General features: G+C 39.8%; 1 protein-coding gene and 2 long non-coding RNA genes across 3 annotated transcripts in view; 2 read left to right on the forward strand and 1 right to left on the reverse strand.

Annotated features, from left to right (window-relative positions):
- Positions 1 to 16899: 16899 nt before the first annotated feature.
- On the reverse strand, positions 16900 to 39234 carry LOC120878427. The gene is made up of 2 exons (XR_005724541.1): positions 39095 to 39234; positions 16900 to 17003 (listed from the first exon to the last, which is right to left on the reverse strand). It is a non-coding gene; the product is annotated as an uncharacterized LOC120878427 (long non-coding RNA).
- A 29840-nt stretch (positions 39235 to 69074) lies between these two features.
- Positions 69075 to 121259, forward strand: RNF19A (ring finger protein 19A, RBR E3 ubiquitin protein ligase). The gene is made up of 10 exons (XM_040260984.1): positions 69075 to 69363; positions 92896 to 93661; positions 104496 to 104704; positions 106371 to 106515; positions 107305 to 107467; positions 110571 to 110685; positions 111166 to 111327; positions 116972 to 117185; positions 118309 to 118452; positions 119335 to 121259. Exons 2-10 carry the CDS (start codon positions 92988 to 92990, stop codon positions 120023 to 120025), a joined length of 2517 nt encoding a protein of 838 aa, XP_040116918.1. The 5' UTR covers positions 69075 to 69363; positions 92896 to 92987; the 3' UTR covers positions 120026 to 121259.
- Positions 121260 to 141205: 19946 nt separating this feature from the next.
- The window catches only part of LOC120878431, a 679-nt gene continuing 317 nt past the window's right edge, over positions 141206 to 141567 (forward strand). The window contains exon 1 of the long non-coding RNA XR_005724542.1: positions 141206 to 141561. This is a non-coding gene — a long non-coding RNA (uncharacterized LOC120878431). The remainder of the gene's footprint in view (positions 141562 to 141567) is intronic.

Consider the following 141567-nt stretch of genomic DNA (forward strand, 5'->3'; position numbering starts at 1 on the left):
TTTAGCAACAAGCATTGGCCCAATAATGAAATCCTACATCAGCACTAGCACTACTCTAATAACTTTTAACTCTTTCAAAGACTCTATGTTTTAGGCTTTCCATGCCTCTCACAGTTGGGAGGCTGTAAATAATCACACGCGTAGCTATAAGGGTCTGGATATACCTGCCGAGCAAGCTAGAATGCCAACAGAGGGGGTTTGATTTGAAATATTCTTCTCATGTCCAGGAGACTTATTAGCTATAGCCCTAAGTTGATTTTCTCCAGAGAAAAGTGGTCAGGGTTAGCCCCCTGTTAATGTCAGAGGAGTTGGTGAAAGTCATGAAACAGTAAAACAGACAGATTCTGGTTTTGGGGTAGATGCTCGAGAAAGCCTAGGGAGCCCCTTGAGTTCTGAAGCCTTGCTTAACAGTTCTCTTCCACATGACTTTGTCATGGGTGGGATCTCCCATGGCGGCTCCCGGCAGGTACTCAGACAACACACCTATTTCCCAGCTTCCCTTGTTAGATGTGGCCCTGTGGCTAAGTTCTGACCGGTGAGATGGGGGCAGAGGTACCATGTGGCAGCACCTGGAAGTCTTCCTTACAAAGACACCCAGTATCTGCTGTTTGTGTTCTTTTCTCCAGTCCCTCTGCCAGGACCCAGATGTGGCCATCCTGGACCTTGAGGAGGTTGACCACTCTAGGGGATGACGGAGTGGGTGGCTAAGAAGTGCCTGGAGCCTTGAGGACTTTGAAGAGCCTTCCACACTAGCCCTGGATGGCCTAACTGGACTATCACCTGAGACAAAAATAATCTCATATTTTGTGTCAGCCCCTCTTTGGGGGTTTTCTGATACTTGTAGTCAAACTAATCATCACTAGTATAAAAATTAAAATTCTGTTCTATCATCTCTCACTCACCCTGTTAAAAATTTTCTTCATCTTTTCCCCTCATTCATTTCATTGTCTTCACAATTTGTCAAAGACTTTCTTTTCCAAAGACCACACTGTTTCTAACATAGCTTTCTCCATCATTCTCCTTGGCATCCTTCTTTGATGGTGTCTGAAGGCAATGGCACCCCACTCCAGTACTATTGCCTGGAAAATCCCATGGACGGAGGAGCCTGGTAGGCTGCAGTCCATGGGGTCGCTAAGAGTCGGACACGACTGAGCGACTTCATTTTGACTTTTCACTTTCATGCATTGGAGAAGGAAATGGCAACCCACTCAAGCATTCTTGCCTAGAGAATCCCAGGGATGGGGGAGCCTGGTGGGCTGCCGTCTATGGGGTCACACAGAGTCAGACATGACTGAAGCGACTTAGCAGCAGCAGCATCTGATTAAAACACACTTGGTGGTTGAACATCCCCAGAAGTACATAGTCTCATGACTTAAAATACTCTGATAGAGATTTTTGCAGTTCAAAATTTATAGCTTATATCAGATTTACTTCCTAATTACATTCTTCTACCCAGTCAAACCAACAGTCCTTTTCCTCATCTATTCTGCAACTCAGGAAGAAGAGTCATGTCCACACATTCCGGTCAGACTACTCTGCTTATGGCCTTGGGTGTTGAAAGTGGTGGTCCTTCCCTGATTTCCTGCTCTCATAAATTTCCCAAAACTCACTTTCTCCTTTTGTGAACACACACCTCCAATCCGTTCCCCTAATCTGTTTTTCCTTCTGTTCCTAAAGGCCATTGCCAGCTGTCATTCAACTTGCACTGAATCACAGTGCTCGCAGGTCTCCTCATTTCCAAAGTTTCCTTCAATTCAGCAGACCTTTACCGATGCATTGTCTCATACCAAGCCCCCGCACTAGGCTGTGGGGATATAAAGAAGATTAAGGCATAGTTTCTGCCCTCGACAGGAAAGGTGTTTAGCTTCCTCCTTTCTTGTTATGTACTTACCACTCCTTCAATCATTGGTCCACATGGACAGGGCCAGGTTTTCAGGGGTGGGGGCTACACCAGGTGACCCTACTGTTCAAGCTGACAAGACATTCAGATGAACATCTATCAGGGGAAAGAGTGTAGCTCTCTCACTCCTCTGTCCTTACTTCAATAATTTTGTGTCAGATAGCCCTAATCTGACTTTTCTTATATGCTACAGGAGAGATTTCAGAGAGAAGGGACTTGCTTGTTGCTTTGAAACAAAATGAAACTTGGGTCTAGGGCATTTGAACCAATGGATTGACTCCTATTGTTTCACACAGACAGAATTATTCAGGTATCTTGCATGGTAACCTGGTATGTAAAAGAAGGTCCACGGTCAAGAATAGAAGAGCGATGGAATAGGGTGTACCAGTTGTCCCAAGGAAATCAAGTTGAGAGGATGGGATGGAAGCTATGAAAATAAAGATCTATGAAAGGCTTATTTCCTTTCCCCTTCCTCCACCCCTCCTGGGCTTTACTCCTTATCTTTGATCTGGAGGAAGTATCTGTAGCTCTTCTCTGGGGAGGAGGAAGTCCATCAAGGCTTCAGTGTTACAATTTCTCTAGCTAGGCCATCTCCACATGTGGTCCCCTCTTCACAGGTGGCACTCCTAAAGGTATCATCTTCTGGTTAGCACCCACTAGGTCTATCTGTCCTCTCTGTTAACCTAATTTGGAACTTTATTATACTTTGTCTCTCTTCTTTCCTATTTTGAGTTCCGTTACAAAGTCTTCCTCTATGCACTTAGCCTTGGGAGGCACCATGCCTGATCCTGGCCTTCCCCCATCAGCCACTAAGCATGCGGGGGGGTGGGGGTGGGGGCATCCAGGACAGTCCCCTCAAATGAGAACAGACAGGAAAGGGTGAAAGTCAGGGACAATTACTCCTGGAGACTTTTGAGATTTCTTGAAGTTTGTTTTTTGTTTTACCTCCCCAGCGGTTGTCTTTGGGTATGTGTATATATGTATGTATATGACTCTATTTCTGCTGTGCAATGAAAGTGTTAGTGGTTCAGTTGTGTCTGACCCTTTGTGACCCCATGGACTGTGTAGCCTCTGTCCATGAAATTCTCTAGACAAGAATACTGGAATGGGTAGCCATTCCCTTTTCCAGGGAATCTTTTCGATCCAGGGATCGAACCCGGTCTCCCACATCACAGGTAGATTCTTTACTGTCTGAGCCACCAGGGTGGTGGCCTTTAAAAATAAAAATGACATTGTATGCTTGTCTCTGAAACAGCAGAGGGTGAAACTGAAGGGTGGAACTCATCCCTCGGCACTATTCTGAAGGTCAGTCTCAGCCAAAACAGGGGCTCACGGTGAAGGGTCATCAGAACCCTGGGAAGAAGAGGTAAGCAAGAGCCATCCTTGGGACTTGTGTTATCAGTCAGAATGGAAGGGCTGAGAAAGGACCCTGCTTGGGACCGAAAAGAGAGGGTTTTCACCAAAAGAGAAGCCCAGCTACCCAGGACTTCTGTGGCATTATAGCAAGCCTTTGACATTTCTACACATTTGTAGAGTAAGTGAATGAGAGTCCAAGTACTCTAGAACAAGACTTTGGGGCTCTCTCCTGGAAGCACCGCTGGGTTTCAAGTCAGAAGGCTAGGATTCAAGTCTTGGCTCCTGAGACACCTAGCTGTGTGATCGTGAGTCTGCTCTTAAACTCTCTGGCTTCTTGGTTTCTTCCTCTGTGAGGGGTAATAATACCTGCCTGCCTCCTACCCAGTCAACAGGTCTCTGTAGCATACAATTACACTCCAGGTACCAAGCTAGATGCCTGGAGTAAGCAGCCTCTCATAGCTTATGCTCTACTTTGAAACTGGATGTGAATAAGTAACTGTAAATGTGACATTGTCACAGTGGAAAACCTCTGGGACTTGTGGGCACATTCGCCAGGGCACCTAACCTAGGGAGGGAGGTTGAGGGTGGGGTGGGGAGGGGAGTCTTCCTTGGGCAAGCAGTTTGAGCTGAGATGCAAAGGATGAATAGCAGTCAGACAGATAGAGCTAGAAGGTGAGACCTGGTCACAGGAATGAAATAGCGGTAAGAAGGTTCAGGTAGGGAGAATGTTACCTGTTGGACCAAGAAGATGGCAGAGAAACCGGGAGTGCAGAACTACATGGGGAATGGAAAAGACGGTGCTTAGCCTCATGGGCTGTAATGGATGGATTCTAAGGGAGACAAAATGATATGTGAATGAAGTGTTAACATTTCTTGAGCCAGGTACCCTGGTCATCACCTTATGTGTGTCAGCTTATTATTTCCCCCAACAGCCCCAAGGTCACTATTAAATGGTGCAGACAGAATTCAAACTCAAACTCCTGGCCTCTTCCCACTATAATATGCCTACATAAAAGCTCTGCAGACTCCAAGGCAGTATGCCAATGTCACATACGGAGAGTTTAGACCCAGAAGGATTCGTTTCTCCCTAATCTCTTTTGGATATTTCTATTTTTGAGGAAGGTGTTTCCCAAGGCCACAGAGAATGTTGGGGTGGGGGTGGGGGATGAAATCAGCTTCTGTTTAAAGAAACTTCTTTTAAAGGAACAAATGACTCTTGGTCAGGCTGTTTCTCTCTGGTCAACATCCTGGCAGGAAACTTCCAAGCACAAGAGACTTGAGAAGGAAGGAATGTTTTCTTTGCCTCTAATTTGACTTCCTGTTTTTGCTTTCAAAAATTTGCATAGATTTTCTTAAATGCTTTTAGGGAAAAGTGGGTTGTTTTTTCATCGTTTCCATGAGATGAGATTTTTGTTGGTAGAGATCAGCCATAGAAATTGCACGGGACCAGCCAGCTTGAGTTGCCTGGATGTAAACTCTGCCAGCTCCTCTCTGAAGGCTATTCTGTGCCCCTCCGTCCACCTGTTCACTTGGAAATACTCCTACCTCTGTGCTCTCACTCGAGCCCCACATATTCCTGAGGCACATGGTCAAGCTTATTTGTTATATGCCTGTTGTTCTACCAACTGTCAGCTCCTTGGAGGCAGGAACTATCTGACTCATCTGTCCATCCCAGTGCTTACCTGGCGCATGGCACACAGCAGCCACGTCATAGCTGCTTATGGAGTGAAAGAGCAAACGATGACTGCTTGAAGGATCTCAGCCTTGATGTAGTTAGTGCCTACTCTGTGACAAGTGCTGTGCCCATGGGTTGCGTGCATCGTCTCATTAAAGTCCTACAAGCCTGCCATGCAGTTTCTCTTACTCCCCAACTTTCAGATAAGGCAAACCGGGGCTCAGGAAGCTAACAGTGGCGCCAGGATCCAGCTCGGGTGTTCTTTCCCGTCACATCTCTTAGCCTCCTCCCTTCAAGTGGCAGATGGAGGAAGTCAGCAGCTCAGAGCGTTTGCTGATCCTAGCCAGCATGGGCGAGTGTTTAGAAGCTGTCTCTTATTTTGCTCTGAGGAAACTCCAGCAGGATGAAGTCGTAGAAACAATAACTGCCTTGATTTTCTGTGATCTCTCCTAGCTGAGGCAGCGTGGAGTCCGGGAAGGAAGGAGGCTGCAGGTCCACCGGGCCAGGGTTCGAATCCTGGCTCTGTCACTGCCTGTGTGACTCTGGCAAGGTGTTCAACAGCTCTGTGTCTCTTACAGAGGGATAACCACACCTCCCGCATGGGAGCGAAGAGTCCGTCAGAAGTTTCAGGTAGAGGGGTCAGGGCCCGATGAGTGCTGTGTGTGTATGGCAGCTGTCTTTAATCAGAATATGCTGGAGAGTGCTGATGTCACCACATCGGTGGCCCTGGCTGACCCTGTCCTCTGGCTTTAGCAAGCACAGGACATCAGGTCAGCTCAGTCCCCCTGCCTGCAACACCCTCGCCCTCACTCACTCAGATGGCTTGCTCCTCCATGAGACATCTTCCCTTACCTCCTTTAACCCTGTTGCATGGTTTGGTTGCTGTTTGCTTGTTTGGTGATTGATTGGTTGTTGGTTGGTTTGGTTGACTGGTATAAAGGGGATCTTGGAATCTTGACATAAACCAGGGGTTGACAAATTAGAATATGTAGGACAAACTTATCCCTCCCTCTGTTTTTAGCCACTAAATAACAAAGATTTTTACATTTTTAAATGGTTGAAAACATTTTTTAAGATGATACAATTTGGGGATTTTCCTGGGGATCCAGTGGTTAAGACTCCACACCTCCAGTACAAGATGTGTGGGTTCATTCCCTGGGTAGGGAACTAAGATCCCACATGGCACACGGCACAGCCAAAAAAAAAATTTTTTTAAGAGGAAAAAAAGATGAAAAGAATACCATTTTATGAAAATCACATAAAGTTCGAACTTCAATGTCCATAAAGTTTTATTGGACACAGCCATGCTCATTTGCTTACATTTTGTCTACATTTTGTCTTGTTACAACGGCAAAGGTGAGTAGTTGCAACAAAGACTGTATGTACCCTAAAGCCTAAAATATTCCTATCTGGCTCTTCTTAAAAAAAAAAAAAAAAGTTTACCCATCTCTGGTATAAGCAAACAGCAGCAGAAATACCCTACCAAACCTCATCCCCTTCCCGGTCTCCACCCTACCCCCCATACAGCCTCAGGTCAGAAATCCTTCCCCATTAACAAACTGCAAATAGTCCCTGAGAACTTTACAGAGTGCACACCATTCTTCACACGTTAATTTTACTGGATAGAATCACACCTGAGCTCAGTGCAGAGGAGAGAAAAAGAAGGTAGATGTAAATGAGGAAGAGAAAGGGAGATAAAGAAGGGAAAGTGGGGGCAGTGAGAAGGGTAAGCAGATTTATAAAGAAATATGTTCCAAACAAGAAAACCCATAAAAAGCCAGGGAAAGAGTTAACAGAAATGTGTAAATTCCCCTACTTTCTCTGCAACTGACACAATCCTATCATCGCTTCTTCAACAAGTTTTGACAAGATGGCAGCAAGAGGCAATACCATCAGTTAGAGAAAATGACTAACTGAGAGACTGTTGTTGACATAATCTGGTATTTATTCAACTAAGGAACCAGCTGACAAAGATGAACTCAAAACTCCTAGTAAAATTTTGCTGTTGCAGCAAATGAGCTAAGGAGTCAGGTGTCTCTACCAGAAGTCACTGAATCCCACAAAGAAATAGTAGCAACTTCAGCAGTAAAACCTTAATGTTAAAAGATTACAATAATCAATAAGAAAAGCCTATAAGGAATAATAAGATGAGGATATTATTTTTAAAAATAGAAATTAAAAAGTCTACACATTCACTTGATTAACATAATTCTTATTTTATTGATAGAAAGAAAAACCCCAGTGATGGTAACACAAAAGAAGATCTGGTTTCATCCCTGGAGCCTATGGAACTCATGGCAAGATTTCTAGACATAGACATGTGTGTGCACGCATGCTAAGCCGCTTCAGTCGTGTCCAACTCTTTGTGACCCTATGAACTGTAGTCCATCAGGCTCCTCTGTCAATGGGATTCTCCAGGCAAGAATACTGGAGTGGGTTGCTGTGCCCTTCTCCAGAGGATCTTCCCAACCCAGGAACTGAACACATGTCTCTTACATCTACCTATAATGACAGATGGGTTCTTTACCACTAGTGCCACCTGGAAAGCCCAAGCATACACATAGGGATTGTTAAAAAGCAGAATAAGTATAGCAAGACATTTCTACTTTTTAAGACAAAGACCAGAGATAAAGACCCTAAAAGCACAAGTGTTTGCCAAAGTCAAGTCCCTGTGGGCTTTGTTTTTTTCCAAGTATGCACTTGATACAGAGGAGAGATTTAATCTAAATAGAATTCACTGAGGGATGTGGAAAGCTAAAAAAGGCTCATTTTCTCACCTTCAGGGAACTTGCTAGTAATAAAAGAAGATAAAAAGGAGAAAGCAGAAAAGCAAAGCAGTACAAGCAAGAAGATACATGCACTCCAGTGTTTACCGCAGCACTACTTACATACCCAGGACATGGAAGCAATCTAAATGTCCATCAACAGATGAATGGATAAAGAAAGAATGGTACATATATCCCACAGAATATTATTCAGCCATTAAAAAGAACAGAATAATACCATTTGCAGCAACAAGACAGACCTAGAAGTTGTTGTGCTGAGTGAAGTAACTCAGACAAAGAAAAACAAATATCATATGTTATCACTTATATGTCGAATATAAAAAATGGTACAAATGAACTTATCTACAAAATAGAAATAGAGGTGTAGAAAACAAACTTACCAGGGAGTAAGCAGGGAAGGAGGGATAAATTGGAAGCTTGTGATTGACACATACTTATTACTGTATATAAAATAGATAACTAATAAGCACCAATTGCATAGCACAGGAAACACCACTCAGTACTCTGTAATGGCCTATACAGGAAAAGAAACAGAGTATATATATATATATATAAACTAATTCACTTTGCAGTATATCTGAAACCAACACAGCATTGTAAATCAACTGTACCTCAGTAAAAATTATTTTTAAAAAAGGCAATACAAGCAAAAAGACAAGTACACTGCTTGCAACCCTGTGCATGCCCTGGTTCATTCAGCACGTGCTTGTGCTCTGGCTCTCCCGATCCAGAGGTCCGTCATCTCCCATTTAGAAGCGTTTGTTCGCAAGTTTATGCAAGACCTGTAAAAGGCACCCCAGTGGTTGATTTCTACCAATTAGATTGCAAAAGGGGGAAGAGAAAAATTAAACCCTTTCTAATCAGCACTTCTCCAAACTGCCAAGGTCACACACATAAAAAAAAAGCTAGTCCGAGAAACTGTCACAGCCGTGAGAAGCTTAAGAAGCCACAACAACTAAATGTATCACCGTGTCATGCATAGGGTCCTGGAACGGAAACAGGATATTGGGTAAAAAAAGAAATGCAATTAAAGTATGAACTTTGATTAATAGCATATTAATATTGGTTGATGGTGACAAATCTATCACAGTAACAGAAGATGCTAATACAGAAGAAAACTGCACAGAGTCTATGGGAGCTCTGTGTGCTGGCTTCACAACTGTTCTGTAAATCTAAAACTGATCTGAAAAGTAAAGCTCATTTTCCCAAAGAAGGAATTATTCATTCAGTGAACATTTAGAAAATGACTCTGAGTCAGGCACTCTGCCATGCATCTCACTTGAAGCCTGGAGTTCTGGTGAATTTGCATCCTCCAAACTTTCCGATTGTCTCATCACAGGAAAGATTAAAGGAGTCATCTGTCCCCTTGACCTTGCAATAACCAATGTCAGTGTTTTACAGAAGACAGTTAATTCACTGTGAGATTTAATGGGTGTTGCAGAGGGGAGGGCAAGAGGAGTAGTCTTTGGTTCAACAAATTTCAGAAAAATTGTTGTTTAGTCACTAAGTCAAATCTGACTCTTATGCGACCCCATGAACTGTATAGCCCACCAGCCTCCTCCATCCAAGGGATTTTCCAGGCAAGAATACTGGAGTGGGTTGCCATTTCCTTCTCCTAGATATATTCCTGAACCAGGGATTGAACCCTTGTCTCCTTCATTGGCAGGCCAATTCTTTACTACTGAGCTATGTGGGAAACTCTCAGAAAAATTAGATTAAAGCAAATAAATACATTTGCTTATAGAACCTCTCAGAGCCTTGATTTTGCTTATGCATATTGTAACTATCCCCCCAAAATCTATATAGTGCAGCATGTCCCCAGCTTATTTGACGGTGAAACTTTCTTATTGCAGAACCCTTTTGGGGACTAACTTCCTCCTGATCATATTTTGGAAAGCACTGTGCAACCTAAAAAGAAGATTGAAATAGCTGGAAACTGCTGAAGGAGAGGCTTGGCACCATGAGTTTAGAACAAACACAATGAAAATGACCTCATCAGTCATTACTGATTCTTAATTGGTTGCCTCAGGGATCTCAAGAGCCAAAAATTTTGCCAAACTAATTGCTGAAATTTTTTCGTTGTATGCTCAAGGCCTTAAACAAGAGCCTAATGGACTGTGTATCTTGTTAAATGTAACTGCATGAGGAAACTATTAACATTAGACTCAGTTGATGTCCTCCATGGCTAAAGAAAAGGCATTTGTAACTCAATTCTTTGAAAAGTTACACAAATTTGAGTGGGCAATGAATATTTGGTCTAGATTAGTTAATGCCGAAATGAGTAAATCTTCCCTCTTTGGGGGAACAAAGACAATTCGGTCGCATATAGCTGCAGACACTCTAATGTACCTTGGACAGCTAGAATCTTAAGAACTCATATATGGAAACTGTACCTTCTGTTCCTTTAGACGTGCAACTTTCTGAATCTAAATTACATTTTAATTTAACCAGTTTGGGCAGTTGTATCTCTTCTGCAGAGATTAAAATAATAATAGGCTCAGACTTGGCAGAGTGTTCTTGCAAATTTGTTTCAAAATAGATGACAGGCAATAAGACTTGAAACTTGACAACGCCCCGCTTTGTTATGGGATACAGATGCAGCATTTTTACCAACCCCTGACTGCTTTTAGCACAGTCCTTGAAGAACTGGAAAAATCTTGCTTGAGATGCAAAAAAGTGGCAGAAAAGTAACTGTTAAGGAAACAGAAAAACTGGTAGTAGAATAAAGGAAGGAATCAGAATTCAGCAGAAAGAGTGTGATAGAGATGGAGGCTGAAAGAGATCAATTTGAATCCTAGGTCCATCCCGTTGAAGCTGAGTTATCTTGGACAAGTGAATTTTGGAACTGCAGCTTCCTTATCAGAAAAACGGGACCAATAATGTCACCTTTGCACAGTTCTTGTAAATAACAGAGATAGTGTCTGCAAAGTGCCTTTTACAGTACTCAACACCTACTATACCCTTGGTAAATGTTAATTCTAGAAGAAAATTCTGTGCTCAATCTTAAACAGCAGAGGGTTTAGCAAGGATTCAAGTGAGTACTGGAGCATCACCACAAAATAACTGGAAACCACATTTATAAGAAGCAGAGGAGGGAAAATTTTTTAGGCCAGCTAAAAATGAATGCTGTATGGAAAGAACAGCTTGATTTGCATCAGCAGAGGTTTTTTGGAAGGCAGGCAAGACATAAACTTGTAGCCTTTTGGCATATCTGAACTCAATTACAGTGGTTCTGCTTAAGTCAGGTTTGTCAAATGGGCTTCTCTGTACAAAACCTTCTAAAACCAGTACTTTCCTAGACTCAAACAAGAAAACTATTGGATCCTCAAAAATGAGACCATGAAAGGGAAGCAAGAAAATGTTTGCATATTCAAATCAGCAAAGCATCATCCTTTTTTTGGCTAACAGGGAAGCTTCTCACAGTACCACTGAGATGACTCCCTCCTTCCCTGATGGCAAAGCTGCCGAAATGTAAATACAATGATGAATAGCAGTTCCTGCAGATACAGCACCAAATGAGAGAAAGGATGAATTTTATGGTACATGAATTATGGTATTGAATTGTATCTCAAATAAAGATGTTACTAAAAAAATATTCAGAGAATCATAAGTAGTAGATCTGCCACAATTAAGTAAAACTAGGTTTTTCAATAACAGTTTATATATACTGAGTGCTTATTAAGGACCAGAATTTTTCTAAGTATTCTCCACATATTAATTCATCTGATCCTTGCAATTACCCGGTAAGGTAAGCACTCTTAGCCCCTACAGATAAACTGGCTCGCTTCATATCACACAGTAGTAAATGGCAGAACTGCAATCAGAACTCGGGCCATCTAAATCCAGAGCCCTATTTCTTAACCAACTCACCACTTATGATCTTAACCACCATACATACTACACCATGCTGCTTTCTTGAATATATGGAGTCCATTATTAGAACACAATTGTTTGGAATCCAATTCAAATACTACTATATAGTCTAACAAAGAACTGCTGGGTAAGAGGAAATTAATATTTAACTCCATATAGCTGTATATTTGGCAGAACTAAATAATATAATCAAGAATAATCAGCCTACAGTCAAAGCCTGGTTTGACAAAATATGAGAGGTTATAAAATAGAGCAAGTCATTACAGACAAAAATCTCTTCCTCCCCGGGCTGATAGATGTTTGTCATTCTGCTGTATGCCCAGTTAAATTTTTATCAAGAAGAAAAATGATGCAATCAGAGAAGATGATAAATTACACAGCTTGTAAACATTTAGTAGCCTAAACAAAGTGATTTGGCATCAAGATAAAATATAAATATCTTCAATAACCACTGATGTGTAACTGCCATTAGAATTTCATCATGTGAAAAAAAAGGACCTTTTTCCTTTGCTTCTATTTAGTTAGTTAGCTAATTTAGTGGGGAAAATTGAAGTCTAAAGGAGAAATGAAGGAAGATTTCAATAGCATTTATTTTTTGTCTTCACAAAAGTAAAGGCATATCATCTGTTAAACGGGACACAAAAGAATAAGGTAGTAACCGTTCATGCTTTATAGCAATGGTGACATTTCTTTGCTCTTTTGTTTTAAAATTAAGTTCAAGCATCCTGCTCGACTAACAGTCACAAACCTAATATTTTGTGCCTTATAGGCTGCATGAAGCATAGTCTTTTCAGAGATTGATGGTGCTATTTATCCTAAAAGTTTCCTACATGCAAGGACATATTATCACTTTCACTCTGTGCCAAGGTTTCATAGGCTACTGGGACAGCAGAGTGGAGTAAAAACTACATCAGAAGAACAGGCTAGCTGGCTTGGAGGTATACCTGGATTAGAATTCACATTATAAACAAGAGCAGTATGCCTGTGAACTTCTCTCGAGGACATGGAAAAGAAGAAATATGGCAACAAGCTACTTACTGATTGAGCTTCTTCCATTGCTTTCCTCCAAATCGCTCTTATCCAAAACCCCAGGCTTCATCTCCAGCGAGATGCATTTCTGATGCCTTCCACCTCTGACCCTTGGTCCAAGCTGCCCAGACCCATGGAGAACTCGTCGTCTTTCCACTAAGCCCCATCTCCCCATCACCACCCTCAACACATACACAGGTGCACTTTCTGTGTTTGTTCTTCTTCAGCTCACCACTGAACTCACTTAATTCCAGGAATTTATTATTAGCCATCTTTCTCATTCATTTATTTGATAATTTTGTTCAACCAAAATCCTCTCATTTAGAGCAAAAACTATGTGCCAAACATTTCAAAAGCAACCTTTAAATGACATTTCTTCTAAGCAGTTTGGCAACTACCATGGCAAACGTGCCCATTTATATGATAACTCTGTCACACTCTCTGTCCTGGAACTAGATAGATAGAGGCTTGCTGGATCGTTGTATCCTCAAGCCCTCTGGACTCTGGTGCACAACTGGTAATAAATTCGAGTTAACCTACGAAAAGACCGGTGCTGCCAAGAGCAGCTATTCTAGCTACACATCACAGCAAGAAAAAGTAAATGCACTTTGTCTCACATTTCTGAGCCATGCTGATCCAGCCGACTTTTGACTCATCCTCCTCACCCAAACAAACATGGAATATTTATTCCCAACACACAACCACATACCCCACTCAACTGCGGCCAAAAAGAGGAACCCTGAAGTCCAGAATGCTAGTTTGTCGTTTAATGTACTTTCGTTTACTGTGAATTAAAATGACGTCTTAGAACATAGAGACAAGGAGACAGGTTTTGAGTCCCAGATCTGCCAAAAATCAGCTGTGACACCCTGGGCTAGCCACAGCTTTTTGGATCTAATGTTCTCATCTTTAAGATGAAAATGCTTTCAGAGGCTTCTTGAGAGCATGAACTAAGGGGCCTCTATAAGAAAGTGCTTGGAAAATGACAGAGGTCTCCAGAAATGTTGATGAACCTCTTCCTGCCGTTCAAAAAACCCACAGCATCTTTTAAACCTGATTTCATGTTGATGACTCGGACCTTTAGTCCTTGCCTATCGGCACTAGAATTTAAAATCAAACTTCATAAAAGACAATCATGGCTGATCTTCATTGCAGCCACTCCTGCCTCAACCCCCCTGCAATCGGCCTTCCATTCTCATGCAGCTGTACCCTGCCAAGGCAGCCACGAACTTAACTGGCCAGGTCTGAGAACTTTTTCCCTTGTGCGTCTACTGGTCACTTAATGCTTTCGGTCAACTTCTCTTTCTCCTCCTCAGAGACACGACAACAGGGTGCTTTTTCTTGGACTTCTCAGATTCACCTTCTCAAGTCTTCGTCTGCGTTGTGTTTCTCCTTTCACCTCGAGTCTGTGGCAGCCTTCCATGTCCTGATGGCCATTCACCTCATAGCCTGCCCACTCTCACCACACGGCCTCACCCACCGTCATGGCTTCAGTGACCACAGTCTAAGCAAGTGACCCCCATTCATAGCGTCAGTCCTGATAGCCTTCCATGCCTGCTGGATGCTTCCACATGGATGGCCTACCAACCCCTTGACCTTGTCACATCTAAACCAGAACTTACTCGTTCTCCCCTGTACTGACTCTTCTTTCTGCTTTCTCTCTCCTTTATCCCTCATGTGGAGTTTAATCCCTTGATTCTGGCAGTTCTTTCCAAATACCTTGGGCACGTCCTAGTTGCTTCCTGGGCAGAGTTCTGCGTCTGTTTCGTCCCCAGAGTGGGTTGTCCTTATTGACAAAAGGGGGAAGTACACTTTTGATTTGTGACCTGGTTTAATTACATACTGGCTTTTAAAATTTCTGAGAAAAAAATCTTCTAGGTGACAAATTTCTGCTAAACATGCTTTTATCCATTGTCTTAGGTGCTAGATTTGAATTTATTATGATGATTAAGAGTAAAAAGAGAGACCAAAATATTATATAATATGTGGTTTTCGTATCAGCAGACTGGGGATGATAATGGTTTTCCCACAGGTATTCATGGCAAAGGTTTTCCAGTTTTGTACATTTTTGTGCTGTGCTTAGTCACTCAGTCGTGTCTGACTCTTTGTGACCTCCTGTACTGTAGCCCACCAGGCTCCTCTGTCCATGGAGATTCTCCAAGCAAGAATACTAGAGTGGGTTGGCCTGCCCTCCTCCAGGGGATCTTCTCAACCCAGGTTTCCCACATTGCACACGGATTCTTTACCATCTGAGTCACCAGGGAAGCCTTTGTAAATTTCTACTCAATCCAAATTGACACCTACTTCAAAGTGGGGCTCGAGTCCAGGTCTTACAGATGGGGGTCTGTTTTACTCCTAGGTGTCTAGGGACCCAGTATCCCCCATAAAATTCATACCCGGTCGCCCACCTCAGTGTCCCTGCCTAATGAACACACCAACCCCAGTGAAGCGTTTCTTTTTTCTGCCATATGCAACCCACCCATCTGCTGTTGTATTTTTGGAACACCTTCCAGGTGTCCCTGCTACCATCAAACCCCTGCCTTCTGCCCCAGAGAGAAGGAACATGCCTGTAGTTCTATTCAAGAACCAGAACTTCAGATGCCCCCAAAGAATGCATGAGGGTTTGATAGGGTCATTTTGAATATGGCATTTGATGCTATATGCATTTTAACATTTGCCCCCCATTTTGTAACCCTAAACGGTAAATCATATAACTTTTAGCCCCTCTTGATTACTAAACTATGTGCACCCTGTTTCACTTCTCCTGAAGGACAAATTTTGGCCCACAGACCATCTACTGCTTCCTTCTCTCCCTCCGGCTCTTCTCCCAGAAGATCTCTCCAAGCTTAATGAATAAATTCAGCCCCAAGACATTTGCCCCCTCTTTTGTAGAGTCTCTCATTACAGCTGCCTTTCACCTAAACTTTCACAACAACAACAAAATGTCACGATACTCCAGTTCATTTGCTCCCAGGAACTCTGTCCAGCAAACTGACACCATTGAATTAACTGAAGATGCCTGTCTCTCTAATGTGTATTCTTGGACTATTGGTCCATCACTGTCAATTCCTTTGTGCTAGATTTTTATTCAGAATTGTAGGCATCACTGAGATATAGTTTATCTGCCAACAACAAAGGAGGCTCATAGGGAAGGAGGACAGACAATCAGGAAACAGAAAAGTCCCTGTGCCAAGGTCCAGCCTCAGCAGAGTCCAGGGATATCCTCAGGATGGACGACGTCGGCGAATGAAGAAAGATAGAGAAAGAGATAAGGAAAGAAGGACACGGGGTGACCAAGCTTCAGTGAGCGAGGCCCGTTTACTTTATTTTCCTCAGGGCTTTTATACCCTGGGTTATACATACAGCAAGGTGAAAAATGCAGTCAACTCAACATCCCATCAGTAATTACTTTTATCAATATCAGGTTCCTTCCTGCAAGAGTCTTATTTTTTGTACATTATCTTCTGGCCCAGAGGCCTGTTGATATTTTATGACCTCTTTTTGATAAAGGTTGGTCAGCCAGAACAATAATTTTCCCTAAAAGTGTTTCTTCTTAAATTCCTAGCCTATGTCACCCTTAAAGTACAGAGTTACATTTTTATGGAGCAAAGATTCAGCGGGTTACAGCAAAGAAAGAACTTATTAACTCAAAGTCTAATGTTGCTAATGCTGCTGCTGCTGCTAAGTCGCTTCAGTCATGTCTGACTCTGTGCAACCCCATAGACGGCAGCCCACCAGGCTCTGCTGTCCCTGGGATTCTCCAGGCAAGAACACTGGAGTGGGTTGCCTTTTCCTTCTCCATGCATGAAAGTGAAAAGTGAAAGTGAAGTCACTGAGTCGTATCCAACTCTCAGCGACCCCATGGACTGCAGCACACCAGGCTCCTCTGTCCATGGGATTTTCCAGGCAAGAATACTAGAGTGGGGTGCCATTGCCTTCTCCTTGCTAATGCTAAGGCTATTACTTGTTTCTACTACATCCTGACTATATGCATTCCCAGGAACACAATGGATAAGGGATGTGAGAACTTGGCAACAAGTATAGGCTCAACAATGTTGCAAGAGTCTGGATAAACCTGCCAAGTAAGCTAGAATGCTAACAGGGGGTTTGAAACACTCCTTTCATGCCCAGGAGATTTATCAGCTAGAGCCCTAAGTTAACTCTTTGGTCAGGGACAGCCCCCTGTTAATGTCAGAAGAGTTGATGAAAGTCATGAAAAAACAGGTTCTGGTTTTGGGGTAGATGCTCAAGAAGGGGGTCCCCTCGAGGCCTGATCTCACCTTTGTCCTTCAGGCCTCTTCCTCATGACCTTTGCCATGGGCGGGATTCTCCACGCTGGCTCCCGGCATCCCTGGATAGACTTGCTTCCCACCTGGAGAACAGCCTGAGTCAGGACAGACAATCACAAGCGGGTTAACTGGGGCACCAGCGGGATGGATCTCCTTCCATACTAATTCACAAAGATGTTTATGCCCCAGTTACCATGGAAAACATTTAATTATTTTTTTGACCTGGTTTTCAGTTTACCTTTTCTACCTGGTCTATAGCCTCCATATTCAAAAGCTCAGGGCAATTCCATTTTATTCAGGGCAAGGAATGATCTTTCAGGACTACTCCTAGATGAGAGTCAGGAGCAGTGGGAAGAGTTCTCCTTTTTTCCTCTCTCATCTCCCCACTCTTCCCCACACATCCCTGGAGTCCTCCTGACTGAAGTTGAATTATCCTATCAGCTCTTCAGCCTTGAGCATGTTCAGATAGGTTTTGCACTATGTTAAAATTGAAACATCATTTTAGAAACATCTCATCTCATGTGAGAAGAGATACACATTAAATCTTATTAACTAGTCATTTACATTTTGATTAAAAAAATATTTGATTGTATTTCTTTTCTTTCCCACAGAGCAAGTTTTAAGAAAAAAGAGCAAATGGATCATAAACACTGAGGAAGAACAAGTGTCATGGAAGAATCTAGAGTCCAAGTGCCTACATTACAATCTAACCAAAAGCAGGATCACAGCGGTTCCTTTTTTCCAGTTCTGCCACATCCCCTTGGTCCCATTTGGTCCCCAAAGGACAAATAGCTCACTGCTCTCATCACAATCTAAGACATGGGAGGAAGACAAAATAAGTGGATTGCAAGTGGGGAACCAAAAAGAGATCAAGTCAGAGGTTTGGGCTGAAGTGCAATTCCCTAAGTGTAACCTTATTTTCTTATTAGTCAATAATCTGGTGCAAGTTCATGTTTTCAACCAGTTTTTGTTGTCAGAGTTACAGAAACCAAGTGATGTACAACAAACGCACAGTGGTTCTTAGGGTGAGAAGGGGAAGGAGGAAGTAGCCCAGGGGCCATCATCTTGGGACATTGAGTTTGATTTTTGATTAAAACTTGGCCTAGAGATTTCTGAAATGTGAATGGAAAAACAGCCGTTTCAGGAATGCAGGCAGTTTTCAGCCTTATGAACAAGGAGATCTACAGGCGAAAATCAGGGCAGGCTATATAATGTGTAGGGCCCAGTGCAAACTGAAAGTGCAGGACCGTTGTTCATTAATTTGTAAAAATTCCAAAATGGTGACAGCAGAGCATTAAAACAAACACTCCTTCTAAGTACAGGCCCCTGTGGAATTGCACAGGGGACGGTCACATGGGGCCGACTCATTATTCAAATGTGGAGTGTAGAACCTCTTCTCATATGGAAATGGTTGCAGCATGATTCCAAGTGGCTAAACTGCTGTCTGTAAGAATATGACTTTCACAAAGGCAGCAAGCTGGACTGTTTGACTTACCACCACATCCCTGAATACAGAGTAGGTGCTCACTAAATATTTGTTGGAGGAGGGGGGAAATGAGCAAACAAACACAAAATAATTTGTGTGCAGTAAGTAGCTGCATCATTACAGATTTGTGTCTGCTTTCAACTTTCCTCTGCAAGAAACTGACCCATTCATTTCAGTTCAGTGACTCAGTTGTGTCTGACTCTTTGCAGCCCCATAGACTGCAGGATGCCAGGCCTCCCTGTCCATCATCAATTCCCAGAGTTTACTCAAGCCCATGTCCATTGTGTCAGTGATGCCATCCAGCCATCTCATCCTCTGTCATCCCCTTCTTCTCCCGCCTTCAATCTTTCCCAGCATCAGGGTCTTCTCAAATGAGTCACTTCTTTGCATCAGGTGGCCTAAGTATTGGAGTTTCAGCTTCAGCATCAGTCCTTCCAATGAGTATTCAGCACTGATCTCCTTTAGGATGGACTGGTTGGATCTCCTTGCAGTCCAAGGGACTCTCAAGAGTCTTCTCCAGCACCACAGTTCAAAAGCATCAATTCTTTGGTGCTCAGCCTTCTTTATAGTCCAGCTCTCACATCCATACATGACTACTGGAAAAACCATAACTTTGACTAGACAGACCTTTGTTGGCAAAGTAATGTCTCTGCTTTTTAATATGCTATCTAGGTTGGTCATAGCTTTTCTTCCAAGGAGGAAGCACCTTCCAATTTCATGGCTGCAGTGACCATCTGCAGTGATTTTGGAGCCCCAAAAAGCAAAGTTTGTCATTGTTTTCATTGTTTCTCCTTCTATTTGCCATGAAGTGATGGGCCCAGATGCCATGATCTTAGTTTTCTGAATGTTGAGTTTTAAGACAACTTTTTTACTTTCCTCTTTCACTTTCATCAAGAGGCTCTTTAGTTCTTCTTTGCTTTCTGCCATAAGGGTGGTATCATTTTCATATCTGAGGTTATTGATATTTCTCCTGGCAATCTTGATTCCAGCTTGTGCTTCTTCCAGCCCAGCGTTTATCATGATGTACTCTGCATATAAGTTAAATAAGCAGGGTGACAATATACGGCCTTGACATACTCCTTTCCCTATTTGGAACCAGTCTGTTGTTCCATGTCCAGTTCTAACTGTTGCTTCTTGACCTGCATACAGGTTTCTCATGAGGCCGGTCAGGTGGTCTGGTATTCCCATCTCTTTCAGAATTTTCCACAGTTTATTGTGATCCACACAGTCAAAGGCTTTGGCATAGTCAATAAAGCAGAAATAGATGTTTTTCTAGAACTCTCTTGCTTTTGTAATGATCCAGCAGATGTTTGCAATTTGATCGATCTCTGGTTCCTCTGCCTTTTCTAAATCCAGCTTGACCATCTGGAAGTTCATGGTTCACATACTGTTGAAGCCTGGCTTGGAGAATTTTGAGCATTACTTTACTACCCATAAGTACAACCATCGCCCATGCTTATGGATATTCTTTAGGACACATTTACTCGAGAAAACCAAATAACTGTTCATGTTAAAGGGTTTGAGATAATCTGAGCACAGATGGTTCTCTGGATTTGGGAGTGTAGCCCCAGTTGGGAGCAGGTTCTTCTTATAACTCCTAAAAGGAACCCAGAGCCTTTCTTTCGTCTCAATTGTTAGAAGAATCAGGAGTAGGTCTTGGGACATTAGTACAGTAACAGGCTTAAGATGATGGGCACTGCAGTCAGGCTAGCTTCATTATTACCTTATTGGGCAAGTTACTTAATCTTCCAGTACCTCAGCTTTCTAGTGTATAAAATGGAGGGATAGTAGACTGCTGTCTTCATGAGTCTGCTTAAAGTATCAAAGGAGTGTTATGTGTCAAGCCCTTAGAACAGTGCCTGGAACATGGTGAGTGCTATTTAAGTATTTGCTGCTTGCTATAAAGTGAAAAAGGAGAGTGAAAAAGTTGGTTTAAAGCTCAACATTCAGAAAACTAAGATCGTGGCATCTGGTCCCATCACTTCATGGCAAATAGATGGGGAAACAGTGGAAACTGTGGCAGACTATTATTTTGGGCTCCAAAATCACTGCAGATGGTGACTGCAGCCATGAAATTAAAAGACGCTTACTCCTTGGAAGGAAAGTTATGACCAACCTAGATAGCATATTCAAAAGCAGAGACATTACTTTGCCAACAAGGGTCTGTCTAGTCAAGGCTATGGTTTTTCCAGTAGTCATGTATGGATGTGAGAGCTGGACTGTGAAGAAAGCTGAGTGCTGAAGAACTGATGCTTTTGAACTGTGGTGTTGGAGAAAACTCTTGAGAGTCCCTTGAACTGCAACGAGGTCCAACCAGTCCATTCTAAAGGAGATCAATCCTGGGTGTTCTTCGGAAGGAATGATGGTGAAGCTGAAACTCCAGTACTTTGGCCACCTCATGCGAAGAGTTGACTCATTGGAAAAGACTCTGATGCTGGGAGGGATTAGGGGCAGGAGGAGAAGGGGACGACCGAGGATGAGATGGTTGGATGGCATCACCAACTCAATGGACGTGAGTTTGGGTGAGCTCCGGGAGTTGGTAATGGACAGGGAGGCCTGGCATGCTGCGATTCATGGGGTCGCAAAGAGTCGGACATGACTGAGTGACTGAACTGAACTGAACTGATAACCCTCTTTGGAAGGACACCATCACCTATGGCAATAGTGAGGCCCCTTCACTTTGGGAAGGTCATGTACCGACTGCTATATTTAAAATGGATAACCAACAAAAACCTATTGTATAGCACATGGAACTCTGCTCAGTGTTATGTGCCAGCCTGGATGGGGGCTTGGGGGGAATAAAGGAGAAGCAATAAATATGTATGTGTGGCTGAGTCCCTTCACTGTTCACCTGAAACTATCACAACATTGTTAATCAGCTATACCCTAATACAAAATGTTTCTGGTATTAAAAAAAATTAAAATTAAAAAAAACGTAGTGGGGCCCCTTCAAGTACCTTTTCCCGGACAGTAAACATTGATGAAGGGAGCAGGAACAGAAGAGAAACAGCAAGCTGGATGCTGCCAACTGGCAAGTGTGAACACTTCCATCCCCACCCCTCCCCTTAATGAATTGCCCTAGATTGCCAGAGAAGGAGGGTTCTTTACTTGGTGGGGTCTTGGGGTGAGGGGATATCGCAGGGCTTGACAGACTGCAGGCACAGGAACTTCAAGCCCCAGTGCTATGATGGGACTTGTATGTTTTTTATTAAAGGCAGAGTTGTGCAGTGGGGTCAGCTCAGGTTGATGATTATAAGCAAGGGTTCTGGAGTCAGACTGAATTCAAGTCCTAGTCTACCAGAGGGGTCAAAGCTAATCTGATGCTATGATTAGAACCCAGCCCTGCATCATTATCCTTTCAAAAGCCCAAAGTTGAACTGTGTATTCTAAATCCTCCTAATTTTCCACAGAAGACCAAGTCCATGTTTGAATAACCAGAAAAGTCTTCCATTTCTTGAGGCTGAGAAGTCTCAAGATGGACTTTACTCCCAATACATCCTCTTTCCAGGAGCCCTTGTTCAGTTTATAATCGTTTTTAAAAATAATTTATTTATTTTTATTTTTGGCTGCACTGGGTCTTCACGGCTGTGTAGGCTTTTCTCTAGTTGCAGCAAGTGGGGTCTACCCTCTAGTTGCGGTGGCTTCTCACCGTGGTGGCTCTTCTTGCTGTGGAGCGTGGACTCTAGGGGTGTGAGCTTCAGTAGCGGTGGCACATATGTTCAGTAGCCGCAGCTCCCAGGCTCTAGAGCACAGGCTCAATGGTTGTGGCCCAAAGGCTTAGTTGCTCCAGGGCATGTGGGATCTTCCCAGACCAGGGAATGAATCTGTGTCTCCTGCATTGACAGGCGTATTCTTTACCACTGAGCCACCAGGGAAACCCAGCACATAACCTCAACACATATACTCTGAACACAGCTAACCAATGTAGTTACTATTTTAATTTGCAGGAAAAAAAAAACTTGGGAGAAAATGTCATTTAATTAAAAAATAACAAAGCCTATGGATTTTACAGAAATTTTTGCAGCTATTCAAGAGCAGGAAAACTGAACGCTGAAAGCTGGAACTGGTCTTACTCTCCTAAGAAGAAAACAAAATAAATGATGGTTCTTAAATGGGAGTGTTAAATTATTTCTCTGCCATTTCAAACTAAGGAGAAAGCAGATAAAATATCTTCTATATGTAATTTGCATATAGCTACAAGGTATAATGAAAGCATTAGTAAGAGATGTGAAAATGTTGGATTAGGAGAGGAGAAATGATTTTAAATCTTCAGTTGCCACCGATTGTGTGTGTTTTTCTGGCGTGTATTCTCCTGTGATCTAGAACAGTCCTATCAAGAATGCTTCCCAAGGCTGGGGATTTCTTTCCCTGGTAGTATGGAAGGCTGAGGGCTGGACCGAGTGAGGATGCAGGTGCTTTAGTTTGCATTCTAGCACCAATCACCTGGACTGCCTGGAATACACGTCTTTTCATTCTCCATGTGGGAAACTCCTACACATCTTTCAGTACTCAGCTCAAAGGCTGCCTCCTCTGGGAAGCCTTCAAGGAAAGACCCCCAGGGAAAGTCTCTGAGTTCTCATACACTTCACTTATATTTCTTTTATAGTACTTTTGCTGTTTCATAACTTTGGTTTCTTATACATGGTTTTCTGACTAAAGTATAACTTTCTTGAAGGCAAGGGGACCTGCTATCTTTATTTCTCAGGCACCTAGCACAGTATTTGACTGATTAAATGATTTAAATTGAAGGAAGGCGCTATGTCACCGTAGGCAACTAAGTACTTTTTGGTACTGCATTTTCTTCATCTGTAAAAGGAAGGCATTTGTCTTTTTTTCTCAAATTCCCATTCAGTTCAAATGCTCCTTGAATGTAAAATATTTAGTTACAGATGTTCCATCCAGCCCTTTTCTAGGGGGTAGGGCAGATAGAGTCACCTCTGTGATCTGCCATCTCCTCTTTGTACCCTCTCCACGCATCTGATTCCCCTACACATCCCAGATATGACTCCTTTTCTACAGACCCTTGCACGCAGCTGCTTATCGATAGTGTCAAGGTTAAGAGCATAGATCCTGGAAACAGACTGAGAAGTGAAAGTGAAAGCCGCTCAGTCGTGTCCGACTCTTTGCAACCCCATAGACTACACAGTCCATGGAATTCTCCAATCCGGAATACTGGAGTGGATAGCCTTTCCCTTCTCCAGGGGAATCTTCCCAACCCAGGGACTGAACCCAGGTCTCCCTCATTGCAGGCAGATTCTTTACCAGCTGAGCCACAAGACAGCCTGTCTGAGTTCAAATACTGGCTCTAGCCACTTATTAACTATGTGACCCTGGAAATGTTGTTTAACCTCTCAGTTTCCTAATTTTAAAATAGAGATGATGATGGTGATGATAATAATAAATGACATCTACCTCATCTACCTCACAGGGTGTCTAGGACAGCTTCTGATCAATCAGAATGGATGCCAGCCTTAAACAACCAGCACAGCTATCCTGGACATGGGACTTCACCCCCGCCAGAGTCTGTCATGGCTGTTGACTTGTTTTAGAGAATGGGGTGGGGGGAGCGAAGCTTTTAGTAAAAGATACTACTGTTGATATTTTCAATAAGGCAGAGGGGGAGGCATGATTCAAGTCAAGTCCAGGCCCTAGAACCCTAACCCCAAGACAGATTTCCAAGCACTGTTGATTTCACAGGCAATAAATAATGAGACTAGGCTGTTCTTTCTGGTTTGTGAGCAGAATATATATCTATTTTTTATTACAAAATAATATTAGGTGATTTCTCAAGAGTTATGTTTCTCTATTATATCTGAAACTTAAGAAATTGTTATTTTAAATAAAATATACTTAATAATAGAGTAACTCTTCTCTATATTTTTTCCTATAAATTATTTCTTAAGATTCCCATCAGCCTGTGAGGTACATAAAGAAGTTATTATCTGTTCCATTAAAATAGTGATCATTAATCTATTGCATATAAGAGTGTTAAACATGTAAGATTTTTGGCAATTCTTTGGAAACTTACATGGACATTGATGAAACACTAATATTCTCTGGAAAGGTAAGACAGTAACTCAGATTCTCCATCAATTTCCTGAATTTAATTGTAAATCTTGGATGATTTTAGAGTCTAATAACATATTAAATGGAGCCATAGCTTAGAAATTGCTGCTGTCACAAATAATCTATTACTTCACTTACTCCAAGAATATGAGGTAAGTGACTTTTTAAATTCATAGAGCAAAGTAGAAATAGACATGCCAAGTTCATAGATTAGATATAAAATGATATAGCAGCATCCCTTTGAAATACAAAGCTATTAAGAGCTTTGTAGACCATCTCTCCTATATGGAAATGAACATGATGCTCAGTCACAAATTAGAATTCCACTTAACAGAATACATGGTGCAGAATGAATAATCTTCACTCAAGCAGTCGACAATTATACTCTCAATCCTCTCTCACTGTTCATTATATTACTACAGACTTGACTTTCAAGGGGAATGCTTGACAACAGTTAAAACTAATACCTTAAAAATGTGAGTTTGGGTACAGATAGAGATCTATGGAATAGATATTAATAAATAATAACTGGATCTTCTGTCTTGTATTCTAGCTAAGTGTTTATTTGCTGGTGATCTTATTTGACAAGTCCAGTGAAACAGAATTGTATCAACTCATCACTAAATGCAATTCTTGTGATGCTTTTTTATCCCTGAGAGCAAGTGAGGTAAGCAAGCTTTTTTTACTGAACAGATTGATGGAATAACATTTTGGAAAAATTATAGGGAGTAAACAGATGGGAAATGGGGGGAAAGTCACATGGGTAAGAAAAGCCATGAGTTTTCGCCACAAAACTAAAAGACATAAAGGACAGTTCTTTGGGGAACTCCATAGGTCACTTGGTTCCACAACAGTAATGCGTTTTCCTTCCAGCAAAGGTTCCAAACTTCGGGAGTACAGGGAGTTTTATGACATATGGCTCTCGGTACCAGCCGTGACAGAGAAAAAGGGCTGTTGACAGAATAAGTCTGACTAAGATAATGAGATCCTTAGCTGGCTGCATCTAATAGCCTCACAGGAAATTCTAAGGTGGAAGTCAGCCAACAAGCCCATCTTCATTTGCCCTTCCCTTTGAGTTGGCACATACAGTAGACACTTACTTATTCCTCTGAAAAATTAATTCCTTTAAAAATGTTTAATGGGAGCATTTCACATGATAGTCCAGCCCGTATTTCAAATTAGGTAAAAGCTTTAAAATAACGCCTTATCTTGCTGGCTTATTACCTCCCCTGCTTATCCTCATTATCTCATGCACAGCATTATGTCATGACGACGGAACATGGAGGGAACATTCAAGAACAGAAACCATTTGTGACGGGAGCGCAGGAGAGAAATGCCCCACAGGGAACTCTGAGTTCACATAGAGGATGATGGTTAAGTGCCTAGGATCAAGCCACAGATGGTCTCTCATCAGGAGTGTCAGGGATTGAATCGTTGTGCCCTCTCCAGATCCACGGATTGAAGTCCCAACCCCCAACATGATGGAGGTGGAGCCTTTGAGAGACAATCAGGCCACTGTCGTTTGAGTCTCCATAAATAGGATCAGTGCCCTTACAAAAGAAGCCAAGAAAACACGCTTGCCACTTCCTCTATGTGAGGTTACAGGGAAAAGGCAGCCCTTAAGGAGACAAGTGGGCTTCCCAGGCGATGCAGTGGTTAAGAATCCACCCACCAAAGCAGGAGGTGCAGTATCCCTGGGTCAGGAAGGTCCCCTGGAGGAGGGCATGGCAACCCACTCCAGTGTTCTTGCTTGGAGAATTCCTTGGACAGAGGAGCCTGGCCAGCTACAGTCCCTGCAGTCACAAAGAGCCAGAGACGACCAAGAAATTTAAAAATGAGACAAGGAGCTCTTGAAAGTTAAAGCGTTAGTCGCTCAGTCTTTTCCGACTCTTTGCGACCCCATGGGCTGTGGCCTGTCAGGCTCCTCTGTCCATGGGATTTCCCAAGCAAGAATACTGGCGTAGGTAGCCTTTCCCTTCTCCAGGGGAATCTTCCCAACCCAGGAATTGAACCCAGGTCTCCCGCATTGCTTTCTTATCCATTCATCTGCTGATGGACATCTAGGTTGCTTCCGTGTCCTGGCTATTATAAACAGTGCTGTGATGAACATTGGGGTACACGTGTCTCTTTCAGTTCTGGTTTCCTCGGTGTGAGGTGGATGAAACTGGAGCTGATTATACGGAGTGAAGTAAGCCCGAAAGAAAAACACCAATACAGTACACTAACACATATATATGGGATTTAGAAAGATGGTAATGATAACCCTGTATGCGAGACAGCAAAAGAGACACAGATGTATAGAACAGAATTTTGGACTCTGTGGGAGAGGGAGAGGGTGGGATGATTTGGGAGAATGGCATTGAAACATGTATAATATCATGTAAGAAATGAATCGCCAGTCTAGGTTTGATGCAGGATACAGGATGCTTGGGGCTGGTGCACTGGGATGACCCAGAGAGATGGTATGGGGAGGGAGGGGGGAGGGGGGGTTCAGGATTGGGAACACGTGTACACTCATGGCGGATTCATGTTGATGTATGGCAAAACCAATACAGTATTGTAAAGTAAAAAAAAAAAAAAAAAGTCACCTTGATGACAATGTGGAGGACAGACTGGACTTTGTGAGATTACATGGAAGATTCAGGAGATAGGCTGAGGGGATAGGGGTACCGGGGAAATAGATTCAGGACTAGTCCTCAGATCTTGCTCTTTCTCTCTCTGAAGTCAGTATCTACCAGGTTAGTCAAATGTCTCAATCACGTCCTTTAGGGCAGTTTGCTTTCCTCCAGCCCAGGAACCAGTCCAGGATCACCTATTGTATCTGGTTACTGTCCCTTCAGTCTCCTTTAATCTTGGAAACATTTATCACCTTTCCTTACCTTTCATAACACTGGCAGTTTTGGAAAGGCCCGTACTTTTATGGACAGTTCCTTGGTTTGGGCTTGTCTGATGTTTGCTCGTGATTAGATTCAAGCCATGCATTTCCAGCTGCACTAGCATGAGTTCCATGTCATGGCCTTCGCAGAGTCACACCTGGAGGCCACATGACGCCTGCCCGCTCCTCGCTGGTTGTTATTTGTCTTGATCACCCGGTCAGGGTGTCGTCTGGTTACTCCATTCTACAGTTACTACCTCCCTTTGTGACCAATAAGCAATCTGTGGGGAAATACTTTATGAGCATAAAAATGCTCTGCTGTGCAGCAAATGTCCCTCCCTGGATTTAGATTCTCTGGTTATTCTTGTCCAGATCTATTTTCACCATGTTGGTTGCCAAATGGTCATTTTTCCAAAACCTCCTTTTTTAAACTAGACATAGTGCTGCCTGAAATCTATATATATGAATATGAAATATATATATATATATATATGATATATAGCTGTGGTTTTGTGACTAAATTCTCATAGAACTGCTCTGTGGGACTTCCAGAAGTCTCCTTAAAGCACAGGTGTCAGGGGTGGGGGGTGGTAGAGGTTCCTCCATGGTCCTTCCTGATGCCTGTAACACAAACATGATAGCTGGAGGCTGGTTAGTCAGCTTAAACCACCTTGTCTCTTGCAAATAAAATCCTCAAACAGAGGATGCCAGAGCAGAAAGAAATTCGAGTCCCAGTTGATACCATGAAGCTTCCAACTAGCCCTGGACTGGCTGTGTCCAAACTTCTGTCTTATTTAAGCCATTATTTGGGAGGATTTCTGTTATAGATGAGCAAAAGTTTCTAGCTAGATATGTACCTAGTAGTTGAATCTTTCAGAAATATGAGCTTTAAGTTTAGATGACCTTTCTGTGAACCTTGCTAGAAAAGGAATAGAAGCAGGTTATAACTAACGCTAAGATGATATACTGAGAGCAGAGATAAACCGTCTGGTTCACTTCAGTTCTCCAGCAGTTAATGGATGTTGGCACATAGTAAACAGTGAATAAATATTAGCTGAATCCAAATTACATAGAAAAAGTCCCTTCCCTAAGAAACCTCACAATCAGGTAAATAAATAAATAAATAAGGTAAGAAGCATGGTAAAGGAATTGTTTTGGGTTTTTTTACAGTATGTTTTTTTTTTCAGGTTGATTGTATTAGATGTACAGCTCTCTGTGTTTTGACAAATAATATACAACCATGAATCAACCATAATATGGAATATTTCCATCACCTCAAAAAATTGCCTTGTGTCCCCTCTCCCTACCCCTAGTCCTTAGGAACTACTGATCTGATTACTGTCCCACTAACTCTGACTTAATCAGAATATCAAGTAAATCAGGATCCTTTCATATCTGGCTTACGTCATTTAGTTTGATGCCTCTGAGAGTCATCTATGTTGTTTCACGCTTTAGAACTTCATTTCTTTTTATTCCTTGTATTGGTCCACTGTAAAGATATACCACAATTTGCCCCATCTATTTCTTAGTTGATGAATATTGGATTACTTCTAGTTTGAGACAATTATAAATTGAAATGCTGTAAATATTTGCATACACCGAGGCCACAGAAATTTAAACCCTACTGAAAGTGCATGAAGATTCCTTTTTTCCCTAATTCTCACCAACACTTGTTATTTGTTGTCTTTTTGATAATAGTCATTCTGACAGGTATGAGGTAATATCTTACTGGGGTTTTGACTGGTATTTCCCTGGTGATTAGTGCTGTTGAGCACCTCTTCACGTACCTATTGACCATTTGTATGTCTTCTTCGGGAAGATGTCTTTTCAGCCCCCCATCCATATTTTAATTGAATTGTGTTTTTATTTATTTGTTTTACTATTGAATTTTATGAGTTCTTTCTATATTTTGGAAATTAATCTCTTAATCAGATACATGATTTGCAAGTATTTTCTCCCATTCAGTAAGTTACCTCTTCATTTTGCTGATCGTTTCTTTTGCTGTGTGGGAGTTTAATATATTCCCATTTATTAATTTTTGCTTTCATTGTTTGTACAAATTTTGCTGTCATATTTAAAAGCTTTTTGCTGTGATTGTTATCAAGAAGTTATTGCCCTATGCTTTCTTCTAGGAGTTTTATGGTTGGAGGCTTTGTGTCTAAGTCTTTAATCCACTTTGAGTTAATTTTTGTGAGTGATATAAGATACAATTCAATTTCATCCTTCTGAATATGGTTGTCCTGTTTTCCCAACACCATTTATTGAAGAGACTATCCTTTCCCCATTGAATATTTCTGGATGTCTTGTCAAATGTTAGTTGATCATATATGTACAGGTTTATTTCTGGGCTCTCGGTTCTGTTCTATTGATCTATGAGTCTATTTTTCTGCCAGTACTGCAATGATTACTATTGGTTTGCAGTATAGTTCGAAATCAGGAAGTGTAAAATTCCTCCAGCTGTGTTCTTCTTGCTCAGGACAGCTTCGGTCTATTAAGTCTTCTATGGTTCCATACAAATTTTAGTATTGTTTTTAATATTTTTGTGGAAAATGCCATTGGAATTTTGTTAGCAGTTCCGTTAAATCTATGGGTGGCTTTGGTTAGTGTGAACATTTTCACAATATTAACTCTTCTAATCTACGCACATGAGATACTTTCCCAATTATTTGTGTCTTTTTCCATTTCTTTCATCAAACTGATAGTCTTCCATGTACAGATCTCATTTTTTTGGTTAAATTTATTCCTAAGTATTTTATTGTTTTTGATACAACTGTATATGGAATTGTTTATTTCTTTTTCAGAGAGTTTATTGTTAGTGTAGTATAGAAATGCAACTGATTTCTCCATGTAAAGTTTGTATCATGAAACTTTACTGAATTCATTCATTAGGCCTAATAGTTTTTTTGTTTTTTGGTGGAGTCTTTAGGGTTTTCTTATATATAACATTATATCATCTACAAACAAAGACAGTTTTGCTTTTTCCTTTCCAATTTAGATGCCTTTTACTTATTTTCTTTGCCTGCTTGCTCTGGTCAGGACTTCTTATGTTGAATAAGAGTGGGGAGAGTGGGCACCCTGTCTTCTGCCTGATTAAAGAGGAAAAACTTTCCATCTTTCACTGTTGAGTATAATGTTAACTGAGGGCTTGTGATGCATGGTCTTTTATTATGTTGAGGTATGTTCTCATTCTGCCCACTTTGTTGAGTTTTTATCAGAAACGGTTATTGAATTTTGTCAAATGCTTTTCCTTCATCTATTGACAAGATTCTATGATTTTTATCTTCCATTTTGTTAATGCGGTGTATTCTATTGACTGATTTGTGAATATTGAACTATCTTTGCATCCCCAAAATAAATCTAACTTGATCACAGTGTATGATCCTTTTAATTATTATTGAATTTGGTTTGTTAATATTTTGTCAAGGACTTTTCATAAGGTATGCTAAGTCGCCCCAGTCGTGTCCGACTCTGTGTGACCCCATAGATGGCAGCCCACCAGGCTCCTCTGTCCATGGGATTCTCCAGGCAAGAATACTGGAGTGGGTTGCCGTTTCCTTCTCCAATGCATGAAGGTGAAAAGAGAAAGTGAAGTCTCTCAGTTGCGTCTGACTCTTAGCGACCCCATGGACTGCAGCCTACCAGGCTCCTCCACCCATGGGATTTTCCAGGCAAGAGGACTGGAATGGGTGCCACTGCCTTCTCCGGTTCATAAGGTATATTGGCCTTTAATTTTCCTTTTTCTCTTCCTTAGTTTTAGTGTCTGTATCTGGTTTTGTTATCCTATTGGACTTGTAGGATGATTTTGCAAGTGTTTCTACCTTTTGGAATAGTTCGAGAAGCATACGTATTAACTTGCCTTTAAGTGTTTTGTGGCATTCACCTGTGAATTTATTCGGTCTGGACTTTACTTTTTTGGGAGCATTTTGATTGAGTATTCAATTTCACTAGTAGCGATTGATCTATTCAGATTTTCTATTAATATTTATTCCTGATTTAGCATTGGAAGATTGTATGTTTCCAGGAATTTATTCATTTATTCTAGATTGTCCAGTGTGTTAGTGTATAAATATTTGTAATAGTTTCTGATCATTTGTATTTCTGTGGTGTCAGTTGTAATTTCTCTTTCATTTCTGATTTTATTTATTTGGACCCTCTCTTTTTCCTTGGGAGTTTGACTAAAGACATCCATTTTGTTTCTTATCTAAGAACCAGCTATTAGTTTCATTGATCTTTTCTATTGTTATTTTAGTCTCAATTTCATTTACTTCCACTCTGATCTTTGTTATTTCCTTCCTTCTACTAACTTTGCACTTTGCTCTTTTTCTGCTTCCTTCAGCTGTAAGGTTAGATTGTTTATTTGAAATCTTTCTTGTTTTCTGAGGTCAGCCTGTATTGCTATAAACATCTCTCTTAAAACTGTTTTTGCTATATCGATAGGTTTTAGAATATTGTATTTCCATTTAATATGTCTCAAGGTATTTTTCACGCCCTCTTCAACTCATTTGTTGGCCTACCATTTGTTTACTAGCTTATTGTTTAACCTCCATGTGTTTGTGTTTTTCCAGTTTTCTTCTTGTGATTGACTTCTGGTTTCAGACTGTTGTGGTCAAAAAAGATGCTTGATATGACTTCAATTCTTCTTAAATTTATTAAGACTTATTCTGTGACCTAACATGTGATCTGTCTTGAAGAATGTTCCATGTGTACTTGAAGAAAATGTGTGTTCTGCTGTTTGTAGGTGGAATATTTTATATATATATATTAATATATATATTAATATATATATTAATGTCATCTGATCTAAGGTGTCACATAAGGCCAATGTTTCCTTTTTGATTTTCTGTCTGGATGAGCTATTCATTGATGTAAGTGAGGTGTTAAAGTCCTCTACCATTATTGTATTACACCAATTTCTCCCTTTAATATTTAGTTGTTCCTATATAGGGTGCATTGATACTTATAAGCATTATATCCACTTGTTGGATTGACCCCTCTATCATTATGCAATGCCCTTCTTTTTTTTTTAACAGACTTTTTTTTAAAGTCTATTTGTCCAATATAAGTATTGCTACTCCAGCTTTCTTTTAGTTCCTATTTGCATGAAATATTGTTTTCCATCTCTCAACATTCAGTCTGTCTCTAGATCTGAAGTGAGTCTCTTTTAGGTAGCAAATATATGAGACATGTTTTGTTTTCTTTTGTTTTAATCTATTCAGCCACCCTATTTATGTCTTTTGATTGGAGCATTTTTTTCTATTTACATTTAAAGTCATTATTGATAGGTGTGTACTTATTGCCATTTTGTTCATTGTTTTCTGGTTGTTTTTGTAGTTCTTCCTTGCTCCTTTCTTCTTCTCTTCTTGTCTTCCCCTGTGATTTGATGACTTTCTTTGGTGTTATGTTTGGATTCTTTTCTTTTGTGTGTGTGTCTATCTATCATAGTTTCTTGGTTTGTGGTTACCATAAGGTTCATATTTAACAATCTATGTATATAGCAGTCTATTTTAATTGGATGTTCACTTAAGTTCAAGCACATTCTAAAAGCAGTACATGTTTACTCCCTTCATTTTATGTTTTTTAACATCATATTTTACATTTTATTTCATGTAACAGTTATTTTAGATATATATGATTTTACTACTTTTATATTTTAACTTTTATACTGGCTTTACAGGTGGTTGGTAAATCCCCTACTTTTACTATTCATTTGCCTTTACCAATGAGATTTTTTTCTTTCATAATTTTCTTGTATCTATTTTTGGCCTTTTCTTTTTTATTTAAAGAAGTGTCTTTAAAATTTTCTGTAAGGCTAGTTTGCTGCTAAGTCGCTTCAGTCATGTCCGACCCTGTGCAACCCCAGAGATGGCAGCCCACCAGGCTCTGCCATCCCTGGGATTCTCCAGGCAAGAACACTGGAGTGGGTTGCCATTTCCTTCTCCAATGCATGAAACTGAAAAGTGAAAGAAGTCACTCAGTCATGTCCGACTCTTTGCAACCCCATGGACTGCAGCCTACCAGGCTTCTCTGTCCATGGGATTTTCCAGGCAAGAGTACTGGAGTGGGGTGCCATTGCCTTCTCCAAGGCTAGTTTAGTGATGATTAATTCCTTTAGCTTTTGCTTGTCAGGGAAACTCTTTATCTTTCCTTCAATCCTGAACAATAACCTTGCTGGGTAGAGTTGTTAAGTTTTTTTCCTTTCAGTGCTTTGAATATATCATACCACTTCCTTCTGGCCTGTAAAGTTTCTGCTGAGAAATCAACTTACAACCTTACGGGGGTTCTCTTGCATGTAAGTAGATGCTTTTCTTTTGCAGATTTTAAGATTCTCCATATCTAACATTTTAATTACAATGTGTCTTGCTGTGGGTTTCTTTGGGTTCATCTTTTTTGAGACTCTGTTTCCATGACATAGAATGTCTCCCCTTCACCGAGTTAAAGATTTTATCCATTATTTATTCAAATAGGGTTTCTGTCCCTTTCTTTCTCCTACTTCTAGATGAGAATATTAATATGCTTGATGTTGTCCCAGGGGTCCCTTAAATTATCCTCCCTTTTAAAATTCTTCTTTTTGCTGTTCCAATTAGGTGATTCCCTCTGCCCTATCTTCAGTTAGGTGATTCCCTCTGCCCTATCTTTGATCCATTCTTTTCCATCATTTAGCATGTTGTTGACTCCTTCTTCTGTATTTTTCATTTCAGTTACTATATTCTTCAAGTCTGATTTTTTTTTAAATATTCTATCTAAAAGTTCTAAGTTCATCCATTCTTCTCTTGAGTTTGATGAGCATTTTTATGGCTATTAATTTGATACCTTTATCTGGTAAATTTATCTGATATCTTTATCTGCTTATCTTTGTTTCATTAGTTATTTTTCTAGGGTTTTATCTTGTTCTTTCTATTTGGAAGACATGTCTTTGTTTCCTAATTTTGCCTAACTCTCTGCATTTTTTCCCCTATGTATCATGTATAGCATCTATATCTCCCAGACTGGAAAGAGTTGGCCTTATGTAGAAGGTGTCTTGTGGAGACCACTGGTGCGTGCCCCCTGTAGAGGCTGTGTGAGCCTTTCTGTTGTGTTTGGGCCACAGCTGCTACCCTGCAGGTGGACTGGTAGGTGGGGCTGGCCCCGAGTGTGACCGGCGGTGAGGCCCAGCCACAACTTTTGTGAGCATGCTAGTGTACAGGGCTGAAGCAGGAGACACTTGGGAGGTTGCCAGTGTCAGCCAAGGCCACCCGCCAGGTGAAGTGGGGCTCGCCTCCCAGGGTGGGAGCCACTTTGAAGGGGCACTGATGCCAGCTGGGGACGCCCATCAGGTGAGGCAGGGTGGGAGTCCTGTTGGAGGGGTCGGCAGGCTGGCAGTTTGGGTAGGACAGGTCCTCAGGGGAACACTGGGATGGGGTGCACAGCATTAGCTAGGTTGGTTAAGAGTGACTGGAATGGTGCCTGCCAAACCAGCTAGGTGGAAGGAAAGTTTAAAAAAAGGAGCAGCACCTGCCAGTGCTTCTCTCCCCCAGAGGAAGCTCCAGCGGATCCCTATCCCTCTGGTACCTTCCTTAATATTAACCGGTGGATCGTCTCATATGACACAGATGCTTTTCAAGCTATTGCCTCTGTCCTGGGACTTGAAGCAGGTGAGTCTGTGTGTGTGCCCTTCAAGAGGTAGAGTCTCAGTTTCACCCAGCCCTTCAACTCTCCCGGATGTAACCCCCACTGGTTTTCAAAGCCAGGCATTATGCAGGCTCGTATCCTTGCTGCAGGTTCCCTGGGCTGGGGAGCCTAGTGTGGTGCTCAAATCCCTCACTCCTCAGGGTGGACCTCCATAGTTGTGACAGCATTCCCATTTTGGGGTTGCCACACTAGGAGTATGGGTTCTAACTAGGCTGCATCTCTGCCTCTCCCACCCATCTCATGGTGGCTTTTTCTTTATATTTTTAGTTGTAGAAAATCTGTTTGGCTTACTCCCGGTCATTCTTAAAAAGTTGTTCTATATGTAGTTGTAGTTTTGGTGTGTCCATGGGAGGAGGTGAACTCAGGATCTTCCTATTCTGCATTTTGGTCTGTACTCAAGAAATAAACCAGAAGAGAGGAAATTGGAACATATTTGGAGAAGGGGGGTGTTGGAAGTTAAGTAATATAGCAAGATTACAAAAAAGGTAGAAGGAGATTAGGAAAGGAGTTTATGAAGACAAAAATGAATTCCTTCTTCTAAAACAGAAAAGAAAGAAATTAAAACAAAATTTATTGGTTTGTGGGAGTTTGGGTTAGTTTAGTTTTTAAATTTTTACTTTTATTTATTTTATATTGGAGTAAATTTGATGTACAACATTGTATTAGTTTCAGGTCTACAACAAAGTGATTTAATTATACATGTACATACACTGTTCTTTTTAAGATTCTTTTCCCGTCTAGATTATTACAGAGTATTGAGTAGAGTTCCTTGGTCTATTCAGTAGGTCTTTGTTGATTATCTATCTATTTTGTATATAATAATATATATATGTTAATCCCAGCTTCCTAATTTATCTCCCCTTCCTTTCCCCTTTGCTAACCATACGTTTGTTTTCTACGTCTGTAGATCTATTTGTTTTGTAAACAGGTTCATTTGTGTATTTTTTATATTCCACATATAAGTGATATCATATGATACTTGTCTTTCTCAGTCTTACTTAGTACGATAATCTCCAGATCCATCCATATCATTGCAAATGGCATTATTTCATTCTTTTAATGGCACAGTAATACTCCATTCTTTATCCATTCCTCTGTTGATGGACATATAGGTTGCTTTCATGTCTTAGCTATTGTAAATAACGCTGCAATGAACAATGGGATATGTGTATCTTTCTGAAGTATGGTTTTCTCTGGATATATGCCCAAGAGTGCAATTACTAGGTCATATGGCAGTTCTATTTTTAGTTTTTTAAGGAACTTCCATACTGTTCTTCATAGTAGTTGTATGATTTATGTTCCCGCCAACAATGTAAGAAGATTCCCTTTTCTCTACACCCTCTCCAGAATTTATTGTTTGTAGGCTTTTTGATGATGGCCATTCTGACTGGTGTGAAGTGATACCTCATTACAGTTTTATTTACATTAATAACATATTTGAGTTGAGCATATTTTCATGTGCTTTTGGACCATCTGTATGTCTTCTTTGGAGAAATGTCTAATTAGATTGTCTGACCATTTTTTGATTGGGTTCTTTGTTTTTCTGATATTGAGCTACATTAGTTATTTGTATATTTTGGTGATTAATCCCTTGTCAGTTGCTTCATTTGCAATATTTTCTCCCATTCTTTGGATTGTCTTTTTGTTTTGTTTGATTTCCTTTGCCGTGCAAAAGCTTTTAAGTTCTGTCAGGAATATTAAGAAACAATTGTGAACAAGCAACAAAGTTTTATATGAACCATTTTCTCCTGATTATCTTGATGCTAAAGCAGAAAACAAAATTAAAACAAAATTTGTATTTGAGGTAGTGGCAAGTTATATGGTTTCCACTTCTGGCCTCCAAAGGGACACAAAATTATCTGATGAAAGGAGGAAGACAAGGGTGTAAAACAGGTTGGAGAAGAATAGATCTGGAGCAGATGCTAAGGAAAATGGGAAAGAGAACTAACTAGTAACAAATGAAAAGCAAGTTAAATGGTGTTAGGACCCAAGTGAATCTGGAAACCTTGAAATTGTAGCTGTTTCAGTTGCACAGTTGGGCAACTTTCCTTACTTCTATTGCTCAAATCAACAGTGTACAAACAATGAAGGCCAGCACAAGGAGGGACTCGGCAGTGTAAAACGGGTGAATTCACTGAGAAATGAATGAGAAGGTTTTTTTTTGTATAAGTTGGATTTTCTTTTATTTTTTATTTTATTTTATTTATTTATTTATTTATTTATTTTACTTTACAATTCTGTATTGGTTTTGCCATACATTGACATGAATCCACCACAGGTGCACACGCGCTAGACAGAAAAAGAGTCCATGAGGGACTGATGGATTAGGGCAAGAAGGAAAGGCTGCAGGAACTAGGGATGAAGTTGAAGAGCAAACTTCAAATCCAATGATTATTCTGTGCTTTTTGTTTATGGGATCAAATTATATATTCTATATAGCCATTAGGGTGTATTTGGTTGCAAGTAAAATCTACCCCCTCAAATGACTTTCAATAATGGGACATAACAAAAATCTAGAACTAGGAAGCTCTGTGAGTAGTTAAATAAATGGCACAAAAGTATCAGGAATCTGGGCCAGTGTCTCTGCTCTCGTCTCCGTTACTCTCACAAATTGTAAGATGGCTGCCAGAAGTCACCACAGGATTCCTGTCTTTGTAAAACACTACCCCTAGCCAGCCTTGGGAGGTCTAAGCCATGGTGTGATTGCTGCTGCTGTGGGTGTGGTTTCCCCCTATCACCAGATGGAGTAGGCTTCTGCTAACTATGACAGCAGTGAAGAGTGGTCTGTGAGAATCACAAGTCATTATTCTTTAGAATAGCCATCAAACAAAAACTCACTACCATTAAGTACCCAAGTGACTGCACCAGTGCTTCAAGTATTTTTCCTAGAGATCTTTACATCAAGGCACTAAAGAATAATTTCCCTATTTATCGGGTGTGGAAAATGAAGCCCACTGAAGGGAAAGTACTTGGCTGGGGTCTCTCAGGACTTCCCCAAGTTCAAGGCAAGTGCTAATTACCCTGATAGAGATTATAACCAAAATGCATACAATCCTTTGAACCTTTACTAAAACATTCACCTTCTCAGGACAGCTAAATTTCTACTGTCTTTTCCCTTTATCTAAAAAAAAAAGATACTTCTACCTAACCTCTTGTTTTTCTCATTAATATACATCTGAATACGTTGCAAATACTTCTGAAAAAATACTTTCCACGTTAGGCCTTCCATGTTCTTGACTTTCCTGACTTCAATTCACAGTCATATATTGGCTGATGCTTCTAAGTTTCCTCCATGTGCTGAACCTGGATCCTTTGTGTTTCAGCTAAACGAACATTTGAGGTTGAAAAGGGAAGTGGGCTCGTAGACCACAGTCTGCCTTACACTGTTTGGACAAATCTAACAGTTCACTGTATTTTACCTTTATTTTATTAAAAGAGTATAAAATATAGATAACAGTATTGATGATAGTAATAAAAAGCATTAGTCTTATAAACTTAGTATAGTTATGACAGAAAGGAGCAAATCTTCATTCTCTTCCAATGCTTTTTAGACTTCAACTGATTAATTTTTATCAAGTTGTGATGGAAAAATGCAAAATTGAGAATATGAGTAAAATGATAGAGCCATATTATCAAAGATTATATCCACACACAGAGAGAGAAATAAAATTAATAGAATTATATAATTCTATTAATTAGTATTCATGCAGTTTACTCTAATTCACATTTTCACGAACTCATATGTGAAAAGGGGACTATCTACTTCTCTTTATACTCACAGTTCTCAAATCTTGTGGTCTTCTTTAAATAACTTTTCTCATTTCTTCCTAATACCCACCTTGATCCTTTTACTTTGAACAGAAGTCTAACACTGCTGTTCCTCTATGTTTGTCTCTGACTCTTCCTCTCTGTCCTGAACTGCAACTCTCACACTTTCATTTTTTTTCTATCAGTTGCACTTGCTTTCCTTTCCCCTAAAATGTTCCTAAATGTCTCAGTGATTTTTCTTTCCAGAGTGATCCTAAGTGCCTTTAAGCAAAGAGAATAGGAATACAGTCAACATAAAGAAGTAAGAATTAGAAATAACTTACGTGTTGGCAGTTTCTTAGTATTTTTTTCTATGTGGATTATTTCTTATTTGTGCTCTTTAGACCATAATAACTATTAGAATTCCTCTGCCTGGCATGGTCTTGAGAATCTTGTTATAAGCACTGAATGTTGTATTAACCAATAAAATTTAGTGAACAGTGCACACAGAGGACCTAAATTCCAATCTAATATCTGCCTTTGGATAGTAATTAACACCACAAGAGTTTGCTCATTTTAGGCTTAGTAGAAGGAAAAACAAATCTAAATTCACAAAAAATCTGAATCACAGACCATTTTTAAAAGCTAAATTGCTGGGACTTCCCTGGTGGTCCAGTGGTTAAGAATCTGCGCGTCAATGCATGGGACATGGGTTCAATCCCTGGTCTGGGAAGATTGTACATGCCACAAGGCAGCTGAGCCCCTGTGCTACAACTGCTGAGTCCACGCTCTGAAACTCATGAAGCCCGCATGCCTGGAGCCTGTCCTCTGCAACAAGAGAAGCCACCTCAATGAGAAGCCTGAGCACCATCACAAAAGGTAGCCCTGCCTCATTGCAACTAGAGAAAGCCCTTGAGCAGCACTGAAGACCAAGATCAGCCAAAAAAGAAAAAAGAAGAAAGTAAACGTAAATAGCAAAAGTGTATATCTCCTTGAAAACCTTTCTACTTTTAAGTAGGCTAACATCCTAACCACACAGTCACAGTCTCACTTGGGACTAATTTTTTTCTTGTGATAGCATTGAGAGTTATTCCTTCTAAGAATGGTTTCACTAGATATTTACATTTTATTTTAATCTCAAGAATTAGGGTTACATCTCTGACAAAATTAGAAAGGGTTAGAAAGGGATTCACTGAATGAAATAGCATATGTGATTTCAACTGTGAGGGACAGGGTCAAAGATTGTCATAGGTGGTATTAATCTTCAGTCTATTGCTTCTTCATTTATCATAAGTAATTAGGTGGTACTTTATTATGTCATCAAGTTCGTGGGCCTTAATTAGAAAAACAAATCTACATTATACGGAGAATTTGTGGATGTTGAAACACTTAGATATAGCACTTGGTGGTGGCTTAGTCACTAAGTTGCGTCCAACTCTTGCAACCCCACCAGGCTCCTCTGTCCATGGGATTTCCCAGGCAAGAATACTAAAATGGGTTGCCATTTCCTCTCCAGGGGATCCTCCCGACCTAGGTTTCAAACCCAGGTCTCCTGGGTTGCAGGCAGATTCTTTACCAACTGAGCCACCAGGGAAGCCCAGATATAGCACTTAACTGATGCCAACTCCCTCCCCCCAAATTCTTAGGGAGAAGATAAAGGAAGAGCAAAGTGCCATTCAAAACCCACAAGATTTGGAGTAAAATGACCAGTCCGTATCTGGAGCACAATGTACTGTGATTTTGGACAAGTCCTCTAACCTCCCCGAGCCTGTTTTCCAGCTGCAAAATGATACTACCAACCTCAGAATGTTATTTTGAGTGTTAAGTTCAGTCATGCATAAGAAAATGTTTGAACCCTGTTTAGTAGCATTTCAAATGCTAGACTAAAACTGGAGGAACGTTAAATTTGCATTTGATTGTTTTTAAAATGAAATTGTTCTCATCTTGGTCTAAGAGAAAAATTTCCTGCAACACTTGGCATCTTTTGAAAAACTAATAATAAACTCTTCCACCCATGACTGACTCACAATCATTTTATACTTTTGTGAAAAGAAGGAAACATGGTTTCAAAAGTAGTGATTTTAGTCAAACTGTCAAATCATCCCTACTTTTGGGTCAGGAAAACATCTCCATGTGGATGCAGTGTGGAGTTTAAAGTGGTTTTTCACTGAAACATCAACAATAATTTTGGCTAAAAGTTAAATTTTCATTATGTTTGGTTTAGCATGAACTAAAGTTTTACAAAGAGTACTAGGATCATAACAGATGACAGGAAAGCACTGAAGGAAAGGATTGCTTTTGATGTATTTTGCATTTATACATGCAGGAAAGCCAAGACAGTGACTCTTGACTAGGCTAGATCATCTAACTCCAGATGGTGATAAGTAATATGTGTGTTGTGTGTTAAGTTGCTCAGTTGTGTCCGATTTTTTGCTACCCCACAGACTAGCCCACTTGGCTTCTCTGTCCATGGAATTCTCCAGGCAGTACTGGAGTGGATTGCCATTCCCTTCTCCAGAGGAACTTCCCAACCCAGGGATCGAACCCTGGTCTCCTGCATCGCGGGCAGGTTCTTTACCGTTCGAGCTACAGGGACGTTCTGATAGGTAATATCATCATCAATAAATAATTTGTTTAGTATTCACAGGACTCTAAGCACTGAATGGAGAATAACAAAGGAGAAATGTAAATATGTAATAATACATCACCTATCAGAGTTTTGAAATATAGAAATTGTGCTCAGGCTGAAACGCCAGTCACTTTCCCCTGCCAAAGTCTCCTCAGCCTGTTGCCTGCAGATTAGAAGAGCCTTCCGTGAAGAGGAGCCATCCTGCCCTGCTCTCTGACCACTTAATTTGGCCAGGGACAGATTCTTGGCCCAAAGTGAGTCAATCATATTTTCAGAGATGGAAAGGCTGAATTGGAGGGTGCTGGCACTGAAGACGCAAGGTCATGAAGAGTTGTTGCCAAAATCGACAGCATGGCAGCCCAAAGCCAGTGTTATGAAGGAAAAGAAACTAAAAACTTCACAGAGAAGCAGAATAACTCATCTGCAGAGAGGAAGATGGAACAGCTGTAAAACAGCTGAAGGATGAAGAGACGTTAGGGAACCAAGTAGCTAGAAGGAGGGGAGAATGAGAGAGAGATCTCTGACCATGCTTCCTTCAGCTGGGTTCTGAATAATGTCTTAAAATAAATCTCCTTTCCTTTCTTGTGCTGTCTCCAGTGTGTTTTGGTTTCTGAGAATCAAGGGACACTTTACTAAGCCTTCACTGATTGGACTAGAGCCCAAAGTCAAAAGATAAACAAGAAAGGCACTTGAACAGTCAAATTACATTTCCAAAATACTATGGAATAAAGCTCACAAGACACTAAGAGTCTTTGATTGTTTATTTAATTTCTTATAGCAGCTTTATTAAGATAATTCACTTACTATAACACTCACCCTTCTTTAATTGTATGTTTACTTTAAATTTCTTTTAATCCCATCAATGCAAATCTCATGTCCAAGTCTACCAGTAGCCTTAATAACCAGGAGAGAATGGCCAGTAGAAGCAAGCACACTAGGGCAATAAAAAGTGACAGTTGACGGCACAGCAGCAAAGGAGGAAATAGAAAAACTATAAATAGGAGAACAATAATTCCAAAGAAGAAAAAAAAAATAAAAAGAGCAATTTGGGGCGTGTAGTGTGTTTTCGTCAGGCCCTTCTAGTTCCGAGGAGCAGCTCAAGTTACATCTAATATTAGGGGAAGGAGTTGTAAGGAATGAAGAAAACAAGAATCTCAACCCCACAGGCCTCGTGGGAACTACCAAAGGCCAAATCACCAAGCCTTTGGAAGAACAGGCGCTGCAGCGAAGCCAGACCTCAGGAAGACTGGAACCAAGACTCCATGGAGAATCCAAGGTTACCCCAGGACTTCGGCATTGGAGTTCGCAAATCGTCACCTCTGTGATCAATTACCTACGGCCTCAGTTCTCCTCTCTGGCTGCGCTTGGCAGTGGCTCGCAGCTTCTCTGCTTCCCTCCAAACCACTTCCTCAACCCCTCTTTGGAATTTGTAAACTGCCAGCTCTTGACCTATGGCAACCTGCAGGCTCATTCTGTTTGACCAGCGTGGAGGCTTCACGTTTAGAAGTCAAAGGTCCTAGGGTGGGGCATGAACTAGGCAGTCACCCAAATCTTTGCCAAGCCCGGCTACCTTCGCCACACCCTCTCCTCTCATTTGCATAGCCCGTCCCCCTCCTGCTGAAGGTGTCGGAGGGGGTGACTTCTGCCATCGACCTCTTTTCTATCTCACAGCTTAGCATCACATTTGCTTCCTTGGAACTTTGGCTATTCTACCCCATCGGCTCCCTCTGTACATCTTTTTAGCTCCCACTACTAATCAGTAATTTCCAGCTCAAATCCCTCAGAGGCAGAGATCTGAACCACAATCTCCAGTTTTGGCTAAACTTTTCCCATCGGTTCATTTTGTAGATGCTGGCCAGCCTAGAGCATGGCTGCTTTAGGACAGGAGTTGAGTCCCTTTCATCAGCGGTGACTGAAGAGTTGCAAGGCCTGCAGAGAACAGAGTGCAGCTGTCTGGGGCTGACACCTCAGCACGGTCCATGAGCAGATACCTGTTTGGGGCTGAGGGAAAAGTGGCTGCAGTAATTGTGTGACCTAACTCTGGAAACCTTAAAAAGCCTGAGAGAATCAGGTTCCATGTAGCTTCCTTAGATACAGTCTATGACCCTCACATGGAGTCTTTAGTAGCAGTATCAGTCGCTCAGTAATGTCTGACTCTTTGCGACCCTACAGACTGTAGCCCACCAGGTTCCTGTGTCCATGGGATTCTCCAGGCAAGAATACTGGAGTGGGTTGCCATTTCCTTCTCCAGAGGATCTTCCCGACCCAAGAACTGAACCCAGGTCTCCTGCATGGCAGTTAAATTCTTTACCATCTGAGTTACAAGGAAGTCCTGTAGCTTGGAGTCTTTAAGAAAAGGTTAAATTGTGTTCAGTGTCCTCTAGCTAAGGAATCGAGTGATGTGCGTGGTACATTCTGGAAGCATTTCCATGGAAAATCATGAAAGTAAAAATAATGGAAGGCATTTAATGTGTATTCAGATATTTGAGAAACCTTGGATGGTTTAAAAAAGAGAAAAAAAAAAAACCCTCATTTTTCACTGAAATAAGAATTAGTCCCACAAAGTTAAGAACAAAAGCTGTGGAAAGTTTTCTAATCCTGGCTCTGCCATTTTCCAGCTAGCAAATTCTTTAGTAATTCAGTTCCTCGATTGCCTCATCTGTAAAATGAGGGTAATAAAAGTACCTGTCTTATAGAATTGTGAGATTAAACAAAATAATCCATATAAAACCTTTAGTGTGGGTACCTGGTGCATAGTTGGTGTTCAAAATTAACTAATTACTGCTGCTGTTATTTTGTTCAGTTCAGTTCAGTTCAATTGCTCAGTCGTGTCCGACTCTTTGCTACCCCATGAATCCCAGGCCTCCCTGTCCATCACCAACTCCCGGAGTTCACTCAGACTCACGTCCATCGAGTCAGTAATGCCATCCAGCCATCTCATCCTCTGTTGTCCCCTTCTCCTCCTGCCCCCAATCCCTCCCAGCATCAGAGTCTTTTCCAATGAGTCAACTCTTCACATGAGGTGGCCAAAGTACTGGAGTTTCAGCTTTAGCATCAGTCCTCCCAAAGAAATCCCAGGGCTGATCTCCTTCAGAATGGACTGGTTGGATCTCCTTGCAGTCCAAGGGGCTCTCAAGAGTCTTCTCCAACACCACAGTTCCAAAGCATCAACTCTTCGGTGCTCAGCCTTCTTCACAGTCCAACTCTCACATCCATACATGACTACTGGAAAAACCATTGCCTTGACTAGATGGATCTTAGTCAGCAAAATAATGTCTCTGCTTTTGAATATACTATCTAGGTTGGTCATAACTTTTCTTCCAAGGAGTAAGCGTCTTTTAATTTCATGGCTGCAGTCACTATCTGCAGTGATTCTGGAGCCCAAAAAAGTAAAGTCTGCCACTGTTTCCACTGTTTCCCCATCTATTTCCCATGAAGTGATGGGACCGGATGCCATGATCTTCGTTTTCTGAATGTTGAGCTTTAGGGCAACTTTTTCACTCTCCACTTTCACTTTCATCAAGAGGCTTTTTAGTTCCTCTTCACTTTCTGCCATAAGGGTGGTGTCATCTGCATATCTGAGGTTATTGATATCCTGCTTGTGCTTCCTTTGCCCAGCGTTTCTCATGATGTACTCTGCATAGAAGTTAAATAAGCAGGGTGACAATATACAGCCTTGACATACTCCTTTTCCTATTTGGAACCAGTCTGTTGTTCCATGTCCGGTTCTAACTGCTGCTTCCTGACCTGCATACAGATTTCTCAAGAGGCAGGTCAGGTGGTCTGGTATTCCCATCTCTCTCAGAATTTTCCACAGTTTATTGTGATCCACACAGTCAAAGGCTTTGGCATAGTCAATAAAGCAGAAATAGATGTTTTTCTGAAACTCTCTTCCTTTGTCCATGATCCAGTGGATGTTGGCAATTTGATCTCTGGTTCCTCTGCCTTTTCTAAGAACAGCTTGAACATCAGGAAGTTCACAGTTCATGTACTCTTGAAGCCTGGCTTGGAGAATTTTGAGCATTACTTTACTAGCATGTGAGATGAGTGCAATTGTGCGATAGTTTGAGCATTCTTTGGCATTGCCTTTCTTTGGAATTGGAATGAAAACTCACCTTTTCCAGTCCTGTGGCCACTGCTGAGTTTTCCAAATTTGCTGGCATAATGAATGCAGCACTTTCACAGCATCATCTTTCGGGATTTGAAACAGCTTAACTGGAATTCCATCACCTCCACTAGCTTTGTTCATAGTGATGCTTTCCAAGGCCCACTTGACTTCACATTCCAGGATGTCTGGCTCTAGATTAGTGATCACACCATCATGATTACCTGGGTCATGAAGATCTTTTTTGTATAGTTCTTCTGTGTATTCTTGCCACCTCTTCTTAATATCTTCTGCTTCTGTTAGGTCCAGACCATTTCTGTCCTTTATCAAGCCCATCTTTGCATGAAATGTTCCCTTGGTATCTCTAATTTTCTTGAAGAGATCTCTAGTCTTTCCCATTCTGTTCTTTTCCTCTATTTCTTTACATTAGTAGGATTTTTATAATGGTTGGGATTTTTCTCTTTGTACATATGTATTCTATTTGACATTCTGTTCTAGCTCTGTCATATGAATTATGTATTGTATTTCCACATGAAACAAACTGCTTCAATTGACTTGCTATACTGTATAACAACAGTGGGTTTTTTTTGGGTGGGGGGGGCTGGTTCTGAGCTTATTTTAACCCTATTGCTGGTCTGCTATCCAAACTAGCACTGTTAGCTTATCTTGGTGCCTAGACTGAAAGGCAACCCAGGCAAGGCAACCTTCAGAGCAGGCTCCAGTCAGACAGCTGTCAATTTGAAAGTAAACACCTTTGAAAAACAACAAAGGCTAGCGCTGATGCCAAAGGATTTATCTAAAGTCAGTCTGTTTGGAGTCTCTGGCCAGTTCTAAGATGACTTCCTGCCTGGAAATAAGACAGGAAAGTGCTGGAATGGGTGCACGCCAAAAGGACTGAGGCCTGAAAGAAGTAGAACTCAACACAACTGTGAGAGCTTTAGAAAAGAAATCAATGCTGGTCCCACCTTAGACCAATTAAATTCTAATCCTCAGGGTTGGGGGAGAGGACAGAAGAGGGAAAGCAGCCATATTTGTTTTTTTACTTATTTATTTTTGGCTGCACTGGAATTTATTTATTCCTTGCTCTGTGCTGGCTTTCTCTAGTTGCAGCCAGTGGAAGCTACTGTTCTTTGTGGGGCATGGGCTTCTCATTGCATTGGTGTCTTTTGTTACAGAACATGCACCCTAGAGCACTCAGAGTTCAGTAGTTGTGGTGCAGGGCTTAATTGTTCCACAGCTTGTGGAATCTTCCCAGACCAGGGATTGAACCCATGTCCCCTGCATTGGCAGGGAGACTCTTATCCACTGTACCACCCATGAAGTCCTACTCAGCCTTTTTTTTTAAAGCTCCTCAAATGCTTCTAAAGTGTAGCCAGGGTTGGAACCCCACTAGTTCAGTTCAGTTCAATCGCTCAGTCGTGTCCGACTCTTTGCAACCCCATGGACTGCAGCACGCCAGTCTTCCCTGTCCATCACCAACTCCCAGAGTTTACTCAAACTCATGTCCATCAAGTCGGTGATGCCATCCAACCATCTTATCCTCTAGGATTTCTTCTAATTGGCTTCTGCCATTGGGCAAGCCCTCCTCAGAAGACAGCCTCTGGGCAAGAACAGAGGAAAGGAGAAAAAACATTGTCCAAGGACCTGCTCATCACTGCAGCCTCCTCAGTAGCTGGCCGGGCCTTAACCCTCTGCTGAGCACTGTGTGGAAACAAAGGGAAAAGAGGCAAGAAGATTGTGCTTAGCACTGACTGCCTTCACAGAGCTTTCGACACAGCTGGGAAGTCAATATTAGCACTCAAGAAATGGTCGAGGGACTTCCCTGTTAGTTCAGTGGCTAAGACTCCATGCTTCCAATTCAGGGGGCATGGGTTTGATCCCTGATTGGGAAGTTAGATCCCACACGCTGCAACTAAGAGTTCACACTTAAAGATCCCTCATGCCACAATGAAGATCGAAGATTTGTGTGCCACAGCTGAGACACCGTGCAGCCAGTGAAAGAAAGAAAGAGTCACAGAACTGCAAGACATTAAATACTTTGTGGCTGTGGTTGAAGGGACATGCGCTGAGAGTTCAGCCAAGGTTGAGGGGAAGGTCAACGTAGAGGAGAAAAAAAACCTCCTGAGAATGAATAAGACCTTGGCATAAAGGGAGCCTGGGGAAGGCAGTTACAAGAAGAGAGAACAGAAGGAACAAGTCAAAGAAAGGGTACAGGGTGACACAAACAGTGACGAGACTGCTGTATTGAGGGTGCAGGATATCCTGGGGAGTAGTAGGAAATACACTTGGATGACTCAGGCAGAGTGAGGCCAAATTATGGAGGGCTGGTGTGCTAGGCTGAGTAATTTAAACGGTATGCAATAAGAATGCGGTCCCAACAGGAATGGGGTCTTCAGTAATGATAGGCAATGTTTTTGAGTAATCAGACAGAATATTGGAGGAGACCAGAGATAGCAAGACTAAGTAATATTGATGGTTACAGTAATCCTAATGTGGGAAATTAAAAAAACAACAACAACAACAAAAAAAAACTGAAGGCCTATTGGCCATAACAGAAACAGATGAAGAGTAAATCCTAATAATAGCTTTACAGTGTGTGCTTATTTTGACCTTTGTCAGATTATATAATACATGCACATTATATAATTTGAGAAATCACAGAAAAGTAAAAGAAAAAATGCATAATCTCTCTAAACACAAGTAACAACTTCTCTGGCATTTCTTTCCAGTTTTTCATATACTTTTATGTGGTTGTGATCTCACTGTCTAAGCAGTTTTGTATCCCATCTTTAATATAATATGTGTGAGAATTTTCTACGTCATTAATAGCTTTAAACTTTTATTATTGTATCTGTGTTGCCTCTATTAATATGGATGTACTGTGATTTATCTGTAGGGCAATAGATTTCAATTTTTTTTCAATTCTTCCCCTGTTAAAAAAGTGCTGTGTAGAAGTATATCTCTATGTATTATTCTGTCCATCCTGATGGTTAGATCCATAAGACAAATTCCTAGAAGACATTAATGAATTAAAAAAATTTTTCTTACTTGCTGAGAATTTCCTTTTCCAAGTATTGAACTAATTTGCACTCCTGCCAACAGAGTAGAGCAATGCTGTTTTTTTACTCTAATTATCTTTCCTAATTGCTAAAGTTAAAAAAATGAAATTTAACTTGTATTTTTTAATTTGTGAAGTTGAACTTTTTATGTGCCTATTAACTGCCTATATGAATGGTTTGTCCCTTCTCTTTTCCCATCTAGAAATAGTAACAAGGAACAAATTTTAGAATTAGCAAAACACCTAAGGATGAAAAAGAGTGAAGATTCAATGTTCTTGGTCAAATATAAATAAGAGAAAGCAAATAAATAAATAAATAAAATGAAAGATTAGATAACAAACTAGAAAAAAAATCCACCACATGGCAGAAAACAGTCTGCTTTCAGAAAACACAAAGAGCTTATTCCAATCAATAGGTCAACAGTCTAACAGAAGAGTGGGCAAGGACATGACAAATGGTTCTAGAGAAGGAAATACAAGTGGATTCTAAACACAAACTGATACCCAGCTTTCCTGACAATAAAATATGCAAGTTAGAATGAAAATGAGATTGCATTTTCACTTAGATTTGCAAAGGCCAAAATGTTTAATAAACAGACATTGTCATGGAGGATATTAGACAACAGGCACCCTTCCACTGTTAATATACTGCTAATTTATGTGATCACTTTGGGGGATAATTGGACAATAGATTTCAATGTGGAAAAGAGACACGTCATTTGACCCAACAATTCCACTTTTGAAATTTATCCTACAGATTATTCACAATATGCATGAAATAATATAAAACCCAAATCATCATTGCAAATTTGGTTGTAGGAGAATAATATTGGAAACAACCTAAGATATGTTCAGTTCAGTTCAGTTGCTCAGTCATGTCCGACTCTTTGCGACCCCATGAATCGCAGCACGCCAGGCCTCCCTGTCCATCACCAACTCCCGGAGTTCACTCAGACTCACATCCATCGAGTCACTGATGCCATCCAGCCATCTCATCCTCTGTCATCCCCTTCTCCTCCTGCCCCCAATCCCTCCCAGCATCAGAGTCTTTTCCAATGAGTCAACTCTTCACATGAGGTGGCCAAAGTATTGGAGTTTCAGCTTTAGCCTCATTCCTTCCAAAGAACACCCAGGGCTGATCTCCTTTAGAATGGACTGGTTGGATCTCCTTGTAGTCCAAGGGACTCTAAAGAGTCTTCTCCAACACCACAGTTCAGAAGCATCAATTCTTTGGCACTCAGCTTTCTTCACAGTCCAACTCTCACATCCATACATGACTACTGGAAAAACCATAGACTTGACTAGACGGACCTTTGTTGGCAAAGTAATGTCTCTGCTTTTTAATATGCTGTCTGGGTTGATCATAACTTTTCTTCCAAGGAATAAGCGTCTTTTAATTTCATGGCTGCAATCACCATCTGCAGTGATTTTGGAGCCCCCCCAAAATAAAGTCTGCCACTGTTTCCACTGTTTCCCCATCTATTTGCCATGAAGTGATGGGACCAGATGCCATGATCTTCATTTTCTGAACGTTGAGCTTTAAGCCAACTTTTTCACTCTCTTCTTTCACTTTCATCAAGAAGTAATACATGTTTGGACTCTGAGGGAGAGGGAGAGGGTGGGATGATTTGGGAGAACGGCATTGAAACATGTATACTATCATGTAAGAAACGAATCGCCAGTCTATGTTCGATGCAGGATACAGGATGCTTGGGGCTGGTGCACGGGGATGATCCAGAGAGATGATATGGGGTGGGAGGTGGGAGGGGGGTTCATGTTTGGGAACTCATGTACACCCGTGGCGGATTCATGTCAGTGTATGGCAAAACCAATACAGTATTGTAAAGTAAAATAAAGTAAAAATAAAAATTTAAATAAATAAAAAGAAGTAATACATGATGTACATGAAGTATCTGTACAGTTGAATATTATGCATCCATTAAAAAAGAACCATGTGCCTTTGTGGGTTCTGATATAGCATTTCTCCAGGATATATTGTTGAAAAAAAGTAAGATGCAAAGACTACCACTCTGTAAAAGGGGTGAGGAGCATAGGTGTTCATTTGCTTGTATATGCAAATGAGGGAACTGAGAGAGGCTTAGAATTTTCCCTTTATCCTTTTGTTCCTTTTGAACTGTGTGTTCTATATCTACAATGGGAAAAGGTGACTGTTAAGAGGATGATGATGGGTTTCGTACATTGTGTAAAATCAAGGTTCAAAAGGGCAGCTGCTTGGATTCTCTCCAGGTTGTGATCTGGATAAAGCTGTACTGTTAGAGTCTCTCTGGACGGTAAGCCCAAGTTCATAGTGGCTGTCAATGTTGACTTCCCTGTTGAATCATCACCATCTAGCCCAGATGGTAGGTGCTTTGTAAAAGTGTCTTAGATGCCTAAAAGATTCTAAAGAATAGAAAACTGAAGCAGCCATAGAGAGAATTAGAGAGATTCATGTGATAAAAAGACTCAGAGACAAAAGCATTTATGAGTGTAAAGAAGGTAACTTGCAAAAATGTTGCAAGGGAATCAGACTTCAGAAGGAGTGGCCCAGGGCCAACCTGCCCCTTCCATACCAGTGCTGTCAGGGTCAAAGCTATGGAGAGGAAGCTGGTGGGGCCAGATTGCCATGGGTCCTAGACACTGCCCAGTGGAGGGAAAAGAATGAATGAGAGGAGTCAGAAAGAAACTGAAAGCCCAGACTACTTTGGCTTCAAGAAACAGAGATCTAAACCAAAGCGGGAATTTATTGGCTTGTGTAACTGGAAAGTCCAGAGATTTAACAATATCATCAGGATATTCTTTCTCGTTCTCTACTTCCTCCCCACCCCCACTACATTTCTGTGCTGGCTTCATTCTCTTGTAGACTCTTGACACATGCTGGCTTCTGACAGCTCCAATTTTATAATTAACAAGTAAGTGGCCCCAGTAGTTCCTAAGAATTCTAGTAAAAATCTTAGAAATGATATTTATTGGACAGCTTGAATCACTCACCCATCCCTGAAATAATCCTGTTCAAAATACTGGTAGACCAGGCAAGTGTCATATGATCACCCCTAAGAAGATCAAACCAGTCCATCCTAAAGGAAATCAGTCCTGAATGTTCGTTGGAAGGACTGATGCTGAAGCTGAAGCTCCAATACTTTGGCCACCTGATGCAAAGAACTGACTCCTTGGAGAAGACCCTGATGCTGGGAAAGATTGAAGGTGGGATGAGAAGGGGACAACAGAGGATGAGATGGTTGGATGGCATCACTGACTCGATGGACATGAGTTTGAGCAAGCTCTGAGAGTTGGTGATGGATAGGGAAGCCTGGCATGCTGCAGTCCGTGGGGCTGCAAAGAGTTGGACATGACTGAGTGACTGAACTGAACTGAACTGAACTAAAGGGTTAATGGGAGAAGGCAATGGCACCCCACTCCAGTACTCTTGCCTGGAAAATCACACGGACAGAGGAGCCTGGTAGGCTGCAGTCCGTGGGGTCACGAAGAGTCAGACACGACTGAGCGACTTCACTTTCACTTTTTACTTTCATGCATTGGAGAAGGAAATGGCAACCCACTCCAGTGTTCTTGCCTGGAGAATCCCGGGGACGGGAGGAGCCTGGTGGGCTGCCGTCTATGGGATCGCACAGAGTCGGACACGACGGAAGCGACTTAGCAGTAGCAAAGGGTTAACACCACTCTAATCTTATGAACTAAGAGTGAGGGAGGGGTAACTCCTCCAAAGAAATCAGGATGCTGTTTCCAAATACAAAGGTGCTAAATAAGTAAAATCAATAATAGCACTCCATTCTTCAGCTCAGTTCAGTTGCTCAGTCGTGTCCGACTCTGTGATCCCATGGACTGCAGCATTCCAGGCTTCCCTGTCCTTCACCAACTCCTGGAGCTTGCTCAAACTCATGTCCATCGCATGAGTGATGCCATCCAACCATCTCATCCCCTGTTGTCCCCTTTTCCTCCTGCCTTTAATTTTTCCCAGCATCAGGATCTTTTCCAAGGAGTCAGTTCTTTGCATCAGGTGGCCATTCCACTCTAGGCAAAAACAAAAGATCAAATGAATATTGTTCCATTCTTTAGAAATAAAAATTGGAAAAAAATCTTTGGAGAGAGGAAAAAGTCAAGATCCTAGATATGGTGGGGGAAATTATGGGAGCAAACTCTGGAAGAAATGGGAAGGGATAGTGTTCAGATGGAAGTATTCGTGGTAGAGAACTAATTATGGATTCCAAGGGCTGGGAAGGATCATGGAGGCTGCCCAAAGCAGCTCCCTTAACTTCTCTTCTGGGAGCTTCTACACATAAATTAGGACGCCTTACAAGACCATTTGAATTCTACTTGAACATACTCATAATGGATAGTTCATGACTGTGGAAAGGATTTAATGTTGTTTTCATCAGATTTGATTCTTTAAAATGTCTGCTTTTCTTTGAGCTAAAATTTAGTTTTCAGTTTGCCCTCTGGATTAATGAACCTCAAGGCTACTCTTTTCATTGGACAGTCCTTTAATCATTGGGAGACACATTCCTACCCCAGTCTTTTCTCTTTCAGCCAAGCACAACCAGTTCTTTTGACCACATATCAGGCAACATGGTTTCCAGCTTTTTCTACAGCCTAATTGTCTTTCACTGGATTCATGATGATTTATATTTGTCTCTCTTTATCTTTATTGCCTCCCTTTATCTGGACACTATACTTTGTTAATACAACCTAAGATTTCATTGGCTTTTTTTTTGCAACACTGTTCAAACTCACCCATTTTGAGCTTGTTACAAATGAAATCCCCAGGTCTTTTTTCTCATGAATGGTTGCCAAGTCAGGCCTTTTGTAACTATGCAAGCAGTACTTTTTTTTTTTTTTTAGCCAGAAGAATGGAGCTTCCTAATTTTTTTCTTTTCAATTTCTTTTTGTTTCTTTCAGACTCCATCCTGTTACTTCCCTGCCAAAATGCAATACTTTATAACCAGATGGTATGAGGCCTATAGATCTTGCTGCAATAGAAGAACCCTCTGGCATTCCATTCACCCAACTGGTCTTTTGGCTTATTCATGGGTCAACTCTCATGCTTGATTCCTAAATAATCTGGCTGTTATTCTTTGCTGATGCTTTGGTCATATGTTACATCATTAATAAGTGGGCAGCCTTTCTAACTCATAGCTTGTGTGTGTGTGTGTGTGTGTGTGTGTGTATCAGATGGTGAGCTTTGACCTGTGTTTCAGGTCAGTCACTGCCAGCTTTGTGTCAGCTGTTCTAGATGAGCAGACACTGGTCCCAGTAAGCTGACTCTCTGTCCCACATGGCCAATGAAATAGTAGCATCTAGGTCAGCTCCAGAAGGATTTATAATTACTCACATCTGGCCTGTGCTTTAAAGCAGAATTCTCAGAGCCCTAACTAACCGTTACCCCAGAGCCAAACTGTCTAAGGAGCCTTTGATTCCTGATTCCTAGATGCCCCTGTCCCCTCCCCAATCCTTACTAGAACTAAAGCCCTCCTGATTCCCTTTTGAATCCCTCATCTGGTTCATAGAAGACTCTTTTCAAGGAGAAATACATCTGCTCCAGAATTTGGAAAGGCCTCCTTGATCTAATATTTGCACACCACTTATTGTCTTAAGATGCTAATATCTAGAAACTTTCTCCTATACATCACCCCAGGCGCCCTGGAATAGAGCCTCTGCATACAGACACTCCAAAGTGATCTAACATTCACCTTGTCCCTAGGACTTGAGGATTTTGACCACTGACCTCTCCTGGATGGAGGCTAGCTCATTTTCTTTAATTCACCTCTACTGCTGTCTCACTCAGCTGGTAAAGAATCCACTTGCAACGTGAGAGACCTAGGTTCAATCCTTGGGTTGGGAAGATCCCCAGGAGAAGGGAAAGGCTACCCACTCCAGTATTCTTGCCTGGAGAATTCCATGGACTGCATCGTTCACGGGATTGCAAAGAGTCAGACTCTACTGAGCGCCTTTCACACTTCACTGCTCTCTTAGCCCCAACTCCGCCCTCCCAACAGCTTGAGCCTGCTTCTGCATCAGGAGATGTTAAGTACTTGAGCCTCTGGGAAAGTGTCAGTTATGATAACTAAAGAAAATGTGATACTGAGGGTGTGGTCACAAAATGGAGTTTCTTCTCTGACCCAGAGAAGAGAAGGCGGGTACCTTGTGTCAGGACTAGATACCAGCTGCCCTTTCAGCCTGTCTCTTGTAATGCATGCATTCAGGACCCAACGCAGTCACCCTCAAAGAGGGCTCAGATTCTCACTGCAGTGTAGGACCCACACTTCAGATGTTGAAGGGCCTACCTGTTTGCTGGGATTTATTTCTGTTTTCCCACAGTTCTCTCTAATAGCTCATTGTCAGATTGTATCAACAGCAATAAAGAGAAGACATATTTGTGCTTCTGGCTCACATATTCTGTGTCCCTGAAGAAGAAATGCTGGCTTGAAGAGCAATGGTGAAGCAAAACCATCAGCGATGCTCTCATCACCTTTCTAAACTTGTTTTGTGTGATGCCTTTTTCATATTATTTTAAAAAGGGAACCAGATGTTTTCCTAAGGGGAAGTTTTTAACACCTTCTTTCCGAAAAATAAGGCCCTGGAATTGAGGGACCATACACTCAGGATTTTCCAGGTTATGACCACACTAAAGTACTAATGGATGACATCATCTATAGGAGAGAGGTTTCCATGAATCAATGCAGTAAATAGTGTATAAGAAGTAATTACTAAATCTAACAGGAAATTTTCTAATTCCTAGATACTGAAACAATCTTCCTTACCAACCCAAAATTAGTAGATCACAAAATTAAAATATTTTTTCTTTAGATTTGCTAGCCAGTCTAAGATTAAAAACTGAAAAACCAAGCTTTGATGTGTGGGACTTTTTCAGGATGAAATAGAAAGTACCTGGAAGAGAATCCAAACGGAATCATTTAACAAGAAGTAATGCTGACATATCTGCTGAGGAACTATTCACCAGAAATTTTAGACCAGATCCAAGAATGTCAGTCCCCTGGCTCCTATGCTGATTATCTTGGGACAGAACACAAATTTCAAAAGAAAAAAGTGAAACACGAGATAGCATTCAGAGAAATTCTGCCAACCCTGAGTTTGAAGATATTAGCAAAAGTAGTCAGCATTTTTTTCACCAAAGTACATCTTTGTGTTTAATACAGACTGTTTAAAGGATTTAAGAGAAATATCATTTATTTCAGAGTAAAAAAAATTGAGAATGACAGAGAGTAAGGTCTTGGATGAGGGAAGAAGGGAATAAAATCAAGAATTCATGGGAAAGGATGTAGATTGGCTCTTTTCCTGAGAGGAGGGAAGGTAAAAAAGACTTGAATAAGAGGCAGAGAGAGAGAGCACAGATAAAGGGGAGGTGAGAGGGTTAATGGTTCCTTCAAGGCCTGGATGTTTGCAGTAGAGCAAGGAGGGCGGGAAGCTGCCTTTTCCCCTCCCTAGACTAAAATCTGCTCTGTTCCCTGCTGTATTGCCTGCCGCTTAGCACGTTGAGTGGCACATTACTAAGTCTCTGTTAGCCTTCGTTGAATAAAATGAATAAAAGAGTGTGGGCATTAGGCAGTTAGAAGAGTGGGGCCTGCTGGGGAAAGTTATGTTAGGAATCAACCAGAAATGAATAAAGGGGTTGCTAATCTGAGGTTGGGTGGTATGCGTTTGAATCGAATCTGCATTTCTCTGAAGTTCAGAAGCAAGAACAGAAAAGCAGACAGGAACGCGTGTGACCGAGAGAGTGAAATGGTGAGGGGATAAGAGGACCTAGTGTGCGTGAAGGCTCCGAGGGCCAGCCTGGAAATGGGGTCAAAGGCGACAGAGAGACCGAAAGCAGCACGAGATTGCCAGGGTCATGAGATCACAACTACTTCTGCATTCTTTAGGCAAAGAGACTCTTCATAATATTACAGCTTTGTAACAGGCTAAGGGAATGGCAACCCACTCCAGTACTCTTGCCTGGAAAATCCCATGGATGGAGGAGCCTGGTAGGCTGCAGTCCATGGGGTCGCTAGGAGTCAGACACGACTGAGCAACTTCACTTTCACCTTTCACTTTCATGCATTGGAGAAGGAAATGGCAACCCACTCCAGTGTTCTTGCCTGGAGAATCCCAGGGACAGGGGAGCCTGGTGGGCTGCCGTCTATGGGGTGGCACAGAGTCGGACACGACTGAAGCGACTTAGCAGCAAGGGTCCAACTCAAATTTTTACTTTAAATCCTGTGAATATTCAGACAAGAATTGTGTCATATAGCCCAAATTCCTGTAGCCCAGTTTGTTCAAGTAAATGAATAAAAAAGGGAGGAGAGAAAGGACATCACTGGCATCTGTTATTAAAATTATGAGCTATTCATATTTCATGTGTCTATCAATGTATATAAAATTTGGGTATGTGTTTAGTAATACAAATATTAAACAGAATATTTTATAGAATATTGTATTTAATAATACAAATAATACAAACAGAAAGGAAAGGGGCAGGGCACAACCTTTGAAAGAATGACATAGCTTGAGGATGAGACATAAGCTGATTAGGATCAAATGAGTCCAAGATGGCAGACAAGTCAACCTCCACCAGACCTTGAGCCTCAGCAACACATCAGCAAGCTAAACGACACACCCACAGGCACCATGACAGTTCCAAGGCTAACCATCAAAGACAAAAAAGTGGGCGGTGGCCCCATTCCTGGAAATCTCCACCCCTCCCCCAAAATAGTTGGAATAATTCTCTCACTCATCAGCCTATGAAGTTAGCTAGCCCATGAAAGCTAACTACAGCACATTTCGAGGCCACTCTCATCTTCTGAGGTGGTCTGTGGGAGTGTGTTTCTCTCTAAATAAATCCAAATCTTACCTGTCACTTTGTCTCTCACTGAATTCTTTCTGCGACAAGACATCAAGAACCTGAGCTTCATTAAGTCCTGAAATGAGGTGTGTGATCTCAGGTAGAAGACTGTGGGTTTTGACTGGATTTGAGTCTGGCACATGGGTTCAAGTCCTACTCTGAGGTGAATGGTTTCACATATAAACATTCCATCATAAACCTTCTGAGATATTTTCTGCACTATTGTGGTTGACAGCTGTAATTGAAAATCTGTCAGTTCACTGAGTTCTGTTCCATCTTCTGTGTGGTAGGATGGGACCAAGAGCAAGTAGATACTGAAGTTGAAGACCCAAGGGACAGGCTGGATATGTGAAGCTACTGAGGGCAGAGTACCAGAACAAAATTTCTAGGTATAGGCATCTTGTTCAGAGCCCACTTACTAAAAGGAAAAGGCCTAGAAATACTATTTCACCAGGATCAAAGACTGATCAGTCAAACAGAGGGACAAATTGGCAGGTACCATATAGAAAGTAAAAATCAAAAATTACTGTGTATTTGCCTCTTTGGAAGGCCCCAGAATCAAACCTTTTGCTCAAACCCATCAGCTGTCTAATTTCTCTGCCTTCAGTATCAAACATATTTTCTTTTTTAGGACTTTCTATTTAAAAGATGAATCTTTGGAATTAATTTTATTGTCTCTTCCTTGAAATGTTTCTTTTAATTTTGGTTGTTTCCAGTTTTGTTCATGTCTCTCTCTTTCTCTCTTTTTTTTTGCAAATATATATACTCGTATACTTAGGAATCTCAGGTTGGAAATTCTTCACTTATGGAATATCAATGCAAAGGTACATTAGAAGCCTAATTAAAAGAAACAATGACTCATTGTTAGATAGGAGTGAGATGGGAGTAGAGACTGAAGGGAGAAGAGAATGAAAGGAACTTCCATTCTCCTCCAGATTTCCTAAGTCTTAAAAATGTAATGTTTCAAGGGAATCCATTGTTCATTTAAAAGGAAAACAAAAACTCTACACTTGTTTTTCTGTTGGGTCTATAAATCGGTAAAGATTAAGATGGAGACAAAATAAGTACCTCTTTGCAATTGACCATCTACTTTAGTCATACAAGTCCTTAAATTTGATGGTACTGCACATTTATACTTTCAAAAACAGTATGTCTCAAGTATTCTTTCTAAATTCCAAAGTGCTTGCTATGAAATTATTTCTCTTCTAGTCAACGCTGAATCACAGAGAAGATCATTTAAAAGAGCTTGTGTGAAGTGTGGAATCAACATTGTACAAAATCTGTATTGGGCTCCCTCATGTTCTTGATAAAAAGCAAATTATAATACAACTTTAGTGTGTGGCAATTTTTATTCGAACAAAGCCATCTCAAAATCACAGCACTGTAGCAATTGTTTTCCCTTCATGTCCTTGAGATACATTGTTTAAAATCTTTGCTTTTATCACAGGATATAAAACCCCTTAGAAATGGTTTGAAATTGAATACAGATCTCTGGCCCTGAGACTACAGATATTTTTCTCCCTTGCTTGGTTATCCAACTAGTTTAAAATCTTATTCTCTTTGATCATTGACAGGAATGTTGGCTTGGCACAGTCATTTTAGCTCCAAACTTGTGATTATTATTATTTTATTTTTTTGCAAACTCCCAAGTATGAATTTCAGCAAGTTAACAAAGTTTAACTCTCCCCTTTAGCCCTAAATATCAGTTGATGCATTCAAGGTATGACATGTCATCTCTTTTCCATCTTTTTACATCACATAGATTTTCAATTAGCTATTTTGGAGTCTAGCCACATTTGCTAGGAAATAACTGTTTAAATATGTCCTCTGCTAACATATTTCTGATGGGATTCCCCTGGCAAAGGTAGATGGGATTTTTAAAATTGGAAGCATACTAGAAACAGAATTGTTTTTGGTAATTGCTGATGAGTTTCCTGGCTAGCATACATGGAGCTGAAGTGACAATTCCATTGAACAGCATGGATGGCAGAAAAGGGTGAAAGACAGCACCTGCAAAACAGCTGTCTACTCCCAGCAAGGCTGAGTTCAGCCTTGGTTTCCTCTCCCCAGTGCTTTCTCCCTGCGTAAATGTTTGGTATCTTCTTACTTTCTGCCAAAAATACTAAGCCCAATTTGAAAGGAAAAGAAAAACTTAAAACTTCCCCAAATGGTGTTACAGAGAGGAATAAAATTTTCTTTCTTCCTTACAAATCTACTTTACTGTGACAAAGACCATCTTCAAATAAAAGCCACTGAATCCAATATCCACTCATCTTAAAATAATTAATAATACTATTGATAAGAGCTAATATTTACTAGATTTGGACTGAAGCTGAGTGCTGAAGAATTGATGCTTTTGAACTGTGGTGTTGAAGAAGACCCTTAGACTACAATGAAATCCAACCAGTTATCCTTATGGAAATCAGTCCTGAATATACATTGGAAGGACTCATGCTCAAGCTGAAACTCAAATACTTTGGCCACCTGATGCGAAGAACTGACTTACTGGAAAAAACCGTGATGCTGGGAAAGATTGAAGGTGGGAGGAGAAGTGGATGACAGACGATGGGATGGTTGGACGGCATCGCCGACTCGATGAACATCAGTTTGAGTGAACTCCGGGAGTTGGTGATGGACAGGGAGGCCTGGTGTGCTGCAGTCCATTGCATCACAAAGAGTCAGACATGACTGAGTGACTGAACTGAACTGAATATTTACTCAGCTATTAGTAAGTGCCAGGCACAGTGCTAAATAGTCTATATTTATTATTTCATTTAATGCTCCCAGAAACTCTAAGGAGATATTTTCATTGCCCTGTTTACAAAATGAGGAAACAGATATAATGGAACCTTGATCATGAGCATTTATCTGCCTGTGCTAGTAATTTTAGACCTTTTGCTGGAAGGACTCTGAGAATCCAAGTGCACATGTGTATTTTTTTCACCCATTGAATATTAATACCTACAAGTATAATCAAAATGGAGGCGGGGGCCACAAGATGAGTTACAGTACTTTCAAACTTTTAAAAGAGCGTCTTCAGTAATTCTGCTTATACTTAATATACCCCAGAGAAACTCTTGCACACATGCAAAAAGAGATATGTATGAGAATGCTCATTTATACAGCAGTTAAAATGAACAAGCCATATTTTCATGTATTAACATGGATAGATCTTAAAAACAATGTTGTTTAGGAAAAGAAAGGCTGTAGAATGATATGAATTTACATACCATTTATGTTAAAAATCTGTTTAGTAAAACTTATATTTGGAAGAAAAAAACAAAATATGTTATTTGGAAGTAAGCATTTTTGTAGTAAAAGGATAAAAATTGTGAACCAGAAAACTAGAAGTTTCAGGATAACAGTTACCTTGGGTGAGGGGTAGGTACAAAGTAGAGTTCAACTCTATAGTGTGTCATTCCTTTTGCTTTAGAAAATGATACAAATATGAGGAAACGGTACCATTTGTTCTATCAGGAGCTACATGAGTTTGTTACATTATTTTCTGAAAATTCTTTGTATTTTAAAAATAATTCCAGCAGATAGATAGCTAGTGTGATGCTGCTGTATGACGCAAGGAGCTTAGCTCAGTGCTCTGTCATTACCGAGATGGGTGGGTTAGGGGCGGGAGGAACACTCAAGAGGGAGGGGATATATGTACAGCAATTATACTCCAATTTTTAAAAATTCAAAAATTTCATCTGAAAAAACATAAATAGGTATATTCATGCTGGAAAAGGGCAGGGATCACCATACAGAACATTACCTCCATAACATATTTTTTGGAAGTAGATTTAACTAGATGCCCAGTTTATTCAAAAGTGACTCAGTATACCATCCATAGAACAGCTAGCTTTGAGTCGTATCAATTCAGCGCAACCTCTAAACTAGTTATAAAACATATTCTTCAGTCATTTCATTAAGGTGAATTTCTTTATGTGGTTTTATATTAGCTGCAAACCACAAAGAGCCAGCCCCCAAGACCCCTGCAATATTATCAAGGCCAACAAAAAGAACAGTTGTCTGGGGACTGTTATAAGCCACATGCTTCTGATCACAGACTCCTCCTTATGGTCATCATTATTACCTGGACTGTACATCCCCAAATCTGATTTCCTGAGCTCCCTTCTTCCTCTCCCTTTCTTCATCTCTCAGAGCGCAGGGTTTCACTGTGAAGGTAAACACTCCTGATTGCTGTCTAATTAGGCCACATGGTTTTCTCAGTGAGCGTTCTTCATTACATTATTTAGTATAAGGTTCTGGGTCATAGCTAAAAATATTTCAGCTTGAAAACTAATCTAGTCTCTTGTTTGCTGTGTTTGGAATCTTTTCACTTTCTAGATAATACTGTAGTTGAAGAATGCTATACTCAACATTACTTAAAGTGCCATTCATTTGTTAACATTATATTTTGTAAGTGAGAAAAACATTCTTTGTGTACATTTGCAAATAATTCCTTCCAGTTATATAACTAGGATTCAGTACCAGTTTGTGGGCATATGTTCATACACATTTTTTCTTTTTATACCTGCCTTGTTTCAAAAAGGATAATAGCTGGGTTACAGGTACACATAACACCAGAAAAATTAGATCCAAATTCAGTGAACAAGTGGAAACAGAGGATTTAAATCAGGAGTTAAGTACGTAAAATGTATCCTGTTCAAACACAGACTGGAAGGATGCCTCATACATGGCTCCAAGCTTCCTCACAGCCAAGCAAAATACTTTCTGTCCCACAACTGGATATTCAGAAGACATAACAAATGGGTATAATAAACAAGGGAAACATGACTATACCAGGTGCTAAAACTAAAGAAAAACATTTTCCAGAGATTGTCAGTAAGTGTAAATACAGCAAAAAATTTCATGGTGCTTTCTTATAAATCCCTTAATGTAGGCCCAAAGCATGATACTAAAACAAGTTCATTAAGTAATTGGAGGGAAGAAAATGAACTATGGCATGGGACTGGAGGATGGGAAGGTAGGAAGGTGGTAGTCTAGGCACAATTCAGGGGCTATAGCAATGCAACCAATGGTCTTGACATGAGGCTTATCACCAAGATGACCGTACAATCCATTGCCTAACCCAGAACCCTTCAAGAGTGAAAGGTGGTACTATTAATTAAGCTCACACACAGGTAGCAGCCAGGAGTGTCCTGAGCCAACTGGGATATACAATTACACTAAGTCCTTGTCTATCATCCACTGACATCCTGCTCCCATTGCAGCCCACGACTATGGACCTAGTCAGCCAAACTAATTCTGTCCAACATGGAGTCTAACCAGCTCAAGTCATAGAGGACTCAGGGATTATGGTCCAGGTCAGCAGCACCCAGTCAGCTTGCTTAGGAGTCAGCCAAACGGGGAAGATAATCAAGAAAGACTGAAGTAAGCAATGGATGATGGTGCCCTGAGAATCCAGTCTCCAACAAGTAACGGTTAAAGGAAATGGCACATTTGGATAATGGGTAGGAGGGAGAATGAATCAGGTTTCAAGTAACTGAATAGATACCACAAAGAGGAAAGAGATACAGTTCTTTTTGAAGGGCCCAACAAGAGATCTAATAGAAGAAAACTGCTTGAAGTTGGAATGTTGTCATAATGGCTGAAGCATGTAAGCTATCGTTCTCAAACATGTGATATGAATTATCTAGGGAGCTTGTTAAGAAGTAGATTCCAGGACCCCCCAGGAATCTAGCTTAGTAAGTATCCCAGGTGATTCTAGCGATGATGGTTCTGACTATCAGAGACTTTGAGAAATATCACCACAAAAACTGATTGAACAGTCCTTTGGGGAGTCTAGCCTTCCCACAAGGAAGGGTATCTTGGGTGGGATGTGGGGACGATACAGTGCCAGCTCCTCTGTGCGAGGTCAGGTGTAAGAGGCAGAACAGTGGGACAGGTGATCACAACCACTCAGCCTTCAGCCACCCGAAGGACTTTTCCAGTGAGAGGCCTCGGTTCTCAACTTGGAAGAGAAAAGGCCCTCTCTTTCTGGATTCTCTATATGGTCCTAACAGTTAAGAGAACCACCCAAGCTGGGACACAGATGACCTCAGTTTCAAAATCCTAACTGGAATATCTCCCACTCTAGTGAGTTTCCCCTTACCTGGTAATAGTAGCTAACACTTACTGATGATTTACTGTGTGCCAAGCCCAAGTACTGTATCTGCATTTACTCATTTAATCCTGAGAACAACACAGTGGGGTTCAGTTCAGTTCAGTTCAGTCACTCAGCCGTGTCCGACTCTTTGTAACCCCATGGACGGCCCCACGCCAGGCCTCCCTGTCCATCACCAACTCCTGGAGTTCACTCAAACTCATGTCCATTGAGTCGGTGATGCCATCCAACCATCTCATCCTCTGTCATCCCCTTCTCCTCCCGCCTTCAATCTTTCCCAGCATCAGGGTGGTTTCCAAGGAGTCAGTTCTTCACATCAGGTAGCCAAAGTATTGGAGTTTCAGCTTGAGCATCAGTCCTTCCAGTGAATCTTCAGGACTGATTTCCTTTAGGATGGACTGGCTGGATCTCCTTGCAGTCCAAGGGACTCTTACAGAACAACATAGTGGGGTAGGTCCTGTTTTCACTATTTGATGGTGGGGTGCGTTAGCAGGGCCGCTGGGAAGCATATCCTCAGGGCAGCGTGCACAGTGTGGTCTATGTTCCTGGCACTCTCTTCACAGCCTCACACACTGGGCCCCACATTGTGGGTCACAGACGTTTGGTAAGCAGCTAGAACCAAGGCTCTAAAACCTCACTGATGAATAAAAGAAGGGAACTGTCTAAGAAGACAGTTCTGTGACCCTGCCAGGAAGAGACTGAACCAATTTGGGAATCAATATATGTATTCACAAAAGGACAGGTGAGAGTGAGGAGGCAGGAAGTGGCACATTCCAGTGAATCAACTGTGTCAACTAAGAATCTCCAAGTCTTCCTGGCTGAGGTCCCAAGACTGCCTCCCCAAGCCATATTAAATGACGATGGAGAACACAGCGCCCACGATCCCCTTCCTGGTTGCATTTTTTCCCAATAAAATGATGCTAAAGCTGAGCTTCTTCCCTCCAAAGTCCTGTCCAGTGCTCCTACATGCTTTTATCACTCTTTGGGTCCTTGTATTAAGAGTGATTTTCTATGTGTCTGTTTCCTTGCCAAGTTTACAAGCTTCCCAAAAGCAGGGACAACGCTTTAACCGTGTTTGTATCTCCCACTGCCCAGGGAAGGCATGCCATGTGCGCATGGCTAGGCATCATTGATTGCTTCCTTCCTCTCTTCCTTGTGTGTCAGGAAATAAGCTACCTGACTTCAGAGTTTAGTGGAAAAGACCTACAAATAATAATGAGTGCTTTACACAGAAAGTTATAGATGTAAGGGTTGCTGTGGAGCCAGAGAAGATGTGCTTAGCTTAGCCTGTAAGGACCAGTGATGGTTGAAATATTGAGGCAGATGGAGAGAAGGGAGGGGGCATTCTGGGCAGAATAGATAGAAAGTGCAGAGAAAAGTAGATGCTTAAATGTCAGAGAGACAGAGAAGGAGCCGAGGGAGAAAGGAGAAAGGTTTTGTGCGAGCAGTTTTGTGTGGCTAAAGAAATTTTCACTTTGTGTCACCAATGGAGGGGGCTGGGGTAGAGGTGGGGGAAGGTTAGGAGCTCTGGAGCTGGACAGCCTACATGGTCCAAATTTCAGCTCTGCCATTTATCAGCTATGTAACTTTGTGCTAATGACTTAACCTCTCAAGCCTCAGATCCTCATTTGTTAATGGTATATTAATAGCACCTACCTTTTGGGACTCTTACAATTAAATGGCCTAATACTTATAAAGCACTTAAAACAGTGCCTGTCATGTAACATGTATTCAATATAGAGGAGTTGTTATTGTTACGTCACTGCTCTCTCTCTCATTCCCTACTTTTACTCCATTCCAAGCAAGTCTTATCAATTCTTCCTCTAAAACAAATACCAAAACCATCCTTTTTTGTCTCCACCTTGGTCCAAAGAAGTATGACTTCTTTCCTGAATTCTAGTAGTAGCTTCCTAAGAGCTCTGTTTCCATTCTAGCTCTGTTATAATCTGATCCACAAAAACAAGGACAGTGATCTTTTCCAAAGGTAAATTGGGGGGTCACTCCACTTAATCTATTGTTTTTCATCACACACTGCCCCAACTATTTAGAATTCTTATCATGATCTTAAAAGGTCTTAATAATCTGACTCCTTGCCTCTCTAAACCTACATCATATTCCTCTCACTATACTTTAGCCTCTGTGTGTAGCTGTGTTAGTCTCTTGGTCGTGTCTGACTCTTTGCGACCCCATGGTCTATAGCCCGCCAGGCTCCTCTGCCCATGGGATTGTCCAGGCAAGAATACTGGAGCTGGTAGCCAGTCATTCCCTTCTGTAGGGGATCTTCCTGACCCAGGGATCAAACCCACATCTCCTGCATTGCAGGAGGATTCTATATTGTCTGAGTCACCAGGGAAGCCCGCTTAAGTCTCTAGTTGCCTTGAACTTGGCAAGTTTGTCTTGCTAGAAACTTTGCATCTGCTGTTCTCTCTGCCTTCCCCACCCCTTAATTTGTTTTCCTCCTTATCTTGTAGAAACCAGGCCAAATGTCAGAGGAGTGGACTTTAGTTTGATACTCCAAACTGAAGTAACAAGCTCCCTGGTTTCTACATTACTCTGGTAAATTTATTTCCTTTTATGTCTTTTTTGTTATTTATTCTACCTTCCCCAAATCTGCCCCCAGAATATGTGTTCCATGAGAACAGATGCAAGACCTTTTTCATTGCTATAGTCCTACTTTCTATAATAGCAAAACCCTCTGCCTGATATACTAGGCACCCAAAAAGTATTTACTGAACTAATACTGAATGAATTGGAAGAGAGTAGGTAAAGAAGGGAGAATGCCAAAAATTAATTATTATACTTCTTCAGTAATCCATTGAGAAATTATGAAGCCCTAGCACTGGATTTCAATCTTGGTTCTGCATTGGAATCACCTGGAGAGTTTTAAAAACTACTGACATCTGAGTGCCATCCTCAGTACTCCTGATTTAATTGGTAGAGGCATCCCAGACATTAGGATTTTTAAAAACTCTGCAGGAGATTCTAACATGCAGCCAAAGTTGAAACCACTGCTCCAAATGAAGAAAGGGGATATAGAAGAGAGGGTGAGTGCAGGGCTGTTTAGAACACATAATAAGCAGGACTTGGTGGTTAATTATGAATTCCAACTGATCAAAAAGAGGGTGCCTAGGAAGAATCCTAGATTTCTGGCATGGTCCTGGGTAAAAGATAGAGGCAAGTTTTGAGAAAAAGATAGCAAATTATGTCTTGGACAGGCTAAATCTGAACTGCTTCGGGGGATTTGAGTGGAGCTTTTCAATAGATTGTTTAATAGATTTACAGTTTCCTAGTGAAGAACAGGGCTTCCCTGGTGGCTCAGCAATAAAGAATCCACCTGCAGTGCAGAAGATGCAGGAGACATGGGTTTGCCCCTGGGGTTGGGAAGATCCCCTAGAGGAGGAAATGGCAACCCACTCTAATAATCCTGCCCAGCAAATCGCATGGACAGAGGAGCCTGGCAGGCTACAGTGAGATCGTAAAAGTCGGAGACTGAGCAACTAAACAACAAGAAATGCAGGAAAAGGCATCTCCAGAAGCTGTGACAATTAGAACACAAGACCATTCCCACTCTGCAGAGCCTCTCTACTCAAAACTCCCTTCCAAGCCAATGCCCCATCTGTTCTGCAATGTTGCTCAACATGTTGACATAATTACAAGAAGAATTATATAATGTGTGGGTACCATTCTGGCAGGGACAGAGTAAAAGGACAAAGTAGGTGATTAAATGGTTAATCCCACTTAGGGTACTATAAGTAGAAAAAATATGGGAAACCCTTGTAAGTTAATGATTACTCAAGAAAGCAGGTTTGCTGAACCACAAAACCAAGCAGGCTTGCCTAGCAACAAAACCATGCAGCAGAAACACTAGACAGGCGTCCAAAAAACAAAACAATGGTGGCATGAGAGCTACATACTGCCTAGTGAGCACAGTAAGTTAACGATCCCCAGGTCATGTTCTCTATACACATAAAAACAGTAATTTTTGCACCTAGCTTGACCATGCAGGGATAAGAAAACTCTCCTGAATAACGAGGAGGAGTTGTTGATGATGGAAGCACAGCATCCACTCAAGAAAGACAAAGAAGCTCTTCTCCTCCTCCCCAGTTTTTCTTTGCTTATGAAAAGTAGCCCAGTAAGTTCTCAGGGCAAAGCATTTCTCATCTGCCACTTCTAAATCTCATTGGTTTTCTACGCTAATAAATCACTTGTCTATCACTTTGCCTCTCAATTCTTTTCTGCGCTGAGACATAAGAACTATATAGCACCAGAGCTCTTCCGAGCCCCTGAAAGACACCGCGGTTTCAATTCTATAAATGCATTTACCTTACTATTCTTGTACTACCTATAGGCTTAAACTATTCCACTTAATAAATTGCTGGCAGCCTTCAAATAGCACTGAAAGGAATATATAACAGCTTTAAAACATCGGATAAATGAAAACGAACATATCCATGATTACTTCAAGATTTGTGGTCAAAGATACTTAGACCTAAACTGCCTAGATTGCTTAGTTTTGTAATTGGTAAACATTTACTGGGTTACCAAAGATACCAAGTACGCTCTGAAAGACGACTGCTCCTTTGTGTCTAATCGGGCACACTAAAACAAAGATTGATAGGGTGATATATTTAGTTAAGTAACAGATGGCAAAAAGACACACTGTCCAGCATGTATCACATCCCTATTTCTCAGTATTCCAAAGAGTGACTGAATCTTGAAATCAGCTAGAAAGGAAAGGCCTGAGTGTTTATTCAACTAAGAACTGATAACCAGTCATGTGGAGGTTAAAAAATTCAAAGAGGACTTGCTTTTAGGACGGGATGGACAGAAAAAGTGGATTAAAGTCATTTAGAAGGTATCAAACAGGACTGAAATGTGAATTCTGAATACTTAAGCGACTTCGTGATTACAAAGAGGTGGGGGGAAAAAAAAAAAAGAGGCGAGTGGTATATATTCTCCGAACCCTCACACAGGGTGTTAAACTGTGGCTAAAAAGCGCTGCTTTTAGCAGTGCCCGCGCTATGTTAAAAGAAGGTGAGAGGGGGAACTCTGAGAGGACGCTTCCTCCAGCAGAGCGAAGCAGCTCGCTGCAGCACCCCTCCCTGCTCTCCCTGGGTTTTGCCACTCTAGCAGGTGAACCGCGAGAAAACAAAAGGACTGAATAACGGCGTGCGGAACGCCGAAAGCCGGGAGGTCCCCAAGTCCATCACCTCCCTACACCTCGAGGGCGGCTTTTAGGCAACCCCCCAACCAACCCCCCGCCCTGAGACACCTGCCCCACAGCCCGGGAGAAGTCCTACGGGCTGAGGGGCAGGAAGGGCCGCTGACGGCCTCGGGCGGAGGTCAACCAGGAGGTGGCGGGAGCGCCACACTCCCGGCCACCCGAGCCGCAAGCGGGACGCTCCCGTGAGGGTAACCGGGCGAACGTGCGAGAGCGAACGCCCGCGTCCCCGCGCGTCCAGCGACGGGCCGGGGTGGGCGTGACGCCATGACGCAAGGCACGCGGGCGGCGCTCCGGGGCGGGGCGAGGCGCGGCTGGGCGGGGAGGGGGCGGGAGGAAGGAGTGGGAGGAGGGGGCGGAGACAGCGGGGGCTGAGGGAAGCGGGGCCGGGGGCAGAGAATGGCAGTTGCGGCGCTGATTCCCGGGAACCGCCGTCAAGACAGAACTGCGGAGGAGGAGTTCGGGAAAGCGGCCGTCGGGACCCCTCCTCTGCGTTCCTCCCGCCCCAGCTGAGAGGCGCCTGGGCGGCTCTGAGGAGCCCTCCTCCGTGTTTCCTCTGGCCGCCGCCGCCGCCAGGAGATGGGCCTGCTCGCCCGCAGCCCTGCGCCCTGCCGAGGAGTTGAAGGTACGGGCGGGTCCGGGGTGGGGTGAGGGAGGGAAGGCTGCACCCGGGAGCCGGAGGGCAGGGGCGCGGCTCCCGTTTCCGACGCGGGACTCTGCGGCCGCTCCCTGGGACGGAAATGGACTCGGAAATCCCACGGGAGAGGCGCCCCTTCTCGCGCTCCGCGCGGCAGGGCCGGGGCGGCGCCGGGGCGGGGGGGTTGGTGACGGGCTGGTTGGGGGTCAGGCCTCGCGCTGGATCCGCGCGTCCCCCCGGCTCGGCCCCGGCGCTGGCGGCCGTGCGGGCGGGAGGCGAGGCTTGGGATCCGCCCCGCAAGCCCTGTCCTCCTGGCCCTGGCAGTCTGGGGCGACGGCGGCCGACCCGGCGGTGTTGTGACGGGGGTGGAGGCGGCGCTCCCCTCCGGCACTTCCCCGGCCCCCCGGAGCAGGCGACGCGGAGGGCAGCAGCGGCGGGGAGGCGGTGGCGGGGGCGGAGCGCATTCCTGATGGGTGAAATCGGCTCTTAACGGCACCGATTTCCGGGCCTTGCTGCAAAATTCGGAGCCGGGGCCAACGCCCCCCACCCCACCCCCCACACCCGGTGCAGCCGGGCCCCCCCGGGGAAAAGAGAGAGGCATGCCCCGGGGAACGTTCATCTGGGGGACGGCCACCCCCTGCAAAAGCAGAAATTAAACCGACGAAAACTGGTGTGGCCTTGGGATAAAGTATGTCTTACGAGGGGGTCTTCCAGGATTGTCTCCTTCATGCTAAACCTTGAGAGACTTCTCTGTCTTCATCCAGCAAGTAATGCCACTGTTTTTAATTTCCAGTGTTTCCTATCATTTTTATTCCCCTCTGTCGTTCCCCACCCCCTTTCATTAATAGGAAGGAAAGTAAGTTTAGGGTTCATTAACCTCGCGACAAGGGCAGTAAATAAAAGAGGGAAAAGAATGGCTATATATGGGAGAAAAAAAGATCTTATTTTTTTTCCCCATTAGCTCTTGAAGATAGAAATATACGAACGATGCTTTATTCTGGTTAATATTTACTATTCAAAATGTTGCTGAAAGTCCTGTTGGATGGTCGTTAGAAAGGACAGCGTTTAAATGCTGCTGCAATTTTCAAACCCAGGTGTTGGCTGCAAATGCTCGTGTTAAATGTTAGTAAACAGTGGAGGAATAAAGCAATTCTTTCCTCTGATCGGTTGCCTTAAAATGTTCCTGATTTTTCCTTTCCATTCCTTTTTTTGGGGGTTGGGGGTGGGGTAAAAACATGACTGTTTTTATTTATACATATGTATTTTTTATTTTAACTGAATTCCTTGACCCATTTTGTTATGTGAAGTCTGATGATATGCCCAAGTTTCATTTTCGGTTTTGCATTAACCATCTTAATAGGCATCTTTCTACTTCGGTTTATAAGTCAAGCCATTTTTACCATATTTGCCAGTTTATGCTTCCTTAACACCCAGCTGTCAGAACTGAATCAAAATGTAAATATTTCTATTTAGAAAATGGCGATGATCTATTGTTAACACTTCTTTTCAGATGTTCGTTGCCTGCTACTTACAATTCCATAGTAAAGATTTTTAGAGTCTTGGGACTTAATAAATGAACCAAATTATGCAACAGCAATAACAACAACAACAAAACCCCTATTTGTTAGCTTTATTATTCTTCTTTATTATTGTATACAATGTAACTGAAATTTAAATTTCATATATCCTCAGGAACTGTTTTAATATCTTAACAAAGGTCTTTCTGAGGAAAAATTACATTTGGCCAACTATTGTTAGTGTGTGTGCTTAGTAGCTCAGTCCTGTCGGACTCTTTGTGAGTGACCCCGTGGACTCTAGCCCACCAGGCACCTCTGTCCATGGGGATTCTCCAGGCAAGAATATGGGAGTGGGTTGGTAGTTTTTCAGTATCTGTGACTTCCAGGAGGATTCCAGTAAGGTTATATTTTAAAACTGTAAGCTTATTTTAGGAGTTGAAACACAACTCAATTTTTAGTCTTCAGATAGTAGCTATTTGAAATATTGGTGTTTCCTTTGGATGGTGCTTCACCTGATCATTAGAGTTTATATAAAGAACAGCCCAATTTTACTGTCTTCAGACCAGTATTGGAATTTTTAAAATTTTGGTGGTGGTATTTATAGAATTTTGGGTGCCTTTTTACTAGATTAAATGAAACAATGTTTTTTTCCTACTTAATATGTGAAAGATGCTAAGTGTCTATTTATAAAGCTACTTCAGCATTTTAGTGGAAAATAAATAAATGCACATCACAAATTTGAAATAGAGGAAGTTGCAATATTTTTGTAGTTGTTGATTAAGACACGTGGGGTCGCCTCTCTTTAATGGGATCAGATTGAAAGATATTATTTGCATGGAGTTGTTAGATGGAATTAAATATAGGTAATTTGAAACAAACTTAACATTTGAAAGAATCTCTTGTATATTATGGCAGGTTCTGATTTTAAAGCACTTACACTTACTGCAGAAATTCTTTGGTTTCTCATCATCGCTGCCCACCCTTCCCCTTCCCCTCCCCAGTTTGGAGGGCACTGAGGATTGAAATGTAGTTTCCTGAATTTTCCGAGGAGAAGGAACAAATATTTGTGATAACATGTAAAAATTCTTAGTCAGGTGCTAGGCAGAAAGTAAGCTGGGGATAAATTTTGTCGCATTTATATCTGAATTGCCTTCTTCCATTTCTTCTCTACTCAGGTTATAAAGGAAATCTTAGAGAATTCTTATTTGTTTTTCTCATGTTTCTGACAAGTGACAATTGATTGTCAAACTCAGGTTGTTTTCCTGCTTACCTAGCTTTATGATCTGGTATTATTTAAGGCCCATATAAAATTAGGCCATTTTGGACTGAAGCCCCCCCAAAAAGTTGGATTTCTAACTTTATATTTGATTGTATTTGCATTGTATATGGTAAACTAGCACTAGTAGTTTAATGATGGTCTGAAGGGACTCATGATCATATGTGAAGTACTTTAACTTAAAGGTTTGGGTTTGATCTTTTTTAAAAGCAAAATGTTATTTTACTTATGGAAATCAGCTAAATTTTCCTTAGGTAATTTTTTTTTTTCTCCAGTCCAGAGTAATTATTATTTTTCTTTGGCCTTTTAGTTTTTAAGTTATGAGGTATTAGTTTGTATATGTAGCTTTGTAACACCTTGAAGCAGCTATATATAACCACACCTGCACAGGTAAAACTGAGGGATAGTATTCCTTTTCTAAACACATCTGTATTTCAGGTGATGGTAGACTTCAACCAAAAACATCAGTGAAATCATTTTGGGTGTTTCAAACTTGGAAACTTTGTTTCTCAATAGCTATCGTATGTTGATAATACTTTCAGTATTAAGAAAAATGAACACTTTTTGATAAAGTAGTTTTTGCTTGCTCTTTGTAGCTGTCAATAAAACCTGAACAATTATTTTGTTTATTAGTAACGTTTTCTTGAAAGTTATTAGCCTAGAAAACATTATACATTTTTGTCCTGTTGATGGTACCTAATATTTTGTTTTAAAAGTCATGTACTCAAGAAATGCTACTTGTTAATTTTTTAAAATTTTCTATATGATAGTTTTTTTTATGTGAAAGTCTTAGTAGGACAAAACCAATAAAGAGTTAAGTCCTCAAATAAATTTGTGCGTTGAATTTTGACACAAAATCCTCAGAAATCAGCCTGATTTGTTGAAGCTGAAAGAAAACTTTAAAACTTGGTCTTCGGTCCAAAAATCTGAACTCAGCCTCTTAAAATTGTGTACACTTAACATTTTCAACCTCTGTCCTCTCTGGAGACCCCTGAATACTTACATAATAATGTAAGTAATATATCTCAAAAATAGATGACCAATACTATAAATGTACTGATGATTCATATTTTGTGATTTTTAAGTCAGGTATTGGCATTTGCTCCCCAAATGGTGTTCTGTTATTCTTATGCATTACCATAAGTGAGATAATACATATGACATGTGTAGTGGAAGGTAAGAGATAATGTAAACTCTGTCATGACAGGGACCATTATCTTTGTTTATTCTTTAAGTCTCAGCACTTAGCATAAGGCCTGACAGTGATAGATGTTGGATTAAGTATTTGCTAACTGGATAAAGTATGTATAATGTAATTATATCATACCTATAGTAGGGCAATCTAATGAAAATATAATGTAAGTCATAAAGATTTTCTTTTAGTCACATTAAAAAAGTAAAAGAAACAGGTGAAATTAATTTTCATAATATGTATTATTTCAAACAACATATACAAAATACCATCTCAGCATGTATTAATGAATGACTTTACATTGTTTTATTCATACTAAGTCTTTGCTCCACTATGTGGTTACACTAGACAGCATAGCTCTAGGAATATTTTGTTTGAAATGTTTGTTCCTTTGCACAGAAATCCCTTGGTCTTTTTGATACTCTTTTTCTAACATGTCTTTTGAATCCAAATACAGAACCACATGTATCATTGAATTGAAATTACTGAGTTGAACTGAAAGTCAAAATACCTGACTTCTTATGTTCATACAACTTTCTCAAAGTGACTCTGCCCTTTATAAAATGAGGGAGAATATGCTATCATCTATTTCATTAGTATAAATTATGTCTTTGAAGGTTCCCTGGTAGCTAATTAGTAAAGAATCCTGCCAATGAAAGAGATGTGAGTTCAATCCCTGGGTTGGGAAGATACCCTGAAGGTAATGGCTACCCACTCCAAAATCCAATGGACAGAGGAGCCTGGCGGGCTACAGGCCATGGGTTTGCAAAGAGCCTGACATGACTGAGCAGCTGAGCATGTGCGTGCATGCCACACACACACACACCATGTCTTTGAAACATTTAACTTCTCAGACAAGATTGTTACAAAAGAGATTTTTTCATTACTAGTAACTTGTCATAGCAGATCTCAGTATAAAAACAGAAGGAAGAAGTACCCATGAGGCTACTATATGTGGAGGTCCTGGTGACTCCCACACTGGAGTAAGTTACAGTGGATAAATCAATACAAAATGCTCTTATATTGAGTCAAGAGAGGTGACTAGGTCTACTCCAGAACAAAATATTAAACCTCTTATCTATTTAAATATTGCCTGAGCTAGTTTATCCTTCAGTTTTTGTTTATATGAATAACTAACACTTCTTATATAGGCATCCTTAAAATCATGAAATAAAGTCCTTTGGAAGTAGATGGTGGGAACTGATTACGTGCATATAAATGGGGAAGATAACTCTGTCATCACAGGATATGTACAGTATAGCACAATGACTCATTCTTTTATCTAAACTAGCGGTTGCAGTGGTTAGCTGGTAAGCAATTATGCATAGCCAAATATAGCTAAGTCAAATACATAGCCAAACTGAATAGATATCTCCTGATAGCCATATGCTTTCATTAAAAATAATGATGATTTATTAAAATTATAGATGAACATCCCTTAACTTTTTGCATAAACATAATGCTTTTCTGATAATTTCTGGAATCATGCAGTAGATGTGGTAGCCCTCAAAAAGATATGTTCACATGCTAACCTCTCAAACCCATGAATGACACCTTATTTCAAAAAAGAGTCTTTGCAGATGTAATTAAGGATCTTGAGATGAGGAGATCATCCCAAGCTATCCAAGGGGTCCAAAATTCAATGACAAGTTGCCTTAGAAGGGAAAAGCAGAGAGAAATTACAGGCAGACAAAAGAGAGGGCGATAAACAGAAGAGGTGGAGATAGTTTGACCCTGGAGGGAGAAATTGGAGTGATATGGCCCCAAGCCAAGGGATGCTTGTGATCACCAGAGGCTGTAAGAGGTGAAGAACAAATTCTCTTGTGCCACCCCAAAAGGGATTATAACCCTGCTGGATTTGAGGCTTTTAGCCTCCAGATCTGTGAGAACATAAATTTCTGTTGTCTTACGTCACCCGCTTTGTGGTAATTTGTCACAGGAAACTAATATACAGTCAAAAATAAAAAGATCTGTGCTTATCTTTATTTTGTATCATTTATTGTGACTATCAGAGATTAGACAGCCCTTCCTTTGGATGCTAATACATTCTTAGAAATATCAGAGGAAGTGTTTTAATACCCTCAAGTCTGAACAGGCTTAATAAATAGTTTAAATTCTGTAACATACATTGTTATTGTCTCTCATGTCATTCTTCACTCCTGCCAATTTGCCCCTGTTTGCTTGCTCTTGACTTTTTAAGATACAGTTTTTTATATTTAGGGGAACAGTGAAAACATAATACTGATGGGATAGACCAACAGGTTTTGTCTTATGAAGGTGTGGTTCCTTCTACCTTCCCTGTCTCCTTTACTGGATCCTCCTGTAAACCCTGTAGCTTAAGGATGGAGTGCCACAGGGCTCAGTCCTTACCCTTCTTTATTTACTCCTTTGGCGAGTTCATCCCTACTTGTGATTTTACACACCATCCAGGTAACAACTTTTCTCAAAATTTTATCTCTTGGCCAAACTTTTTCCTGAATTCTGTGCTTGTCATTTGGGTATTTGGATGTACATTCTCCCCTAAGATTTAAAGGGAACCCCTGCTCTTAGCTTCTCCCTAAAACTTATTCTTTTCACAGCCTCTCCATTTCAGTGGACAGCAGTTTCAGCCTTCTGGTTAATCAGGTCAGAATCCACTTGGAATCCATGTCAGTTCTGTCAGTTCTACTTTTAAGACATGTCCTTTTGCCCATCATCATCTCTCTCCTAGGGTATTGCAGCTGCCTTTAAACTGTCCTCCATGTTACTATCTTTAACTCTTCTTGTACTGTTCTGCTTTATTGACGATGCCAAAGCCTTTGACTGTGTGAATCACAATAAACTGTGGAAAATTCTGAAAGAGATAGAAATACCAGAATACCTGACCTGCCTCTTGAGAAACCTGTATGCAGGTCAGGAAGCAACAGTTAGAACTGGACATGGAACAACAGACTGGTTCCAAATCGGGAAAGGAGTACATCAAGGCTGTATATTTTCACCCTGCTTATTTAACTTATATGCAGAGTACATCATGAGAAACGCTGGGCAAAGGAAGCACAAGCAGGATAGCAATAACCTCAGATATGCAGATGACACCACCCTTATGGCAGAAAGTGAAGAAAACTAAAGAGCCTCTTGATGAAAGTGAAAGAGGAGAGTGAAAAAGTTGGCTTAAAGCTCAACATTCAGAAAACTAAAATCATGGCATCCAGTCCCATCACTTCATGGCAAATAGATGGGGAAACAGTGGCAGACTTTATTTTTCTGGGCTCCAAAATCACTGCAGATGGTGACTGCAGCCATGAAATTAAAAGACGTTTCCTCCTTGGAAGAAAAGTTATTACCAACCTAGTTCAGTTCAGTCGCTCAGTCATGTCCGACTCTTTGCGACCCCATGAATCACAGCACGCCAGGCCTCCATGTCCATCACCATTTCCCAGAGTTCACCCAAACTCATGTGCATCGAGTCAGTGATGCCATCCAGCCATCTCATCCTCTGTTGTCCCCTTCTCCTCCTGCCCCCAATCCCTCCCAGCATCAGGGTCTTTTCCAAAGAGTCAACTCTTCACATGAGGTGGCCAAAGTATTGGAGTTTCAGCCTCAGCATCAGTCCTTCCAGTGAACACCCAGGACTGGTCTCCTTTAGGATGGACTGGTTGGATCTCCTTGCAGACCAACCTAGACAGCATATTAAAAAGCAGAGACATTACTTTGCCAACAAAGGTCCATCTAGTCAAGGCTATGGTTTTTCCAGTAGTCATGTATGGATGTGAGAGTTGGACTATAAAGAAAGCTGAGGGCCAAAGAATTGATGCTTTTGAACTGTGGTGTTGGAGAAGACTCTTGAAAGTCTCTGGGACTGCAAGGAGATCCAACCAGTCTATCCTAAAGGAAATCAGTCCTGAATGTTCATTGGGAGCACTGATGTTGAAGCTGAAACTCCAATACTTTGGCCATCTGATGCGAAGAACTGACTCATTTGAAAAGACCCTGATGGCCGGGCAAGATTGAAGGCATGTGGAGAACGGGACGATAGAGGATGAGATGGTTGGATGGCATCACCAACTCGATGGACATGTGTTTGAGTAAACCCAGGGAGTTGGTGATGGACAGGGAGGCCTGGCGTGCTGCAGTCCATGGGGTCGCAAAGAGTTGGACATGACTGAGGGACTGAACTGAACTGAATTCTATTCTTAACACTAAAATTATCCTTTTAAATGACTAATATCCAGATTCTAAACTATCTTGTTTAGAAGCCCCTTAAGCATCCTAAATTTTCCCATCTTGCTTAGAAATAAAAGTCAGAGTTGTTAAAGTGGTCTGTGAAGCCCTACATAAGCTGAGCTGATAACATTCTGACCTGTCTCATATATTCCTTGTTCATTTCCCTTAGACCTTATTCTGGCCTCTGGACTATTCCTTGAACAGATCAGGCACATTCAACCTTAAAGTCTTTGCAGTGGCTGTTGCCTTTCCCTTGGATGCTCTTTTCCTAGGTTTCCTCATGGCTGCTGCTGCTGCTAAGTCGCTTCAGTTGTGTCCGACTCTGTGCGACCCATGGACTACATGCAGCCCACCAGGCTCCCTGGTCCCTGGGATTCTCCAGGCAAGAACACTGGAGTGGGTTGCCATTTCCTTCTCCAATGCATGAAAGTGAAAAGTCAAAGTGAAGTCACCCAGTCGAGTCCGACTCTTTGCGACCCATGGACTGCATGCAGCCCACCAGGCTCCTCCACCCTGGGATTTTCTGGCAAGGGTACTGGAGTAGGTGCCATGGCCTTCTCCGTCCTCATGGCTAACTCCTCTCAAGTCTTTAAGTGTCATCTTCTCATCACCCTTAAAAAAATTGTCATGTGGCACTTCCCAGGTGGTCCAGTGGTTAAGAATCTGCCTGCCAGTGCAGGGGACACAGGTTTGATCTCTGCTCCAGGAAGATCCTACATGCCTCAGGGCAAACCCGTGTGCCACAGCTCCTGAGCCCACACTTCACAACTAGAGAAGCCACTGCAATGAGAAGCCTGTGCACTGCAGTTAGAGAGTAGCTCCTGCTTATTGCAACTAGAGAAAGCCCAAATGCAGCAATGGAATTTCAGCACAGCCAAAAGTAAACAATCTTTAAAAACTGTGATCAGCACTACTCTTACATACACTCTCAATTACCTTTACTCTGCTTAATTTTTCCCCCACATTTTCTAGCAAAGAATGACAGTAAAATATTTAGGTGACATGTTTAGAAAATGTAAACTTCTATATAAAAGTATGAAATAATCTTTAGAAGTTTATCTATAATTACTGATCTAGAATGGTTTGTGGACATAAGATAGGAGTTGGGCCCCAAAGAGTAGTACGAGTTTAAATAAGCAGAGCAGTGCGGTATGGGGGCGTGTGTGCTCAGTTGTCTCTCTGCTGACCCCATGGACTGTAGCCCGCCAAGCTCCTTTGCCCATGGAGTTTTCTGGGCAAGAAAATCCCTTGGGTTGCCATTTCCTACGCCAGGAGATCTTCCCGACCCAGGAATTGAACCTGCATCTCTTGCATCGGCATGGGGCAGGGGGCTTCTTTACCACTGTGCCGTCTAAGAAGCAGAGCAAAGAAGGCAGAAGAGCGTATTCAGGCAGAGACAAAAGACATAGGAAGTGTCAATGGAGGTGAAACTGTGTTTTATTAGTATATTTAACAAGTAGACCAGTTAGCTGGAGCGTATTTTTATGTCACAGAATGGTAAGAGACTGAGGTAAGATTGTGGAAGACTTTGAATTCCATGCAAAGTTTAAAATTCATTTATCTGTGGGAAGCAAATGGATGTTTGTAAGCAGAACTTAACGAAAGGCCAACGTGATCAGTCAGAAACCAGGTGATTAATGAAGGTCTGTTCAAGGAAGTAAAATAGTAGAAAGAGGACTAAGAGTTTGTTCTGGCACATTAGCTGTATGGATAAATCAAGTAATCGCTAGACCAGCACTATATAATAGAACTTTCTGCAATGATAGAAATATTCTAGATCTGCACTGTCCAATTTGGTAGCCAGTGGCCATATATAGCTATGCGTTCACGCTAAGTCGCTTCAGTCATGTCCAACTCTCTGCGACCCTGTGGACTGCAGCTGGCCAGGCTCCTCTCTCTGTGGGATTCTCCAGGAAGAAATACAGGAGTGGGTTGCCATGCCCTCCTTCTGGGGATCTTTCCAACCCAGGGACTGAACCCGTGTCTCTCATGTCTCTGGTAGGCGAGTTCTTTACCACTAGCACAACCTTGGAAGGGCATGTATGGCTATAGAGCATTGAAATGTAACTAGTATCACTGAGGAACTGGAGTTCAGTATTTTTTTTTAATTAATTTAAACTTAAATAGCCTCATATGGCTAGTGATGATGTATTCAACTGAGTAACTCTAGACTACAGTTTTCTCTTATAAAGTTTAACATTGGATTGGAACATTAGTGTCACTAGAAGTATAGGTTCCACAATCAAATGAGGTTGTTCTAAGGAACTCACATGCGTATCTAGCAGCTTCACCTGTGTATGACTAGTATTTGTGGAATAGTTCCAGTTTGTAGCCTTTTCATTTTTTGAATCTCCATGACTTATTTGAGATTCCCTCTGTCTCTTGATTGCTGATTTTTAAATTGGGGTTTGTTGATGTTTCCTATAGCAAAATATTTATAGTAAAAATATCTAATATGTCTAATTAAATACTATGTTGTATAATTATAGTTAAACCCATTTTGTTTCTTTTGAATTCTTAATGAGAAAGCCATAACAATGATAAACCTTTATGATTGTTTACCTGTTGTGTAATTCTTATCTAGATTCTCCTGCTTTCTTTGAAAATACTCCCTTAGTTGTTTTCTTCTCCTGTAAAATTAATAAATATTTCATTTGTATTTCAGTTCTGATTTTATTTTGGGGGGACATATTTAGAGGGAAGCTCTATAAATGCAGTGTATCTGGAGCAAAATAGACACATTTTGCTTATTGTACCTCTTGTTTCCCAGGAGATACTATTGCTTCTGAGAATTACTTTATAATTGGAAGAAAGTTTTAAGGATAGTTTTTAGGACTTCTACCACATAGCTCTTCCAGTCTGTGCTCTACCTCATCATGTACACATGTTGTAAAATTACACACACACACACACACACACACACACACACACACACACACATAATGATTTACCCTAACCAGAGGTCTCTGCCTTCACCACTCCTCATGTGCTTTAGGAGAAAGAGACAAATGAATTTCCAAAATTGGAGAGGCAGGATACTGCTGTTATCAATACTTTTTTTAAGTAACTTACAGAAAAATTGGTTAGGACAAAATTGGCCCAAATACTTAATATTTGTAATTGTCCAAATAGTAGTAGTATTTAGATTAATGATGGAACTGGTAAAATTAAGTTTGCAGTTTATTCCACTGGATTTACTAAGACCAAAGAGTATACCAACACTTTAGAGAATTTGGAGATATTTTTAAAAGAACAGAAACAAAAATTATCTCAGAAACTATTAATTGTCCACTTTTAACCCTAGAGTATGTATGTATTGGGCTTCCCAGGTGGCTCAGTGGTAAACAATTCACCTGCCAATGCAGGAGATGCAGAGATGCAGGTTCAATTCCTGGGTTGGGAAGATTCCCTGGAGAAGGAAATGACAACCCACTCCAGTATTCTTGCCTGGGAAATCGCGTGGCTCAGCGGGCTACAGTCCATAGGGTTGCAAAGAGTTGGGGACGACTAGGCACGCATGATGTGTGTTACAGCTGTATATGTGTTTGTATATTAGAATCAGGCTTTTAGAACTAAGAGACCTTAGACATTACCTCATCCAATCACTTTAGCTTTCAAATAAGGAAGTTGAAATTCAAAAGTACACAAACTTGACTAATATCTCAAACTAGGTTAATATCTTCCTTCTGTTGATGTATAGCAGTGAGTATTTTAACCGGTCAAAAAGACTTTTTTTTTTTGACAGCTCGGTCTTGTTTTAACCTGTTTAAAAACTTTTTTTCATGTATCTGGGCACTCCATCACACACATCATTTTGTACTATGCTTTTCCATTCTTTTCCTTATTGCTGTGTTGTTTGCCCTTCTAAATAGTTCCTGGAAGGAGCTAGGTCAAAATGTTTTACGTATTTTTTTAATTGGAAAATGGAATGAATAATGCCTTTTCTTTCTGCAGTAGTTTAAACTGTCTTTTGGGGGAGGTTTTGTGGCGTATGGGAATAGTTTATTCTGAACTTTCACTTTATGTTTGTAGGAGATCATAGACATTATCTAGAGGTAGAGCTCAAGGTAGTATATTTGAGTCTTGCATTCACTTTCCAAAAAACTTGCTGGAAACAATGTGCCTATGTTAATCATCTGTTGAGCTTCCTCCACCTCCCCTGTGTATAAAAGTAGTTAATTTGAATTTACTTATTCCGTTTTTAATGTTAGACCACTTACTGTAGGTTTACAACTATATAAACATAAGGGTGAAAACTATATTCATCTTGGAGAAATTTATGTTCTATAATGATGTATTCCAAACTTGCAAGTGGCTAAGTATTCTGATTACATTAGACAAGCCGTTTCAGAGCCAACAGTTTGTTTCATTTTATTTCTAACCTTAAGCATGATAATCTTTTTTTAAATAGCTTTATCCAATAAGTGGCTTAGTTACATTTGTATCATCTTCTCAAATATTTACAATGGCTAATATTTGTCAGGTGATTAATATGTCATAGTAAGGACTCCCTGGTGGCTCAGACGGTAAACCATCTGTCTACAATGCGGGAGAGCCGGGTTCAATCCCTGGGTCAGGAAGATCCACTGGAGAAGGAGATGGCAATCCACTCCAGTACTCTTGCCTGGAAAATCCCATGGACAGAGAAGCCTGGTAGGCTACAGTCCATGGGGTCGCAAAGAGTTGGACACGATTGAGCGACTTCACTTTCACTTTCACTAATATGTCATGCTGCTACTAGTGCTAGATTCTTTACTTATTTTATTTAACCCTAGTATAATTCTGTGGACTGTAGGTTATTTGTTATTCCTATTTTACAGTGCAGTAAACTGTCTTAGTAATTTAATGCAATGTCACACAGCTAGTGTCAGAATCTGAACTGGAACCCAAACTTCGTGACTCTGAAGTCCCGTGCTTTACTCTCTGAATAAAAATAAGCTATTATTACCTTATATTTGTTTTCAGAATTTTCCTTCCAAGCTACTCTTAAGTTATTCCCTTATTTTATCTCATCTTGGGTAAGATAGTCGTATCTGAAACAAAAAAAACCCCAAATCTTATGGCGGAATTCTATAAAAGTTAATTTTTTACTCACACAAAGAACCATGTGGGTGACTCAGGTATCCCAATTCCTTCCATCTTGTGACTCAGCTGTCCCCAAACACCTGCTTGGAGTCAACTGCTAGAATTACTACATTCAGCCAGCCTGCGAGGAAAGGGAGAGAGCTCAAAGGATGATTGAAAGGATGATTTAGGGACTAGTTCTGGAAGTGGCATGCATCATCATCCTCACATTGCATTGGCCAGGACTGGACACATGGCTGCATCTAGCTGCAAATGGAAGGAAAATGAAACAGGCTAACACTATCTCTACTTAAACACTCTCTATTTAAAATGGAACAGCACAAAAGAAGTAAAATGTTTGATGGCCAGTGAGAAAAAGTCAGCAATGGTGCTAGAAATACAGCCTAAAAGCCTTTTAATTACTGGAATGTGTCCTCAGAAACATGAGCATATTATATACAGATCTAAGAAATCTGGGTTCTTGGGATAGAGATAGTGTTATGGACTTAACCTTATGAGGATTGATGAACTTAAAAAAATTTTCAGTGATAACTGCCATTTTAAGTGAAGATGACATAATAGCTCTGTAATATCTTTATACACAGCTGTCCTTTGGTATTTGATTCCCACGAAATTAACAGAGCTTGGTAAAACATTTGTGCTCAGAGATGCATTTTAAAACATAAAACCAAGCCTCCACAAGTTTGACTTTATGAGCCAGAGATTTAACTGCCAGGTGTACTAAAAATTTTCACTCTTAGGAGAAGATATCTCTACCGCATAATGTCCACAGTACCCAGTTTATAATAGACAACTGCTAGACATGTGAAGAATTGGGAAAATGGGATGTCACAACCATTGACCCCAGAATGATAGCAGGCCCTAAAATTAGCAGAATTAACAGACTTGAAAGCAACTGTAATATATTCAGTGACCTAAAGGGAGATGCATGATCATGATGACTGAATATAGGTGGGCAGTTTGAACAGAGAAATAGAAACTATAGAAGAATAGACAATCTAGAACTGAGAAATACAATTGAAGTAAAAAATTTTACTGAATGGGTTTAGCAACAGACTGGAGAAGGCAGAGAAAAAAGTTAATGAACTCGAAGGTGGATCAATAAAAATTGGCAAATCCAAAGAATGGATAAAAATACAAAAAATGAACAGAGCCTTGGCAGAAAGAGAGAGAAGAGAGAGACAGACAGACACTAGAGTAAAAAAATATGTAAAGAAGTAATTGCCAAAAAATTAAATCAACTTGAAATTGAAGAAGTTCAGTGAACCCCAACTATGATAAATTTAGAGAAAATAACATCTAGGTATATTTTGATCAGACCTGCTGAACATCAGAGATGGAAAGAAAATGTTAATACAGCCAAAGGAGAAAAAACACACATTACTACAGAGGAATTAAAATATCAGTGAATGATGACTTAATCAGAAATGATTGGCAATCAGAAGAAAATGGAATGACCTATTTTAAGTTCTGAAAGGAGAAAGTTACCAACCTGGAATTCTGTATTCAGAAAAGAATACTCATGAAAATGAAAGTGAAATAGGACATTTTTCAGATAAACAGAACTTGAGAGAATTCATTGATAGGGAATCTGCAACATGAAGAAATGTTTAAGGAAGTTCTTCAGACTGGAGGGAAATAGTATCAAGACATCAGATGAAACTTGGATCTACAAGAAGGAATAAAAAGTACCACAAATGGTAAATGTGTCAATAAATAGATTTTATCCCCAGAAAATGTTTTGTAAGCATATAAAGTAATGAAAGAATTTATAGAAGAACTGGTAGATGTGATTAAATAAACATTTTAAACCTCTTTACTTTAAAAATCACAAAATTAAAGAGCAAATATTAAGAGGGAATAAGTATGAAAGTTTTAAAGTTGAAGAAGACCATTAATATTCCAGTGTAAAAAATGGTCAAAAACATATGAACAGATAAATCATTGAAAAAATAAAGAGGGCTGTAAGTGTGAACAAATATTCGATTTGTTTAGTAACCAAAGAAATAGAAATGAAAGTAGCTTACTTTTTTTTCCCCATGACTTAGAAAAAGCTATTGAAATAATATAGAATGTTGATTAGAATCCAGAGAAATAAGCACCTTTCCAGTTGATGGGAGCAAAAATTGGAACAAATCAGTTTGTTTGTTTATTTCAAGAGCATATTTTGGAGTCGCTACCACCTAGATAGCCACAAGAATTTTGGAAGTCCCTATCACCTAGATAGCAGCAAAAATTGGAACAAAATAGTTTGGTTGTTTACTTCAAGAGCGTATTTTGGTAGTCCCTACCACCTAGATAGTAAGAAATTTATACACTAAGAACTAGCTTATCAAATTAGGTCAGAGGTAAGTGGAAAGGAGATAATTATTCAGTAACTGATGTTGAGAACACTGGCTAGCCATTTAGAAAAAAAATCAAACTTTGATCTCTACTTAGCTCTAACATGAAAATAAATTGAAATGGATACATCATGTAAGCAGTAAACAAACAAAATATAGAAGTACCAGAAAGAAATATAAATGAATTTTAAAAATGTGATCTTGGAGTGAGCAGGATTGTTCCAATAATATAGAATCCAAAAGTCATAAAGAGAAAAATATGTGAATTTGAACACACACACACGAAAGTTTTCATTTCTACATTGGAAAATTGCCATGCAGGTTTAAAAAAAAATTTTTTTTAATATATTTGACACATAATAGTAGAGTTCCTTTATATAAAAAAAACTTTATACCAGCAGCAGAATATGAACATGTGGTTAGTTCACAGAAAGTGAAATGTGACTTATAAACACGTGAGAACCATGTTTAATACCAGATATTCATTAAAATTTTTTCTTTTATTCATCATCTTCTCTCAACCTCTCAATATAAGTATATATTGCTGAAGAAGTTTAATGGCCTGTTATGCTTTTGTAACATAAAATAGTTTTTTAATAGAATCTAAAATAGAAAGTCTTACTTCTTTATCTCCTTTCTTGACTCTCACTTGAATATGAAATATGAAATAGCCTGGGCTTCAGTAGTGACCAGAATTAACGATTAATAGAAACTGTGCTGGGAGTCTCTTTACCTGCTCCCTTCTCACTTCAAACAAACAGAAACTGCTTTATACTTAGTCCTCTTTCTGTTTTCGTCAACATGCTAGTGTTTTGTGCTACTTTTATTACCATGTTCTAGAGGTGCTGAACTGGGGGGTCAGACATCAGTAAAAGAAATTAGAATCAGAAACTGGACACTTGTAGTGTTTATCAATCCAAAATTATTGGGTTTTCTCCATTTTTTTACTTTTGTGAGAAGTAATAGAAGAAACCCAATTTTAGCTAAATAATAGGCAAAAACAGATATTCCAGAGTTGAGTGGGATTTTCTCTTGGGAAATAATTTCTTTATTGTCCTTTTTTTTTCGCCCAGCCTACTTTCTGCAAAATATCGTTTCATGAGTCTTAAATCACTTAGGCATGTGGGTGCTTAGTAGATGCTACTAAAACGTTGGTGGTTGGGAGATGTTTATTGGTTGAATGTTTTAAATCTGTAATTCTTAAAGTTGTATAATGTAAAGATATTTAACATGATCTTATCTATCCTGTAGCACTTGTGGGGTAAAGATTCTTTGTACAGTTTAAAAAGCTGAATGTAGTAAGGTTGTATCACTTAAAAAGAACCTTACAGCAGTAACAAGCCAAAAGCAAAGATATGAACAAATCCTCAGTTCCCTTACTTCCACTTATGTGTGTCATGCATCATGATTTATTTATCCAGTGTGTCTTAGGCACCTACTGTAAGTTACAAGTTGTGTTAGGTCCTAGAAATATAAAACTTGTCTCACGTTTCATTTCAGCTAACATTTAGGATAGTGCCAAATTTTAGCCTGTTTCAGTTTCACTTTCTTGTCATAACATCTATTTGAAATAAGTGGAGATCACATATTTTGTAGTAGAGCTCACAGACTCAGGAATGGACATTATCTAAGATTTTTATAACTAGCAGTGTCTGACAAGGTCTTGACTCCCAAATTCTCTTCTTTGTACATCCAGACTGAATGTTTTTATTTGCTGCTCCAGACCCACTCCTCATCCTCCCCTTGCTTGCTCTGTGCCCCATAGAAGGCTGACTTACTCTAAGGACTGCCTCCCTTGGCTTTCTTTGTTGGTTTCTCGTTGGGTTTAGCCAGTGTGAGGCATTGGTGGATATGAGAGATCTCCAGAAGAGAGAAGCTGTATGTTTATTCTTCCAACTGTCATTGGATAGCTCCCCGCCTGCCCCTTTTTTCCAAAGGGTAACAATGGCTTTCTGAGTACTCTGCCATCACTGTTGGTTCCTTTAACCCTATCCACACCTTTGCAAATGAGTACTTCAGTTACCTCTTTGAAAATGCTTCGAGTTTTGGCCAGAATCCTAAGTGATATACACAGCTTTTCAAACATAGGCTGCTCTTTGTATGGATTTGAGCTTTCTAATTGCTCATTATCTATCCTGTGTTTATAAATTGAGCCTTTAAAATCTACAACACATTTTCACTTAAAACAATATTGTAATTATTGATTAGATACTTCACCTGGAATGTTTAACTTCCATAATTTTTATGAAGTATAAAAAATAGCATTCTGCCAAACTAGATTATTTTTGATGTGTCAGTACAAAGTTATCAGCACTTATACTACATCTTTGGTCCACAAGGCTTTGGCATACGTGGTAGAAATACCAGTTGTGGACCATTTCTATTTCTCGTTGCTGTTCAGTTGTCAAGTCGTGTCCGACTCTGTGGACTGCAGCACGCGTAGCTCCCCTGTCCTCCATTATTTCCTGGAGTTTGCTCAAATGCATGTTCACTGAGTCAGTGATGCTATCTAACCATCTCATCCTCTGTCGCCCCCTTCTCCTTTTGCCTTCAGTCTTTCCCTGCATTAGGATCTTTTGCAGTGAGTTGGCTCTTCGCATCAGGTGGCCAAAATACTGGAGCTTCAGCATCAGTCCTTCCAATGAATATTCAGGGTTGATTTCCTTTAGGATGGACTGGTTTGATCTTGCTGTCCAAGGGACTTTCCAAGGTCCTCTTCAGCACCATAATTCAAAAGCATCAATTCTTTGGTGCTCAGTTTTCTTTATTGTCTGACTCTCACATGCATACATGACTGCTGCAAAAACTATAGCTTTGACTATACTGACCTTTGTCGGTAAAATAATGTCTCATTTTTATATGCTGTCTAGGTTTGTCATAACTTTTCTTTCAAGGAGCAAGCATCTTTTAATTTCATGACTGCAGTCACCATCTGCAGTGATTTTGGAGCCCAAGTAAATAAAATCTGTCACTGTTTCCATTGTCTCCCCATCTATTTGCCATGAAGTGATGGGACAAGATGCCATGATCTTAGTTTTTTTAATGTTGAGTTTTTCAATAACTTACTGAAAGTTATTGATAAATAAGTTAGCTATCAATAACTGACTATATTATTTTTAAAAAGCTAATCCTGCAACTATTAATCTGGTATTTGTCTTGTTCCAGATCTTAGAGGAAATGTTTTCAGTTTTTCATTGTTGAAAATGTTTGTTACGTGTTTGTCATATATGGCCTTTATTTATTATGTTGAGGTAGGTTCCTTCTGTGACCATTTTCTGAAGAGTTTTATCAGAAATGGGTGCTGAACTTTGTCAAACACTTTTTCTGCATCTATTGAGATTATCTTATTTTTATCTTTTAACTTGTTAATATGTTGCATCACATTGATTGATTTGTATATGTTGAAGAATCCTTGCATCCCTGGAATAAACCTCACTTGGTCATGGTGTATGATCCTTTTAATGTGTCGTTGGGTTCTATTGGCAAGAATTTTGTTGAGGATTTTTGTATCTGTGTTCATCAGTGATATTGGCCTGTACTTTTCTTTTTTGTGTGATGTCTTTGTCTGGGGTGATGGTTGCCTCGTAGAATGGGTTTGGAAGTGTTCCTTCATGAGGTTTTTTTTTGTCTTTTTTTTTTAATGGAACTTTTATTTTTAGTACCTAAAGTAATGAAAAACAAGGAGCCTTGTTTTGGAGACCAAGCATACAGAATTCTGTTTTTAAGTGCAAGAGTTTAGCAGACTCTTTAGTATTAATGGTTCTTGATCAGTGTGTACAACTAAGTTACTGAGAACATTTGCAAAATATACAAGTTCTGGACCACACTCTCAATTTGATTGGTTAATTCTAGAGTGGAATATGGTTTTTTTTTGTTGTTTGTGGGGTTCAGTTAGGGTTTTTTTTTAACCTGTAAGCAGTAGATGCTCTTGATACAATTGTAAGTTACACAGAAGGCAGAAAGTGAATACTAAAGATTATTCTCCCCAACGTAGCTGCTATTAATGGTTTAATATTTTTCCAGAAATTCTGTAGGTACCTGTAAACCTCTGTGGGTGCATTTTTTCCCCACAAATACTTTCATACTATACATACTACTGTTTTGCATTATTATTGCTTATTCAGTGTTATATAGAGAGATCTATTCCTTATCATTACCTGTGATTTGTGGTTGATTCTTTTATTTTTTACCAGTTCCCTGTTGGACACTTGTTTCCAAGTTTTGTATGGGGTTTGTTTGCCTTGTTTTATTTCCTTCTGTTACCTAGGCTGCAGTGAGTTTCCTTGCACACTTTCTTTGCACACTTGTGTCCTTATAATTTCTGAAGGATAGATTTTGCACGTAAGATTGCTGGTCAGAGAACAGTTCCATTTCGAGTTCAGTTCAGTTCAGTCGCTCAGTCGTGTCCAACTCTTTGCGACCCCATGAATTGCAGCTCGCCAGCCCTCCCTGTCCATCACCAACTCCCAGAGTTTACTCAGACTCACGTCCATCTGAATGGGTGATGCCGTCCAGCCATCTCATCCCCTGTTGTCCCCTTCTCCTCCTGCCCCCAGTCCCTGCCAGCATCAGGGCCTTTTCTGGTGAGTGAGCTCAGTTGGCTCTGCAGAGTCGCACTGCCTGCTCCTGTGAACAGAGTGAGGTGCTGCGTGCACACGCTCGTCCCCCCCACTCCATCCCCGCCCCCAGCGTGTGAGGTGCTGCGTTGGGCACGCGCCCCCGCCCCCGTTTAGCCGTCAGCCTGCTGTGCACAGGATGCTGCCTACTGTTTTGAGTTTCATTTCTGGCGTGTTGAACACTGTTTCCTGTCTTCCTAATGTTTGTATTTTTTTTCCTCCAAACTCTTCCTCCTATGTCCTTGCTCATTTTACCACTGAGTTGTACATCTTTTTCTTACTAATGTGTAAAAGCCGTTTGTATACTAACAAAAGTTGTTCATTGTTGTATGTAAAATATTGTTATATTTTACTAATTTATCTTGTCTTCCTATTATACTTTTTACCATATAAAAATATTAAATTTTTTAGTATTCAAGTTTGTTTATTTTCCTTTAAGGCATATTTGTTCATTTGCACACTGTTTTGGAAAGGCTTCCTCAGTGGGATCACCATATGTTCTAGTTTGTCCCCATTATTCTATTTTAAGGGCTTCCCTGGTGGCTCAGATGGTAAAGAATCTGCGCACAATGCAGGAGACCTGGGTTTGATCAGGAAGATCCCCTGGAGAAGGGAATGGCCACCCACTCCAGTATTCTTATCTGGAGAATTCCATGGACAAAGGAGCCTGGCGAGCTACAGTCCGTGTGGTCCCAAAGAGACGGACATAACTGAGCAACTAACCCACACACATCCTATTTTAAATATCAATAGCACCTTCATTCACTCTTACTAGGTTCTGATGTGGGTAATAAATTATGTGGGTATCAAATTTCTAAAAGTATGTTTGAAAAATTCTCCCAAGTGACCACTGGTTTAATGTTTTAAGTGATAAATTCTTAGGATCCCCAAGATGGTCTGTTTTTTGATAGGTATATTGAACCCTGGAGTATAGAAAGCATTTTGAGATGCAAGAAAAATTAATAACTGTAGAGAAGAAAATAGGCAGAAAATTTTAGTCTACCATTACACTGTATTTCCCTCAGAATTAAGGGAATATGCAGCAGATGATGGGAAGGTATAAACTGTTGGACATGAATAAAGTTTGCCTGAGTGAAATGGTTTTCTAGATTTTGTGTTAGAAAAGTAAATGTGACTTTCTTAAGAATATGTGTGACTGTCACCTCAGGGAGCTTTTTTTTTTTTTAACCTTTAATTCTGATATAAAGATCACCCAGAAAAACGCATTAACCATGAGTCTGTAGGTCAGTGATTTATCATAAAGTGAATATACCTTTGTAACCACTGTACATGTGCCATTTCTCAAAAGGTAGCTATAGTCCTGACTTCTGAAATATATTAGAGATTAACTTTACCTGTTTTTGAACTTTATTTAAATGGAATTATACAGCACACAGGCTTCCCTGGTAGCTCAGCTGGTAAAGAATCCGCCTGCAATGCAGGAGATCCCTGTTTGATTCCTGGTTCAGGAAGATCCCCTGGAGGAGAGCATGGCAACCCACTCCAGTATTCTTGCCTGGAGAATCCCCATGGACCGAGGAGCCTGGCGGGCTATGGCCCATGGGGTGTGAAGGGTCGGCAGAACTAAGCAGCTAAGCACAGCACATACACACATCCTCTTATGAGAGACTCACATTTGTTTTATGAGTAGCAGTATTTTGTTCATTTTCATTGCTTTCTGGTATACTAGAGTGGAATGAATATACCACAGTTTATTTATCCATTCTACTGTTGATAGAAATATGGGTTGTGTCCAGTGTTTGGGCTTGTTATAACTAGTGTTGCCATAAATATTGTTATGTGAGTGTTTTAATGCATGTATGCATTCATTTCTCTTGTGCATTCATATCTAGGAGTATCAGTATGTAATAGATACTGTTACATATTGTAGTAATAGAATTTCCATATGTCCAAATTTGGTAGATGCTGTTGAACAGTTTTCCAAAGTAATTATGCCATTTTACACTCCTCTCAGCAGTCCACATCTTTGCTAACACTTGGAAATGCCTTTTGAAATTTTAGCCATCCTGCCGGGTGTGCAGTGTCTTCCAGTATGGCTTTGATGTGTACAACAAATGATGTTGAGCACTTTTTCATATTCTTTTGTCAAGAGCCTGTGAACATCCCTCATGCGTTTTTCTATTTTTCTACTTTGTCTTGAGTTCTATATTCTTTATATATTCCAATTACTGGTCCTTTATTAGTTTTATGTGCAAATGTCTTCTCCCACTCCCTTAATACTATCTTGTGATTTTATTGTAGTCCAATTAACAGTCTTTTACAGCCGATACTTTAGTATGTTTCATTTAAGAAATCTTTTCATTGAAATAGTCTCTTCCACTGACTGCTAGAAGTGTTACGATTTTACTTCTCACATTTAGATCTGTTAACCATCTGGAATTGACTTTTATGGAGAGGGTTACCTATAGGTTAAGTTCCTTTCCTCAGATGGTAACCAGTAAAACAGTACTCTGTTGTTTTTGTTTTGTTTTTGACAAGGCCATTCTTACTGCTCAGCAGGGTCACCTTTGACAGTAAGTCAGGTGTTCATGTATATAAATGGGACTTTTTTCCTGGACTGTGTTTTGTTCCCCATTGGTCTTTATATCCATCTTTGTGTTGTACCACACTGTCTTCCTAGTTACTGTAACTTTATAATGAGTCATTATTTCTGCCAGTGTAAGAGAGTCCGGTCCCTCTCCACATACACACTGTTCTTCAGAGTTGTATAAGCTCTCCTCAGCCCTTCGTATTTGCATGTACATTTTATAGTCAGTTTTTAAAAAACTCCTAAAGGCAGTGGGAATCATTGAGGTTTGAGTATGATAAAAATCAGAAGTTTTATACAAGATTTTAATAATAAGGTCAACTCAAATTAGATTCTTAAGATTAAATAATATCTTTGTTATATCAGCATTGGTTTTATATCTCTTGTAGACAGATCACTGCTAACGTGCTACGTGCTAAGTCTGACTCTTTGCGACCCTATAGACTGTAGCCCGTCTCTAGGCAAAAATACTGGCGTGGGTGTCCATGCCCTCTCCAGGGGATCTTCCTGACCCAGGGATTGAACTCACGTATCATTACATCTCCTGCATTGGCAGGCAGGTTCTTTACCACTAGCACTACCTTAAACTGGCCTTATTTTAAAAAATCAAAACCAAAAACCAGTGATTAAAGTACATACTTGTTTGATGTTTCATAGAGAGTTTGTAAGTTTATTAAAAAGACATGCACATGGTGAATACAATTAAATAATCTTGGTGTTTTGTTTTCTTCTGTTTTTCAGAACATCCATGATAAGTCTTCTATAAATTGAACTCTTTCAAGAATTCTCTGAAGGAACCAAGTAGGATTTTCTAACATCATGACTTAATCTGAATGCAAGAACAAGAAATAGATTTTATCTTTAAATATAATGAAGGGCTGTGTGTAAACACAGACCCTGACTCAATTCTAATGAGTATTTTAGACATGAGTTTACATCGGCAGATGGGTTCAGATCGAGATCTTCAATCTTCTGCTTCATCTGTGAGCTTGCCTTCAGTCAAAAAGGCACCCAAAAAAAGAAGAATTTCAATAGGCTCTCTGTTTCGGAGGAAAAAGGATAACAAACGTAAATCAAGGGAGCTGAATGGCGGGGTGGATGGAATTGCAAGTATTGAGAGTATACATTCTGAAATGTGTACTGATAAGAACTCCATTTTCTCTACAAATACCTCCTCTGACAATGGGCTGACTTCCATCAGCAAACAAGTTGGAGACTTTATAGAGTGCCCCTTGTGCCTTTTGCGGCATTCTAAAGACAGATTTCCTGAGATAATGACTTGTCATCATAGATCTTGTGTGGATTGCTTACGACAATATCTAAGGATAGAAATTTCTGAAAGTAGAGTTAATATCAGTTGCCCAGAATGTACTGAACGGTTTAATCCCCATGATATCCGCTTGATATTAAGTGATGATGTCTTGATGGAAAAATATGAAGAATTTATGCTTAGACGGTGGCTCGTTGCAGATCCTGATTGTAGGTGGTGTCCAGCTCCAGACTGTGGGTAAGAAGGTTTTGTTTGATTTTTCTTGAGTTTATTTTTTTCTCTATGGATAAAATATGAATTTTCTGTTACTTAAAAGAAAAGTCTTAACATGCCAAGTAGTTAATTCACTCAGTAGGCAAAAATAGATTGAGTATATACTGTGTGTCAGGTACAGTGTTAGATGTTCATTTTTATATTGTCTTTCCATCATGTATTCACATAGGCTATTTTCAGAAGAAAAGGGTAAGATGGTAGAGTACAGGATCTAGTCATATTGATTTTCCCCATCCACTTGGAGAATTTTTACTTGGTATAATAGATAAAATGGTCAGACATTTTGTTGGTTGCTTTTGGTGGGGGAGTTATTTGTATAAACTTAAATGACCCTTTCAAAAGGCCTCTTAATGTGTGCCACAGTATGAGTATTCCTGTAGGAATATGTAAGTTCTTACTGGTCTCAAGATCTGGAGGTTATATAATACTTCATTTGCCTCAAGTTTGTGAACTACAAATATTTTCCCAATATTTAAAATAAAATACTTTTGCTTGTATCTTTGGTTATTGTATGTACTTACCATGTATGGCTGTCAGGACTAGGAAGAAACAGTCATAGGCTTTTCAAGAATAATGAAAGCCGTGAAGACTAGGTGAGATTTAGCATTCCGTTAGTAAGCCAGAGATTATAGTTAGGAGTTTGGGAAAACCCAGAACTTCCAAGATTATCTGGGTATCATCAGAGACAAGACTAGAATGTAATTTATCAAATCACTTTATCAAATGACAATTTGAGGATTCTGACTAATCAAATTCATTATAAAGCTTACTGAGCAGCAAATTTCATGTTGCATCTAGTCTATGAATCCTGTAGTTTTAGATAAGAAAGTAATAATATGTTTGTAGCCTGTGCAAATTCCAGCCAGTTTTCCCAGGTCTCACTAGCCACCCACCAAGGATTTCTGGGTAACATAAAGCATTACAAATATTATCGAATTATTTAACATTTTATGAATTCATTAGTTGTGTGAAAGACTCAGAGGTACTATTCAGTATCAGATATGTATTATGATCTTCTATACTGCAGGATGCTCATACTGTAACATAAATCACAAAATAATATATTAAAAATACTATCTAGGGCCAAAGTTGCTGTGCTTCCAGGTCTATGTAGAAGCAAACTCTGGGACCTATAAAGGGTTAAATTCTCAAGAAAAAGATGGGAAGAAAATACAGGGAATGAACAGTACCTTTAAAGAATTTAAACAAGCAGAGAGCAGTTTAGGTGCATTTATATCACTCTTGATCCTGTGGACCCCTGTAGAATAGTTTTCACTGTGCAGGTGTGCATGTTCAGTAGAGTAGATTTAAGTCAATTGCAAATTTTAGGTTAAAAAAAAGGCTTATCCAAGTCATTATAGCAAATATCCCTATAGCAGGAGTTCAAATAGGGAAAAGTATATTACATTTCATCTGGAGAAAGTGTGATTTTCTGTCTTTCATGGAACCCCAGGATAAGTTGTGCTTCACAAGTTCCTTTAAGCATTTAATACTTTAAAAGAAAATGATGTAACAAATTAAAAGGATGCTATCTGTAACAGCCTGTGACCAGGAGAGATTGAGAGAATAAATCCAAGAGCATAAGCTTTCTGGTCACTAAATAGGTGTGTTCTCTTGTGCTGGGTTGATGGATCATGTCATCATAGAAGATAATATCAACACTATCAGCCTGAAAGAACACAGTAAGTAGGGCTGACATAGATTTTTGCTTGTGTAAGAACTTGATCTGGGGGGAAGCATGCCAAACCAACTGGGAAAGGATTGATATTCACTATATAGAATTGTGACAGTTAGCTATTTGAGGGGAAAAAATTAGATTGTCACAACATATAATAAATCAAAACAAAGTCAAAACAGATTATAGAGGTAAATTATATAAATAAAAGGAAAAAAATTAAACTATAGGAAAATATGGGTGATTGGTTAGCTCACCTACTATTATATTAATAAAGTTGAACACACATTTACCCTATAACTTAGAAGATCCATTCCTAGTTAAAGACCAGAGGGAAACTTTAACTTTTGTGCCAGGAGACATCTATTTAGGAGACATCTTTAAGAATGTTCTTAATAGCAAACAAACAAAAAATATTCATTAACAGTAAAGTGGATAAAATACATTTAGTTTCATGGTTACCTCCTGTGAGGAAAAAGAAGGGATATGAACTTCAAGGGATAATCAAGGAACTTCTCAAGCCACAGCTAAGTAAGGTAACAATAGATTCTGGTTTGCCCAAGGTAGTTCCAATTCATGATTATGATGAAGTGACATGAACCTAGATAGTATATTCAAAAGCAGAGACATTACTTTGCCGACTAAGGTCCATCTAGTCAAGACTATGGTTTTTCCAGTAGTCATGTATGGATGTGAGAGTTGGACTGTGAAGAAGGCTGAGCGCCGAAGAATTGATGCTTTTGAACTGTGGTGTTGGAGAAGACTCTTGAGAGTCCCTTGGACTGCAAGGAGATCCAACCAGTCCATTCTGAAGGAGATCAACCCTGGGATTTCTTTGGAAGGAATGATGCTAAAGCTGAAGCTCCAGTACTTTGGCCACCTCATGCGAAGAGTTGACTCATTGGAAAAGACTCTGATGCTGGGAGGATTGGGGGCAGGAGGAGAAGGGGATGACTGAGGATGAGATGGCTGGAAGGCATCACTGACTCGATGGACGTGAGTCTGGGTGAACTCCGGGAGTTGGTGATGGACACGGAGGCCTGGTGTGCTGCGATTCATGGGGTCGCAAAGAGTCGGACACGACTGAGCAACTGAACTGAACTGAAGTGAAGTCGCTCAGTCGTATCCAACTCTTTGCGACCCCGTGGACTGTAGCCCACCAGGCTCCTCCGTCCATGGGATTCTTCAGGCAAGAATACTGGAGTGGGTTGCCATTTCCTTCTCCAGGGGATCTTCCCAACCTAGGGATTGAACCCAGGTCTCCCACCTTGCTGGCAGACGCTTTAACTTCTGAGCTACCAGGGAAGCCCCATGATTATGGTACTGGTGTACATTTTAATAGCATTACCTTTCTTTTTCAGGTGTTCCAGTTAGATTGCAAATTAAATGATCACCCTACTGATCCTGTTCTTAACTTGTGTGGTAGATGCAGGGGGTATTCATTTTATTATTATTTATAAATCCTTTGATAGGTATGACATTTCTCCATAAATTTAAATTTTTTTCATAATCTTATACTTTTAAGTATTTTGCACATTTTCTTGTTGTGACTTCATTGGTAAAAAGTAAAATGGCTTAGTATTTTAAGTATTTTGGAGAAGAAGACATGAATGTTAACTCAAATATAAACCAACATAAAATAATAGAAACACTTACTTTAATAGATTGTTTTATTATGAAAACCACTTGATTTGTTATATAAGTTGAACAAGAATTAGCCTTGATTAATTTGGCTGTAAATTAATTTTTGGTTTTGGTGGTTGTCAGTCTTACCCACAAAAGACAAAGAAAATGCCACAGAGATTATTTTCATTTGTTTTCGAATTATGCTAATACACTAGATTGTTGAGAGCATATTTTGTATACTTGAGTATGTTGTAGACTTTCTGGTTGTGTTATGTGGAAAAGGTCACCTTGTGACAAAATTTATATGTATGCTTTGATAACATGGAATACTGCATGAGATCGTGCAATGTTAAAAGTTACAGTTGTACTTAGCATGAGTGTGGACAGATTTGATTTTGAATATCATATCACATTGTTTTAAGAATTGAGAAGGGTTTTAATACTATTGCTAGAGTAATCCCGAGCACACAGTAAGCTTTTTATAACTCTTAACTTATCATTCTTCATCTCTATTTCTAAGTTTTATTTTTATTTTTTTTTAAATCAGATAGTTATTCAACTATTTAATGTACCTATGTGCCAGGAACTGGGCATTTTTAATAATTAACAAAAGATGAAGCTACATTTATTGCTGAAATCTGGCACAAGGGATACTGATAAATATCTGGCTGTTGGCAGTTATTCATAGCAATGCTTAACCCACAGTATATGTTAGGACTACAGGCATGCTTATGCATGTAGTATTTTAATCCCTTTCATTGTATTCAATACATTATACTTAAAAAACTTTCTAGAAATGCTAGATGTAAAATTTTGTCTTTTCTCTTGCATTTGATACTTATCAAAATGACCATTTTCTGTATCTGACACCAGTTTTACTTCACCCTGTGAATTATTTAACACACTGAGAAATAATTCTTTTTAGCTCAGAGTAAAAAGAAAACTTGATCTGGTTTCTGTTTGAGATCTCTCAGGGTTTCTGACTTAAAATTCTTTCTACTCTTCTGAGGGCCAGAGAAGATTAAGCTTGTTTAAAGGACAGAATGTATTTCTGAAAACCTCTGTTGAGAAGGGGTATCGGAGGCCAAACCTCTGTGGTGATTTAATCAGGGTAAAGTTAGCTGGGCTGCTTCTTGAACATGCTGATCTGTACAAGTTCAGAGAAAAATCTGGCCCTGGCCGTGGCTGAGGAAAAGGATTGTGGTGAGGGACACGTAGGAGGAGAAGCGTGAAATCTGTCTTGGATGAAAGTATCTATTACCTTCTGCCTAGGAGGCTGAGCTTGTCCATTGTCTAGGTAAATGGCAACAAAGTGGCATCTTGGTGTCTGTCATCACTTGTCTCAGTTGGCCAAGGCTACCCTGCTATTAGCACACATTATCCATGTCGTCCCTGTGACCACTTCTGACTCTACTGGGGAGCGCTGAATATGCAGGAACATTTATTATCCTAGAGTATGAAAGTGATTTAATATTTGTGAGCAGCAAGACAAATACAAAAATAAAAGTATTTTTTTCCTTATAACCATAGGTTCACCCCATGATCGATAGTTATTGAATGAACAAATCTGACTATATGCATTAATATAAATTGTATATCTTAGGAACAGTTAATAAACCATTTTAAAGTAATGTGCTCAACTGTAATCAGGTTTGTGAAGCTTCGAGTGGATTTTCTGACATTTAAATGGCTCTAAATACTAACTTACTCTGGTGGAAGAAACTGTTAATAAAGGATAAAAAAGAATTGCACCATAGGCTTAGGAACTAAAGAATATGTATTTTTAGAATTTTATGCTGTCTGTATGACTCTCATTCCTATCCTCTTCGGGTTTTAGCCATAACTTGCCCAACTTTTGACATCCTGGAAATGCTTTTGTAAGCTAACCTTTTAGAAATTTTATAACAGAAAACAGATCCAACTTTGATTTTCTCCCAAGGAAACAAATACATGTGCCTTAGAAAACAAGAACTGAGTTGATATATAAGACACAGGAGACATATCAACTTTCTCTTAGTAATTAGTCAGCTAAAGAAGTTAGCTTTAGATATGCATCCTAAATGGCTTGGTAACACCCCATCCTGAAATTAGACAGACTTCTGCAAATAGTTTGGGCAGTTCTCGACAACTGTAGACCTTCCCTGCAGCATGTACAGGAAAGCAGAACAGAAAGCTTCATATCTAGGAAAGCAGATCCTGAAAGGAGGAACCAGGAAATGAGCCTCACTTTGTCTAGACTGTCTCTCAAATACATAAATTAAGTCACTCCTTTTCCACGGAATAATAATAACTTCTTGCTAGTGGAATCATGAGCCTTTTGATTTGAATGTAAAACCTGACTTTTACCCTTAACTGGACCAACTGATTTCAGTGTTTCTGATTATATTTTTTTGTTCTTTAAAGATTTTGTTAATTAAGGCTTTGTGCTTTTGGGGAGAAGTTACCTTGGACTCCTGGATTAAAGTCCCCCCCCCTCATTTTTTAATTAAGACATTTATTGAGATTATTATATCTTTCTTAGGATTACATTTCATGTTAGGTATAGTTTGTTCTTCTTACTTGTTCCTTCATAAAGAATTTGCTCTAGGAATATACAACCCTAGTTGGTATTCCTACTTCCTCAGTGCTTTTTTTATGGAACCTCTAGTATTGTGAAACACTCCCAGGAAATAGATGTCTTGGTCAAATAAATTTAGAAAACAGTGTTTACTATTTATGTACACAATTGGTATGTTAGTAGCATCAACACATATACACTATCGTGTGTAAAGGGGATAGTTGGGGAGAAATTGCTGTATAACACTGGGAGCCCAGTCTGGTGCTCTGTGATGACCTAGAGGGTGGGGTGGGGGTAAGGGAGGGAGGCTTAAGAAGGAGGGTGTGTATGTATCATTATAGCTCATTCACATTGTTGCATGACAGAAACCAACACACATTGTGAAAATTAACAAAAAATAAAGAAAAAACTATCTTAGCAAATCCTATAGTAAAAAAAAAAAAAGTAATTTTGCTCAGTATGTCCCAACTTTACCACTGAGTTCTTTCTTAGTATGGATCACCTTCAGTAATCCAACAAATAGAAAATATTTCTGAAAAAACTCTTCCGTTTCAGTTCCTTTCTCTCTTCCCCACTTTCTTCCTATCCCTCCACCCCTGCTAAGTAGAAAGGTTTAAGCATTTCAAGTAACTGGAGACCTTTAGCTGAAAAATAGAGATGGAAAGTTAAGATTTGAGTTAAATAAGGTATCATAAAAGGAAATAGAACTGTCTTCTGAACCATGGTTTGGGTACTGTATAAGCTAGAGATCTTTTAGTTGGTTAACTAATATTATTGAGTTATTTCTATGAACTGCTGAGCGTGTTATTTTCACAAATAATACCTAATGCACTAGAGCATTGAAAATTTTCTTTAAAGCAAATACTTTACCATTTGCTTCCATTATAATTTGAGAGTTATTTTCTAATGGAAAAAAAAAAAGCGTGGCTCCCACACAATGAAAATCATCTTCAGGAGTCCTGTCATTCTGTTTTCAAAATATGTGAATGCTCGGGACATTTAATTCCTTGATATATTATACAATAAAATGATGAAATGTGCTTAACAGTTACTATTAGGATTGAATATGTATGAAGATGGAACACTTACATAGTAAATACTCAGTAATTATTAGCATAAGAAAAACTTTCTAGACAAAATACCCTTTTATGGTTATCAGAATTCACAGTCATTAAAATATTTGGTTAGTTAAAGGTAATCCCGTTTTTTAGCAATCAGATATTAAATGTTTGACATCATAATGCTAGGACTGATTATTACTCTAACATGTCAGCTGTTAGTTTTCTCCTGATAATTACTGCATATTTTTAAATGTTCTAAATAGATAAGCACTATCTATGAGCCAGTCATTTTCAACAAACTTAAGTCTCTAGACTAAAAACTATAAGAAATTTTCATCTTAAAGGAATTTTTAAAGCTGTTTGAAAATTTGATTATTGAGAAGAAACTATGTTTTTGAGTCCTCACTTTTCTTGCTATAGCATGTTTTTATGGATATTTTGCTAGATTTTGGAACTTGTGAAATTTTGAAATGGCAAAATTGACATTCTGCTTTTAATTCTCCTCATGATGATGTGAAGAATTTCCAAAAAAGGCTTTTTCTTGAAAGACTATCTCTCAATAGCCTACGTCACTAATTAGAAATTGTCAGTTCTTAAAAGTTCTGCTTAGTGATATACTAGTATACTGAACGGCCTCTACAAAGGTTAGAATTATGATTTGCCCAATTTCTGCTAAGCTGCTTCATATATTTCATATATATTTGTTTGCTCAGAAAGAATATTTTCTTCCTAAATTTATCTAGTTAAAACAATCTTTGACATTCATATTTACTATAAATCTGTTTCCCTGTTTAATAATTTGAAAGCTCTTAAGTTTGTAACTAAATTTGGCTTTCACAATCATCACTAAATATTACATTTTCTTCTTGCAGCACAGTGTACACTTATATACTTAAGTTGTCCAGTAAAATTTCATCATTTAAAGTAATTAGATTTCTACTGTGTTATATCTTAGAAAGGCTTTCAGCTTTTATTTTAAAATGAATATTCACATATTAATGTTTAATCTAAATGACATACATTATTTATATGGATGTAGAAATGATAGTGGTCATTCAGTTCAGTTGCTCAGCTGTGTCTGACTCTGCGACCCCATGGACTGCAGCATGCCAGGCTTCCCTGTCCATCACCAGTTCCCGAAGCTTGCTCAAACTTATGTCCATCAAGTCGGTGATGCCATCCAACCATCTCATCCTCTAAATGCAGAGGTACTAGAGATGTCACTGAAGCAGTCATTTGCTCATTTGGCCTTCTAAAAGGTCAAGGCCAAAGCTGTTCTTGGCTGAATACTGAGGCTAAGCCAGACTTTTGTTGTTGAGTCACTAAGTCGTGTCCGACTCTTTTGTGACCCTATGGCCTGTAGTCCACCGGGCTCCTCTGTCCGTGGGAATCTCCCAGAATACTGGTGTGGGTTGACATATCCTTCTCTAGGGGAATCTTCCCAACCCAAGAATCGAACTGGTGTCTCCTACATTTGCAGGCGGATTCTTTACCATTGAGCCACCAGGAAGGCCAAACTTTAGTGAATCCCTGTTAGATGTTTAAGAACTTCCCTGGTGGCTCAGACAGTAAAGTGTCTGCCTACAATGCGGGAGACCTGGGTTCAATCCCTGGGTTGGGAAGATCTGGAGAAGGAAATGGCAACCCACTGCAGTATTCTGGCCTCGAAAATCCCATGGATGGAGGAATCTGGTAGGCTATAGTGCATGGGATCACAGAGTCGGACACGACTGAGTGACTTCACTTTATTAGATGTTTGGGAAAACTTAGTTGTAGGCAGTTTATGTGTAACTTTAATTGAAGTAATAAGTGGCAGAAGTGGAGTCTGGTAGTTTAAAATTTTCTTCTGCTTTTGTAAATTATGATTGACTTAAAAAAATAGTTGGTCTTACCATTGTGTCCTACACACACAGGTCTCTCCATTCTGTCCATCCTCTTCTCTCCTTTTTTCAAGAAAAATTAGGGTAGAGAAGAGATTTAGAAGAGAATACCATTTTCTTTTCACCAAAATTACTACTTTTACAAAGACTGCTTAAGGTTATAACTTGGGAGAAAATAAAAGAGTCTTTGAAGAATTGTTTTCTTTTTATTGAGACTGCAATGAATAAGTCCTCAGGGAAATCTTAGAGCTCAGGGAAACAAAATTTTCCTAGATTACCCTGTGTTGATTTAAACAGCCTTAATTCATTCATGTTTGAACATGTTTATGATAGATGATGGTAATTAGAAAATGGCCTATCAGAAATAAATTAGAATTTAATATATAAAATTTAAGTTTAAAGGTGAGATTCTAAGGGGGCAAGAGGTCCAAAATTAGAGAAGCTTCCTTACTCTTAATATTTTGCATAATTTAATAGATTATCTTGAAATTCAATAAAAATCTGTTACAGCTAGTTATTTAAATTTTATTGCCAGTAACAAGAGAAGCCCTGAAAACTCCCCTAAATTTCTAGGCAAAAATATTTGATATTTACAAAAGCCTCTTCTGCATAGACGACTTGTTTTCTTTCAAAGAGAACCAGAAACTCTACACTTTTTAATTGAAAGGTCTATGTAGATAATTGATAGTACTTATGTGTAGTTGGAAGAAATAATACAGAGGTATTCTGTATATCCTTCAAACAGTTTTCCTCAATAGTATAATTTTACAAAGCTATAAAGCAACATCCAGGATATCAATATTGACACAATCTTCTTGTTTAGATTTACTTAGTTTTACTTGTACTCATTTTTGTGTATATATTTGGTTATATATCGTTGTATCACCTGTAGGTTTGTGTACCCACCACCATAGTCAAAGTATTGAACAATTCCATCACAGAAGGATCGCTCATATTAAAAGATCTCGCTTTTTAAATACATCCATCTTGCGTCTGCCCACTCCTTGCCCCCACCCCATTTCTATCTTCTGGCCACCACAGATCTGTTTTCCATTTCTAAAATTTTGTTATTTCAAAAATGTTATATAAATGGGATCATAAGTATATAACTTTTTGAGATTGACTTTTTTGACTCAGCATAATACCCCAGAGAGATTGACCCAAGTTGTTAAGTGTATCAACACTTTTGTTTTTTAATACTATCCCATTATATATATGTATCATAGATTGTTGAATCATCTGTTGAAGACATCTGGGCTGTTTCCAGTTTGGAGCTATGACAGAGCTGCTCTAAACATTTGTGTATAGGCTTTTGTATAAATGTAACTTTTCACTTCTCTGGGATAAATATCTAAGAGTGCCCAGAATTTATTTAAGTCAGAAATTCTTAAAGTGCCAAAAATTTTAACTCAGAGAAGAGATATTAGTCACAAATCTGCTGTTCTCAGTCTTTTATCTGCAGCAAAAAACCCACACATTTCCTGATTGAGAATTGAGAAATTAATTGGTACCAAAGACTATTTCTGCCATGTATCCTAAAAACAAAAATACGAGAATTTATGCGTAAATACAAGATACACACAAAATGTATGAATTGGCCTCATAAGTATATAAAGAAGAAAAAACCCCTAATACCAGGGAAACTACTGTTGAGATTTTTGGTGTATTTTTAGTCTCTTCTATGTGCATACAATGCTAATTTAATAGAATTTTTATAAAATTAGGAATAGGCTATATATACAGTTTGGTATCCTAGTTAAAAGTTGAAAATTAAACTTTAACAACGTTTTTTAGCCATTTCTATGTCTTTTGTGAACTGTTTATTTTGTCCCATTTTTATATTGGTGGGAAGATAGTTTTAGGTTTCATGAGTTTATGACTGTCAGCTCATGCAGAAATACAAAACTTTTTCAAGAATTGCATTTAAATTGGATAATTTTTTTACTTAATATCTCTTATTTTACATCACATTTTAAATCATTTTTCTTATTCTTTACAGGTATGCTGTGATAGCATTTGGATGTGCTAGCTGTCCAAAATTAACTTGCGGGCGAGAAGGCTGTGGAACAGAGTTTTGCTACCACTGTAAGCAGATTTGGCACCCCAACCAGACCTGTGATGCTGCTCGACAGGAGAGGGCTCAGAGCTTACGTCTGAGAACTATACGTTCTTCATCCATTAGTTACAGTCAGGAGTCTGGAGCAGCAGGTATTCACAGCTAACTTCTAGTAAAATATTTGACACGTACAGAATACCTGTTATTTTAATTCAAAAATGCAATAAATATTCAGTCCCTCGTCTCCTTTTAATTGTGTTCTACGTGTTAGCACTTCTGTCCCAGAAGCACTTATTTTTTTCTGTAGAATAAAGTGGTATTGAGTTGGGAAGATTTTATTGTCCAAAAATAGAAAGGAAAAAAAGAAGTGTCACAGATGATTTATATGACTGATAGCTGAAGGTGGTCCAAAACTGTTGTTTAAAATAAAGGTGTTTTATGCAAAGCTTAGCAATTATTTTAAATACTAATATTCCTTAGAGATTATTTCTTATTGTACTAATATCACACAGTTACAGATTTTAAATAGTATTTTTTGGATCCTTTTCATTTACATGTTTTACAAAATACAGTTTTTATTTCTCGATATTACCAATTCCAGGATCAGGGATTCAAAATCATACCTTGGTGAGGAGTACACTAAGAAAACTTTGTCTTTGGCTAGAAATTTAAAGTTGCCTGGAAATCTATACATGAGCAAACATACATCATAAATCTCAAAAATTAGAAAAAGTCTGACCATTGTACATTCATAGAATTTTCAGTTTTTATTGGAAATTCAGTCATTTTTAGAAAAATATTTACTTTTTTCATTGATTATTAAAAGAAAAAACTTGGAAAATACAGAAATTTATTAAGAAAATAATTTATATTCCTACCAGCAGCATATTAAAAGAGTCATGTACTAGAAAAAGAAGTCTTCCTCAGTATTTAAAGTTGAATTTAAAATTAAGTAAACTTTAAATTCAACACTTGATATTTTATATAATGGACATGGATTTTCTTGCTCGTTCATTGATTGACTTGTTTTATTTCCTTGCTTGAAGATTTTAGGGTAGAACTCCAAAGGTATTATTAATAATAATTTGTAGGTATTGTTTCAGAAGCATTTCGGGGAAGAGCCAAATATACCTGAACTGTCCTCTATAGAATCAGCTAAAGCTATTCTGGCATGCCTTACTTTTTATAGCCTTTAGCTACTTATGTGTGTGCTCAGTTGCTCAGTCATGCCTGACTCTGCGATCGCATGGCCAGGCTCCTCTGTCCATGGAATTTCCCAGGCAAGAAATTCCCACTGGAGTGGGTTGCCAGTTCCTTCTCCAGGGGATCTTCCCAACCCAGGGATTGAACCCTCATTTCCTGTTTCTCCTGCATTGCAGGCAGATTCTTTTACCACTGCGTGACTGGGGACTATCTACATTTTATTTAAGTGGAGATGGTTAAAAAAGTTCTAGGACTTGAAGTGCTGCTCATTGAAGACAGCTGTGGGGGAAGAACAAAGACAAACCTTATATAGTTTCCAGTTTGCCTAGAGCTGCCTTTGGTTCTCATTTCTTTTTTTATTATTTTGCTATTCTCTGTTCTCATTGTTCTGCTGCTGTTTGAAAAATGTTTACAACTTGAAAATTTAATGTAAAAGTGTTCTTTTCTTGAAAGGGGAGAAAAAAGTGCTTTATATACTGAAAAGAGCCGGCTAAAGCTATCAGTTAACAAACTATACACGTTAAGAATTTTTGGCAATGCTATAGTTGATTATCTACTAGAAATTATTATTTTTAGGTAAGTTTTATATACTAAACATGTCTATTTTCCTAATAGCTGATGATATAAAACCATGTCCACGATGTGCTGCTTATATAATAAAGATGAATGATGGGAGCTGTAATCACATGACATGTGCTGTCTGTGGTTGTGAGTTTTGTTGGTTGTGTATGAAAGAAATCTCAGATTTACATTATCTAAGGTAAGCTTACAGAAGGGGCTACTTATATCTAAATATAATTTTATATTGTAAGACAAAAGGACTTTTTTTTGGAAAAAGCATTATCCTTAGTATTACTTAAAGAGATCTGTTTTATTCTAGCTACTTAAATTTAACAGGAAGCCAATTATTACGCCAGTCATTTGAGATTAATAGCTAGTCAAAAATAGGAAACGGAAATTTTTTCTTTTTTTTTGTTCGGCTTTGTGTTTTGTTTTGTTTTGGCCATGCCACACAGCTTGTGGAATCTAGTTCCCCGACCAAGAATTGAACCTGGGTTAGTGAACTCACCAAGTCCTAACCACTGGACCTCCAGGAAATTCCCTGCTTTGTTTCTGTTAAACTAGAAAGTTAGCATTTAATATCTAATTATGCTAGGTCACAAATATTTCCATTTGATTTTCTCATATATAAATTTCCTCATTTAGGTTACAGAGTGAATTTATGATATATTCAGATAATTTTGTGTCTTAAAACAGGGATAAAATAAGCGTATTTTGCATTAATTTACTCTTCAAAGACAAACCTAAGGTTTTGAGGCCAATGGAAGACAAGGAATGAATGTTTAATCTGAATCCCAGCTATTAGTATCCTTTTAATATAATTTATGGTGGTTCTTACCTTGATTTTTTAGCTTTTAATAAACCCAGAATTCAAAGAAAGGGGAAAAACCCCTCATTCCTAAATTTGAGAATTTTTATAGTCATTGCTGAATGTACTGTAGTCAGTTGTTTTGCAGCAGTTACTTTACATTGTAATTTTTTCCTTTAGTCCATCAGGATGTACTTTCTGGGGGAAGAAACCCTGGAGCCGAAAGAAGAAAATATTGTGGCAGCTGGGCACACTTGTTGGTGCTCCCGTAGGAATTGCCTTAATAGCTGGCATTGCTATTCCTGCCATGATCATTGGCATTCCTGTGTATGTGGGCCGGAAGGTAAAATGCTTGACTCCTTGTTAATTTATTATCTCATCTTTAATCTTTAAATTTAAGACTGATGGTTTTGCTTTGTGTTTGTTTTGTTTTTTGTTTGTTTGAAAGACAGGTCATTTTTAGCATCTTAAATATCAAATAATTATTTTTTCATAAGATAATACATTTTCAGTGTTTGGCAAGCTTGTATATCTGCATGAAAAGTAGACTTACTTGAAAATTATGTGAATCTGAACACTTCAGCACATTTGCATTATAAACTTTACATATAAAATATTAAAGGATACACATCTGACATTTTTCTCATGTGTGTGTCCTTGTACACTCAGGTTTATGAAGTTAATAGATAAATAATCTATGCCTTCAAGGCAAAAGAATAATCAGTTCCTGAGTTATTTCCACTTCAAAGTTTTTTTTCTTATTGCTATTAGTAAATATGCAGTTTTATAGATTACAATCATTTTGTGAAAGTCTGAATGCCCAGTATTTGCCACTGTCTTGAGTGATGAATTATACTTCATTAGCTAAGCAAATGATTTTTTATTGAAAGGTTAAAAGAATAATTTATGAAGTGGTTAAGAAGTTTGCTGCTCCCTAAATTAGTAGTATCTCAGAATTGAGAACTAACTTCAGAAATTATCTAATCTCAACCCTGCACTAAGCAGAACAAAGTACAGGAATATTTAAAAAGGGAACTAACATTTGTTGAGTTTTAACTGTGTGGTAGATGTTTTATATACTTTGACTCATTTTGACCTCAATTTATGTTAGAATATTGAAGTTTTGAAAAATCTATGTAATTTATCTTAAGTTACACAGGATGAAGCAGAGCTAAGATTTAAACCCAGATGCCCAAATTCATTATGTAAGATCCCTGATAAATTTCAGCCTAGCCATTTGGGCACTTCAGTAGTGGGGAAACCACCAACAGCCCATCGTGCTGTCAGGGAGCTGTACTGAAAATTCTTACGTTGAGTCAGAATCCATTTTCCTTTAAATTGTTTCATTTGATTCTAGATCTGACTTTTGGAACAAAACTCAAGACAAGGCTGATCCTCTTTCATAGAACAACCAGATTTTTTTTTTTTTGGTAAGGTTCATCATACTTTTATAGTCAGAAATAATAGTACATATTATTTTTTAATTAGCTCAAAACTGAGGCCAAACAGAGATATTTATGGGCCAAATGTTTATTTTGGAAGGTTTTAAGTAACTAAACTTAATTGTTAAAGTCCCAAACATAATAACAGATTTTAATTTTTCATAGTTGTCCAAGCAAGATTTGCTAAAAACAAAACTATTCAGATACTTTGAAGTAGAAGGGGAAGAGAGACTGTTGTACTGTACATACCTACAAATAATTTATAGAAGAGAGATTATTTACCTCATTGTTCAGTCTTAGGTGTAGTAACAAGTCTCCTTTTTTCAAATGTGTCCTCAAATGGTTGCAAGTTGATGCGTTAGTTTTCCATTGAAATCTTGTTCTCTGTGGTGTTAGGGATACAAACCAGCCCAGGAAAACCTATAAAATTGATAAAGTACTTAAAAGTGAGCTTTTTTTTTTTTACAATAACAAATAGAAAATGTGACACAAAATAGTAAAACAGAAAAAATTGAGCCAGAAATTAGTAGGATGATATGATCACTGTAATTGAACGTTAGTGCTTGAAGATGTGGAATTTTCTGGAAGACTCAGCTGCCTGCTTTTGCAAATCTGTTCCATCAGTTTTTAGCTTTGGCTTTTTTCTGCTTCACTGTTAAGTTTTCTAGGAATGGGAGTGGCAAGGAATACTGGAGAAGAATGAAAGGTGCCTTGGGAAACTTTGCCATCTCTGCCTGTATGGACTGTTCGGGAAGTGTAGAGGCCCATTCCTTGAAACAAACAGTCCATTCTGGAAAACAGGATTCTGACTAGAATATAGAAATGTTCCTTGTTCATGCCTTCTTTGCCCATCTCCCCACCCCAGCTTCCTCACTGTTTAAAACATCCTACATGATTCATTGTACTTTACAGCCTTCAAAATAACCACATGATAAGGATAGATTATGTTATTTTGTTTCATCTGTATTATTGTTTTTAAGTCAGGTATTTTACTTTAGAGACTGCCTGTACACTTTTGAGGCTGTTTTGAATCTGTCTTGAAACAGGGGGGGGTGTCTTTTATTAGTTTTAGCCCTTGGAAATCACAAGAACAAAGATCCTGAGCTATTTCCTGAAGTTCATATATCTCACAAGCAACTTCCATGGTGATATTAAGTTCTGTTTATTAGTAATACCTATACTCTGTAGAGATGCCAAGTAGATAGGACTGCTGTCCTCTGCTGCTATTGCTGCTAAGGCGCTTCAGTTGTGTCCAACTCTGTGCGACCCCATGGATGGCAGCCCACCAGGCTCCCCCGTCCCTGGGATTCTCCAGGCAAGAACACTGGAGTGGGTTGCCATTTCCTTCTCCAACTGTCCTCTGGCAGGATTATTTGTTCTTTTTGTCTCTGTGTACCCCTTATTTTGAGCTGTAAATAAGAGTCCAGGATCCTGAGTCATTTGATAATATTTTTCTTCATAAAAAGGGATCTGAGAAAAAAATTCATTCTTTTTAGTGATGTTTACTTATTAGTACTGCTTTTTAAGGTCAGGTTTTTTTCTTTTTTCCGAAGACTGTGTAAACCTCTTCCAAGAACCAGTTTTTACTTAGGGATGCTTTAGAAGGCTGTGGAATGATACATTTGTTAGAAGTAATCCTTTTGGTCAAATATCCAGCTCCTAACTATGTTGAAAATAACGTTCTTAATGTTGTCTTTGTTCAAAACATGATTTATCCTATTCCTGAATAAGATTATAAGGACTACTTTCACTCAAGACTGTTTAAAAATAAACACAAAGTAAAACCTATTAAATTACTGTTCTTTGTAAACAAATTATTATAAAGAGCAAATGATAAGAATATGATTTAAGAACAATAATATATTTACCTTGAATTTGGACACTTAACTATGAAGTTATAAATCACTTTACACTTCCAGCAAATGTAGGTCTATTTCCTTTAAATTAAATATGTAATATGATTTTTCTTTAATCCATCATCTCCATTTTTATTTTTAATTCAAGATTCACAATCGATATGAAGGCAAGGATGTTTCAAAGCACAAACGGAATTTGGCCATAGCAGGTGGTGTAACATTGTCCGTAATCGTGTCTCCTGTTGTAGCTGCAGTAACTGTAGGTAAGAAATACTTAAAAATAGTTATTACCTCACATTTTATAGAATTAAAATTTTGTGGAAGAATTTTGAAAATTAGAACATCTCATTGTTAAAGATAAGAGAGTTACTTTTATTTAGGGACAGTAAGCTGAGCCCTTAGAAAGCCTCTCATTTAGTAACCAAATTGGTTACAAGTAATATAAACTTAAGAGGCTAGCTGTCGGGACAGTTGGTAAGTTACTAATGGTTCCCCACCAAGAGAAAGTTTCGCGCTCTGGCACGTGAAGGATTATACATATATAACCTCGCAGGTGTTGCCTGATGGGCTAGAAGCTTTGAATCTGCTTGCATCCTTTAGTAGTTGGGTAAATCTGCTTTGGTCAAGAGTTACAGACCCCTAACACTTTTCTCCTGTACACTTTCTCTTGAAAAAACTTTCTAAAATGTGTGTTTCTGTGATTTATTTTTTGGTTTGTAATGACCGATTTAATTCCTCTTTAGGTATTGGTGTTCCTATTATGTTAGCTTATGTCTATGGTGTTGTTCCAATTTCTCTCTGTCGAAGCGGAGGTTGTGGAGTCTCAGCAGGCAATGGGAAAGGAGTCAGAATTGAGTTTGATGATGAAAATGATATAAATGTTGGTGGAACAAATACAGCTGTAGGTAAGTCCTTTCAGCAAAGGAAGAAAATGTACTTACTAGTGGTAAATGGGAAGCTGTAGGTAACATGCTTTGCTCTCTTACTAGTCCTCATAGTATTCACCCAGAAGTATATCAGAGAAGAGCTGCTGAAGAAAGATTCATGGATGAAAGAGGGTGGAATGGTTCTGGGTACCTGTAACCTCCAACAGAAATCTAGTATCTTAGAAAGTCTAGACTTTTAATCTCTAAGTTTGTGTAAAGCATTACAAATCAGTAATAAAAGGGTAGAAGAGAACTGCAGCTCATAAAAGAAGAAATGCAGATACCCAATGAGTAGAAAATACCTTCAACTCAATGTTATTCAAAGAAACAGGTGTTATTTTTTTTTAAATGGATCACATAAAGGCCATCGTAGACTACCAGTAGGAGTAGAAGTTACGCTTTTTAAAGTGTGGAAGTTTTTCTTAAAGAAATTCCAAAAGTTCTTATTAAAGAAGTCATTTCATGGAAGTACAGGCATACCTTGGAGGTGTTACACATTCTGATCCAGACCACTGCAATAAAGCAAACATCACAATAAAGCAAGACATGAATTCTGGGGTTTCCCACTGCATATAGAAGTTATGTTTATACTATAGTCTATTAAATGTGCAATATCATTATGTCTAAAAATAAGTGTATATATCTTAATTTAAATATACTTTCGGAGAAGGCAGTGGCACCCCACTCCAGTACTCTTGCCTGGAAACTCCCATGGATGGAGGAGCCTGGTAGGCTGTAGTCCATGGGGTCGCTGAGAGTTGGACACGACTCAGTGACTTCACTTTCACTTTTCACTTTCATGCATTGGAGAAGGAAATGGCAACCCACTCCAGTGTTCTTGCCTGGAGAATCCCAGGGACGGCAGAGCCTGGTGGGCTGCCGTCTATGGGGTCACACAGAGTCAGACACGACTGAATCGACTTAGCAGCAGTAGCAGTAAATATACTTTATTGCTTAAAAAATTTTAGTCATCATGTGAGCCTTCAGCTAGTCATACTCTTTTTGCCCGTGGAGAGTGCTGCCTTGATGTTGATGGTTGCTGACTTATCAGGGTGATGGTTGCTGAAGATTGGGGTAGCTGAGGCAGTTTCTTAAAATAAGACAATAAACTTTGTAGCAATTGACTCTTCCTCTTCCCTTCCCAAATGATTTCACATGCAGTGCAGTTTGACAGTATTTTACCCACAGTAAAACTTCTCTCAGAATTGGAGTCAGTCCTCTCAAATCCTGCTACTGCTTCATCAGCTCAGATTATGTAATATTCTACATCCTTTGTTGTCATTTCAGCAATTTTCATAGCACCTTCACCAGGAGTAGATTCCATCTCAGGAAACCACTTTCTTTGCTTATCCATAGGAAGCAACTCCTCATTCATGAAAGTTTTATCATGAGATTGCAGCAATTCAGTCATCTTCAGCCTACTTCTAGTTCTCTTGCAATTTCGACCACATTTGCAGTTCCTTTCTCCACTGAAGTCTGCTGCTGCTGCTGCTGCTAAGTTGCTTCAGTCATGCCCGACTCTGTGCAACCCCATAGACGGTAGCCCACCAGGCTCCCCTGTCCCTGGGATTCTCCAGGCAAGAACACTGGAGTGGGTTGCCATTTCCTTCTCCAATGCATGAAAGTGAAAAGTGAAAGTGAAGTTGCTCAGTCGCCACTGAAGTCTTAACCCTTCAGAATCATCCATAAGGGTTGGAATTAACTTTTTTATTTCTTTACAACTCCACTTAATGTTGATATTTTGACCACTTGCCATGAATTATGAAAGTTCTTAATGGCATCTAGAATGGTGAATCCTTTCCAGAAGGTTTTCAATTTTCTTTGTTCAGATTCATCAGAGGAATCATTGTTTCTGATGAATGGCATCTATAGCCTTAGAGAATGTATTTCTTAAATCATAAAGTGTTAAAAGTTGAAATGAACCCTTGATCCATGAGCTGCAGAATGGATATTGAGTTGGCAGGCATGAAAACATTAATCTTGTCATATATCTCCATCAGAGCTTTGGGTCACCAGATGCATTGCCAGTGAGCTAGTAATATTTTGAGAGGAATCCTTTTTTTTCTGGGCAGTAGGACTCAATAGTGGGCTTAAAATATTCAGTAAGTTATGTTGTAAATAGATGTGCTGTCATTCAGGCTTTGTTGTTCCATTTATAAAGCACAAGCAGAGTAGATTTAGCCTAATTCCTAAGGGTCCTAGGATTTTTGGAATGGTAGATGAGCACTGGCTAGCTTCAAGTCAGCAGCTGCATTAGCCCCTTAGAGAGTCAGCCTGTCCTGTGAAGCTTTGAAGCCAGGTATTGACTTCTCTCTAGCTATGAGAGTCCTAGATCGCATCTTCTTGCAGTAGGAGGTGTTTCCTCTATATTAAAAATCTATTATTTAGTATAGCCACCTTCGTAAGTATCTTAGCTAAATCTTCTGGATAACCTGTTGCAGCTTCTACATCAGAACTTTCTGCTTCACCTTGCACTTTTATGTTACAGAGACAGCTTCTTTCCTTAAACCTCATGAACCAACACTGCTGGCTTCAAACTTTTCTTCTGCAGCTTCCTCACTTCTCTCAGACTTTGAGGAATTAAAGGCAGGGCCTTGCTCTGGGTTAGGCTTTGGCTTAAGGGAATGTGGTGGCTGGTTTGATCTAGCCGAACTACTACAACTTCCTTCATGTCAGTGATAAGGCTATGCTGCTTTCTTATCATTTGTGTGTTCACTGGAGTAGGACTTTTAATTTCCTTCAAGACTGTTTCCTTTGTGTTCACAGCTTAGCTAAATGGCACAAGAGGCCTAGCCTTTCAGCCTGCTCTGACGTTCAAACGTTCCTCACTAAGTTTAATCACTTCTAGCTTTTGATTTAAAGTAAGACATGTGTAGTTCTTTTCACTTAAAAACTTAAGGGCCATTGTAGGGTTTTTAATTGACCTAATTTCAATATTGTTGTGTCTTAGGGAATAGGGAGGCCAAGGAGAAGGGAGAGAGAAGAGGGGACAGCCCATCGTCAGTGGAGCTGTCAGAACACACACACATTTATCAGTTGTTAGTATATATGTGTCATATATGGGCACAGTTCCTGGCACCCCAAAACAATGACAGTAGTAACATCAGAGATCATTGAACACTGATCACCATAACAAATACAATAATAATGACAAGGTTTGAAATATGACACAGAGACACCAGGTGAGCAAATGCTGTTGGGAAAATGGCCCTGATAGACTTGCTCACAGCAGAGTTGCCACAAACCTTTTATTTTTTGACTTCCCTGGTGGTTCAGACGGTTAAGTGTCTGCCTGCAATGCAGGAGACCAGGGTTCAATGCCTGGGTCGGGAAGATCCCCTGGAGAAGGAAATGGCAACCGACTCCAGTATTCTTACCTGGAAAATCCCATGGACAGAGGAACCTGGTAGGCTACAGTCCATGGGGTCTCAAAGAGTCGGACACAACTGAATGACTTCACTTCTTTATTTTTCTTGTAAATATATATATATATATATATCTTTGAAGTGCAGTAAGCTGAGGTTTATCTGTAATCAGGCATGTGTGCAAAGATAATGTTCTATTTCCTACCTCCCATTTTCTCTTGGACTCACTCCAATTAGATTTTGGTCCTAAAATTTCCTCTCTACCACTCCACCAAAGCAGAGTCACCAGGCACCTCCATGAAGCAAATAGAGTGGTCAGTTCTTGATTTTCATCTTACTATGACATGATAGAGCATGCCCTCCTTAAAACATTTTCTCTACTTGTCTTCTCTTACCTTGCAGCCACTTCTTCTCAGTCTTGTTTGCTGATTCATTTTCCTCTAACCTCTGAATTTTGGAGTTTCCCAGGGCTCATTCTCAGATTTATCTATACTCACTCTCTAGGTAATCTCTATTAAGTAATATATATAGACAGAGGACTCTTAAATTTATATCTAGGCTAGAACTGTCCTCTGAACTTCAGTTTGTACATGTAACTCTTCTCTTTAATCTGCACTTGAGTGTCTTAATAAGAATTGCAAGCCTGACTTCTCTATAACCAAACTTCACTCTAAAACTTGTTGGCCTCTCAGTCATCCTTACCTCATTAAGTAGTCTCTTTATTCTTGCTATTGCTGTGCTAAAACCTTTACTTAAGATTATACTCCCCTTTTCATCAGCAGATTCTCCTGGTTCCTTCAATGTTTAGCCATAATTCAACCATTTCTCACCATCTCTGTTCCACTAGTACAAACTACTCTCTTCTTGCCTGTGTTACAGTAGTAGCCTCTTATGTGATCCATTAGTTAGATCTAACTTATGTCCAGAATTCTCTCAGTGCTTCTGACTGTACCGGGGGTGAGTGAATGGAATCCACAGCCCCTACCATGGCCCATAAGTCCACCTGTGGTCTTTCCTGAGCTACATCTTTGAACTCTTCCCTTGTCACTCTATTTTATACCTCCTGTCCTTGATGCTGAGATGCCAAACATACTTCCACCTCTAGGCTTTTAAACTTGAAGTTTCCTCTGCCTGGATTACCCTTCCCCCAGATAATTTCATGGCTCACTCCTTCACTTCCTTTTCAGAGAGGGCTTCTCTCATTACACTATATAAAACAGCAAACAGGCATGCAGGCTCACACACACACAGACGCATGCACTCCTCATCACTCTCTCTGCCCTTTACTCACTCCTCTTTATTCTGATTTATTTTTCCTCATAGCATTTGTCACCATATAATTGTATTTATTGCTCTCCCCAGTTGGAGCATAAGCCTTTTGAGGGCAAGATGTTTGTCTCTTTGATTCACTGTGTCCCAGCACTTAGAAACAGAGTTGGGTTATATAATAGGAGCTCAAATATTAGAGCAAATAAGTAAATTCTCCAGTATAAAGCATGAGAAAAAGTACTAAAAGATTGGAATATAATGGTATCAGACCTCATAGTAACTTATAGACAATTGGAACTGTGGAATATATTCAGAAGTCAACTTTTGACCCATTCTTACTGACCTCAAGACACCCTTACTGAAAACCATCACATAATTTTCCTCCAAAATCAGCTAAATTTTTCAACAATTAGGTTCTTTATAGAATTCTTAAATCTTTTAGATTTTCTTCTAAAGTGCAGGTGTACTTCATTTTATTGCAGTTTGTAGCTCATTTCATATTTTTACAGGTTGAAGAAAGTTTGTGGCAATCCTGACTTGTCAGATGATGGTTAGCAGTTTTTAGCCATAAAGAATTTTTTAAATCAATGGTATATACAATTTTTAGACATAATGCTATTGCACACTTGACTATAGTATAAAATAAACATAACTTTTATGTGCACTAGGAGGACCAAAACTTCATGATTCACTTTATTGTGTTATTTGCATTATTACCATGGTCCGGAACCAAACCCACAGTTCCTCCAAGATATGCCTGTAGTGACCATTTAAAACTGAGGCCCAGTCCTTAATCCAGCTTCGCTCTGGGAGGTGTTTCCCTTTACTGTTATCCCATAGTTATATGTCCCTGACTCCAGATATTTTTTCTATTCCTGTGTATGTTTTACACTTTATATGAAAATGGATCCTATCTGAAAATCATGACAGACTCTTAAGGAGAGGGAAATTAATAATCACACTAATTTCTTTGAAATATTTGCATTTAGACACAACTTCAGTAGCAGAAGCAAGGCACAACCCCAGCATAGGGGAGGGAAGTGTTGGTGGTTTGACTGGCAGTTTGAGTGCAAGTGGGAGCCACATGGATCGAATAGGAGCCATCCGGGACAACTTGAGTGAGACGGCCAGCACCATGGCGCTCGCTGGAGCCAGTATCACAGGGAGTCTGTCAGGAAGCGCCATGGGAAACTGCTTCAACAGGTAAGAAAACTGCGCATTGTTTCATTTTGCTTTAACTGTGAACTAATTAGCTGAGAATTTTGAACACAAAGCACGATGATTACATATAATCCTACTGCGTCAAGGTTGAAAACAGTAAGGTTTCAAGTAAGTTTCAAGGTTTCAGAAAATGAAATTTATTGGTAAACAGTGAATGAGGAGATCTGATGAGGTAAAAACCAAATCTTAGGGACAACATTATGCCATTTTTTTGTTCACTACACTTGTCAGATTTTATGAGTCAGTCCTGGAGCTTCTCTGGTGAACACTGTAAAGGCAGTGATTGAGCCTGTAGTTACATCTGTGGGGGGCAACCACAGCTGGATGTTCGGAAGTGAGACACTGGCTGAAGCCTGAGGGGACGGGTGGTGTCAGGATGTTGGGAGTGCATGGGCTGAGGCCAAGAGAGTCTGCCTGGCCCCTTTTCTGTATTAATGGTTATTTAATTCTCACAAAGTCTTTTACCAAAAGCTACGTAGATAAGTAGGATAAGTTAAGCATTTTTATCCTCTCTTGTTTTTTCTTTAATTCACTTTTATTAGCTTTAGGGGTTTTTTAAATGTAGGGGAAAATACATGAATTAAAAGATAAATCAGTTATAGTTATTTTTACATAGTGTACTTTTAAACACAAACTCTTAAGTTATAGTGGTGTATATTATTATTTTTTTAGGAGTCAAGTGTTAAATTTAGAACCATTTTTAATATACAGATGCCCAGAATTTTTTGATTCATTGATCTTAGAATGGTTTTTAATGTATTCAGATTTGGTGTTTTGCACTGAAATGGGGAAAGCAGAGTGCCGCACCCTAAGTGAGAATAATGGAGCATGTTCAAGTTAAAATCGTTTCTATTCTGTTTGTGTTACTCTGTAACTACCTTACTTGGCAGACAGCTAATTTTCCCATTTTATTTGGATGACTGGTACTATTCAGTGTACTGCAGTAGAATTTGAATAATCAAATAAAAGGAAACTGAAAAAAATAATGTTTATAGTTGTCTCTAAATTAGCTTCTTGTTACTCAGTTATTTGAAGATAAGCATTCTCATAGAAGTGCTGATATTATGTATAATTTTTGTCTTTTTCTGATACCCCTTTCTTTAAGGTTGGAAGTACAAGCAGATGTACAGAAAGAACGGTACAGTCTAAGTGGAGAGTCCGGCACAGTCAGCTTGGGGACAGTTAGTGATAATGCCAGCACCAAGGCAATGGCAGGATCCATTCTGAATTCTTATATCCCACTGGACAAGTAAGGAAAAAGTTGTTGTAGAGTCAAAAGTATTTGTAGATTAATTTGTATCCCTATCATTAAGCAGAAAGTGAAAGTGAAGTTGCTCAGTTGTGTCCGACTTTTTGTGACCCCATGGACTGTAGCCTACCAGGCTCCTCCATCCATGGGATTTTCCAGGCAAGAATACTGGAGTGGGTTGCCATTTCCTTCTCCAGGAGATCTTCCCTTCCCAGGGATTGAACCCTGGTCTCCCGCACTATAGGCAGATGCTTTACCATCTGAACCACCAGGGAAGTCAGAATTATGGTGAATAATTGTTATCTCTTCTGTTAGGTTCTCTGAAAAATGTAAGTGGTGAGAGATATCTAGAACAGGCAGATCCATAGAGACAGAAAGGAGATTAGTGGTTGCTCGGGGTTGAGGGGACGGGGAGAATGGGTACTGGCTGCTAATGGTACAGGGCTTCTTTGGCGGACAATGAAAACGTTCTTGAGTTCGATTGTGGTGATTGGACAACTGTGAATATACTACAGACCACTGAATTGTGTAGTTTAAACAGGTGAATTTATGATATGCAAATTCTCTCTCAATACAACTGTTCTGGGGAAAAAAAAAATGGAGAAGGTAGCATAGTACCTGGAACAGTGTAAGAAGTGAGTGTAGTTGCTTTTGGTTTTTTCTTTTTTCCCCTAATTGAAGCATTGTTATAAAGACAGTTCTCTTATTTCGAGCAGCTTTTTTTCATTAGTAGGATGTATCCTGCATTAATTTGTTCTGATGCTTTTATACAGTCTTTAACATTTCACCCAGAAATCCTCCCCCTTTGATACATTTGTATTTAATAAAAAAAAAAGAAAAAGAGGAAGTCAGAAATTTATATTTGTTTCACTTATGTTCCAGAGAAGGCAACAGTATGGAGGTTCAAGTAGATATTGAATCAAAGCCATCCAAGTTCAGGCACAACAGTGGAAGCAGCAGTGTGGAGGATGGCAGTGCCACCCGAAGCCATCCTGGGGGTTCGTCCAGTGGCTTGCCTGAAGGTAAATCCAGCGCCACCAAGTGGTCCAAAGAAGCAACAGCAGGAAAGAAATCAAAAAGTGGCAAATTGAGGAAAAAGAGTAACATGAAGATAAATGAGACCCGAGAGGACATGGATGCCCAGTTGTTAGAACAACAGAGCACGAACTCAAGTGAATTTGAGGCCCCATCCCTCAGTGACAGTATGCCGTCCGTAGCAGATTCCCACTCTAGTCACTTTTCTGAATTTAGCTGTTCTGACCTAGAAAGCATGAAAACTTCTTGTAGTCATGGTTCCACTGATTATCACGCCCGCTTTGCTACTGTTAACATTCTTCCTGAGGTAGAAAATGACCGACTGGAAAATTCCCCCCATCAGTGTAGCATTTCTGTCCTTACCCAAACTGCTTCATGTTCAGAAGTTCCACAGTTGAATCATATTTCAGAAGAACATGGTAACAGTGGAATAAAACCCAGTGTTGATTTATATTTTGGCAGTGCACTAAAAGAAACAAATAACAACCACTCACATCAGACAATGGAATTAAAAGTTGCAATTCAGACTGATATATAGACCTATAAATGCTGCAAAATAATTACCACTTGAAAAACCTTGTTTGGAGCTGGTTGAGTTACAGATGGCTGTTTTAAGTTTCAAGTTGCCAGCAAAGGCCGGGTTACATAATCATAATGCAGATAACGTTTTCTGTGTTCAGCAAAGCATTGTGTTTCATGTGGATCTTAATTACCAAACTATGAAATGAAAGCTTTAAAAGTGCATTATCGTAAGGACAATAATTCTTAAGAGAATTATGTTTTGTGTGTTTGCCACAAATCAGTGCTTGAAGCACGTACTTGTGTATTTAGATAGAAATTTGGCTTAATTTATAATCAATATAAAGTACTAATGCAGCATTCTTACGAAGAGAACCTGAGGCTTAGGGATAAGTGGTTAGTGACATTTTATTGAAACCACTAAGGGATACTGTTTAAAGAACCTTGCAGGTTATTCTCAGTATATGATATTCTTTGTAACATTTCTGTTCATAACTGGGCATAAATTTCATTTCTTCTTCATATGCAATGTGGATATATACAGCTTAACGCAGCCCATTTGCTACCATGTGGATACTTAGACACCTTGAGCAAGATTGTGGCAGTTTTGCACAACTTCGAAATAGAAATACCTGGTACTCTATTTAGCTTGCCATCTTAGAAGACAAGTGTAAAAGTAGGTAATTAAGTATGCTGACAGCACCAAATAAGATATACAAAGCTGCAAAATAAAATTCCATTAGTTTATAAGTATTACAAAAAGTCACCTTTCCCAAGGGGAACTTTGCACCCCATTGATCCTTGGTGCCTTGGGAATGGACTGGATTTAAGGGCCTACGTGCTTGAGAGTTTTGCTGTATTGTTTTCCATAATGTCCTCCTTAGTCACCTTGGATTATATAGAAAAATACAGGATAGAGAAACATCAGTATAATTACAGTAACAATGCTGAAAAAGTATTAGCCTACCAAAGACACACTCAGGCTTTAGTGAACAACTTTACATAATGACCTCAGTTTTTAGCACATATCTTCTCCAATCATGAAATCAAAGCATGGCGCAGAGTTTGTACCAAGTGCTAAGGAGGGGTCCCTGTACCAAGTGCTAAGGAGGGGTCCGTGTATGGCTGGCTTTATTTTCCTTTGCTTTTGTTTATGGAACATATTCAACTGACATAAACAAAAGTTGGCCAAAATATTGCCTATACTGTTAACTTCCAGTATAATTCACTTAAATAAAACAGGCTCACCTCAGTGATTAGCAGTTAAAATATTCCATCTTATATGTTTCTATTGAGTATTACCATTATGGTGCTACTAAGCGTTTTCTTTTGATAAAAGGAAAAATGCCATGGGCTGCAGTCTTCTTTCATCACTTTTCTCACCAGGCCCATTAATATGCTTATAACACTAGTGCCAGTTATTTTATTTGATAATGCTTATTATGGTATTTGTATATTTGTCTGCATTCCAATTTTGTTCAATAGTGAGTGTGTAAACTGCATACATGAAATAAATGTAAATACTAATGTATCGCTGCTGTATGGTTTGTGCACAGGCGTTTTTATAAGAACAGGAACGTTCATTTGCCGTGTGGTAAATTCATAAATATTGCAAGCCACTGAGAGGATTCTACATTCTTGTCTCAGCCCAGAGGGAGGCATCTGCTGAAGTTCTCAACAGTATTTGAAAGTATCCTTTCTTCATGTCAAAGACCTGCCTTCCTTCAGAAAGAAGCTGCTTTCTTCATCCACAGAATTTCATTTTTTTTTTAAGTAGATTTGTTGGAAAGTAAATAGGTCTGTTACTAAATTATGAAGAGATAAGCATTATAAATCCTCATCTGAAAAGTAAAAAGATCTTAACTTTTAAGAGATCCTACTCTGGCAACATTAGGTTATGAAACTACAGTCAGTTAAATTCAAGCTAATAATTGTAGCAAAACACTTTGTATTCTTACAACCTCTGTAAAATACATAGATGGTTTTTCTGTTTTCCTGTTACGTAGTTAATACGTCATGAAAATAATATGTATGAATATGTTGACTGCCTTCTTGACATTTCATAAAAAACTAGATTAAATGGAAAGCTAAATGATCTTAGGAGGAATACCGCAAAAGTGGTGCTGCGTCAGGAGGCCTGTGTGTGCAGCTCATTCTGTCCCCTCTCCTGGTTGTACCCAGCCAGTACCACCTCAGTCTCACTTTAAAAATGGTCTAAACCTTTCAGTTGACTTCAGAAGTTCCTTCAAACTTGGGTTAATTAAGGACCAAATCAGATTCCTTTGGAGCTCAACCTTGGGCTACCATAGCATGAGAGAATACTCCAGAATTAAGACAGGCCTTAACTCATCACCTCCAGTATTCTCGCCTGGAGAATTCCATGGATAGACGACCCTGGTGGGCTACAGTCAGTGGGGTCATAAAGAGTCAGACACGACTGAGTGACTAATACTTTCACTTTTCCACTTAATTCATTAGACTCTTTTAAAGACCCTTTATACTTTGCTTTTTTTAAGGCCTGTGGGGAAAATCACATCGTAGAGAGAGAATACACTGATTATGATCATATACCCTACTGGTCATCTTGTGTGCTACCAGTTTACCTGAATTCTCTTAACATGTGCAAGTTAGCTTTTTATATTAAATTTATGCAGTTCATTCTTTTGCTAGAAATCAGGTTAATTTGTAAATATGAAAGATTTTCCATAGCATATTCTCTAGTTAAATACAAATTTTGGAAAGGTTCTTCATGATGATGGAGAAGAAAGACTCCGAGATCACCTCCTCCCACAGGTACACCACAATTAGAGCTATTTACAGAGTAGCTATCTATGGAAACCACCTAAAGACTAGCAGAAAAGAGTCTCTACAGCCAAAGATGTAAAGAAGAGGCCACAATGAGATGCGAAGGAGTGGGAGAGACTGGTGTAGTCCAGACTCTCACCCCCAAGTCCTTGGCCCCAAATGGGAAAAATACCACATACGCAGAGGTCTCCCCAAGGAGCGAGGGGCGTCTGAGTCCATGCTGGGCTCCTAGTCCGGGAGTTCTGCACGGAAAAGATGAGCCCCCAGGACATCTGGTCAGGGATTTAAAAACAGGCTAAAAAACTGAGCTTACTTTTCTGAAAAACTGGGCTTACCTTTGAGACCTGGGGGGCTGTGTGGGACGGGGTGCTCCTACAGGGCACATGCAAAATCTCAACACGCTCCAAGTCCCAGAGCAGAGGGAGAAACTCTAAAGGAGCCCAAGTCAAACCCACTTGCTTTTGCACAGTGAACGAAATCATCTACCATGTGAAAAGGCAGCCTACTGAATATCAAATATCAAATTTCTTACCAATATAAAAAAATTCCATTTAAAAGATTGGCAGAGGACCTGAATGAACATTTTTCCAGAAAAGACATCCAGATAGCCAAAAAGCATGTGAAAAGATGCTCAAAATCACTAATAATTAAGGAAATGCAAATTAAAAACACAAGGAGATATCACCTCACACCTATCAAAATGGCTGTTATCAAAAAACAAGTAAGTATTGGCAAGGATGTGGGTAAAAGGGAACCCTCCTGTACTGTTGGTGAGAATATAAATTGGTAGAACCACAGTGGAAAACAGTATGGAGGCCCCTCAAAAAATTGGAAATGGAATTACCAAATGATCCAGCAATTCCACTTCTGGGTATTTTTCTGAAGAAACCAAAAACACTTTTCAGACGTATGCATCGCTGTGTTCATAGCAGCATTGTTTACAATAGCCAAGATGTAGAAGCAACCTAAGTGTCCATTAGCAGCTAAATGGATAGAGAAGGTGTGATACGTGGATATGTGTCTGTGCATATTTGGGTGTAGATACTATATACATGTGTGTGTGCTTGTGTGTGTGTCTGTATGGAATATTAGCCATAAAAATGAAATTGTGCCATTTGCAACAACTTGATATAGAGTACTATGCTAAGTGAAGTAAGTCAAAGACAAATACGGTCTCATTTATATGTGAAAACTAAGAAAACAGACTCATCGATACAGAGAGCAAATGGGTGGTTGCCAGATTTGGAGGAAGAAAGGTGCTTTGGGCAAAACAGGTGATGAGGATTAAGAGAGACAAACTTCCAGTTGTAAAATAAACCCCAGAGGTGTAATATACATCATAAAGAATATGGTCAATACTATTATAATAACTATGGAGAGAGATCATTACTAGGTTCATCACAGTGATGATTTTGTAGTGTATGTAAATATCAAATCACTATACAGTACACCTGAAACGTAATAGTGTATGTAGACTATATTTCAATTAGAAAAAAACATTACCAAAGGATAAGATATATGTTGAAAATCATCAGAGCTATTAATTCATACATAACATGAGCAAAATACCTAAACTACTTCTATCATATTGCCAATTTTAGAATCAGTTAAGATTCTCAGTTATGTTTTATATGGCTCTTTTAATGGACTTGTTTCATTTATTTCCCTTAAGTATAAAGCCTTTATTTACATATTGGTTGTTTCTGGAAGCCCAAAATAGTATTCTAAATCTGGGGAGAGTTATAGTACTTTAGTAGCCATCATTTAGCAGATAAATAGTGAAGGGGAATTTGCAGTTTATACATTTAATTAAAATTGAGTCACTACATTTCCTATGCCAGTCAGAATGTCTGTGACTTCAATTTATTTATTCATTCATTCAATGAAGAAAGTAAATCTGGAGATATAGCATTATACCAAATAACCAGATTCTCTGGTTTCAGCAAGCTTATAGTCAGAAGAGTGGCATAAATAATAAACATATACACATACATTAAAACATTGTCAGATAATGGATGTTATGAAAATATGAAGTTGGGGAAAAGTGACTGGAAATATTGGGTGTGCTGTTTTATCCAGGGCAAATTAGAAGTCTTAGGTGACACTGGTGCAAAGATTTTTTAAAAAGTGAGGGACAAACTATGAAGACACCTATTGGATGAGCATTCTAGAAAGAAATCTTTCCCCAGGTGAGTTAATGGACAATTCAGACATCAGTGTTGGAATTTGTTTGATATCTGGAAATCTGTTAGTCACCTTGTTTTCCTTGGAGAGTGTCTTGACCATTTTTAGCATGAGAATAAGCATGTTGCATTCCACCAGTTTTGCTTGGGATTGCACTGAATCTATAATTATTCCTCTAGAGATCTTTCACATCTTTTCTTAAATCTTATCCCCAGGTACTTAATTTTTTTAGATACCATTTTCTGTTTGGTTCAGTTCAGTCAGTCATGTCCAACTCTTTGTGACCCCATAGACTGCAGCACACCAGGCTTCCCTGTCCGTCACCAACTCCCAGAGCCTACTCAAACTCATGTCCATCACGTTAGTGATGCCATCCAAGAATCTCATCCTCTGTCATCCCCTTTTCCTCCCGCCTTCAATCTTTCCCAGCATCAGGGTCTTTTCCAATGAGTTGGTTCTTCTCATCAGGAGGCCAAAGTATAGGAGTTTCAACTTCAGCATCAGTCCTTCCAGTGAATATCCAGGACTGATTTCCTTTAAGATTGATTGGTTGAGTCTAGGTTCGATGCAGGATACAGGATGCTTGGGGCTGGTGCACTGGGATGACTCAGAGAGATGGTATGGGGAGGGAAGGGGAGGGGGCTTCAGGATTGGGAACACGTGTATACCTGTGGCAGATTCATGTTGATGTATGGCAAAACCAATACAGTATTGTAAAGTAAAATAAAGTAAAATTAAACAAAAAGCACTCAGCTTTCTTCACAGTCCAACTCTCACATTCATACATGACCACAGGAAAAACCTTAGCCTTGACTAGATAGTATAGATATCTATTATAGATACCTACCGGGAGAAATATCAATAACCTCAGATATGCAGATGACACCACCCTTATGGCAGAAAGTGAAGAGGAACTAAAAAGCCTCTTGATGAAAGTAAAAGAGAGTGGAAAAAGTTGACTTAAAGCTCAACATTCAGAAAACGAAGATCATGGCATCCAGTCCCATCACTTCATGGGAAATAGATGGGGAAACAGTGGAAACAGTGTCAGACTTTTTTTCTGGGGGCTCCAAAATCACTGCAGATGGTGATTGCAGCCATGAAATTACTCCTTGGAAGAAAGGTTATGAGCAACCTAGATAGTATATTCAAAAGCAGAGACATTACTTTGCCGACTAAAGTCTGACTAGTCAAGGCTATGGTTTTTCCAGTAGTCATGTATGGATGTGAGAGTTGGACTGTGAAGAAGGCTGAGCGCCGAAGAATTGATGCTTTTGAACTGTGGTGTTGGAGAAGACTCTTGAGAGTTCCTTGGACTGCAAGGAGATCCAACCAGTCCATTCGGAAGATCAACCCTGGGATTTCTTTGGAAGGAATGATGCTAAAGCTGAAACTCCAGTACTTTGGCCACCTCATGCGAAGAGTTGACTCATTGGAAAAGACTTTGATGCTGGGAGGGACTGGGGGCAGGAGAAGAAGGGGACGACCGAGGATGAGATGGCTGGATGGCATCACTAAATCGATGGACATGAATCTGAGTGAACTCTGGGAGTTGGTGATGGACAGGGAGGCCTGGTGTGCTGTGATTCATGGGGTCGCAAAGAGTCGGACACGACTGAGTGACTGAACTGAACTGAACTGATTATAGATATCTATTATAGATATTAAAAGGGCTTCCCTGGTGGCTCAGAGGTTAAAGCGTCTGTCTCCAATGCGGGAGACCTGGGTTCGATCCCTGGGTGGGGAAGTTACCCTGGAGAAGGAAATGGCAACCCAGTCCGGTATTCTTGCCTGGAGAATCCCATGGACAGAGGAGCCCGGTATGCTACAGTCCATGGGGTCGCAAAGAGTAGGACATGACTGAGCGACTTCACTTCATTATAGATATTATAGATATCATTTATCAAATTTATTAAATTCTTACTTAACTCTTAGTTGCCAAGAGTTTTTACCTTGGGAAATATGTTATTGGCTACTATTTTGGGGGGAGGGCCACCTATCATATAACTGGTTTATTCCTTTAATGTTTTTAACATAGTGAATTTGACTCCAAGTGTTAAACTAACCTCCTGGGATACACTTCAATATCAGAGTATGTAAGACTGAAATTATGTCTTCCATGAATGTTTGGTAGAATTTACTATTAAACCTGGCTGGAGTTGTTTCCATGGAGACCCATGGTATGTTTTTAGGGTTAGTAAGCAGTTCCTTTTCATTTATATATGAGCAGCATGGCATGGCATGTTCGTTCCTCTTTGAGAGTTTACTAATCCTGGAGCATGGAGATTAGCAGTTGTCTGGTGGCAACATAGTCCTGATTTTCTTGTTTTTCTTCCCACTTCTTGCCTAATAATATTGGAGCACCTGTTTCTGCTACCTTTTATCCTGCATGGAGAAGGTAAAACTTAGATATTTCACAACCTCATGTGTACCAGGTGCCTCCAAATTCTGAATTCAGGATACTAAGAAAACAGAAACCTTTAAAAGAAAGAAACTATAGGCTCTTGAGGGCAAGAATCCTGTCTTTACTTTTTCCTATGTGTACTTAATAAGTACTCCATCTGTGGAGAGGGCATTGAGGCTGCTACAACAGGACAGAATGACAGTAAAGGCATGAGAGTGTGGACCAAACCCTCAGAGTCGGTGGCTCACTTCATGAAGTTGACCACTAGAATAAATTTTGAAACAAGACAGTGGCAGTCACTTTTAACAAGGTTAAACAAATAGGTTCATGGGGTTCTCAAGGCATCAAAGGTCTGTATAGTCAAAGCTATGGTTTTTCCAGCAGTCTTGTCATAGATGTGAGACCTGGGCCATCAAGAAGGCTGAGTGCCAAAGAACTGACGCTTTCAAACTGCAGTGCTGGAGATCACTCTTGAGAGTCCCTTGGACTGCAAGGAGATCAAACCAGTCAATGCTAAAGGAATTCAACCCTAGATATTCATTGGAAGTACTGATGCTGAAGCTGAAGCTCCAATACTTTGGCCACTTGATGAGAAGATCTGACTCGTTATGAAAGACCTCGGTGGTGGGAAAGACTGGGGGCAGGAGGACAAGGGGGTGACAGAGGATGAGATGGTTGGAGGGCATCACCGACTCAACGGGCATGAGTTTGAGCAAACTCAGAGAGATCGTGAAAGACAGGGAAGTCTGTTGTGCTGCAGTCCATGGGTTTGCAAAGAGTTGGACACGGCTTAGCGACTGAACAACCACCACCACCACCACCAAATAGGTTGATTCATAAATTTTCTAGGATGTATGGAAATCACCAGAAAGTCTTTTCTCAGGGTCAGTATAAACTGTGTAAAAGTTAGCCACTTAGTTGTGTCTGACTCTTTGTGACCCCGTGAACTGTGTGTAGCCCACCAGGCTCCCCTGTCCATGGAATTCTCCCGGCAAGAATACTGGAGTGGGTTGCCATTCCCTTCTCCAGGGACTCTTCCCAACCCAGAGATCGAACCCAGGTCTCCTGTATTGCAGGCAGACTCTTTACCAATTGAGCCACCAGGGTCATATAGCCCAGACCTTTTTATTTTCAGGGGCCTTTTGTTTTTCCATTTAAGGAAAATGCAATACATTCAGCTAAATAAAGAGACCATTGTTGCTTTAGAGGTAAGGTGTGAACTGATGTTTTAAGAGACAAGTGCTATTGAGAGTTTTTGGGTTTCCCAAGTGGCACTCAGTTCAGTTCAGTTCAGTTGCTCAGTCGTGTCCGACTCTGCAACCCCATGAATCGCAGCACGCCAGGCCTCCCTGTCCATCACCAACTCCCGGAGTTCACTCAGACTCACGTTCATCGAGTCCGTGATGCCATCCAGCCATCTCATCCTCGGTCGTCCCCATCTCTTCCTGCCCCCAATCCCTCCCAGCATCAGAGTCTTTTCCAATGAGTCAACTCTTCGCATGAGGTGGCCAAAGTACTGGAGCTTCAGCTTTAGCATCATTCCTTCCAAAGAAATCCCAGGGCTGATCTCCTTCAGAATGGACTGGTTGGATCTCCTTGCAGTCCAAGGGACTCTCAAGAGTCTTCTCCAACACCACAGTTCAAAAGCATCAATTCTGCCTGCCAATGCTGAAGATGCAAGATCCTCAGGTTCAATCCCTGGGTTGGAGAGATCCGTTGAAGAAGGAAATGGTAACCCACTCCAGTATTCTTGCTTGGAAAATTCCATGGGCAGAGAAGCCTGGCAGGCTACAATCCATGGGGTCCCAAAGAGTTGAAATAAAATATGCACAGATTTTCTTTCCCCTTCTTCCCCTCTTCCTTTCTTTCTCTTTTTTCTTTCTCCCTCTTTCTCTTCTCTGCCCCTCTTCCCACATTACCTTCCGACATCACCACTTCAATGACCAAGTTATGTGTGATAGCATAGCTTTCTCCACATTTATATAATCTCATATAGTGCATATATGTATGGATTATTGTGATTTTTCTCAGTATCTTATAGAAATCAGTCCAAGTCAAGGCATAAAGCTCCAGCTCCTCTCTGATGGCTTCATATTCATGGGTATTCACTGTGTGTCTCTTTTGTTCTCTCTGCAAGAATCAGCCTCATCCATAAGCCCTTGTTTCCTGGTACTTTGAAATATGCAGATGGATTCATAGAAATCAAATAGCTACATTAAAAGTATATGTATTTTTAATTTTAATAGGATTATCAGACTGCCCTCCCCAGAAGGCTGTCACAATTTCCAGTTCCACTAACCATACATGAATCCCCTTTCTGATGTATTTCACAATAGATATTAGGAGCTTCATGGTTTTTTTTTTTTTGCAAGGATGTTTGGTATAAAGTAGTATCTATTACTTGATTTTTCATATCCCTGACTATGAATGAATTTGTACATCTTGTGTGGCCTTCTTTTCATTAGGGGAGGGGAATAGTGGTATTAAATTTGTGGTTATCTAAATTGACTTTAATGTTTTTTGCCTGTTTTTTTGAGTTGTTTTTTCATTGTCAGTTTGAAAGATATCTTTATTGTAGTAAAGATATATATATTATAGTTATCATAATAGCTATATATTACATATTGTAGCTATTAAGTTATACTTTTATTACATTTTTTCCAAAGCTAGTATTTGATTCGGAGAAGGCAATGGCACCCCACTCGAGTACTCTTGCCTGGAAAATCCCATGGACAGAGGAGCCTGGTAGGCTGCAGTCCATGGGGTCGCTAAGAGTCGGACACAACTGAGCGACTTCACTTTCACTCTTCACTTTCATGCATTGGAGAAGGAAATGGCAACCCACTCCAGTGTTCTTGCCTGGAGAATCCCAGGGATGGGGGAGCCTGGTGGGCTGCCGTCTATGGAGTCACGCAGAGTCGGACACGACTGAAGCGACTTAGCAGCAGCAGCAGCAGTATTTGATTATTGACTGCTGTGCATTTTTATTCTGATATTTTATCTGGAATAATTTTAAAGTTAAAAAGAAGTTGTAAAGATAGAGGCTCCCCATACACTCTTTACTCATATATATATATAAATATATTTGCCATATGATAGCTCTATTTAAAAATATGTCTAATAGTATATATTTCAGCCCTCTAGTCAAGGGTAAGGTCTTCCCCTCCTCCTAAAGGATACTTCAGTTCAGTTCAGTCGCTCAGTTGTGTTTGACTCTTTGCAACCCCATGGACTGCAGCACGCCAGGCCTCCCTGTCCATCACCAACCTCATGTCCATTGAGTCAGTGATGTCATCCAACCATCTCATCCTCTGTTGTCCCCTTCTCCTCCCGCCTTCTAGCTTTCCCAGCATCAGAGTCTTTTCAAATGAGTCAGTTCTTCACATCAGGTGGCCAAAGTATTGGAGTTTCAGCTTCAACATCAGTCCTTCCAAAAAATATTCAGGACTGATTTCCTTTAGGATGGACTGGTTGGATCTCCTTGCAGTCCAAGGGATTCTCAAGAGCCTCCTCCAACACCACAGTTCAAAAGCATCAATTCTTTGGTGCTCAGCTTTCTTACAGTCCTAATTTCTTGTGAGATTATTTAATTTTTAAAATTTGCCTTAACTGCTGTTATTAATGTATAATCTATTGTTTCCTAGTGATCTGAATACTGCTTTTATGATGGAATTTCTAGATTTCCACCAAAAAGTCTGCTGGGATTTTTATTGTGTAGGTCAACTGGGAGGAAATTACTATCTTAATATTGACTGTTCTTACCCATGAACAACACATTTTATCTGTCCATTTATTTAGTTTTTACAATTTCTTTAAACAGTGCTTTTTAGTTTTTAGAGTGATCTTTTTTTAAAAAAAAAATCTCAATTTCTAATTATTCATTAATAATATATAGACATATTTTGTTTTATTGCACTTTGCTTTGTTGTGGTTTGAATATGTGGTGTTTTTACAACTTTGAAGTTTTGTGGCAGATAATGGTTAGCATCTTTTTTCTGCAATGAAGTATTTTTTAAATTTATTTTTAATGGAAGGATAATTGCTTTACAGTATTGCATTGGTTTCTATCAGACATCAACATGAATCAGCCATAGGTATACACATGTCCCCTCCCACTTGAACATTCCCCCCACCTCCCTCCCCATACCACCCCTCTAGGTTACTACCAAGCCCTAGTTTGAGTTCCCTGAGTCATATAGCAAATTCCCATTGGCTATCTATTTTACATATGGATGAAGTATTTTTTAATTAAGATATGTACACTTTTTGAAACATAATGCTACTGCATACTTACTAGACTATAGTATATTATAAATGTAACTTTTGAGCAAACTCAGGGATATAGTAGGACAGGGCAGCCTGGTGTGCTGCAGTTCATGGGGTCACAAAGAGTTGGACATGACTTAGCAACTGAACAGCAACACCTTTCATATGCACTGGGAAACCCAACAATTCATAGAACTCACTTTATTGTGATACTCATTTTATTGAAGTGGTCTGGAACAAAACCTGCAATATCTCCAAAGTTGCTTGTATAGAAATAGGTTTTTGTAGATTAATCTTGAATCCTACAAATTTGTATGTCTTTTATTCTAATAACTTTTTGTCAGATTCTATAGGATTTTTCTACATAGATAATCATGTCTACAAATAAAGACAGTTTTATTTCTTCCTTTCCTCTTTTCCAATCTGGAAGCCTTTAGTAACTTTTATTTTTTGCCTTATTTCCCTGGCTTCCACCTCAAATACAACATTAAATGGGAATGGTTAGGAACAGACATCCTTACGTTGTTTCCAGTTGCAGCACAGGATAAGTTAGTCTTTCACTCATCCTTAGCTTTCAGTCCTTCTGGTAAATTTTTTTAAATTAATTTATTAATTTTAATTGGAGGCTAATTACTTTACAATATTATAGTGGTTTTTTCCATACACTGACATGAATCAGATATGGTGTACATGTGTCCCCCATCCCGAGCCCCCCTCCCACCTTCCTTCCCATCCCATCCCCCAGGGTCATCCCAGTGCACCAGCCCTGAGAACCCTGCCTCATGCATCGAACCTGGACTGGCGATCTGTTTCACATATGGTAATATACGTGTTTCAATACCATTCTCCCAAATCATCCCACCCTCACCTTCTCCCACAGAGTCCAAAAGACTGTTCTTTACATCTGTGTCTCTTTTGCTGTCTTGCATATAGGGTCATCATTACCATCTTTCTAAATTCCATATATGTGCATTAATATACTGTATTACTATTTTTCTTTCTGACTTACTTCACTCTGTATAATAGGCTCCAGTTTCATCCACCTCATTAGAACTGATTCAAATGTATTCTTTTTAATGGCTGAGTAATACTCCATTGTGTATATGTACCACAGCTTTCTTATCCATTCATCTGCTGATGGACATCTAGGTTGCTTCCATGTCCTGGCTATTGTAAACAGTGCTGTGATGAACATTGGGGTACACGTGCCTCTTTCAGTTCTGGTTTCCTCGGTGGGTATGCCCAGCAGTGGGATCGCTGGGTCATAAGGCAGTTCTATTTCGTTTTTTAAGGAATCTCCACTCTGTTCTCCATAGTGGTTGTACTCATTTGTATTCCCACCAACAGTGTAAGAGGGTTCCCTTTTCTCCACACCTTCTCCAGCATTTATTGCTTGTAGACTTTTGGATAGCAGCCATTCTGAGTGGTGTGAGATGGTACCTCGTTGTGGTTTTAATTTGCATTTCTCTGATAATGAGTGATGTTGAGCATCTTTTCAGGTGTTTGTCAGCCATCTGTATGTCTTCTTTGGAGAAATGTCTGTTTAGTTCTTTGGCCCACTTTTTCATTGGGTCATTTATTTTTCTGGAATTCAGCTGCATGAGCTACTTTTATATTTTTGAGATTCTTTGTCAGTTGCTTCATTTGCTATTATTTTCTCCCATTCTGAAGGCTGTCTTTTCACCTTGCTTAATAGTTTCCTTTGTTGTGCAAAAGCTTTGAAGTTTAATTAGGTTCCATTTGTTTATTTTTGCTTTTATTTCCATTACTTTGGGAGGTGGGTCATAGAGGATCCTGCTATGATTTATGTTAGAGAGTGTTTTGCCTATGTTTTCCTCTTGGAGTTTTATAGTTTCCGGTCTTACATTTAGATCTTTAATCCATTTTGAGTTTATTTTTGTGTATGATGTTAGCTGGTAAATTCTTGACATGCTTAAAGGGGTGAGCTTAGTAAGTTAGTGTCTGAATTGGATGGTTTGTGCTTTTTTTCCCCCCTTCAATTTTTAAAATTGAGAAATAGTTCACATATGAAATGGAAAAAATAGCAAACCAAATCAATTTGGTTTGTACGGCTGCTGTCTGGTTCCGCTCACTATGCTGTGGAGCATGCCTGCAGTGGTCAAGTTGCTGTTCCCAGTGCCCTGAGCCCCTGGGACTTCTACATAAAGGAATTCAGTCAGACTGAGCTCTTCCTTCTCATCAACCCAAGTCAACAGGAAAACACAGCTTAGACTTTACCTCTTACTGAAAATGTTCTTGATTAACTTTGGCCCATTTAATAACTTTGACAGTGACTTGAACATTTTATCAATGCCTTTTTTTTCCCCTACCAGAGCCTCTTGAACTTGGTTTTATTTTCTGTTTCTTCCAAATTAGTCATAATCTCATTAGAAGCAGGAGCTATCATTTTTATGTATCCCCTACAATACTTTATTCTGAGGGTCACAAGTAGTTTCGTTCACTCACAATGCTTGTGTATCTCATATTAATTAGTTACATAAACCCACTTGGCTTCTAGGACAGTGGGTGAATATTTCAACTTGCCTGAGAATCACAAGAAATACTTTAAAATTTAGATTCCCAACCCCTTGAACTCTAAGATTCTGAAGCAAATATTCCAAGAACTACTGTTTGAGGAATATTTAGAGTATCATCATAAAATTCTCAGTAACAGGAGCTTCTCTAATCTGAATTTTGGAAACCAGGGCACCTTAAAACTCCGGGAGTAAACTCCAGGAGTTGGTGATGGACAGGGAGGTCGGGCGTGCTGCAGTCCATGGGGTCACAAAGAGTTGGATGCAACTGAGCGACTGAACTGAACTGCAGGCACCTTTCAGGGCAGCGTCCTCCAGGTTCATTCATTCAGCATTTGCTAAGCTCCCACCAGCCTGTGCCGGACTCTGAATATCTATCAGTGTTGGCTCACTCTCAAAAGGGTAAAGGTTAGAAAAGGCATGTGCTATTACAAATAGGTTGTTAACCTCAACCTGTGGAGTAATCTCTTGGCTGTTGTGACATGCCTGATCTCCAGCAGACGGCACCAGATCACCTCTCTGGCTATCCTGTCTCTTTTGGCTGAGTCTTAATGTGTGTGACTTACCCAGTGAGTAAATACAATGTGGTCTGTAAATATTTGAAAAGAGCTTTATTATCCTTTTCTAACAACATAGATGAGATCATAATACTTATGTGAAGAAAGAAATTACACCATGAAAGGTAAGAGCAGGAACTTATGAAGCAACACCAGGCATTTTACAAGAACTTTGTAATCCTCCAACTCCGAGTGGTCGGAAGAGGTCCGTCCGCACTTTTTTGCAGACGAGGAATCTAAAGTCTTCATGAGGCCTTCTCAGCCCCTGTGTACAGGGAGAAGTCTGTGTGGAGGGCTGTGTGCCTGCTCCTGCATACTCTGCCCAGAAGTGATGGACTGCTTCACTCCTACCCTGTTGGCAGAAGTGGTCACCTGGCTCTAACCCATTACAGAGAGGCTGAAAAGTACAGTGTTGTGTGTGCCGAGCGGGGAAGAAAACCACGTACTGGTTAAGAGTGCTAATGCCTGACTAGGGAAGGAACTATGTGTATAATTAAAACTCTGATATTTCTACCATTTCAAGTGCAGCTTCCTGCTGTATCCAGCTGTCATTCCTTCAGGCTTATCACACAAAGCTTATGTTCCACTGATACTAAGATGAGACGCAGTTCCCCGAGCAGGCTGTTAGTTCAACACACACCTTCAACATGCATCTTAATGCCTTTGTGTCTCCTCTTTCCTCTGCCTGGTACATCGTTTTCTCTCATTCAAATGGGCAAACTTGAGCTGCAACATCCAACTCCTTGAAACCTTTCCTAACCCTCTCACAGGCAGGCGTGGGCATTCGCTTGCTCTGAGTAGCCACCCTAAATACCTCAACTTGGGTACCAAAGTTGCTAATTTACATTCCTCTGCCTCCTCTAAGCTGTAACTCATAAAGGCCAGGCACCATACTCCTTATTCTAGTCATATATTTAACACTTTCCATTACACAGCACAGTGCATATGAATTCAAAAGAAAGCCTGTCCAGGTTTGAATCTTGGACTATTTGCTACATCTGTAGTCCTTGTTAATTTACAAAGATTTAACTTAAATTTTCTGTCTTTAATTTTCTGTGTCCTGGTTTAGTTTGTAACAGAGTTGTTATAAAGATTAAACTAGACAACATGTGATAAACTAGGCACAGTGTCTGGCCAAAAAGTGAAGCTGAAAGTAAATATATGCAATTATTTTTAATTGAAAATATATGTGGCATGTAACAGTGTATACGTTTAAAGTATACAATACATTGATACATTTATATACTACAATATGATTGCCATTGTATTGCTAGTTCACACCTTTATCATATCACATCATCATTTCTCCTTTGTGGTAGGACTAATTAAGCTCTAGTGTCTTAGCAAGTTTGATGTTTATAATATTGTTATCTAAAATCACTATGCTGTGTTAGATCCAGGACTTATTTATCTACTAGTTGTTACTTGGTACCCTATCTGTTCACCACCCTAGCCCCCTGATACGCACTGATATATACTGCTTTTAGGAATTCAGCTTTAAGATTCCACACATAAGTGATATCATACAGTATGTCTCTGACTTATGTCATTGGTATTTTAGAATACCCTAAGGTCCATCCCTGTTGTCACAAATGGCAGAATATTCCTTTGTGTGTGTATATATATATATCTATTCCATATCTTCTTTATCCATTCATCAGTTGATGAGCACTTTATCAGGTCTTATAAGTTTTCGATCTGAGTTATTTTTTCTGAGTGGAACAGGAGAAGTCCAATTTCTGTCTTCTGCATTTGTCTGTTCAGTTCTCCCAATACCCTTTGTTGAATAGCCTACCCTTTCCCCACTGGGTGTTTTTGGTTTCCTTGTCTAATACCAGTTGGCATATATGTAGAGGTTTCATTCTGGGTCTCTATTCTATTCCTGTGCTCTATGTGTCTATTTTTATGCCAGCACCATGCTGTTTTAATTACTATGGTTTATGGTATAGTTCGAAGTCAGAAAGTATGATGCCTCAGCTTTCTCTTTTCTCTTGTAATTGTTTTGATTGTTGGGGCCTTTAGTGGTTCTAGACAAATTTGGGCGATTTTTTTTTCTATTTCTGTGAAAAATGCCATTTGAATTTTGATAGAGATTGTACTGAATCCCAGAAAGATGGCTTCGGGTAATATGGACATTTTAACACTATTAATTCTTCCAATTCATGAGTGTGGGGATATGTTCCCATTTGTTTGTGCCATCTTTTATTTCTTTCAACAAAGTCTTGTAGTTTTAGTTACATAGTGAAGTTGCTCAGTCGTGTCCGACTCTTTGCGACCCCATGGACTGTAGCCTACCTGGCTCCTCTGTCCATGGGATTTTCCAGGCAATAGTACTGGAGTGGATTGCCATTTCCTTCTCCAGGGGATCTTCCCGACCCAGGGATTGAACCCAGGTCTCCTGCATTGTAGACAGACGCTTTACCGTCTGAGCCACCAGGGAAGTTACATAGATCTTTCATTAAATTTATTTCTGGTATTTTGCTTTTGATGCTATTGTGTATGCGTGTACATGCTCAGTCATGTCTGGCTCTTTGTGACCCCATGGACTGTTGCCTGCCAGGCTCCTCTGCCCATGGCATTCTCCAGGCAAGAATACTGGAGTGGGTTACCATGCATTCCTCTAGGGGATCTTCCCCACCCAGGGATCAAACCCGCATCTCTCTTGTTTCCTGCATTAGTAGGCAGGTTCTTTACTGTTAGCACCACCTGTGAAGCCTGTTGTGGGTGGGATAGTTTTATTTTTCAGGTGTTTAATTATTAGTGTATAGAAATGCAACTGATTTCTATAAGATGAGTTTGTATCCTGCAACTTTATTAACTCTGTTGATTAGTTCTAACAATATTATTGGTTGAGACTTTGGGATTTTCTAAACTGTCATCCCTTGGTGTCTATGGGGGACTGATTTCTGGAATCCCCACCAGTAGCAAAATTCATGGATGCATAAGTCCCTTATTAAAAAAATGGTGTGGTACAGTTGGCCCTCTCATGGATTCTGAATCTGTAAATCCAGTCAACCCCAGAAGTCAATCCATGGATAGCGAGGGCCAACTGGATAGAAAATTATATCATCTATCTGCAAATAATGAAAATTTTACTCCTTTCTTTCCAATTTAGATGCCTTTTCTTTCATTGTCTTGCCTGATTGCTCTAGTGAGGATTCCTAGTATTGAATAAGAACAACTGTCTTGTTCCTAATCTCAGAGGAAGACTTTCAGTTTTTCACTCTTGAGTATGTTTGCTGTGAGCTTGTCACATATGGCTTTTATTATGTTGAGGTATGTTTCTTCTGTATTTAATCTGTTGTGAGGGATGTTGCATTTTGTTATATGCTTTTTTTTCTGTACCTACTGAGATGACTGTGAGATTTTTTTTTTATTTTATTAATATGGTGGATAACATTTATTAACTTGCATATGTTGAACCATTCTTGTAGCCCAAGGATAAATCCCACTTAGTCATATATTTAGATGCTCCTATGTTGAGTGCATATCCCCATCTTTATGATTGTTATATCTTCTTGCTTATTGACCCCTTTTATTATTACATAATGACTCTCTTCACTTCTTATTGTTTTTGGCTTAAGGTCTATTTTGTCTGGTATAAGTATGCTATCCCAGTTTTTGTGGTTTCCACCTGTATTGGAATTGTCTTCTTCCATCCCTTCATTTTGGGTCTGTGTGTCTTCAAAGTTGAAGTGAATTATTTGTAGGAAGCATTTTGTTGGGTCTTTTTTTTTTTTTTTTTTTTTTTTGGCGGGGGGGGGATGGGTCTTGTTTTTTAATCAACACAGCCACTCTTTTTAATTGATGAACACGTATGTAAGGACCTTCTATCTTACTGTTTTCTGGTGGTTTTTATTTCCATTGTTTCTTTTCCCTCTGCTTGTTTTTTCTTCTTCTGTTTCTTTTTCATTCATTTTCGTCTTTGGAAAGTGGTTTTCCATGACGGTATGCTATTATTCTTTTTAAAAATCTTTCATGAATCTACTCTAGATTTTTGCTTTGTTGATTACCATAAGGCTTACCTAAAACAGCTCACAGATGACAGTCCATTTTACACTGATAGCATCTTCCTTTCGTCATGAAATTTCCACCCTCCCCTCCCTTTTATATTTTTGATGTCACAATTATCTTTTTATGTTATATATTTGTTAACAAATTATAATAGCTATAGTTATTTTTAATACTTTTCCTTTAACCATTATCTATAATTAAAGTGGCTAATACAGCATCCTATTATAGAATTTTCTAAATTTGAGTACATATTTTTCATTTTTACGGGTATAAAGGTGTTTTCATGTCACTGATAAGCCTCTTTTCATTTTAGCTTGAAGAACTCCTTTTAACATTTCTTGCAAGGCAGGGCTAATGGTGATAACTCCCTCAGCTTTTGTTTGTCTGAGAAGGTATTTTTCCTTCATATCTGAATAACTTTGCTAGATGGAGTATTCTTGGTTGGCATTTTTTACCTTTCAACACTTTGAATATGTAGTTCTGCTGTCTCCTAGACTGAGGTTTTTGTGAGAAACCTATTGCTAGTCTAATGGATGTACCTTTGTAGGTTATACTTATACTCCGTCGCTCAGTCGTGTCCAACTCTTTGTGACCCAGTGCACTGTAGCCTGCCAGGCTCCTCTGTCCATGGGATTTTCCAGGCTAGATTACTCAAGTGGGTTGCCATTTCCTTCTCCATTGTAGGTTGCACTCTTTTTCTAAACCCCTGGCTGCCTTTAAGATGCTTTGATTTTTGGTAATTTCATTACAGTGTCTTGAAGAAGGCGTTTTCACATTTAGATAATAGGGTGATCTATTAACTTTGTGAATTTGGGTGTCCAGGTCTCCCCAGGTTTGGGAAGTTTTCAGCTAATATTTAAGTAAACATTCTGTCCCTTCCCTGTCTGGATTCCCAATTCTCCTAGCATATATCTGCTCTCAAATCCCATAGATCATACATGCTTTCTTTGTTTTTTAAATTGTAATTTATTTAAAAATTCTCATCCCCTAAGTCATTTACTATCGGAAGAAATGCACTACTGTAGAGGCTCTCCAGTGCATTTTTTGTCTCATGCATTGAAATTTTCAGCTCCAGAGTTTCTTTTTTGTGATTTTTTGGCAAAGACTTAATTTTGTTCATATATTGTCATTCCTATTATCATTAAGCTATCTTTGAGTTTTCCTGTAGCTAACTTTCTTCAAAACAGCTATTTTGAAATTTTTATCAGCTATATCAGTATTTTGTGGCTTTGAGCTTAGTTGTTGCAGAATTATTGGTATCTTTTGGGGGGGATATATTTTCTTGATTTTTCATGTTCCTTGTATCTTTGTGTTGCTGTTTCTGTATTTGAAGTAGCAGACCTCTCCTTAAGTCTTTACTGGTTGCCTTTAGACGGTACTGATCGCTGGTGTTCCTCGATTTCTGAATGGGTGGACCGCCTCCACTCTTATTTGGCCTTCTGGAGGAATTCCGATGTTTCTTCTTGTTCCTAGAGCTCACCAGAGTGGCTGCTGGAAATCTCTCTTTTGTTTTCTGGAAGGTAGTGTTATATACATCTCCAACTGCAATTTCTCTCTTACCTGCACAGCCTGGTCCACTCTTCTGTGAATCCTCCAACTACTGGGCTTGCTCTCACTGCCTGCACACTCAGGGGCATGCCACAGAATGGGAGGGGGTGTGGGGTTAGCACTTGGGGATGCCCACAGACCCAGCGGAGAGATCCTTGAGTGGGGTACTCCCAGAGACTCCTGGGCAGACTTCCTGCTGAAATCCTGAAGCAGTCTGCAGGAACCGTGCTCCTTTCATGCCCTTGATATTCTTGCCTGCTTCCTTCACCTCCTCTTCCCTTCCTTCTGTCATGGAAGTCCCGCCTCCGGATTGCTGGTGCCGCTGCGGAGAAACAAGTGTCTCCAGGCGTGACCCAACAGTTGGGACGGCCCACTGCTTCCCACGCCTCCACGGGGGAGGCTCTCCCCTGCAGCTAGTACTCGGTATGTACTTGTTTCCTTTTTATGTTTCTACTATACAGTTACTAGCACACTTCCTCATTTGCTTATACAAAAAAACTATCATTCAAAAGGAGAAAACTATTTTTTTTTTTTTTTTTTTGCTTGAAGACTAGAGTTAAATACCCATCACAGTAGCTTTTCATTTATGAACTTAGGAAAGAATAGTTTAAAAAAAAATTGGGCGGGGGGGGGGGGTGCTTCCCTGGTGGCTCAGTGGTAAAGAATCTGCCGGCCCAATGCACGAGACGTGGATTGGATCCCTGGTCTGGGAAGATCCCACGTGCCAAGGAGCAACCAAGCCCATGCACCACAAGTACTGAGCCGACGTTCTAGAGCCTGGGAGCCACAGCTACTGAAGCCCACACGCCCCAAAGCCCCTGCTGCACAGCAAGAAGAGCCACCGCCAGGCGAAGCCTGCGCGCCTCGACTGGAGGAAAGCCCGCGCAGCAACGGAGACCCAGCACAGCTGGAAATAAATACATAAACATTTTAAGGAAAAATGGCCATTTGAAACCATTTCCCCACAACACTTTAAATATTCTTTAATTATTAAATATTAGATAAAATAATAAGGCGTATGGCAATAATGAATGTGATAGTCTTCTTTCATCTGTTCTTCTGAAGAACAAGAGAATGCTCCAGAAAAAAGAGAACTGACCAAAGACCACAAAAATAACGACAGCACAGAGAGGCCGGAGAGCTTTATCGTCAGAAACACCTTTACGACAGTACCCTGAGAGAGGCCGGAGAGGTTTATTGTCAGAAACACCTTTACGACAGCACCCTGAGAGAGGCCGGAGAGGTTTAC

The sequence above is a fragment of the Oryx dammah genome, unplaced genomic scaffold (assembly GCF_014754425.2).
Source record: "Oryx dammah isolate SB20612 unplaced genomic scaffold, SCBI_Odam_1.1 HiC_scaffold_19, whole genome shotgun sequence".
In the NCBI taxonomy this organism is placed as follows: Eukaryota; Metazoa; Chordata; class Mammalia; order Artiodactyla; family Bovidae; genus Oryx; species Oryx dammah.

What these genes read in the sequence shown, in the direction of transcription:
- RNF19A (XM_040260984.1), top strand. Translation starts at nt 92,988, where the DNA reads ATGCAAGAACAAGAAATAGATTTTATCTTTAAATATAATGAAGGGCTG. An exon ending in TGTCCAGCTCCAGACTGTGG is followed by an intron (nt 93,662 to 104,495) that starts GTAAGAAGGTTT and finishes TATTCTTTACAG; the next exon opens with GTATGCTGTGATAGCATTTG. An exon ending in CTGTGTATGTGGGCCGGAAG is followed by an intron (nt 107,468 to 110,570) that starts GTAAAATGCTTG and finishes TTTTAATTCAAG; the next exon opens with ATTCACAATCGATATGAAGG.